This window comes from Erinaceus europaeus, chromosome 22 (genome assembly GCF_950295315.1).
Source record: "Erinaceus europaeus chromosome 22, mEriEur2.1, whole genome shotgun sequence".
Classification (NCBI taxonomy): domain Eukaryota; kingdom Metazoa; phylum Chordata; class Mammalia; order Eulipotyphla; family Erinaceidae; genus Erinaceus; species Erinaceus europaeus.
In genome coordinates, this window is record NC_080183.1 from 1,896,941 (window position 1) to 2,017,322 (window position 120,382).

Sequence of the window (120,382 nt, forward strand, 5' to 3'; positions counted from 1 at the left end):
CACATCTGTCCGGCAGCGACTTTCAGAGAACTACAGGTGATTCTGTGGCAGAGATAAACTGAAGCAGTAAGAGCCCTTAAACCACTTTACCTCTGTCCCTCTCCTCCAGTTTTAAAATGTTGGGGCAGAGACTGGGAGGCAGCATAACATCACACTAAAGACTTCTAAGCCTGAGGCTCCATGGTCTCAGGTTCAAAACCATCGTGAACCAGAGTTGAAAAGTGCTTTGGTGAAAATGGAAAAGATAAAGGAGGAGGTGGCGAGAAGAAAAAATGATCTAAAGAACAGTCAGGGGATGAACTCAGTGACTCTTGCATACAGAGACAGACACCACGCAACAGGCCTGTAGACACCCACGGCTCTGCCCCTCCATCCATGGTCTGCGTCACTCTGGGGGAGGCAGCAGGGGCCCATGGGAGGCTGCCCCCTGCTGGCACGGGCTGGTGAACGCAGGGAAGTTGCTCTCAGAGGCCGCAGCTGCTGCCCAGCACCAGGGCTCGCTCGCTGTGCCTGTGGTGTCTGGCGACTAGCGCACAGTGAGTGCTCAGACCCCAGAGCTATGAGGGGCTGAGAGACGGTCCCGAGCTGTAGCCAGGACTCCACATGGCAAGTGCCATGGTGCAGAGGAAGCTCCCATACTGTGGTATCCCTCCCTGTGTCTTTTTTTCTTTTTACTTGTAGTAAATCTTTTAAAATTATATTTATTTATTTGTTGGATAGAGAAGGCCAGAAATCAAGAGGGAGGGGGAGACAGAGAGGGAGAGACAGACAGACACCTGCACCACAGCTTCACTGTCTGCAAAGCTTTCCCCTTACAGGTGGGTATGGGGGCTCGAACTCAGGTCCTTGCACATGATAATGTGTGCTCAACCAGGTGTGCCACTACATGGCCTCCAGTGTCCCCTGTTTAATGGCCAGCCTTCAGTGCTCCCCAAAATTGCTCCCTTCCTTGATGGGGGCTCACTCCCTCAGCCTGTCACCCCTCCTGCCCCTGCCCCAGTGTGCTGTGTGTCCTGCTGCCCGCAGCACCTGACCTGGTGCCACGGCCCTCCTGCCCTATCTCCTAGCCCCCCTGCCCTGGTGAGTTGTCCCCAGAGGCCCAGAGGTAGAGCCAGGCCCTGTCCTCAGGTGTGATGCCAGGGCTGTGACTGCTCTGAGCACACAGGAACACTGTGCTGAGATTCTGAGTCATGCGTGCTGGACGGGCAGGAGCCACAGTTGCCAGTAAGCGTGCCAGCCCGGGAAGCCACCCGGATGATGGGCTGTGGGTGGCTTGTGTAAGATGACTTCCTGTCCCTGCCCCACCCTCCTGCACTGCCTTCTGGGCAGAGAGAGACTGGACGCTGAACCCTTACCTGGTACACAGCCTGGAGCCCGAAGCCTGGGGCCCCAACCTACCAGAGCAGGAGGACGAGGAGGAGGAGGAGGGAGAGGGGGGACACTGTGCTTGGAGGCAGCGCTGGAGCTGAAGGTAGAGGGTGGTGCCTTTCCCCTGAACCCCAGGCTTCAGGGCACCTGCTGAAAGGCTGGGATCTGGGGCTCAGCCCAGGTGGTGGGCACCTGCCCACTGACGGTCCGCCTCCTGTGGGCCAAGGGAGGGGCAAGGGGCTAGCGAGAAAGACAGGAGGAAGACCCCCGGACGGACCAAAGTCATGCCGTAAGGACCCACTATGCACACAGGCCAGGTTCAGAGGCCCCTGGAGCAGCTGCATGAAGTCCTCACAGAAGACCCAGGCAGACACCACTCTCAGGGACCGCTTTTCACAGACAGGGAAACTGAGGCACGGGCAGGCTCCTAGACAGAGAGCAGAAGACCCTGCTGGCTGGGGCCTGGAAGAGTCCACGGCTGGCCCTGGGGAGAGCAGGACAGACATGCATCCCCACGCAGGCCTGAGGGCTTTGCAGGGTGGGATGGGGCCCTCATGGCTCAGGCATGGTTCCAGGATTTGTTTCCTGAGTAAAAGAGAAGCCGGGGCACCGCTCCTGCAAAGTTGTGCTGCAATCGAACCTGAGACTCGGGCATGCAGGCCAAGTCTGTTCTGTGCTCTGTCCTCTGGGCCACCTCCCTGGCTACTTCACTTTGGATTTTTACGAGAATCCAGACAAGCAGAACCCTAATGGCCTGAACCCCATGCCACCATGTCCACCCCGGAACCAGCAAATTCAGAACCACAGAACTGCTAGAGGCCCAGGGCTGAGCTGAGCTCCCCTGGGAATGTCCAGCAATGCCAGCACAGCTCTGGGGACATGGTGGTCACACAGCCCTGAGGCTGGCATGTCTGAGGCTCCTCCTGCCCTGAGAATCCAGCGGAGCCCCGGGCTGCACACAGCATAGTAAACAGCCTACTGTGTGCTGGGCCTTTCCACGGGTCACTGTATTTCCCTGAGCAGCCAGCTGAGGCTCAGTCCTTCCAGACCCCCAGGAAGCCGAGGCCAGAGAGGAGACTCAGGTTCCCATACATTTACTCCCTGGTCCCCGGCGTCCCTCCTCCCTCCACCCCCATGTGTCCCATTACCATGTGTCCAAAGGAACTGAGCAGGCCTCTTTGGTGTCTACTTCCTCCTCCAGAAAGTCCAGGGGGCTTTCCACCCTCAGACTGGCTATGGTGACTGTGGAGAAGCAGCCACTTTGCTCTGCTCCTTGGTTTCCCCATCTGACCAAATGGATGCACAGCACACCCTGCCCCAGGCATTGCGGGCGAGTTCAGTGCATCCTAGCTCTTGTCACCTGCCAGGCTGCCACAGAGACTCCCCCCATGAGGCTGCACTGTCCCAAGAGAGCCTGAGCCCCCTCCCCACCCCTTTGGTCTCAGGACACCCACTGTGTGAGCTGGGTGCAGGGACACCCTTTGGGACGTGGCACTGAGGATGTGTGCCATCCGTGGGGCTTTGCGTGGGCACAAGGTTGAGTGTCCGGCCAGCGGCCAGCGGCCAGAGTCCCTGTTTGCTGCCCTGATAACTGGTGACCTTGGGTAAAGTCCACCGGCAGCCTCTCCAGCCCCCTGCACCCAAGGCTTAAATACGGTGGAGGCCGGGGCCCTGTCTCCTCAGCCGTGGTCACCAGCCGTGCTCTGGGACAGTGAGCTGTAAGTATGGCTCCCAGGGGAGAAGCTTCTGTCCCCATGCAGGGAGGCTGGGCTGGGCTGCACTGGCTGTGGCCTGGACGCCTGTGTCTGCCCCTCTCCATCCACCCTTGTCCTGCCCAGGGTATCCCAGGACCCTCAGGATATACTGAGCTCTGTGTCCTGGGTTGGGCAGCTGGCTCTGGGCCCCAGGAAGGAGCACTCCCCACGCTGAGGCGTGTCTCTCTCTGCTGCCTGGCACACGAGGACCTGAGGGCCCAGAGAGGCCTGTGAGGGGCCCACAGGGGACCCAGCCAGATGCTCAGCCCGCCGGAGGCCCCTCACTGGGTTCAGGCTGCTCTGGGAGGGGGTCTCAGTGCCCTGAATGGGGGCGTCTCCATGGGCCCCCGCCTATCCACGGCTGGAGCGAGCCACCTGTGGGAGCTGTGAGGTGGAGCACTGAGCCTCAGCACCTGCTCTGCCCAGGGTGTGAGGAGGCAGGGGGCTGGGCGGGTGCTGGGTGCTGGGTGCTGGGTGCTGGGTGCTGAGGGCTGGGTGCCCACAGCTCAGATGCCTGAAAACACCGCGTCAGGAATCCACAGCTGCCCATCCTGGGAAGATGGAGCCCTGCTGCCCAGTGGGGTGTCAGAGGACCACAGGCGACACCCAGTTTGCCCTGCATGGCCGCCCCCTCGGCCTCAGGGCTGGCTTCCTGGGCTGCCGCTGCCAGGGCAGAGAGACGCCTGGCTGGGTGTGCAGCTCCCAGTGTGGGTCTCCCCGTGTCCAGGGGTCCTAGGTTGCCCTGGTGTCCAGTGGGTGAAGGGAACTCCGGAGAGGGGGTAGGGCGGTTCTTAGGGTCCTGAGCCGGTGCTTGGCCAAGTACCGAGTCAGACCTTTGAGCTTCATGCATCCTTTTAGATGTGAGAGTGGTTTTCTCTGCTTTACAGAGGGGACAGTTAGGACTATGTAAATCGCTGATCTCTCTCAGTTACAGGCCATCCAGGGCCTTCCAGGATCTCGCTCTCCTGCCCCCACTGCCTCTGCCAAGGCCTCTCCCTGCTCTCAGGCCAGGAGGGGAGGAGTCGGCTGCTGAGCCCATGTTGTGTAACCTAGGTTGCTCAACCCCTGTCCCGGCAAACACAGAGAGCCTTGCCTCTTCCTCCTGCCCTGCTGGCCTTGATCCCTGGAGCAGAGGCAGGATTGATTTTGCTGAGCTTGTTCTCTGTACGTGGGACATGCACTATGACCCAGGCCTCCAGAGCCCCGTATCTGTGGGGACAGACCCCGGCAGGAGCAGTAGCTGAGCTCTGGAGCTGGCCGTGGGCTTCCTGCCCTCCCTCCACACGTCATCCGTTGCACCAGAGCTTCCCCTGTGGGGAATTACAGCCTGGCTGTCCCAGGAGGGCGGCCTTCGGGGAGGGCAGGTGCTCTGTGCAAGGGGCACAGCAAGTAGGCTGCCTCTGTTCACTGGGCCAGGACGCTCTGGCATGTTCCTACTTCTAGGACTCTGACTTCAGTTTATTTGTTTATTTTATTACCGCCAATGCCTGGGCTCAGTGTCAGCACTACGAATTTCCCTGCTCTAGCCTACCATTTCTACCCACTTGCTATGTTATTTGATAGGACAGAGAGAAATTGAGAGAGATGGGGGGGGGATAGAGAGGAGGAGAGAGAAAGGGAGACTCCTGCAGACCTGGTGAAGCATCTCCCCTGCAGGTGGGGACCAGGGGCTTGAACCTGGGTCCTCGTGCACTGTAATGTGTGTGTTTAACCAGGTGTACAACTGCCTGGCCCCAACAGCTTTATTTTTAACGTTATGTATATCTCTTTTTCTCTCTCTCTCTCTCTCCTTCCTTCCTTCCTTCTTTTGGATAGAGAGAAATAGAGAGAGAAAGGAGAAGGGAGACAGAGGTGGGGAGAGAGACCTGCAGCATGGCTTCACCGCTTGTGAAGCTTCCCCTGCAGGTGGGGACTGGGGGCATGAGCCCAGTTCCTGTGTACTGTTCCCGGCCCCTGGTGTGAGGAGAGAGAATCTGACCTGACTCTGCTCCCATAGGGGCGTTCTGTACATTCTCATTAGACTGCAGGTGCCTTTAATTCTTACTCCTCCCCCCAAAACATGCCCCCACTGCCCTGGGCTCCAGAGATACGTCCTACTGTCTTTAGTTTGAAGCTGGGTCCTTGGGTGTGTCCCTGTCTCCTTGGCCACCTCCAAGGGCGCCTCCCAGGCTTCAGGCTCTAGGGCTCAGTCTGGTGTGCTTCCAGGTGGGTGTTACAGTGAGGGGGCAGGAGAACCAGACCTGTGCCCACATTGGGGGTGATGGCATGTGCTGGGAGGAGGCCTGGGAGGGCGCTCAGGCTCACACCCGGCAGGAGCCCGTTCTCTCCACCCCTGCACGGGAGCAGATCCGGGGAGTGGGGGTCCCCAACTGACTCTGGCTGGGCCCTCGGAGCAGGGTGTCTGCCCAGCCACAGCTGGAGCTGGAAGTCCAGCAAGGACTGAGATAGTACTGGGCACTGATGGGCAGGGGCGATCTCTACTCATTCCATGGGCTCAATGCCAGGAAGCCTACTGCCTGTGCTTCTAAACTCTGCTCAGCTGCGGTCCCTCAGTGAGGGGAGGCACAGAGAGGGGTAAACCTGCTCTGGCGTCCCTCTGTCTGCAGGACCATGCCGTCCTCCACCACGTGGGGTCTCCTGCTGCTGGCGGGCCTGAGCTGCCTGGCCCCCAGCCTCTGGGCTGAGGACCTACAGGGGGCAGCGGTGCAGGACACAGAGCCCCCCGAGGAGCTGTCGGCCTCCCAGAAAATCACCCCCAGCATGGCCGACTTCACCCTCGGCCTGTACCGCCAGCTGGCACGAGAGTCCAACAGCAGCAACATCTTCTTCTCGCCCGTGAGCATCGCCAGCGCCTTCGCCCTGCTGGCCCTGGGGGCGCGGGGGACCACGCACACCGAGATCCTGGAGGGGCTGCACTTCAACCTGACCGAGCGGGCAGAGGCCGACATCCACCGCGGCTTCCAGCACCTTCTGCGCAGCCTCAACCAGCCCGACGGCCAGCTGCAGCTGAGCACGGGCAGCGGCCTCTTCATCCAGCAGGGGCTCAAGCTGGCAGAGAAGTTTCTGGAAGATGCCAAGACCCTGTACCACGCGGAAGCCTTCTCCACCGACTTCAAGAACCTCACTGAGGCCAAGAAGCAGATCAACGACTATGTGGAGAAGGGCACTCAGGGCAAGATTGTCGACTTGGTCAAAGAACTCAGTGCAGACTCGGTGTTGGCTCTGGTGAACTACATCTTCTTCAGAGGTGAGGGGGTTGGCCAGGGAGACAGCACAGTGGTTCTACAACAGACTCTCCTGCCTGAGGCTCCAAGGTCCCAGGTTCAGTCCTCAGCACCACCATTAGCCAGGGATGAGCAGGGCTCAGGTCTCTTTCTCTGTATCTCTCCCTCTCATTAAAATAGAATGAGTAAGATAATAAAAAAGAAAGAAGAGTTGGTAGACCGCATAATCGTTATACAAATAGATTCTCATGCCTGAGGCTCCAAAGTCCCAGGTTCAATCCCCTGCACCACCATTAGCCAGGGATGAGCAGGGTTCTGGTAAAAGGTTAAAAAATAATAATAATGGTAATAAAAAAGAAATGAAAAATAAAAGAAAATAAAGAAGAGACAAAGGTGAGGGTGTTGCCCGCTGGGGCTGCTGCTTCTGCAGCACCTGTAGTACTCAGGGTCGCCGTCCTCACTGCGCTGAGCAGGATGGAGCAGGCCGGGCTCTTGGCAGGAGCTGAGCAGAGTGCCACATGGGACACAAACCACTTCCTGCTCGTGTCCACTGAGGCAAAGGAGACCGCTGTCAGGCCCTGGGCCTCCCTGCAAGGCGTCTCAGAGCTCCAGCTCCACCGTGGGGTGTACACAGCTGCTGTCAGCCCTGTGCCCTGTCCCCTCCTTGCCCCTGTGTCCTGTCCCCTCTTTTTTTTTGTGCCCTGTCCCCTCTGTCACCCCTGTGTCATGTCCCCCTGTCCCCTCTGTGCCCTGTCCCCTTTGTCACCCCTGTGTCCTGTCCCTCATCCCCTCTGTGCCCTGTCCCCTCTGTCACCCTTGTGTCATGTCCCCCTGTCCCCCTCTGTGCCTTGTCCCCTCTGTTACCCCTGTGTCCTGTCCCCCTGTCCCCTCTGTGTCCTGTCCCCTTTGTCACCCCTGTGCCCTGTCCTCTCTTTTCCTCTGTGTCCTGTCCCCTCTGATGTCCTCTCCCTCCTCCCCCCAGGCAAATGGGAGAAGCCTTTCCGTGCCGAGCTGACCACGGAGCAGGACTTCCACGTGGACGAGCAGACCACTGTCAAGGTCCCCATGATGAACCGACTGGGCATGTTTCAGATACACCGCTGTGACACGCTGTCTGGCTGGGTGCTGCAGATGCCATACTTGGGCAACGCCACTGCCATGTTCCTGCTGCCTGACCAGGGCAAGATGAGGCACCTGGAGGACACCCTCAGCCCAGAGCTCCTGGCCAAGTTCCTGGACAAGAGAGGGGCCAGGTGACTTCCAGCCCGAGACTGACCAGGGGATCCGGGATGGGGGGGACTGGGCCAGGTGGCCGCAGTATGTGTGTGGCCCTGCCCTCCCTGCCATGTCCACTGTGAGCTCAGGAGTCCCCTGGGGGACTCCCAGACCCAGTCTCGGGGGCTCCCTCCAGACCTGGGTGACCCCCCTCCCCCCCGGCCACCAGCACCCAGTGCAGGGGAGCCAGGCCTTGCATGGACATGCATGTACATTTATATGCTTATATATTCCCTGTTTTATATATATATATTTTTGCCATCAGGGTTATCTCTGGGGCTCAGTGTTTGTATGACAAATCCACTGTTCCTGGTGGTTCTGTTTTTTCTCTTCTTTATTATTTGAAAGGACAGAGAGAAATGAGAGAGGAGGGGAAGAGCGAGAGGGAGAGAGGCAGAGAGACACTGCACATGAAGCTTCCCTCCCCCCGCAGGTGGGGAGCCGGGTCTTGAACCCAGGTCCTTAAGCATGGTGACATGTGCGTTCAACCAGGTGTGCCACTACCCGGCTCCCACATATGCTCATATATTTCTGTAATGCGTCATCACTGCATATTTGAGTAACACACATGTGGATGCAATTATTCTGCACCTCCCCTTATGAACTATCTCAGAGGGAAGGCAGAACACAGACCTGCTGTCTGTGGAACTAGGCCTCGAACCCGGGTTCTCACACATGCCCGTCCTCACCTCTGCCCACTGAACTTTCCCCTGGCCTCAGGTACCAGACAATTTCTCTCTCTTTCTCCCTCTCTTTAAATATCTTTATTTATTTATTATTGAATAGAAATGGAGAGAAATTGAAAGGAGGGATATAGATAGACAGGTATATAGCTAGATGATAGATATAGATAGATAGAAAGACAGATAGACAGATAGATAGATAGATAGATAGATAGACAGACAGACAGACAGACAGACAGACAGACAGACAGACAGACAGATAGATAGATAGATAGATAGATAGATAGATAGATAGATAGATTAGATAGATAGATAGATAGATAGATAGATACAGACTTGCTTCACCACTTGTGAAGCTTTTCCCCTGCAGGTGGGGACCGTCCGGTGGCTCAGACCTGGGTCCTTGTGCGCTGTAAAGTGCTCTTAACAAGGTGCCTCACCACCTGCCCCCTTCTTGCTCTCTTTTTTCCTTCTTTCTTCCTCTCCTTTTTCTCTTTCTCTTTCCCTCTTCTCTCTTTTTTTTTTGCACTTCATTTTTTTCTAATTTACTTCTAATTTCTATGAGGTATTAATAGTGGACAGTATAGTTATTGACACGCGGGTCCTCTTTCATCATGCGCCAGGGCCCCTCCTTTCCCAGAGTCCTTTTCTTTGATGCCACACACCCTCAGGGTTCGTGTTCAGTGCCTTAACCCTCCTGTTTTTCTTGCTGTCGCTCCAGTTCTGCAAATGTGTATTTGCCCAAAACGTCCATTTCTGGGACCTACAATCTGAAAGTCACCTTGGGCAAACTGGGCATCACCAGGGTCTTCAGCAACGGGGCCGAGCTCTCGGGCATCACTGAGGACGCACCCCTGAAGGTGTCCCAGGTGAGGCTGCCCCTCCCCCTCCCCCCAAAAGCTCTTGTGGTCAGAGGGGCTGAAGAGAAGACAGGGACACAGAGGGACCCATGTGGGGACAAGGCATCTGGATGTCCCGCCCCAGGACCTGAGGCTGATGGAGTCACAGGAGCCGCCCCAGGACGGCAGGCAGTGCCTTGACCCAGAACGGGTGCCTGCAGAGAGGAAGGGGCTGCAGGCCAGACCAAGCCTGAGTGCCCCCTGTGGGAGGGCAGGACCTGGCCAGGCGGGGAGGGAGGCCCGGTCAGTCCTTTCTGGAAACTTCTGCACGGGACCCCCGTGCAGGTCTGGGGCCCAGCAGCCCCCTTGCTCACCACAGGCCCCTCTCTGTGCTCTGTCCCCACAGGCTGTGCACAAGGCGGTGCTGACCATGGACGAGACAGGCACAGAAGCCGCGGGGGCCATGTTTCTGGAGATCATGCCCATGTCTTTGCCTCCAGATGTCTTTTTCAACAGACCTTTCCTGATAGCCATCTTTGACAATCAAACCAAAATTATCCTCTTCCTGGGCAAGGTGGTGAACCCCACACAAGCATAACCTCCTGTGGGGTGAGCCCTTCCCTCTCTGCCTCCCTCAGTGACATTAAAGAAAGACCCTCTTTGCAGGAGCTGGAGTGGACGTGCGAGTCTGTCCTCTTGTTTCTGAGTCTCGCTTTACTTCCTGGATGGGTGTGAGTCCACATGATGTCAATAAAGAAAGAGTTTGTTTATTTCCTTGTATGGGGGGAGGCAGCACCTGTGGTATGCTAGACCCACAGAGAAACGGAGTTGTTTCCCAGAGCCCTGCTCAGCTCTGGCTCATGGTGCTGCAGGGCACTGAACCTGGGACTTCGGAGCCTCAGGCACGAGAGCCTCTTTGCAGAAGAGGCTATCTACCCTGCCCCAGAGAGACTTTTTCTGTTTCAGCCCTGCCACCCGCCCATTCTGCTGCAGCAACCTTGACTGGGGTCGGGCGGAGGTGCCCACGTCGGCACACACAAGGACCCAGAGTTTCCCCAACGGTGAAGCCGGGCTGCAGGTGTCTCTCTTTCTTTCTCCATTTCTATCTCCCTTCCCCTCTCAACTTTTCTATGTTCTATCAAAGAAAAGACAAGACAAGAAAGGAAAAGAAGAGAAGAGAAAGAAAAGGAAAAGAAAGAGAAAAAAATGGCCACCAGGAGTGGTGACTCCATAGTGCTGGCGATAACTCTGGTGGCAATGTAAAGAAGGAAGGGGGGGGGGGTTGGGCGGTAGCACAGAGGGTTAAGCGCACGTGGCGCGAAGCGCAAGGACCGTAAAGATCCGGGTTTGAGCTCCTGGCTCCCCACCTGCAGGGGAGTCGCTTCACAAGCAGTGAAGCAGGTCTGCAGGCGTCTGTCTTTCTCTCCCTCTCTCTGTCTTCCCCTCCTCTCTCCATTTCTCTCTGTCCTACCTAACAATGACAGCAACAACAACAACAACAATAATAACAACAAGATAAGCAAAAGAGAAAAAATGGCCTCCAGGAGCAGTGGATTCGTAGTGCGGAACCGAGCCCCAGCCATAAGCCTGGAGGCAAAAAAAAAAAGTATAAAAAATTATTTTAAAAGTGAAGGAAGAGCCTTCAGGAGCAGTAGATTTGCCTAAAAGGCATCAATTCCCAACAATAACCCTGGCGACAATTAAAAAAGAAAGTCATATTAATATCCAAACTGTCTTAAATTGTGAGACTTCCACTGGTGACAGGAAGGGGTGGGTACAAAGACTTGGGTGGGAAGTGCCCAGGATCTCTCTGTCTTGCTCTCTCACACACACACGCACACGCACACACATGCACATAGGCATGCACACACATGCACATAGGCATGCACACACATGCACACCCACATGCACATACACACATGCACATGCGCACACACACACACACCTGTAAATGTGAAATCATGCCCCTGAAATCTAATAATTTTGCAAACCACTGCTAAGCTAATAATCATCATGGAGGTTTTTGGTCTTACAAAAAGACCTCAGTGCTCTCTCCTCTTCCAGGTCCCAGGGAAGATAGTGGTTGCCTCTGTGACCAGCCCCTCAACTGCCCCACCAGGCCCCCACCCTAAGTGACAGGAAGCATCACCAAGCTGGCCCCGGCTGGAGCATGACAACTTGTACCTTGTCCCCTCATCTCCGTGCCTCTCTCTTCCTGTCCCAGGATGGGTGTGGGGCCCAGGTCAAGCAGTCCTTCACTGCTCCACTGCTTAACACAGGCCTGATGCTTGCATCCGGGTACTCAGCTAGTCGGGAAGCACTCTCTCTGCAGGTAGGGCCAACATAAGTGCGCAAATTTAGATTTGGACAAGAGATAGTGGGTGCAGAAGGCCAGGGGCCAGCAGACCTCCCTCTGAGCAACGAAGGGCTCTGTGCTCACTGAGGGGGGAACGTAAGCGGCACCGAGCTTTGGCTCACACCTGGACTATTAGGGCACCTGCAATGACAGAACATTCAAACACTCAGCAGCACGCAGGGAGAAAGTCCGACTAGGGACTGACATGGCCAGAGCTCTTGTGAGAGATGTTAGGCCTTCTCTTCAAAGGAACATGAATGTTGAGTACAAAAGTTCTTTTTATAAATTGTTATCTCTGACCACCTGTGGCCAGTAGTTTTGTATTCTTTAGGTCAGATCACAGTTCCTTGCAGTGCTTGCTGATCTCCCTGACTCACTTCCTCCTTCCTTATGTAGACAATGGGGAGACTGTGAGCTCTGAAGCCCAGCCCAGGGGTGGAGAAGACAGCTCTGCATCAGGTATAAAGAAAGGAGAAAGGGAAGGGGGACACTGATGCCTGACGGCCACTGTTGGCAGCACGCCCTTTTGCAGACTAAATGCCTTGCTTCAGCTCCTTATTTTTTGCCATAACAAGTGATTTTAATTGGATGTCATTTACCCGAACTGCCCCTGTGGCTCCAGACAGACTATGACCCACATAGTCAACGACTGCCACCTCTCCAGATTCAAAGGAGGTCTCGAAACTTTACATCAGGCTCAACCTGACGCTGTTGACTGGCTACGGAAGAAGGGCAAACGCTAGAAGAAAACAGCGACCTAGAGTGATGAAATCCTCAGCCCCTGAGTGAGGCCTGGCTCTGCAAAATAAAGAGATGATAGAGACAGATGATAGATAGATAGATAGATAGATAGATAGATAGATAGATAGATAGACAGACAGACAGAGAGATGCTAGATGTTAGCTAGATGACAGGTGGGGAGACCATGTTTGCTGAGCAGAGGACAAGCTGCCTGGGGAAGAGGGTCCAGCTCTCGGCTGGCTCCAAAGAGGGGCTTGGACTGCCAAAGGCTGCATATGACGGTTAGGGAAACTGAGTTCCCTCCCCTCCCCTCCCCTGCTGTCATGTCCTGTGACGTCATTAGGCTCTGAGAGGACCAGTGTGAAGGAGCAAGAGGGACACAGACATTTCAGGCAACAGCACGAGGGCCAGAGAGACGGCTGGTGCTGCCTGTTCATTTCTCACACAGGGCCAGAGAGATGGCTGGTGCTGCCTGTTCATTCCTCACACAGACCCTGCAGCTCTTGCTTGTTAAACCAGAGCCCTGCTCAGCTCTGCCTGATGGTGGTGCTGGCAACTGAACCCAGAACCTCAGCGCCTCAGGCAGGGGAGTCATTTGCATAACCGTGATGCTGTCCCCTCTGCATTCTTCAAAGGCAACTTTGGCCCCTGGAGTGGAGAACAGCTGGAATCCAAAGATGTTGGTGGTTATCATTTTTCCTTTCTCTTATTCATTAAAAAGTAGTAACCGGGGGCCAGGTGGTGGCGCACCTGGTTGAGCTCACATGTTGCAATGCGCAAAGACCCAGGTTCAAGCCCCTGGTCCCCACCTACAGGGGGAAAGCTTCACAAGTGGTAAAGCAGGGTTGCAGGTGTCTCTCTGTCTCTTTCCCACTCTATCTCTCCCTTCTGCTCGATTTCTGATGGTCTCTATCCAATAAATAAATAAAGGTAATTTTTTAAAAAGTAGTAACCACAGTACCAATAGCATTTATTTATCTCTGTATTTATTGGCTAGAGACAGAAATGCGGGGGGCTGCCCAGGCAATGCTGGAGATTGAACCTGGGACCTCAGAGCTTCAGGCATGGAAGACTCCTGCATAACCCACTGTGCCACCCCCAGCTTCCTCAAACACCTTAGATGTAAAACGTAACGTCGATGACTTCTCCACTGTGGGCTTTGTTACATTCATTCAACGTTCATTCATTGCTTGCGATTCTTGTTCATCTTGATTCTGGGTGTGCACCTGTGTGTGCCCTCCTTCCGCTTCCTGCCTAAGGCCAGGGTCCCTCACCCTAGCCCAGCCCCCAGGGGTGTGGGGGTCGGGGTGCTGCCTGCCCAGGTTCAGACCCGCCTCCAGCTGACCCAGCAACAAGGAATCCTCATCAGCTCTCTTCCCATCTCTACTCTCCAGGTCCCAACATTCCCTCATCAGTGTCTGGGGTGGGAACCTTCACCAGGAGCCAAGCAACAGGCCTCTGGCAGAGCAGTAGCGCAATGGGTTAAGTACACATGATACGAAGTGCAAAGACTGGTGCGAGAGTCCCGGTTCGAGCCCCAGACTCCCCACTTGCAGGGAGGATGCTTCACAGGTGGTGAAGCAGGTCTGCAGGTATCTATCTTTCTCTCCCTCCCTGTCTTCCCCTCTTCTCACAATTTTTCTCTGTCTTATCCAACAACAATGGCAACAAAATGGAAAAAACGGCCTCCAGGAGCAGTGGATTCATAGTGCAGGCAGGCACTGAGCCCCAGCAATAATGCTGGAGGCAAAAAAAATTCCAAGCCCCAAAAATGGACAGCCACTTTCTCCCAAAACAGAACAGAACATAGGAAGAACAGAACAGCTCCAAAGTTTAACCGAGAGCAGAAGAAGGCAAAGGTTCCTCTCCATTGAGGCTGTTGGAACTGAATTCTTAACCTCTCCTGCTCCGGGCCAGCCACAGCGCTGGACACAGGCCCTGGACACTTCACACTGGGGAGTGGGAGCTCCAGCCTGGAGCCTCAGTCCGGCCAAACCAGTGACTGACCACGAAGCTGTAGGCCTGGCCTCCACCTCTCTTCCACCAAGGGTCCCTGAGAAACTGTGCGTGCTGACCCCCTTGACGCACTTTGGTCAAGACTCGAAGGAAGCATGTGCTGAGTGCCTGTCCTCACAGCACGCTCCACTCTCCTGGGTGCTGACACACCAGTCGGCACAGTGACCAGGCACTGGCTCCCCACGCCGTGTGGCATCTTTGAAGCCTTGTGCAGCACACTCAAGTCCTCTGGGAGCTGTTTCCTCCTTGACTTTGCTGCCTCTGGAACTCTACTGGGAAAATAGCCCTTCGCATGTCCTCTCAAGCCCTTTCATCTGTAGAAGGAGCTTGGAAGTCTCAGCCCCAGCGTGGGAGATCTTGCTCACGGCATGCACTGTATGTTGACAATGCTTGTCAAAGTTCCCTGAGCCTTTTTCTTATTTTTTAAGTTCCAAGAGCCTGTAAGACAATGTCTTGGTGTTCCTCTGCTGAAAACACAGCACTTAACACAGTGAGGACGCGCGCTGGAGCTGACCCCTGACCAGTTGCTGAGTGATGCCCGGGGGACGTTGCAGGAAGGACGGACGGGTGCCCTGGCAGGGAGGTGGGGCCAGCTTTCTCCGAGTCTTGGCTGAAGTCAGGATACTGGTTTTCTCTCTCCCTGCACTCGTCAAGGACTTCTGAACCCTTGCAAGGAATCGGACACTTACCCTCTGGTTTTCCCTCTCTGCCAGATACCTAGAGTGACCCCTATGTATGGAAACTAAAAAACCAGAAGGCAAAAGTCATCGGGCCGAGTGAACAAGCACCATGGCTGCCACGTCTGCCCTGACACACCTGCCTTGAGTTTATTCGGTTGCACCAAGTGATTAGTTGACAGCTAAATGCAAACACGTGTGAGACCGTTGCTTAACTTGCACAACACTGAATTCAGATAAACTAGGTTTCATCCTGTGATTGCATGGGCCTGAGTGATTCTCTGACTCTCCCTCACAGACTCATGAATCAATGTCCTTAGGAAAAGATCAGAGGAAGGTGGGGAGTCGGGCTGTAGCGCAGCGGGTTAAGCACAGGTGGCACAAAGCACAAGGACCGGCATAAGGATCCGGGTTTGAACCCCGGCTCCCCACCTGCAGGGGAGTCGCTTCACAGGCGGTGAAGCAGGTCTGCAGGTGTCTATCTTTCTCTCCCCCTCTCTGCCTTCCCCTCCTCTCTCCATTTCTCTCTGTCCTATCCAACAACGAACGATGACAACAACAATAATAACTACAACAATAAAACAACAAGGGCAACAAAAGGGAATAAATAAATTAAATAAAATATTAAAAAAAAAGATCAGAGGAAGGGAACAGGCCCCTCAACAGTGTGTCTGTCTCACACTGTGAAGCGAGTCAGGGGGTGAGTCCAGGTTGATCTGTAAAAGGGAGAAGGCAAGTCCCTTTCAGTCCTCATGTCTGACGTCTCAATTCTCATCTCTCTCCAGCCTCAGACTTCTCAGGGGGCGGGAGACTTCAGGGTGAGAAGCAAGCCATGGAATTATCCTACCCCAGCCACTTGTCTGTTTGCAAACACGTTGAATTAGGTGTTTGATAAATTTCAAATGCTTCAGCTCTCAGTGCTTGCTCAGAATTGGGGTGGGAGTCCCCGGCCCTACATCCAGGTCTCCAGCTTCTGCAGAGAACATGGCCTGGGGGCCACAGGGCCTGGGCCCCAGGAGTCATCCCAGGATGTTGCCATGGCTCCAGTGGGTGCTAGAGGGCGCTGGTGGGCACTGGTGGGTGGGACCTGGAGAAGCAGGTGGAGCCGGGCCAGGAACCTGCAGGCACAGGCTGCCGGTCCATCTTCCCTGCTTCCGGGGCCTTCGGGGGCCAGAGAGACACAGCCTGCGGGAACTGGGGGTCCTCCTCAACTCTGTCCCCTCCCGTCAGGCCGTCTCTCAGCACAGGTAAGGTGACCTTCTCAGTCTGATTGTGGTTTTGTTTGTTTTTGGTTTTTGCCTGTCCCGTTTTAAGGTTTTGTGGCAAAGTATGACATCAGTGTGTACATATGGAAGTCAAGTGTGAAATTTCAGGAGACAGGTGGTGGCACACTGGGTTAAGCACACAGTACAAAGTGCTGGGACCTGCACAAGGATCCCAGTTCAAGCCCCGGGCTCCTCACCCACAGGGAGGAAGCTTTGCAAGTGGTGAAGCGGGTCTGCAGGTGTTTGTCTGTCTCTCTCCCTCTCTGTCTTCCTCCTCTCTCTCTAGCCAATAAAAAAAAGCTGCCAGGAGCAGTGGATTCATAGTGCAGGCACCGAGCTGCAGTGATAATACTGGAGGCAAAAAAAAAAAAAAAAAAAAAAAGCGCCTGAAATTTCTGGGATTCTGAAATGGATTCTCTCAATTTCAGGACTATTTGGGGGGAAAAGCTATAGAAAAAAACATTCTACAAGTAGACATGAGAAACTGAAAATTTTCAGAATTTCTAGCTGGCTCCTACTGGCCGTGACCCAGTCAGCTCTGGCTGTGCTTGCTAAGACCGGGCCTGGTCCAGACTCTGCCCCTGAGCACAGTCACACACGTGCTAATCAGGTTCTGTATTGGGGGCAGGGGGTGGTGCAGCTGGCTGAGCGCATATGTCACAGTGCACAAGGACCCAGGTTCGAGCCCCCGGTCCCCACCTGCAGGAGGAAGCTTCATGAAAGATGAAGCAGAGCTGCAGGCATCTCTGTCTCTCTGTCTCTCACTTCCCTCATGATTTCTGGCTACTCTATCCAATAAATAAATACATAGATAATTTTAAAATCATTTTAAGTTCTCCATGGGTGCTATTGTTAACTCCATGGCACAAGCACCTTTTTTTTCCTCCAGGTTATCTCGGGGGCTCAGTGCCGGCACTAGGAATCCACTGCTCTTGGTGGCCATTTCCCACTTTATTGGACATGACAGAGAGAAATTGAGAGAGGAGCGGGAGATGGAGATGGAGAGAAAGAGAGACCCCTGCAGCCCTGCTTCCCCACCCATGAAGCGCCCCCTGCAGGTGGGGAGCCGGGGCTAAGCTGGGATCCCTGCTCGGGCCCTTGCGCTTCGCACCACATGCGCTTAACCTGGTGCCCCGCCGCCCCCAGTGGCCGTTTCCAAGGCTGTTCAGTTCTTGCTGTGTCACCACTTGTCATTTTCTCACTCCCTGTGTCTTATGGACCATCACTGACTAGGCCAAGGTGCCACAGTGACTCCAGAGGAAGCATTTGCCTATGCGTGCGGGTCGGCCGTCTCAGACTGAGTCGGGGGTCTGGGCCAAGTCCTGGGAGTGAAGAGGAAGTAACAGGGAGGGGCTGGGTCATGACACACCGGTTAAGCACACACAATACCCAGCACAAGGATCCGGGTTCAAGTCCCTGCTCCCCACCTATAGGGGTGACGCTTCACGAGTGGTGAAGCAGGTCTGTCTGTCCCTCTCTCTACCTCCCCTCCTCTCTCAACTTCCCTCTGTCCTATCTAATAAACTAGAAGAAAAGGGGCACTGGGCGTGGTGGATTCCTAGTGCTGGTCCCGAGCCCCAGCAACAACCTCGGTGGCAATAAAAAAAGAAGGAAAGAAAAAGGCAACCATGAAGTCCTGTCAACAGAGAACAGAACAGAGGCGGCCCAGCGCTCTCCTCACAGGTGAGGGAGCAGGCTGCCCACCAGGACTGACATGCTGGCCCTCCTGGTGTCTGACCCTCTCTCTTCTGTTCACAGCGGTCGCTTTGCCAGTAAGTTGTAGAAGCTGTGGGGAGAGAGACTGGAGGCTTCCCTCAGATAACCTCCCACAGATAACACACACAGCCACTCCTAAAAATGCCCTGCATGTCTCTGTAGGCCCAATGTTCCCCGCTCTGCACCACTGACTTCCGTCTCTGGGAGTTCCTGCTATGAACTGACGGGACTGGATATAAAGACTTCCTCGGAGAGAAATGAGTGTCTCGTGTGCTATCCTGGGAACACCTTGAGGAGGTCAACATTTTTGTAAACTTCTGGCTTTGGAAAGAAGATCTGTTCTCCACAAGTGACAAACTCAAGTGCAGTATCAGTGTGGACTCAAAAATAAGGTAAAAGTGACCAGACTATTTTTCTTGTGTTTAAAGGAATTCTGTTGGTGTTTATTCCCTTTCCCTACTTTGGTGGGGGGCTGATGGAGATATTATTCAACAGTTACATTAAGATTTGACTAGGATATAATCTCCTTGGCATTTATTTGTTCCATCCACAGTCTCTATTAATTTTAGAGTAAGATAAATTTATGTGTGTGTGTTTATTTTCTGACACCAGTTGGAAATCTCCAAGCACCAGTCAATTCCCCAGCACTGACACCAACTGAGTTTGCTACAATTCTGTTCAATTCTAATACTAAGAAACCCAGCTAGCTGGGCCCCACAGGGTCAAGGCTCGGTCTGACAGAACCACCCCCACTTCAGACAGCACCTGTGAATGGGGTTGGGGACTGAACTCTCTAGCTAAGTACCCAGGCTCCTCAAAGTCCATCCCGAGACTTTGGACTTTGCTTCCTGTTAAGGCCTCTGAACAGCTGACAGGAAGGTGTCAGGGTGTGAGAGAGAGGACAGCCCCCCTCAGACCACACACAACACTTGAAGGTGTCCAGCAGGTAGGAAGCTCTTTGAACTCAGCAGTTAGGATTTTAGGTTTGTTTGTTTTTAACCCATAGCCTTAGGCACTGAACTCAGTCACTGAACTAGTCGCCTCATGGTAACCAACCCTGAAGGCAAGTTTTTCGGGCTTCTCAGAGAGACAGCTCATCAGCATACAAAAAGGAGAGAGATTTTTAAATTATTAATGATTTAATATTGTTTAAAAAACTGTAAGGTAACAGGGATATAATTCCACACTGTTCCCACCACCAGAGACCTGTGTCCCATCCCCTCCACTGGAAACTGCAGTGGTTCCCCAAAGTCACTGATGAGGGCTGACTCTATGACTATCTGGATATATATATATATATATATATATACATCCCATTTTCTTTTTAAAAAATATTCTATTTATTTGTTAATGAGAAAGATAGGAGAGAGAGAAAGAACCAGACATCACTCTGGTACATGTGCTGCCGGGGATTGAACTCGGGACCTCATGCCTGAGAATCCAGTGCTTTATCCACTATGCCACTTCCCAGACCACTGTCTCATTTTTACAAGAGCAGTTTTCCTTTCTGAACTGGACCCAAATGGATACAGCTCACTTAGGACACATTTTTTAATATATTATTTTATGTATGTATTTATTGCGATGAGAGCGAGGAGACCAGAGCACTGCTCAGTTCTGGCTTCTGGCAGTTCAGGGATTGAACTCGGGGCCTCAGGCATCAAAGTCTTTCACAAAACTATTATGCTGTCTCCCCAGCCCAGGACATATTTTTCTTAAGAAAAAAAATCACTTTGTTGGGGGAAATGATCTCTGAGCTGACTGTTTCCACAGACACTTTCTGGCCCCTGCAGGCATCTGCCCGCCCACCCCAGCCAGTGGACAGCCCACCACTGAGCCCGCGATTATCCGTGAAGTGCGTCCTTCTCTGATACGAGCTGAGGCTGACACAAGCCTCCTGCGTTCATTTATTCAGCATTTCTGGACTGATTTACCCAGGAGTGTATCTGTGTAAGGAGCTGGTCTGCAGGGTTCCCTGGCCATGCAGGACTCCTTGCTTTATCAGGGGTGGGGAGTGACTGAGATAAAAGCAGGCAAGGAAAGAGAGGGGGAGGGAGCAGAGGAAGAGATGGGGACACCGCAGCACTGCTCCATCCTTCTGAACCTTCCCCGGACTGGTGTTCTTTGGGATTTGACTTAATTTTCTAAATTTATTTTCCCTTGTTTTCTTTATTGTTGTTGTTATTGATGTCATCATTGTTAGATAGGACAGAGAGAAATGGAGAGAGGAGGGGAAGACAGAGAGGGGGACAGAAAGACAGACACCTGCAGACCTGCTTCACCGCTTGTGAAGCGACTCCCCTGCAGGTGAGGAGCCGGGGCCTCGAACCAGGATCCTTATGCTGGTCCTTGCGCTTTGTGCCACGTGTGCTTAACCTGCTGCACTACCGCCCGATTATCTTGACTGTTGTTAAAATTTCGGAGGCTCTTGCTGGCCAGGCTAGCTTCACGGGCGGGTAACAGAGACGACCAGACACACGGCTGGGCAGGGAAGCTGTATTTCTTTATTCAGGAACAACGATTCATAAACTAAACCAAACTAATGACCAAACAGAACTCTGCTGTCTCTTTGCGGCGGCGCAAGCACTCTCTCTTACTCTGGAACTCAGGAACCCTGGAACTCTCTTTTACTCTCGAACTCTGAAACTCTGGCGGGGTCCCTAGGGGCGGGGCCAAGCGGGCCCGCGAAAACTAACTGGACTGATCTAATTCTCTTGGCGGGGGAGAACTAGAACCCAATGTAAAGCATACAACACTTGACTTAATTTTTACATAGCCTATATATTAAAAAGATTCAGTTTGTCTTTTGAGAAACTTTGAGACATACAATTGATTTCCCCCTCTCATATTAATTAGCTCCTGATTTATATGTCTACATTTTGCTAGGAGTGTACATAAACACCATTCCCACCACCAAAGGACTGTGACCCATCCCTCCCGCCCACTCCCACCCCCCACTGGCCCAGGAAGCTACATGCCTACCCCTCACCACTGGGTTTTTACTTTGGTGCCCTACTTACAATTTGATCAGGTCCTGCTTTTAGTTTCCCTTTCAGATCTTCTTAGTCAGCTTCTGTTGATGAGTGGGATCATCCCATACTCATCTTTATCTTTCTGACTTAGTTCACTTAACATAATTCCTTCTAGCTCTGTCCAAGATGGGTCAGAGAAGGTGGGTTCATTGTTCTTGATAGCTGCATAGTATTCCATTGTGTATATATACCACAGCTTTCTCAGCCACTCATCTGTTGTTGGGCACCTGGGTTGCTTCCAGGTTTTAGCTATTATGAATTGTGCTGCTATGAACATAGGAGTACACACCTCTTTTTGGTTGGGTGTTATGGAGTCCTTGGGGTATAAGCCCAGGAGAGGAATTATTGGGTCATATGGAAGGTCCATGTCTAGCCTTCTGAGAGTTTTCCAGACTGCTCTCCACAGAGGCTGTACCAATTTACATTCCCACCAGCAATGTAAAAGGGTTCCTCTGTCCCCACATCCTCTCCAGCATTTGTTGCTGCTGTCCTTTTTGATGTATGCCATTCTTACAGGAGTGAGGTGGTATCTTAGTGTTGTCTTGATTTGCATTTCTCTGATAATCAGTGACCTAGAGCAGTTTTTCATATGTTTGTTAGCCTTTTGGATCTCCTCTGTGGTGAATGTTTTGTTCATTTCCTCTGCCCATTTTTGGATGGGGTCATTTGCTTTTTTGCGGCTAAGTTTGCTGAGCTCTTTATATATTTTGGTGATTAGTTTCTTGTCTGATGTCTGGCATGTGAAGATCTTCTCCCATTCTGTGAGGGGTCTCTCTGTTTGTTTAATAGTTTCTTTGGATGTGCAGAAGCTTTTCAATTTGATGTAGTCCCATTGGTTTGTTTCTGCTTTGGTCTTCCTTGCAATTGGGTTTGATTCATCAAAGATGTCCTTGAGGTGTATGTGGGAAAGTGTTTTACCAATGTTTTCCTCTAAGTATTTGATTGTTTCTGGTCTGACATCTAGGTCTTTGATCCATTTGGAGTTGATTTTTGTTTCTGGTGAGATAAAGTGGTTCAATTTCATTCTTCTGCATGTTTCAACCCAGTTTTCCCAGCACCATTTATTAAAGAGAGCCTCCTTTTTCCATTTAATCCTTTGGGCCCCCTTATCAAAGATTAGATGCCCATAGGTGTTGGGATTTACTTCTGGGCTTTCAATTCTGTTCCACTGGTCTGTATGCCTATTTTTGTTCCAGTACCATGCTGTTTTGATGATGATAGCTTTATAATGACTTAATTTTTAAAAAGAAAGAAAGAGAAGGGAAAGGAAAGGAAAGGGAAGGGAAGGGAAGAGAAGGGAAGGAAAGGGGTGAAGCAGAGCTGCCGGTGTCTCTCTCTTTCTCTATCTGCCCTCCCTCTCAATTTCTTTCTGTCCTATCATTGAAAATAAATAAAGTTAAAGTGTAAAGGTTAGACCATCATAAGGAAAAAGGGACAGGCCGGATGCTGGTCCAGAGACTGCTGTGGACGCCGGCCTAGCGATCTCTGGGTGCTGGGCTACCAGACGCTCACCTCGGAGGCCAAGGTGCCTGGGCAGAGCAGGCGCCCAGAGCGGCTGTGAGCCCCACCGTCCCCGCTGTCCAGTGGAGACTGAATCGCCTGTGTGAGCTCTGCCACAGACGGCAACTCAGACCGCGCTCCCTGTCCGAGCAGGGTCCAGGTGACAGAGCGTTTGTAAAATAAGGGTGGCGTGTGAGCACACCCAGATGAGCAGACATGCCCAAGAACCCAGTTCAAGCCCCCGGTGCCCACCTGGGGGGGCTTCGGGAACAGTGAAGCAGGACTGTGGGTGTCCCTCCACCTCTCTCCATCTCTATCTTTTCTCTCTCAATTTCTCTCTGTTCTATCACACAAAATAATGAAATAAAAAATAAAAGTGGCTTGAGCTAGAGTAAGGGAGCACAGTCCTAGGAGCAAAAGCCTGGTTATAGCGAGCATGCAGAGAAGGAGGAAGCTGGGGCAGGCGGAGGCACACCTGGTGAGCGCACACACTACCATGCTCAAGGCCCTGGGTTCAAGCCCCCGTCCCCACCTGCAAGGGAAGCTTCAGGAAGGGTGAGGCAGGGCTGCAGGTGTCTCTCTCCCTCTCTCCCCCCTCACTTTCTCTGTCCTATCAAATAAATGGGGGGAGAGAGGAGAAAGCTCCCTGGGGAGGCCTCTGTGACTGAGCCGCGGTTCCCCACAGACACCACATCAGCTCCCTGCTGACCGAGGGCATCCCTGGCTCTAGAATGCTGAGGTGGGTGATTGTTCCTCAGACCCAGAAGGGAAGAGAGCAGGCCTTCGAGAAACAGTGGGCACGAGGGGTTTAGTAATGGAATCGGAGCACTGCCAGCTCACACGGTGCGAGTTCAGATTTGGTCTTTGGAATCAAGTCCCCCAGGAGAGGAAAGCTGCCTTCCTGAGGCTACTGCTCTCTGGTGTGTCTGTCACCTTCCCGTGGGCTCAGAGTCTTTCTCCTCTTCTGAGAAGCCTGGGGTCTGTATTTGTTCATTTAAAACACTTTCTTTAAAAAAAACTTTATTTTCTTTATTGAATAGAGACAGACAGAAATCAAGAGGGAAGTAGGAGATAGAGAGGGAGAGAGACAGACGCCTGCAGCCCTGCTTCACCACTCACAAAGCTTCCCCCTTCAGGTGGGGACCAGGGGCTTGAACTTGGATCCTTATACATTGTAACATGTGCACTCAACCAGGTGTACCACCCCCAGCCCCTAAAAACACTTTTACAAATATATCTATTTATTTATTCCATTTTGTTGCCTTTGTTGTTTTATTGTTGTAGTTATTATTGTTGTTGGATAGGACAGAGAGAAATGGAGAGAGGAGGGGAAGACAGAGAGGGGAGAGAAAGACAGACACCTGCAGACCCTGCAGGTGGGGAGCCGGGGGCTTGAACCAGGACCCTTATGCCAGTCCTTGCGCTTTGTGCCACCTACACTTAACCCACTGCACCACTGCCCGGCTTCCCTAAAAACACTTTCTAAGGGGGTAGATAGCATAATATCTAAGTAGGGTAGATAGCATAATGGTTCCGCAAAGAAACTCTCATGCTTGAGGTTCCACAGTCCCAGGTTCAACCCCCCACACTACCATAAGCCAGAGCTGAGCACTTTCTATCTATGTAAAGAAGGAAAGGCTTCCAGAGAATCAACGAGGCCCAGGAGGGGCAGGGATTGAACCTGGGATGATGACACATTCAAGACCTTGTCTCCACCCCTGAGCCACCTCCCCAGCTTCTATATTACTAATAATAATAATAATAATTATTATTATTATTATTATTAGTTTACCAGAGTAGTGCTCAGCTCTGGTTGATGCTGATGCAGGGGATTGAACCTGGAACCTCAGAACCTCAGGCAGGAGAGTCTCTCTGCATCACCATTATGCTGTCTCCCTCACCCTCTGTTATGGTTAAGGGCTGTGACCCATATCTGAATAAATCAAACCAACACACTGGGAGCTTCTGAATTCATCTGTTCAGATGCATTCTGCAGTGTGTCCACAGGGTGGCAGCAAACACCACTATCCAGGCTGTTTCTAAGCATTTGGTGGGTTGAGTGACCCTGTGTCTGTCAGATGCATTCTGCAGTGTGTCCACAGGGTGGCAGCAAACACCACAATCCAGGCTGTTTCTAAGCATTTGGTGGGTTGAGTGACCCTGTGTCTGTTCAGATGCATTCTGCGGTGTGTCCACAGGGTGGCAGCAAACACCACAATCCAGGCTGTTTCTAAGCATTTGGTGGGTTGAGAGAGACCTTGTGTCTGTCAGATGCATTCTGCAGTGTGTCCACAGGGTGGCAGCAAACACCACAATCCAGGCTGTTTCTAAGCATTTGGTGGGTTGAGAGAGACCCTGTGTCTGTCAGATGCATTCTGCAGTGTGTCCACAGGGTGGCAGCAAACACCACAATCCAGGCTGTTTCTAAGCATTTGGTGGGTTGAGTGACCCTGTGTCTGTCAGATGCATTCTGCGGTGTGTCCACAAGGTGGCAGCAAACACCACAATCCAGGCTGTTTCTAAGCATTTGGTGGGTTGAGAGAGACCTTGTGTCTGTCAGATGCATTCTGCGGTGTGTCCACAGGGTGGCAGCAAACACCACAATCCAGGCTGTTTCTAAGCATTTGGTGGGTTGAGAGAGACCTTGTGTCTGTTCAGATGCATTCTGCAGAGTGTCCACAGGGTGGCAGCAAACACCACAATCCAGGCTGTTTCTAAGCATTTGGTGGGTTGAGAGAGACCTTGTGTCTGTTCAGATGCATTCTGCGGTGTGTCCACAGGGTGGCAGCAAACACCACAATCCAGGCTGTTTCTAAGCATTTGGTGGGTTGAGAGAGACCTTGTGTCTGTTCAGATGCATTCTGCGGTGTGTCCACAGGGTGGCAGCAAACACCACAATCCAGGCTGTTTCTAAGCATTTGGTGGGTTGAGAGAGACCTTGTGTCTGTTCAGATGCATTCTGCGGTGTGTCCACAGGGTGGCAGCAAACACCACAATCCAGGCTGTTTCTAAGCATTTGGTGGGTTGAAAGTGACCCTGGCTGTGTGCACAGCACATTCTAAATTATGAGTTGTGCCAGTTATTCAGAAAATGTTTTTTTCCGGTGATGTATTGAATGGGTTGACTTTAAATTTGTCTTTTTTCAATTATTTATTTATTATTTACATTGTCCTTAGGGTGCCTCTGGGGTTGGGCATCTGCAGGTACCACAGACCCCAATCCACTGCTCTTTCTTTCTTTCTTTCTTATTCTTTAAAATTTTTTTTTACCAGAGCATTGCTCAGCTCTGGCTTTTGGTGGTGTGGGGGATTGAACCTGGGACTTTGGAGCCTCGGGCATGAGAGTCTCCTTGCATAACCATTATGCTTCTACCTTCACCCTGCTCTTTCTTTTTAACTTAAAGGGTGTGATTCAGGCATAGAGAGAAGTGGACAGAGATGCATGGAGAGACAGAGATGTGAGGGAGAGACAGCAGGCACACCTGAACCTCCTGCCATCTGCTCTCATGTGGTGGCTGGGTGCTTGGTCCTGGGACCTCGGCCATTCAAGGCCAGCCCTCGGCCGGGGACCCAGCTCTCCAGCGCATCTCTTATTTCCATGTGATGTTGCAAGTCCGTGAAGTTTAAACACAACCTTGGGAGTTTGTGAGTTTCTCTCTAGTCAGGTGCATTCTGCAGCGTGTCCTCAAGGGGGCAGAAAAACACCATGATCCAGGTTATTTTAAACAGTTTTACAATATTGAAGATAATTCTTTTTTTTTTAAAGATCAATCTTTTTTTTTTTTTTTTGCCTTCAAGGTTATCGTTATCACGGGCTGAGTTCTTGCACGATGAATCCACTTCTCCTGGAGGCCTCTTTTTTCTGATATTTTGGATAAGACAGAGAGAAATTGAGAGGGGAGAGAAAGAGAGGGAGAGAGACAGCAGCAGACCTGCTTCACCACTTGTGAACTTTCCCCCTTCAGGTGGGGAGCTGGGGCTCAGACCAGGATCCTTGTGCTGGTTCTTGTGCTTTGTACTATTTGCGTTTAATTTTGGTGCACCACCGGCTGGGTCCCTAAGATTCATCTTATTAATCTTTTCATTAAGCCACAAGCGTGAGGAAAGCTGCCCTTCTCCTGAAGCTACTGTGCTCAGGTGTTTGTCTCCCACCCGTGGGCCCAGAGTCTTTGTCCTGAGAAGTCTCTGGTCTTCACAGCAGGCCTGTAGCCACTCACTGAAAACACTCTCTGTCCACGTAATGAAGGAAAGGGCTTCAGAGCAGACAGGGCAGGGATCGAACCTGGGATCGCACATTCAGCACCTGCTCTCCACCACTGAGCCACCTCCCAAGATTCCCATAATTTTTAAATGAAGAGATGGCTGTAGCTAAGATCAATGGACTCCACCAGGAGTTTCTCAATTTGTCTATTCAGATGCATTCTATGGCATGTCCACAAGGAGGCAGCAAAACACCCCAAACCAGGTTGGTTCTAAGCATTTTGTGGGTTTCTAAGCATTTTGTAGAAGAGTGCTCAGGTTTTGTACATGGTAAATTTTTTTAGTTTTTTTTAAATGAAGTTCCATGTAAATATATTTATTAACTAACAAAGATGTGGAGAGTTCTGAACTTTTCTATTCAGATGCACTCCTCAGTGTGTCCACAAGGTGGCAGCAAAACACCGCAATCTGGTAGTTTCTAAGCATTCTGTATAAAGTGGATTTTTTTTCTCCAGAGCACTGCTCAGCTCTGGCTTATGGTGGTGCAGGGGATTGAACCTGGGACTTTGGAGCCTCAGGCATGAGGTTCTCTTCGCAGAACCATTATGCTGTCTACTCCTGCCCTAATGTAGCTTTCTGCACAGTGAATTTTAATTGCACAATTACACTCCAAACCACTGTTTTGGTTTTCCCTATGGTGTGTTGAGTACCTGGTGTTTAGAACTTATCGATTTATTTATTTTCCATGATTTTCTTTAGTTAGGCACCTGGTCGATTTCAGAGATCATGACTGACTACTTTTTCGTTCTTAATTCAGAGGTGAGAGCCAGTGAGGGAGAAATGTAGACAGGGAGATATGAATGCAGATGAGGGAATATATATATATATATATATGGAGAGAGAGAGAGAGAGAGACCACAGCATGGCTCCACCTCTTCTGCAGCTGCCCTCAGGCAGGTCTTCTCATACAGTGACTGGTGTTTAAGGAACTTTCACATTCGTTCTCTCTCTCCTTCCTTCCTTCCTTCCTTTCATTCTTTCATTCTCTCTTTATTTCTCTTTCCTGTTGACACCTGGATTATCCACTGGGCTCTATGCCTATAGGATGAATCACCACTTCAACCGGCCATAATTTTTCCTCTTTCTTTCATTTTCTTTCTTTCTTCCTTTATGTTTCATTTGATAGGATAGAGGGAGCTTGAGAGAAGAGGGAGAGAACCGTGTCAACGACTGAACTGTGTAGATCACGAACCCTTCCCAATAAAGTGGGTTTTTAAAAAGCATCACTAAGAGCATACTAAGTAGTTAAGTCTGTAGTTCAAAAATCAGCACTTTTGCTCTGCTGTTTCTGACTGTGTGTGGAGACACTTGCCGAGTTTGCTTGTGTTTTAATACCAGAGATGAAACCACTGACTTTTCTTTCTTGGGCATGAAATTTCCGATGCAAAGAGCTTGACTCCACATGGGAGAGAAAGTCTTTATTTGAGGGCAGGTGTGAGACACACTTCAGACTGGGGCCTCACGTGAGGAAGGGCCAGGGCCTGAGCTGCTCTGAGAATCTGCTCCTGCCGCCTGGGCTGCTTTGCACACCTTGAACCAGACAGCTCTAGAAGCAGGGTGACCCGAAGCTGGCCCTTTCGCTTTTTCTGAAGTGGCATTTTCTTATTCCCTTTTGTTGCCTTTGTTGTTTTGTTGTTGTAGTTATTATTGTTGTTGTCATCACTGGATATGACAGAGAGAAATGGTGAGAAGGGAAGACAGAGGGGGGAGAGAGAGACAGACACCTGCAGACCTGCTTCACCGCCTGTGAAGCGACTCCCCTGCAGGTGGGGAGCCGGGGGCTCGAACCAGCATCCTTATGCCGGTCCTTGTGCTTTGTGCCACCTGAGCTTTACCCACTGTGCTACCGCCCGACTCCCTTGAAGTGAAATTTTTAAAGATAAAGAGAGGCAGCCAGGCAGAACGAGGCCACAACATGGAAGCTTCCTTCACTGTGCTGGGGCCAGGCTCGAACCTGGGCGGCACACGTGTAGGAGCCGCACACCTCTCCAGTGAGCTACTTTTTATTATTATTGGGTAGAGACAGAAATTGAGATGGCAGGGGCGGTAAAGAGGGGAAGAGACAGAGAGACACCTGCAGCCTTGCTTCACTGCTCATGGGGCTTTCCCGCTGCAGGTGGGGGCCAGGAGCTTAGACCTGGGTCCCGTGCACATCAGTGTGTGTGCTTAGCCGGGTGTGCCGCCCACCCCTGGCCCCCCTCAGTGTGTGTGCTTAGCCGGGTGTGCCGCCCACCCCTGGCCCCCTCAGGTGAGCTGTTACTGACCCCAAGTAACCTTTGTAACTCCCTCCCTGCCTTGCTCTTTTTTTAAAGGTAGAAACAATAAAAAGTAGATGAGGCTGGGCCAAGGCCTGGCCTCTGGGCAACCCAGGCAGGTTTAAATGCTGGCACTGGACCAGCAAGCAGACAGCACATCAAAGTTTCCAAGCTGTGGACAGTGTCTGGGGTCAGGGAGGAGGTCACACCAGCAGGAATCCTTCAATGGGTTTCACTCCCTTGGGGCTGTTGACCCAGGAAGGCTCCGAGCTGCCCCCTCACATTGACACAAAGATTTCTGGTGTCCCGGGAGGTGGGTCAGTGCACAGGGCCTCGGAGGGTGATGTCTGAGTTCCTCGGACATTTGCTGTGCAAGAAGTGCTCTCTCTCTCTCTCTCTCTCTGTCTCGCTCTCTCTCACTCCCTGTTGGTGTGTTATAGGTAAAAAATAACATCTTGAAAACGATGCCATTCTGAAAGAACATCAGAGAGTGAGGGATAGACATTGCATTGGCTCGGAGACCGCTAACTGCCAGGAAAGGCGAAGTCCTTCGCCCACTGCAAGGGCTGGAGGGGGCAGCGAGTCTCCCCCTGGCCAGGCATCTGGAGAGTTTGCATCTGCCATGCTGCACAGGAAGTCACTCTTTTTTACTGGGGAAAACAGCTTTGTGTGTTTAGCCAAGTAAGCCAAGACCAGGGTCACAGCAGTTAGGCCTGGGATGGGCAGGGACTGGAACCAGAGCCTCCCGTGTAAGTATCACTGTCCTGCACTGAGCCATGTGGCAGGCTGCTCCACTCTGGGCCTGAATCAAGAGTCTGTGGGCTCCTATTGAAAGAAGCCCTTGGGGGCCAGGCAACTAGCTTAGTGGTTAAGTAAAAAGCTTTCACACCTGAGGTTTCAAGGCTTCAGCTCGAATCCCCAGCTCTTTGGCATAAGTCTGAGCTGAGCAGAGCTCTGCTCTCACCCTCTGAGTTATTTATTTCATTCATCCCTTTTTATTTTTTTACCATCTGCCCACTCAGTGCTGCAGCATGGTGAGTCAGGACCCAGAGACTCCAGGTATGAGTCTCTTTGCATCAGCGTTATGATTTTACCCTGCCCATCTCACTCTCTCTGTATCCCTAGCTTTCATTACTAAACATCAGAATAAAATAAAACAAGAAAAATATTAAATAAAAAGGAGAGCTTGGATGAAAGTGACTGCCTAGTAGTTATCATCTTTTTCTATTTAAATCCGTCTCATTACTCAAAATAATAATAAAATAAAGTAAAATTTTTTTAAATTTTTTATTTAAGAAAGGATTAGTGAACAAAAGCATAAGGTAGGAGGGGAACAACTCTACACAATTCCCAACACCCAATCACCATAACCCACCCCCTCCCATGGTAGCTTTCCCATTCTCTATCCCTCTGGGTGCATGGACCCAGGGTTGTTGAGGGTTGCAGAAGGTAGAAGGTCTGGCTTCTGTAATTGCTTCCCCGCTGAACATGGGCGTTGACTGGTCGGTCCATACCCCCAGTCTGCCTCTCTCTTTCCCTTGTAAGGTGTGACTCTGGGGAAGCTGAGCTCCAGGACACATTGGTGGGGTCTTCAATCCAGGGAAGCCTAGCCAGCATCCTGGTGGCATCTGGAACCTGGTGATTGAAAAGAGAGTTAACATATGAAGCCAAACAATTTGTTGAGCAATCATGGATCCCAAGCTTGGAATAGTGGAGAGGAAGTGTTAGGGAGGTACTCACTGCAAACTCTAGTGTAGTCCTGCTTTCAGGTATATATTTTGCAGTAGTTTATGGATACGTGTGCACATAAGCTCTCTCTCACAGAAACTGGTGTATATCTAGGTTATGGGACTTTGTTGGAAAGTGAACTACCTGAGATGAAATTAGAGTGTACTATTAAAGGAAAGGTCTCACCCGAGTAATGAAGCTGAAGGGTTGTCATTCCACACGTGAAGTCTCTGGATACATTCTGAGGTGAAGCATGTTGAGGTAGCAATCGTTGCTTTGGTTAGGTTGTGATCGGCAGATGCAATGTTATTTGGTTTGGATTGGGAGATGCATACGGGAAAGTGGGCCCTATCCAAGGGTTCCAGGACTGGGGGAAGTAGGGGCTCTATAGTGAAGATGTGAGGTTCCTGCTGTCTTAGGGTTCAAAAAGACACTCAATAGTTAATATTATCATCACATTATTTGTTAATTGGGTTAACTTTGAAAAGTCCCTTTGTTATGGTTTGCTGGACAGTACCCAGTATCTTGTATATAGCTGTGCTATTGGAAGCTTCTAATCTACTTGGTCTAGGCTTTTGAGAGAGTCCGCATATCAAATACATAGCCTATATATTAAAAAGATTCAGTTTGTCTTTTGAGAAACTTTGAGACATACAATTGATTTCCCCCTCTCATATTAATTAGCTCCTGATTTATATGTCTACATTTTGCTAGGAGTGTACATAAACACCATTCCCACCACCAAAGGACTGTGACCCATCCCTCCCGCCCACTCCCACCCCCCACTGGCCCAGGAAGCTACATGCCTACCCCTCACCACTGGGTTTTTACTTTGGTGCCCTACTAAAGTAAAATTTTTTAAAAGAAATTCCTTGGCTGTGAGACAGCTTCCTGGATAGCATAATTCTCTCTCTCTCTTTCTCTCTCTATCTTCACCCTCTCTCCCTCTCACTTTCTTTCACCCCATAGCTAAATATAATAATACAAGAAATTACAAATATTATAAATTAAAAGACCTTTTGCTTATAAGCTATCTTAAAGAGTTCTTCTGTCAAGGACTTTCATGCCTGTAGCTTGAAGAACCCAGTTTCAGTCCCTGGCACCCCCTTTAGCTTGAGCTGACAGCGTCCTGGTATTTCTCTGTGTGTTATTCTCCCTGGATCTGTGTCAGGAAAATGAAGAGAATATTCAGAGAAATAACGGGAGCCCTTTGGTTGGGTCTAGTCTCCCATAAGGTGCATTCTGCTCCGTGTCCACAAGGCGGCGACATAACACAGCAGGGCCCCTCCTGGGCTGGCCCCTTGGTCTGGACTAGTTGTTGCTTTGGGCAGGGTGTTTGCAGTCTGTTCCCAGGGTCTGTTCTTGGGAGCTTCCTTCCCAGGAGCTAGAGAGAGGCAGGAGACAGGCTTCACTGGCCAGAGCACCTGGCTTTCGAAGCTGAGGTACCAGGTTCCCTGGCCTGGTGGGGTGGCCACAGAGACAGAAAGGTCCTGGGCTCTGCCTTTGCTCCCCCGTGTCTGTGCCATGGGTCAGTCCCGTTCTGTCTCCCGCACTGCTCCAACCCCCTTCCAGGGGAAAAAAAGCGACTTGAGGGGGCTGGGTGGTGGCCTGGTGGGTTAAGTGCACATGGTGCAAAGAACAAGGGGCAGCATAGGGATCCTGGTTCAAGCAAACTAGCCCTGCAGAGGGAGTTTCACGAGTGGTGAAGCAGGTCTGCAGGTGTCTATCTTCTCTCCCTCTGCCCTCTGTTTTCCCCTTCTCTCTCGATTTCTCTGTCCTATCCAACAAGGAAATGAATAACAACAACCACTACAATGATAAAAACAACAAGGGCAACAAAAGGGAGAGAAAAAAATAGCCTCCAGGAGCAGTGGATTCGTAGTGCAGACACCGAGCCCCAGCAAGAACCCTGCAGGCAAAAACAAATTGATTTGAGCGGCTCTGCTGTGCTGCTGGGCTGTGAGGAACCCACTGGAGTTCCCAGACCTCCGTGCACAAGAAGCAGGGACAGAGCCCCGTTCCCTGCCTGCAGTGGGAGGAAAGGCAGGGCAGGTCTACGGGGGTCTCTCTCTCCATGCCTCCATCTCTCCCCTTCCTATCAATTTCTCGGTGCACTTTAAACTAAAGGGAAAGAACAAACGGGAGGGATTTTGGGGGGAGAGCCGCCAGCAACCCTGGATCCCTAGTGCTGGTACAGAGCATCAGCAATCCACCTAGTGGATGCAAACTAGAAAAGGGGACGGGGAGATACCAGAATGGTGATGCAAAGACACTCTCAGGCCTGAGGCTCTGAAGTCCCAGGTTCAATGCCCCACACCACCAGAGCAGTAACAACAAATCGATTCTTTGATTCATTTATTTTTGCCTACAGGGTTATCACTAGGGTTCAGTGCCAGCACTGGGATGCATTGGATCGACCTTCTCGTGGTGCATCCCGTGAGTACCCATTCAGTGGGGAAACTGACGATCCTTCCTAGCCGACTGAATCCACATGGATCCCAGTCACTTTCAAAGCCAGCAACAAGCAGCTCCTGACAGCTTTCAACCTGACCTGTTGACTGGCTACGGAAGAAGGGCAAACGCTAGAAGAAGTGCCAGCACTTGAACCCACTGCTCCTGGAGGCCCTTTTTTTCCTATTTTATCGGATAGGACAGGGAGAAGTTGAGAGAGGACAGGGGATATAGAGAGGGAGAGAGAAAGACACCTTCAGACCTGCTTCACTGCTCAGGAAGTGTCCCCTCTGCAGGCAGGGAGTGGGGGCTGAAACCCTGGCCTTTGCGTGGTCCTTGTGCACAGCAATGCCCAGGCTTAACCGGGGGCACCACTGTGGCCCCCAGCAATGAATGTCTTTTATTTTAACTTCCATTCTGGGATAAATCAGAAAGATGGCCTCTGAGCAGTTGCCTGGGACTCTGGGGACACTGAGAACATGTCGTGCTGGTTAGCGGGGACAGTCCAGTGTCCCCCCAGCAGGCCCGAAGCTGACACACTCAGACTCCCGCCCCAGGCTCAGGCCGCCAGGGTTTTGCAACTCCCCGGCTGCCTCACGCTTTCTCAGCTCACCACCATCACCTGGGCTCCCCCAGTAGGCGACTTTTATTTCAGATGGAAAGAGACAGAGGGGAAGAACTCACAGCCCCAAAGCTTCCTCCTTCAGAGGCCGAGTTGACGTCACCCAGTGGGCATCTCACCTCCTCACAGGGCAGAAACTAGTTCTGTGCCCACCACACCCTGGAGTTCTGCGTTCTTTGATTTCCTTGTCTGCAATAGTGTCTTGCTTTGTCAAGTCAGCATTCAAATCTTCAAATCTTCAATAATCTTGACAGGTAAGATATAGGCGAGTAGGCAGATAGGTATGTGACGCTTACATACACAGATGTAGGGAATTCTTAATTTTTTTTTTTTTAATGAGAGAGAGTGCATGTACATCACTCTGGAACCTGTGGAATTGGTCTCATGCTAGAGGGCCCGACACTGTAAGCACTGTGCCAGCTCCTGGGCCCCATGGCCGTGAGGCATCCGAGCGCACGGTCTGCACGTAACTCAGCTGGGCCTCACGGGGGAAGTGATTAAGGTTTACCAAGACCTTCAAACGAGCGAGCTGGATAGATTTCACCTGGAGGAGAAGCCCTGCTAACCAGAGGGGAAGGAGGAGAAAACACCTAACAGACGCCGAACAGGACGGGACGGAAGACAGTGGAGGAAGAGGAGCGGCATCTCCACAAAGGACAAGTGCGCTGTTTCCTGCACCTTTAAACTCTTCTGTCACAAAACCAGAATTGGTGAAGTTGCCGTGTGTGTGTGTGTGTGTGTGTGTGTGTGTCTGTGTCTCTGTGTGTGTCTGTTAGTGTGTCTGTGTCTCTGTGTGTGTGTCTGTGTGTCTGTGTCTCTGTGTGTGTGTCTGTGTCTCTGTGTGTGTGTCTGTGTTAGTGTGTCTGTGTGTGTGTGTGAGTGAGTGTGTCTCTGTGTGTGTGCGTGTGGCGGGGGTGGGGACGGCTGTCAGCAGTCTCTCGCTGGCCTGGGCTTTCCACGGGGCAATCTTGGTCTCAGCAGGTTTAGAATTCTTCTGCCATCACCCAGAAAACTCAAACAAGCCCTCTGGGTCCCTGGGACACTTGACTGCAATTTGCTCTTGGCCCCTCAGATGCTCCTGAGTCCTTATCTTCCTTCTCAGAAAAGCTCTAAGATCCGTCTCTCGGCTGCACTCAAGACCCAGGCGCCAGCTGCCACGCCGGGTTGTCAGAGAGTCGGTGCCCATCCCACAGGGCCCGGGACACAGGTCGGGCTGTACCCCGGGACCTGCTTCCTGCCCTGTTCCAGCCTGTCCTTCTGCCTTGGGGGCTGAAAATTAAAAGCATTAATCACTGTGGTTGTGTTCACGGCACTTGTTGCCGAGAACTCAGGGAACAGCCGGGCTGGGATCTTCCTCACTTTTATGTTCTCTCTGCTTCCTGGCGTGTCACTCAGCCCCTGTCCCCTCCTGCCGCTCTCAGCAGTACAGATGGCAGACGAGGCTGGAGTCAAGCTGCCCTGCAGACACTTGCAGTTTCTGCCCGAAAAACAAAGACCTGGAGAGGTTTAGTGGTTTGGAAGTTTCTCTGTGGTTTAAACAACAGGTTTCTAGGGGCCTCCCTCCTCCCTCGGTCTTTATTTAACAAGAGTTAATGAAAATAAAACACGTCGACAAAAGTAAACTGCTTCGTGTTGTCAGTGCAATTCCTGCAGCAGCTTGAACTGGAGACCTGGGACTCGAGGTAAGTCGCCTCCACAGGGCTACTGAGACAGCCGCCACCCTCCGAGGCCATTTGCGCCTCCTCCAGGCTGCTGGGCCTATGGCTCAAACAGGTGTGAAAAAGTTTCTGGGGGTCCGATCCTGAGACCTGGGGCATGAGAGGCGAGAGCACTCTCAATGTTCCTATGGGGCCTCCCTCCCACCCTACTCAGACTTTTGCCTACAAGCGTCCTGCAGGACCCAACAAGCAGGAAAAACACTTGTCTCCTGGGGGGATCCGATCCCGGGACCTGGGACGTGAGAGGCAGGAGCGCTGAGCATGTTCCTATATGCCCTCCCACCCTCCCTACGCGGGTTTTTGCCTACAAGTCTCCTTCAGGCAGCAAAGCCTGACCAAGTGTCAAAAGCATCTGGGGGTCCTAAGTGTCTAGGGGGATCCTGGGGGGGTCCACCTCCCTATCTCCCTACCTCCCTGGGGGTCCTAAGTGTCTAGGGGGATCCTGGGGGGGTCCACCTCCCTATCTCCCTACCTGGGGCCTGAGTGTCTTGGGGATCCTATGGGGAGGTCTCCCTACCTCCCTACCTCCCTACCTCCCTACCTCCCTACCTCCCTACCTCCCTACCTCCCTACCTCCCTACCTCCCTACCTCCCTACCTCCCTACCTCCCTACCTCCCTACCTCCGGCCTGAGTGTCTTGGGGATCCTCTCTACCACCTCCCTACCGCCACCTACCTCCCGACTTCCCTCCCTACCTCCAGACCGACCTCCCTACCGCCACCTCCCCTGGGAGGCGGGAAAACACTCAGGTCCCGGGGATCCGATCCCGGGACCTGGAGCGTGAGAGGCGAGAGCACTAGCAATGCTCCTAACCCCCCACCCCCCGCCTTAAGCGGGCTTTTAACTTACTTAGCTCTCTGCCAGGTCTCGTCTCTAAAGCCCAAACACATGTGAAAACGCTCAGCGCACCGGCCTGACTGGTCCCGGGAGCTGGGGCGTGAGGGGCGAGGCCTCTGCGGGGCTACGGGACCCGCCTGAGTCTCCTCCAGGCTGCGGGGGCTGAGGCCTGAGAAGCTGAAAGCGCTTCACACACTGGGTGGCGGGGTCACTCGGGGACTGAACCCCGGACCCGGGACGTGAGAAGCCTGCGAGTCCCTGGGACTGGCCCCCCAGGACCCCCCAGACCGACTCTGGCAACTCGGTCCCGCGGTGACAACCGAGGGCTGAACCCAAGACCGGGTCCCCGGGCCCGGTGCCCCCCACACCACACAGCTCGGCTCCTGCGGGTGACCCGCTGCAGCAGCCCCGCCGGGAGAAGGGCGACGGCGAGAACCCACCGCGGTGCGGGCGGGCGGGAGGCCAGGGGACGGGACGGCTCACCGGGCTGGGGACACGGCGGCGCCCGCGGGCCCCGGAGGTCGGTGCCCGCCGCTCGGTCCGTGGCGCCACCGCCCGGCCTTCACCGCACCGCCCGCCGAGGCTCTGCCGCCGGCCCGGCCCGGGAGGCGCGCAGACGCTCGGCCGCCACCAGCCGGGGCCCACGGGGCCTGGACGGAAGGAAAAGTGCGTCCGAAGCATCGTTGGGGAAGATTTATTAGAAGACGGACCCGAGCATCCTGCAGCCTCGGCGGAGGCCGGGATCGAACTCTGGGCCCCGCCCGAGGCCACCCCCTGCCCGCCGCAGGGGCCTCAGGCCGGGACGCGGGCGGTGGGAGAGCGCGGCCCTGCGGCCCAAGGGCGTCTTCAGCTCGGCTCGGCCAGCAGCCCGGCGGCCCGGGAAGTGCGGCCCCGCAGGGCAGGGACACCGGGCACCGAGCGGCTCCTGCTGGCGGCAGCCCGCGCGGTGCGGTGCGGCGCGGTGCGGTGCGGTGCGGGCGTGTGCGGTGCGGTGCGGTGCGGGCGTGTGCGGGTGCGGCTCCCGCTTCTCTTCTCCGTCTTGCCCTCCCCTGCGAATGGGCCGTGAAAGGAAGGAGACCCGGGAGCGGGAAGGACACGGGCCGCACGGTGCCCTGGAAGCGCCGCCTGGCTCCTCTGCCCCGCTGGCGGGGACACGTGGACCCACAAGGGGACAAAGAAATGCTCCACGTGGGGGCTGCGGGCCGGCGCACCTGGCTGAGCGCTCACATCACAGCGCACAAGGACCCGGGTTCGAGCCCCCGGTCCCCACCTGCAGGGGGGAAGCTTCCTGAGTGGTGGAGCGGGGCTGCAGGCGTCTCTGTCTCTCTGCCTCTCTATCACCCCTTCCCTCTTGATTCCTGTCTCTATCCAATAAATAAAGATAATAACAAAATTTTAAAAAAAGAAATGCAGCTTTGGAAAAAAAAAGAAATACTCCACACACTGACATTTAACTATGAAAACATGAAACATGGGGGTCGGGCGGTGGCAGCGGGTTAAGCGCACGTGGCACAAAGCGCAGGGACCGGCGTGAGGATCCCCCGGTCCCCACCTGCAGGGGAGTCGATTCACGGGCGGCGAAGCAGGTCTGCAGGTGTCTGTCTTTCTCTCCCCCTCTCTGTCTTCCCCTCCTCTCTCCATTTCTCTCTGTCCTGTCCAACAACGACAACAACAATGGCAATAATAATAATAACCACAACGAGGCCACAACAACAAGGGCAACAAAAGGGGGAAAGTGGCCTCCGGGAGCGGTGGATTCATGGTGCAGGCCCCGAGCCCAGCAATAACCCTGGAGGGAAGAAAGAAAAGAAAAGATGAAACGTGACAGCATGGGGGGGACAACCCGGGTTCAAGCCCCTCAGTCCCACCTGCAGGGGAGCTTCCAAGAGGTGCAGCGGGGCTGCAGGGGCCTCGCTCTCTCGCTGCCTTGCCGTCGGTCCGTCTCTCTCCAGCAGATGAACGTAACGAGAGAAGGGGCTGTCGGGGCGCCTCGCACTCCATGGCGGTGGGGCCGGGGGTTCGCGTCCCGGTCACGCTCAGCGCTGAGCAGGCGCAGGAGCCAGAGGCGGAGCTGGGCTGGAAACGGCCTCCGCGCCCGGCTCGCAGCGGCCACGTCCCCTCTGACTTGGGGACACAGAGGACCCCGGGCGCCGCCCTGCGCCCCTCCCGCCGTGCCTGACCTCTGACCCGGGCAGTGACTCCGCACCCACGCCAGGGCCCCCAGCCCCCGGCCGGCCTCAGCACGAGGACTCACCACGCTTCCGGCAGTGGGGGCTGCCGTGGGGCCGGGGTGGCCCGTCGCTGCTCAAGGCTGTTCCCCCAGCGCAGCGGCCGCACTGAGATCCCGCCCTGGACGTGGGACGCGGCTGCAGAGCCACCGTAGCAGCCCGAGTCCTGCACCTGCGCAAACTCAGCCTTGCAGGCCACGCCCACACACGGCTCACTCAGGCCCCGCCCACCAGCACCTGGCCCCGCCCATCAGGTGAGGGATCTGGCCCCGCCCACCAGGATCTGGCCCGGACCATCAGGGTCTAGCCCCGCCCATCAGGTCTGGCCCCACCCATCAGGGTCTAGCCCCACCCATCAGGGTCTGGCCCCACCCACCAGGATCTGGCCCAGACCATCAGGGTCTAGCCCCGCCCATCTGGTATGGCCCCACCCACCCGGGTCTGGCTCCGCCCATCAGGTCTGGCGGGCGGGCTGATCCCAGCAATTCCCAGATGACCCGCAGCCCGGGGAGGGTGTGGAGCGCCCCCAGATCGGCCACACCAGAGGCAGCCACGGCCCTGCCAATCAGCACTTCTGCCCCCTGCAAAGTGACTTAGGAGACGTTCTCCATTAGCATGGCCATAAGTCCAGCCAAGAACAGTGGGGCCCCGCAGACCAAGGGGCGCCTTGATGTGTGGCAGAACTAAATAAATAAACTAACTACCTAACTAACTAACTAGAAATAAAGGTGAGGCAGCCCGGATGGAGCAGCTCCCTCCTGGTGGGGCTGTGCCCACGGAGCAGCACCCAGGTGCCAGGTGGGCACGCAGGGGGCCGTCGTGCACACGCCCGTGATGCTCCAGCCCCTCACTCACACTTCACTCCATGACTCTGAAGCGACCTGCCGGCAGGCTGGGAGGTTTCAGGAGAAAACACAATCGAGTGAGGACATCTTCAGCCTTTGCTGTCAGCAGACTACAATGTCAGCTGCCTTGATGGCCGTATACAGTCCAGCTTTGTTGCAGGACTCTGAGAGAGGCAGAGACGGTGTTATCCGCCAGTCTAATATGCTAAAATCAAGGGAAGACAGAACCGTGTTGGCGAGTCAGTTTCCGGTGTGAGGTGGTGCAGTCTCGGGCCGTCTCTGTTTCTCGCTTCATCTTAAACGACAGACAAACGTGGGGCTGGGGAGGTGGCACAGGGGTGAAGCTCTGGAGCCTCAAGCCTGAGGCGCTGACTTAGATCCCAGCACAGCAGGTGCCAGAGTGATGCTCTGGTGCGACCTTCTTCCTCCTGCTTCTCCTCCTCCTCCTCCATCCTCCATCAATAAATATTTTTAAATGATAAAAATAAAGAAAACAAAATGAAAATAGAAGAGTTCAAACAGTAGTGGAATAAGACGAAGCTCTGGCAGGTACATGTGCACACACACTCACACTCACAGATTAAAGTACCGGGGAGCTATAGTAACACCTCATGTGAGCAAACACGACTTGCATGTTTTCTTTGGTCAAGAAAGATGCCACATAGTTTCAAGATAGCATAAGCAGCACAAGGGTAAAGGTAACAAAAACAAAATGAATTTTTACAATTTAAATAGCAAGAGTTATTTATAACCTAGTAAACAAAAACATATCACCACTCTTATTTTTAAAGAGTGGTTTTCTCTCTTAAAATATTTTAATGAGAGCAATACAGAGAGAAAAAAATACAGAAAGAGAGAGAGAGAGAGCACTGCTCAGCTCTGGCTGATGGTGGTGCAGGGATTAGACCTGGGACCGCAGAGCCTCAGGAAGGAAAGTCATTTGCAGAACCATCATGCTGTCTCCCCAGCTCCCAACTTACTTTTTTAATCATAAAATTTCAAAGTATGCAACTTTTTAAAAGTAGGCTCAAGGGAGTCTCAGAAGTGTTAATTACCCCAGTTAGTTCTAAACCTTGGCTTTGGGCAGTTGATTTAAACCTGCCTGGGTTGCTCGGAGGCCATGCCTTGGCCCTGCCTCATCTACTTTGTAATGGTTTCTACCTTTAAAACAAAAGCAAGCCAGGCAGGGTTAAAAAGTTACTTGGAGTCAGCAAAGTAGCTCACTTGAGGGGGCCAGGCGGTGCGCACCTGGTGAAGCACATACACTGCAGAGTGCAAGGACTCAGCCTCAAGCCCTAGTCCCCACCTACAGGGGGAAGCTTCACAAGACGTGGAGTAACAGCAGTCAATCTTGATCCGTGGAATCTACCGGGTGCCTAACTAAAGATGTTCATCGAATATAAATTAATATATTCTAAACACAAGACACTCAATATGCCATAGGGAAAGAAAAAACAAAACAATGGTTTGAGAGTAATTTGTGCAATTCACGTGTTAAAATCCCCTGTGCAAAAAGCCGCATTACAAAGAATGCTTAGAAACAACCAGATGGTGGTTTTGCTGCCACCTTGTGGACATGCTGAAGAATGCATCTGAATAAGAAAAAGACTCTCCTGTCTTCTTTAGGTAATACATATGTTTACATGGAGCCTCATTTAAAAAATCTCTAAGAAACGCACTGTGAGGGGGAGGGGCAGCATACCTGGCTAAATGCAAACACTACAGTGCACAGGGACCTGGGTTCAAGCCCTTGGTCCCCACCTGCAGGGGGAAAGCTTTACAAGTGATGAAGCAGGGCTGCAGGTATCTCTTTGTCTCTCTCCCTCTCTATCTCCCCTTGCCTCTCAATTTCTCTGTTTCTATCCTATAATAAACAGATAATTTTAAATGAAATGTACTGTGTACAAAACCTGACCTCTCCTTCCCACAAAACACTTAGAAACACTCTGCATTGTGGTGGTTGCTGCCGCCTTGTGGACACACTGTAGAATGCATCTGAATAGACGAATTCAGCTCCATGTAAGCTCTATATATTCAAAGATATCCGTGTCACTGCTCTTAGAAACAATGGAGGACAAAGGGAGACAGCATAATGGTGATGCAAAGAGACTCTCCTGCCTGAGGTTCTGACGTCTCAGGTTCAACCCCTCAAGCCACCATCAGCCAGAGCTGAGCAGTGTTCAGGTAAAATAATAATAATAATAATATAGAAGCTGGGGAGATGGCTCAGTGGTGGAGAGCGGGTCTTGAATATGTGATTCCAGGTTCAATCCCTGCCCCTTCTCGGCCTGACTGTTTCTCTGGAGCCCTTTCCCTCTTAACATGGATAGAAAGTGCTTTTAAATGAACAGATACAGACCACAGGCTTCTCAGAAGAGGAGAAACTCCCCGGTCATACAACAGCACGATGCTCTGCCTCTCACATGGGAGAACCTAGTGCCCTACCCCCGTCCCACCGCCCACCTCAACACTTTTCAAGAGCTCAGCAGCTGCGTGTCCCCATGATTGCCACAGGGCACGGCGTAGGCTACAGGACACTGCTGTCACCACAGGAAGTGCCCTGGATGGGGTCAGATGCAAAGACGGCTTTGCAAAGAACTACAAGTATTCTTCCGCGGGGGGGCTGAGAGAGCCTGGGATTTATTTATGGATTTATTTATCTATCTCATCCCCACGCCAAGTCCACTGTTCCAGAGACAGAAACGGGTCTGACGGTGGTATACCTGGTAGAGCACACATGCTGTCTTGCACAAGGACCCAGGTTCAAGTCCCCAGTCCCCACCTGCAGGGGGCAAGCTTCATGAGCAGTGAAGCAGTGCTGCAGGTGTCTGTTTTTTCTCTCTTCCTCTCTATCCTCCCTTCCCTTTCAAATTCTCTCTAACAACAAAGAAAGGGAAAAAGAAGAGAAGAAATTATCATAGGGAAAGGTGGATTCATTGTGCAGGCAGAAAACGCCGTCAATAGCCCTAGTGCTGAGGGACACAGAGAGAGAGAGAGGTGCATCGTAGCAACAAAGCCCCCCCAGTGCAATGGGGGCAGAGCTGGGCCCTGGGTCAAGGGGTCAAGTGTAGATAAAGCGGGTTTACTGTCCAGTGAGCTATCTTCTCAGTCCAGTCTAAAGCATTCTGAAACCTGTACTTTTTACTTATTTCGCATGAAATAGATCGAGCTCGCACGCATTCCATGAGAATCCACAGCATCATCCTAGTGGGTGGTGCTGGGGATCAAACCAGTAGCCTGGAAGCCAGAAGGTGGCACAGAGGGTGGAACGTAAGACTTGTGAGCTGGGATCCTGAGTTCCATCCCCAGCACCGCATATGCCAGAGAAGGTACTGGTCTCTCAGTTCTCTCTCTCCTCAATAAATAATTTATTTTTAAAAATGGAGCAGGACCAGGAAGTGGCTCCCTTGGTAGTGAACACAGTTCACCATGTGCGAGAACTCAGGTCTGAATCCCCGGCCATCACAGGGGAGCACCGTGCAAAGGAGAAGCTTCACACGTACTGAGTCCGTGCTGTGGTGTCTCTCCTCTCCCTCTGTCTCTCTATCAGGAAGAAAAGAAAGAAAGAAAACAAGTGGAATCACACAGACACAAAGCCCTTTCAGGAAGGAAGGAAGGATGGTAGGAAGGAAGGAAAAAGAAAAGGGATGGGACAGGAAAGGAAGTGAGCAGTGGAGAGGGGAGAGGAGGAGGGGGAAACAAAGTCTGGGGAAAAAAAGCAATAGCAGCAGCTGGACTGTACACGCACACACGCGCACACATACGTGCGCACACACATGCACACACTAATGCACACACATGCACACACGCACACACATGCATACACACGTGCGCACACATGCACACTAATGCGCGCACACACATGCACGCGCACACATGCATGCACACGCACACACATGCACGCACACACGCACACCCCAGCCTGGGCTGCTCCAGCCTGACTCCCACCTGCAAGGCCCAGCAGAGCACCCATAACTGCCCCACTCTACAAACGACACACAGCGGCCGCAGAGGGAGGCACCACCCGGACCCGCGCTGAGAGCACGAGCTGGGCTCTGCCCCTCCAGTTCTCTGGCGAAAGGATCCGCTTACTTGGAGTGGCGGCAGGAGACACCCGCTCCTGTGGGCAGAGTTCTGACTCAGCCCACAGGACAACCGGAGGGCAAGAGAGCGAAAACTGAACTCAGGCCGGTGAGGCCAGAGGTGGGTGGAGGCCAGGAAAACAACCAGGAGGGCAGATAATGGGTGTTCTGTTTTGTTTTGTTCTTTGCTTCTTCATTGCCAAAGTTTCACCACCACGGGTCAAATTTTTCCAAACAGAAAGAGAGGGGGGAGCTTGCACAGCACGAGATCTACCCCGTGCCCTGATGCTCCCATCTGCTGTGCTGGGGCTCAAACCCAGGCCTCATGCGGGACAAAGCAGGTGCCCTCCCAGGTGAGCTTGCCAACAGTCCCAAAGACGCTTTCTTTTTTATCTTTTTCTTCTTCAACCAGAGCACTGCTCAGCTCTGGCTTACAGTGGTGCTGGGGCTTTGGAGTCTCGGGCATGAATGTTGTTGTACAGAACCACTATGCCATCTCCCCTACCCTGGCAGTGTGTGTGTGTGTGTGTGTGTGTGTGTGTGTGTGTGTGTGTGTGTGTGTGTGTTCATTTATTTATTTACTGCTAAAGGAAAGAAAAAGAAAAAGCCAAAGCATCGTTTTGGGGGTAGAACTCAGTACCTCATGCTTGAGAATATAACACCCTACCCACTGTGCTGCCTTCTGGTTGCATTTTTTAAAATTTATTTTTTATTTAAGAAAGGATAAATTAACAAAACCATAGGGTAGGAGGGGTACAACTCCACACAATTCCCACCACCCAATCTCCATATCCCACCCCCTCCCCTGATAGCTTTCCCACTCTCTATCCCTCTGGGAGCATGGACCCAGGGTCGTTGAGGGTTGCAGAAGGTGGAAGGTCTGGCTTCTGTAATTGCATCCCCGCTGAACATGGGCGTTGACTGGTCGGTCCATACTCCCAGTCTGCCTCTCTCTTTCCCTAGTAGGGTGGGTCTCTGGGGAAGCTGAGCTCCAGGACACACTGGTGGGGTCTTCAGTCCAGGGAAGCCTGGCCGGCATCCTGATGACATCTGGAACCTGGTGATTGAAAAGAGAGTTAAAATACAAAGCCAAACAAATTGTTGAGCAATCATGGACCCAAAGCTTGGAAAAGTGGAGAGGAAGTGTTGGGGGGGTACTCACTGCAAACTCTAGTGTACTTCTGCTTTCAGGTATATATTTTGCACTTGTTTATGGATACGTGTGAACATATGCTCTCTCTCGCAGAACCTGGTATATATCTAGTTTTTGGGACTTTGTTAGAAAGTCCTGGGATGGAATTAGAGAATACTATGAAAGGAAAGGTCTCACCTGAGTAATGAAGCTGAAGGGTTGTCATTCCACACGTGAAGTCTCTGGACACAGTCTGAGCTGAAGCATGTTGAGGTGGCAATTGTTGTGTTGATTAGGTTGTGATCGGCGGATGCAATATTATTTGATATGGATTGGGAGAGGCATGCGGGAAAGTGGGCCCTATCCTAAGGTTCCAGGACTGGGGGAAGTAGAAGCTCTATAGTGGAGATGTGAGGTTCCTGCTGTCTTAGGGTTCAAAAAGACAATCGATAGTTAATGTTATTATCACATTATTTGGTAATTGGATTAACTTTGAAAGGCCCTTTTGTTAGGGTTTGCTGTATAGTACCCAGCATCTTGTAAATAGCTGTGCCACCGGTTGCCTCTGATCTACTTGGTCTAGGCTTTTGAGAGATCCAGTAATTCCTCTCCTGGGGTTATCCCCCAAGGACTCCATAACACCCAACCAAAAAGAGGTGTGTACTCCTATGTTCATAGCAGCACAATTCATAATAGCTAAAACCTGGAAGCAACCCAGGTGCCCAACAACAGATGAGTGGCTGAGAAAGCTGTGGTATATATACACAATGGAATACTATGCAGCTATCAAGAACAATGAACCCACCTTCTCTGACCCATCTTGGACAGAGCTAGAAGGAATTATGTTAAGTGAGCTAAGTCAGAAAGATAAAGATGAGTATGGGATGATCCCACTCATCAACAGAAGTTGAGAAAGAAGATCTGAAAGGGAAACTAAAAGCAGGATCTGACTAAATTGAAAGTAGGGCACCAAAGTAAAAACCCTGTGGAGAAGGGTAGACATGCGGCTTCCTGGGCCGGTGGGGGGTGGGGTGGGGTGGGATGGGACACAGTCTTTTGGTGGTGGGAATGGTGTTTATGTACACTCCTAGTAAAGTGTAGTCATATAAATCACTAGTTAATTAATATGAGAGGGGAAAAATTAATTGTATGTCTCGAAGTTTTTAAAACACAGACTGAGTCTTCTTAATATATAGGCTGTGTATTTGATATGCGGACTCTCTCAAAAGCCTGGTTGCATTTTTTAAAAATCATATACATGGAGGAAACAGTCATCTGGTTTAACTGCTCCCCAATATGTCACCGACACCTTATTTAATCAAACCCCAATGCCTCCCGTCTCCAACCCTGCACGAGATGGACTCACAGGCCTTTACTCTCTTACCCACTAGAGAGCTCTGGGCCCTCATCATGGTGATTTCTCTCCTCCTCCCCTCCCCTCCCCTGCCCTCCCCTCCCCTCTCTCCTTTTCATGGAGTTGGGGCCTCAAACATGCAGTCTCACTGCTCCCAGGTGGCTTCTTCATTCCAAGAGACTGGCAGACTCCAGGGCACCAGAGCTTCCCTTGCTGGGGGCCAGGAAGATAGCTTATTTTTTCCTCTTTAGAAACAAGAGAGTGTTGTGGCCAGGTGAATGCACGTGTTACAATGCGCAAGGACCCAGGTTCAAGCCCCCTGGTCTCCACCTGCAGGGTAAGCTCTGCGAGTGGTGGAGGTCAGCAGGTGTCTCTCTGTCTCTCTCCCTCTCTATCACCCCTTCCCTCTGGATTTCTGGCTGTTTCTATCCAAGGTAAAGATAATTTTAAAACAGAAAAGAAATGAGAGTGTGAAAGTGACGCCGGCACCAAAGCCTCCGAACCTGGGTTGCAGACGTGGCGGAGCAGCACACTACCCAAGGGAGCTATCTCCCTGGCCCACGTGTGGGAATTCTCCTTCCAACGTGGGGGAAGAACCACTGCTATCCAACACCCCCGACACCCCCATTCGAGCAGAGCAGCACCCGTCACCTGCAGACAGCGCCTTCCCGCCTACTCTGCAATGGGCAACGTGCCCTGCCACCCCACCCCACCCCCCGGGCTCCTGGCAGCCGCCCATCATGTGGTCGGCGGCGGGGTTTCTGCTGCTCTGTGTGGGCCCTTTCCTGGCCCTCCTCTGTACATGCGAACAAGAGAAAGACAGACACTGAATGGTCTCAATCCTATGGACAAGGAGGGAGAACAGAGTGAAACGTGGACTGGGCGTGGTGTCCTGTATCAAAGGACTCTGGGGCAGGAGCTGAAGAGAAACACGGGGTCCTGATGTAAAAGGCCGTGTGAGAGTTCTGCAGAAAACCTTCACAGGGAGACGAGAAAGCGTGTTGTGTGTCAATGACAATACTATAAACCATTATATGTGCCAACCCCCCCCACCAAAAAAAAAAAGCGTGTCTAGACCTTTGAGACTGTATTGGAGACACTGGTTTCTATCCCTGGTACAAATTCTGTCAACAGCAAGTTCAGGAGGGCTGAACAGAACCCTCTGCTAAACTGAAATCTGTTTCTGAAACCCAAATGTGCCTCATGAGATTGCCCTCCAGCGAAAGAACAAGAAGTGTCAGCAAAGGAAAGGACCGGTGGGAGTGGGGCCTCTCAGGTCCTGGGGCTCCTGGCGGAGGAGGGTCTAGGCTGGGGCTGAGTGTTCTGCCGACACTGAGGCACGTTAAACACGGACCAGCGACTGCATTTACTGTGCGCCACTGATCCCCCAATCAGACAGTAGTAATGCAGTTTGAAGTAGTGGACAAACACACAAAGGGCGAGACTTCTTGCTGCCACATTAGTCAAAAGCCAGGAGTTGTACTCTTGAAACAATCTCTCTCTCTCATCCCAGGTAATGACTTACTATAGAGAGTGAATTATTTAAAAAAGAAAATGAGTTATTTCACTAAGTAAAATACATTTTGAGAAAGTGTTCCCAAGTACCCTTGGGTAACTTGTCATAGTGTATCTATGAATGTATTCTTTAAAAAAAAAAAAAAAAAAGCAAATTATTCATGGAGGCATAAAACAATTTTACCTTTAAATAAAAATATTTTATTCATTTCTGACAGGTTATCAAAATGTACACCGTTAACCAAGTAGAAATGGTTATTTGAAAGAGTGGACTAGAGCATGTTTGGAGGATTTTTGGTTATTTTCAAAAAAGTAAAAACCGCTTCCAGCCCCCCCCCCCTTTCTCTCTGTCTCTCTCCACACACATTCCTAGCAACTTCACACAGTGCCTGCTTCAATTTGAACACAGAAACAACTCCGCAGGCCCCAGTTCGGTGGAGGATGTGTATTTTTGTTTACTCTTAAAATAAATGAAGGCTACTGCATTTGAGTTTTGCTAAAATCTTTCAGACTTTATATTTCGTGTCACTTTGTAGATCACACAAAGAATGCAGCACAAGACTTGTATTCGTCTACAGACGCGCACACAGGATGAAGTGCGACACGACAGAATCTGTTTGCGACACCCACCAAGGGCTTTCTGCTCCTGGCAGCGGTGTGTGTTAGGGGCCAGACCCAACAGCCTGGCTTTTTGTTTTTGATGTTTTGTTTTTTCTCACTGGCATTTATAGGGAAAATCGTATTTGCTTCACTTTCCGCGTGACTTCTGTCTCTCATTCTTAAAGAGAGTTCGAAGCTGTAATTCTTTTTCACACTTGAGAGAAAGCAGCTCCTCAGAGCAGCATGAACAGTCTCCTCTGTGAGCACTCAAGTGGGTCCGAGTCCTCAGAGCCGCGGGACGCTCCCTTCCAACACCAGGTGGTCAGGAGCAAGGAGAACCACGGCCACTGAATGAAAGCAAGCAGCCCGCCAGCTTGGCAGCGAACGCTTTAAGGACTTTTGACACCAGCCACCGAACACCGCTATAGGCAAAGCCACACTAGCCCTAGATGTCGCAAGCTTTTGGTTGCATGTTGCTTTGATAACAAGTGGCTGAACTAAGAAATGCTTTGTCCCTGAGATGGGCACGATGAAGGGACAGCGCTGCCTCGCCGGCTGGGAGCGGGACACCATGCTGGGGTCTCCACCCTCACCACCTTCAGGAAGTCAGTCGCGCGCCTGGACAATCAGTCTTCTCCGTGGCGCCATTTCTGAGACTCGTCTTGCCGAACGTCTGGCCTGATTTGGTTTCTCATGCCACCCAGCACGTTCGAGGTGGCTTCGGTGGCGACAATCAGAGGCTTCACCACGGCAGGGGGAATCTGGCGCAGGACCTCCCCCACGGCGCCCGTCATCCCTCTGCTCTCGTGCTCTCGGGCCGCCGTCTCATAGATGGTCTGCGCCGTGTCTGTGAGGCCCTGAGCGGCAGGGAGAAGAGGAGGAACCGGTCACAGCTGCTCAGGAGGTTCTCGATCCCCCGCAACACACGTTAGGTTAGCCTGCGTTACTTCTGTGACTAGATTTGCTAGAAGGAACCCCGTCGCCCTTCTGAGACACTCTGACAGTCCTGACTCCAGCGAAGGAGGAGGCCGCTGCCATGCTCCCTGTGTCGCTGTGCCACGCTGCAGCCAGCGGAGCCCAGGTGCAGTCCTCCACGAGGAGAGCTCACAGGCCGGGCTGCCGGCAGGTCAGGACGTGTTTGTGCAAAGAAAAGCACAGAAAAAACATGCGTGGACACTGCTGATCTCTCTCGGCAAATCACACTCAGCAACTGCTTCCCGAGCAAACACAATCACTAAGGAGATACGGCAATAGCTTCTTTGATGCGTCTTAACAAGAACACCTAATTCTACTAAGCTGCAGTGATTTCATTTGTTTTAAGTTACTAGGTATGGACCACAGAAGATGCTGTGAACATCCCATTAAGAAAGGTTAACTAGAACATTTTATTGGGCTAAGTAAGAAGAATGTTCTTGAGACCCTAGAGAGGAACATGGTTAGTACCCAGCAGTGCTGTCTGCACTTACCCACCTTCTGACTATATGGCATTAAACTAGTCATGGCTTGGACAGGTAAAGTGTACAAGTTACCATACAGAAAGACTCAGGTTCGAGCCCCTGGCCACTGCATGGGGAAAGCTTCACAAGCAGTGGATCAGTGCTACGGTGTCTCTCCTCCTCTCCCCATCTCTATTTCTGTCTCTCATTAAAAAAAAAAAAAAAATGCCACCAGAAGCAGTGGGGTCATGCTGGCATGGAGCCCCAACAATTATGGGGTGGAAGGGGCTCCTGACTGCTAGGATTCAAAGCGGAACATGCTAATATTAGGGTGCAGCCAAAGTGGTCAAATTTCACACACGACTCTTGAAACTCTATGGCTGGTCTAACTCAAAAAGTCCCTTAAGGACCATGAGATACCGCTCCGTGTGACGCTTTAGGGAAGGGCAGACAGCAAAGTAACTGTGAGCCCTCTGGGGGAAATCACGGAGCCTACGTTGAGGCCAGAATCGAGCCCTCACTGATAAGGGGACTGTTTCTACCCAGCACAGCAAGAAAAACATGCAAGATCCAAAGAGGTAAACAAAATCTAGGGGCAGTGAGAGGAGAGGGGTGGGAAGTAGCTGGTGTGAGGCCCCAAGTTTGGTCCCTAGCACCTGTAAAAGGTGTAGCAGTGCTCTGGTCTCTCCATCTCTCTCTCACAGAGAACTGTAAATACAGTGAAAAAAACGCTTACAAGCCATATGTCTGTCCACAATGTGTCCAGCCCCCAGCTCCCCTCCCTGACCCACCAACAGTAAAGCTATTAATTGACTGGCATATAGTGACGACATCACCAAACCTGCAAACACAGGAGCAAGTTCACATCTCAGTCCTCACTTAGCTGTGACTGTGAATGCTGAATACGCCCCTTAGATGAGGAATTAAACCCTGCAGTGTGGCAGAAAAAACACTTCACTGCTCCTCACCATGGGCACAACCCAGGTTCAAGTCCAGGCCCCACCACACTGTAGGAAGCTCTGGTGCTGTGGGGTCTGTCTCTCTCTCTCAAAGTCATGCCAGTGTCCTGCTATGCCTTGAACCTCAAAGTTATTTTTAGAAATCTGACTTCTATCATCTTTACTGATAACCTGACAGCTGTCAGAACAGACCTCAGGGCCAGTTTTCTTCTTTACCCAGCCCAGAAAGAAGGCCACTGGCTTTGTATTTACTCAGCCCACCCTACCCACCACCCACCACCCACCCCAGTGGACTTCCCCTGTTCACAGCCACACTGATTACTGTTCTGGACTCTCCTGTCTGTCATCAGAATGACATGGGGCAAAGGTCTTTAACAAAATCTCAATACATGAATTACGGGGAAATGGTTTTGCTTCTTCTGGGTACCTGTCCCCGGCAAGCTTCTGTGTACACAAGAACGCGGCTCTCCACTGGACTGGCTCCTCCCTGCTTCTCAGTTATGCCCAGATCCCCCCCCCCACCCCCAGTATCTGCACTCATGACTAACAGCAGTTCGGAAACAGAATTCAGCCACTGAAAGTCTTCAGACACAGCAGGAAAGCACACAGACTGGCTCGGTTTGGTGTCCACCCCAGTACCACTTACCTCTTTCACGACACTGTAGGCCTTGGCCACCCCTTCTCTCAGGTCCACTGGCTGGTGGGCCAGCCGGTGATGAGGAAACTTCTTGTTCTTCTTGGGCTCGATAGCGAGGGTACCGGGAGACACCATGTCATAAGCAGTCTCTGCTGCAGCCTGAATGATTCCATCAAATGGGAAACTGAATCAGACCAAGACTGGAGAGCTGTGGCGGATATGTACTGCTGAGGAGGGCGGGGGAGGGCTCTGCCATCTCAACTGCCTGGATTCCATCAAATGGGAAACTGAGCCAGACCAAGATTGGAGAGCTGTGGCGGATATGCACTGCTGAGGAGGGCGGGGGAGGGCTCTGCCATCTCAACTGCCTGGATTCCATCAAATGGGAAACTGAGTCAGACCAAGATTGGAGAGCTGTGGCGGATATGCACTGCTGAGGAGGGCGGGGGAGGGCTCTGCCATCTCAACTGCCTGGATTTTCATACGGACGTTACTCCTTTTGTAAAAAGCACACTAAGGCAAAGCCGGGCAGTGGCACAACTGGTTAAGCACACACTAGAGTGCAAAAGGACCCGGTCCCCACCTGTGGGGAAGCTTCACAAGTGGTCAAGCAGAGCTGCAGGTGTCTGCCTCTCTTCCTCCTCTCTCAATTTCTCTCTCTCTCTATCTAATAATAAATTAAAACTAAAAGCACACTAAGGCATATTTTATGATTCAAAGTGCCTCCTCTGTCCTCTGAAAAGAGCTCCAAGCAACACGCTAGTCAAGAATGCAGTATTGACACGTGAGTGTGGTCAGCTGGAGGGGAGCTGGAGGGAGACGAGAAGTGGCACAGCTGGCAGAGCACACACGCTGCCATGAGCAAGGACCCAGGTTCAAGGCCCTGGCCCCACCTATTACGGGGGGAGGCTTCTCAAACAGAGCTGCAGGCGTCTCTTTCCTTCTCCCTTTTTCCTCCTTCCCTCTGCGATTCACTCTACCAACAAAAGAAAAAAAGTCAACGGAAATTAAGTGTGAGAAGCTTGAATCTGACCACTTGCTCTACAATCCTCTCCCAGCATCTAGCTGAGGAAAACATCCTTTCATACAACTGTAAAATAAACCCACAGCTAACTTCATGTCTGTAGCTCACGTGAAACAGGCAATCAGAGCTGACACTACATTCCGCTGAAGCGAGCGCACTGAGTCAGCACGAGCGAACCACTTGCAACTATCATTCCTCTTCTTTGTCGAGAGGGGAGGCTGTGGCAAGGTACCTGTATGGTCTGCACCATCCTGTTGGTGAGTTCCAGAGCGGCCATCGCAGTTGAGGTGCCAAACGAGGCTGCTCCTCTCTGGAAGCCGCGGACAACGCGGCCGTCCTTCCGATACTGCTCTATCGGCAGCCAGACCAGGTCCTTTAGGCCTTGAGCTACAAGAAGTCCGCACACAGAGGTCAGCGGGGGTCCGGGGCCCTGCCCTCTGCTGCCATTCTAAGCCGGGAGTTCCGGAGACAAAGTTCTCTCCGTGTGACTGCACAGGAAGTGCTCTAGAAGGCTGCACCTTCTACCGACTCCCACACCCTCCGTAATCCCAAAGAGGTCAGGAGGGACTGACTGCCCGGGAAAATAAATGACCTTTTTACTAAAAGAAACCCACCTAGTTGTACCAGTGAATGCATTGGCCCGACACCGCCCAGGATTCCTGGCAGCTGGTTCTTCTTAATATCAGTAAGCCACTCAGTGACGGCATATGAGAACAACTTGTCTACACCTAGTAAACTAGAGGAAACCGCTGTTACTGCACAGGAAGGAGAAAGAAGCTGACAGGCTTACTAAGTCAGTGCTCTCCTCAGAGGGCTCTGTAAAGTACACGGCAAACCTCCACTCATCACAGACTAACTGCACCGCAGAGCCTCACAGGATCGACTTACCCGTGCCGGTAGAAGAGTCTCTTCAGCTTTAGTTCAGAGCAGTTTAGCTGGGCCAGGCCAATCAGAATTCCAGCCAGCGTCCCCTTTAAGAAGAAGGCCAGGTTCATCAGTAACTGAAAGCCTTCATCTAGACTAGTTGTCATTTGGGTGAATCAAAAAACAATAGTCACCAGATTAAAGTAAGCACACTTTTGAAAAGTTTATACCACAGGGCCTGGTGGTGGCGCACCCGGTTGAGCGCACATGCTACAATGCGCAAGGATCTCGGTTCGAGCCCCTGGTCCTCACATGCAAGGGGAAAGCTTTGCAAGTGGTGAAGCAGGGCTGCATGCAACGGTCTCTCTCCCTCTCTATCTCCCCTTCTCCATTTCTAACTGTCTCTATCCAATAAATAAAGATAATAAAAATGATTATCTTTAAAAAGTTTATACCCAAAAATACATGCTTTGTGATACAGATAACCAAATCTGCATTCATGCATTCTTGGGTAAGTGGTATTTGATTTACCTTAAAAATTAAGTTTAAAATGCTTCTACTTCAGACACAACACACACACACAAAGTTTTAAAAAATATGAATTCATAACAAACAAAAGAGAATCTCGTAGAACGTATCTGTACAAAGTCTCCACACCTGGTCCATTGATACGTGTTTGCCATGATAATCGAGTCGAATGGGAACTTCTGACGTGAATCTAAATTCTCTGAAGACAGAAAGGAGGGGAGTCATTATTATCCCAAGTCACTAACAGATGAAATTACAATGAGTGATTTTGGTCAGCTGGGGGTCAACACAAAGAAGCCCAAGTGAGTAGCGTCAATGTCGTAAGGCCCAAGTGATAGACTGTCTCCCAGCGCAGCCCTTTCTTCAGGTGAGACAGCAGCTACACCAGTGCTAAGCACCATCTAAGCCACATCTGCTTTACTGGGCTGGGTCTCAGCACAACCTGTTCCTGTTACCAAAGGCCGGTCATCACTGAAATAATCACTCTGGGGGGTCAGGCGGTGGTGCAGCGGGTTAAGCGCACGTGGCGCAAAGTGCAAGGACCAACGTAAGGATCCTGATTCGAGCCCTCGGCTCCCCACCTGCAGTGAAGCAGGTCTGCAGGTGTCTTTCTCTCCCCCTCTGTCTTCCCCTCCTCTCTCCATTTCTCTCTGTCCTATCCAACAACGAATGATATCAACAACAATAATAATGACCATAGCAAGGCTACAACAACAAGGGCAACAAAATGGGAAGGAAAATAGCCTCCTGGAGCAGTGGATTCATGGTGCAGGCACTGAGCCCCAGCAGTAACCCTGGAGGCAAAAAAAAAAAAAAAATCACTCTGGCAGACATCCTCAATTTATAGAACAAGGTAAAAAATGCAACCTTAAAATTAGACCCACTGACATAGTCACAGAGGCCACAGAGTAAAGGGAAAGGGAAGTGTGTGCGTTGGCTCCGAAGTGGAGCAGGGAGAGTCCAAAGCCGGCTGGGGGCTCAGCTTTATCAGTGACACGGGGTGGCCCTGTGGGGAAGAACTCAGATACCCTGGGCCTCAGTGTCTTTGTCAGCAAGCTTATAAAATGACACCTGCGGTGGGGAAGCCTGCTGTACCTTCTTCAGCTTAACGCAGGTAAGTCAGTCGCTGACACGAATACTGCGGGAGGTACAAGCAGACCAGAGGAGCTGGCGCCCCACAGCCGGGCTGTGCGTTAAGGGCTCGAGACACCGCTTTACCTACACAATACCGCAATTTAATACTGTGGTAATTCAATTTAAATTTTAGTAACCCGATTTTTGGTAGAGAACAACTTCAATTTTAAAAAATTCAACAAGGAGAAATAATAACAGCAATTCTTTTTCTTTCTGTGTGGACTTTTTCAAGTAGAAATGAGCAGTGGGGGAGCCATCACAGGGGAAAGCAGCAGGGCAAGGGGCCCAGGGGTCCTGACAGGACGATGATGCCGACAGCAAAACCGGGAGAAAAGAAAAAAGATAGAAAAAGCTCCTCCCATAAGGGAAGAGGCAGGAACAGCAAAGTTGGGCTGTGTGAGGAGAAAGATAGCGTGTCTGAAGAGCAACAAAGTGATGAGCCCATGACAGGGTGGCGGGGGGGGGGGGGAGGAGGAGGAGGGGGAGGAAGAGGAGGAAGAGGAAGAGAGAGGAGGAGGAGGAGGAGGAGGAGAGAGGAGGAAGAGGAGGAGGAAGAGGAAGAGGAGAGAGGAGGAGAGAGGAGGAAGAGGAGGAGGAAGAGGAGGAGGAGAGAGGAGGAGGAAGAGGAGGAGAGAGGAGGAGGAGGAGAGAGGAGGAAGAGGAGGAAGAGGAGGAAGAGGAGGAGGAGGGGGAGGAGGAGAGAGGAGGAGGAGGAAGAGGAGGAGGAAGAGGAGGAGAGAGGAGGAGGAAGAGGAGGAGGAAGAGGAGGAGGAGAGAGGAGAAGGAGGAGGAGAAGGAGGAAGAGGAGGAAGAGGAGGAAGAGGAGGAAGAGGAGGAGGAAGAGGAGGAAGAGGAGGAGGAGGAGAGAGGAAGAGGAGGAAGAGGAGGAAGAGGAGGAGGAGAGAAGAAGAGAGAGGAGGAAGAGGAGGAGGAGAGAGGAGGAGAGGAGAGAGGAGGAGGAGGAGGAAGAGGAGGAAGAGGGAGAGGAGGAGGAAGAGGAAGAAAGAGGAGGAGGAGGAAGAGGAGGAGGAGGAAGAGGAGGAGGAGGAAGAGGAGGAGGAGGAGGAGGAGAAGAAGAGGGGAGGAGGGGGAGGAGAAGAGGGGAGGAGGGGGAGGAGAGGGGAGGAGGAGGAGGAGAAGAGGGGAGGAGGGGGAGGAGAGGGGAGGAGGAGGAGGAGAAGAGGGGAGGAGGGGGAGAAGAGGGGAGGAGGGGGAGGAGAGGGGAGGAGGAGGAGGAGAAGAGGGGAGGAGGAGGAGAAGAGGAGAGGAGGGGGAGGAGAGGGGAGGAGGAGGAGGGCAGGGAGAATAGAGCAGAGGCAACAGGAATCTCCGGCCTCAGAATTGAGAGAAACATGAATCCAGAACCAGGTGCAAGCCAGGTAGAGAGTGCTGAGGAAGAAACACCCCATTTGAGGGGCCAGGCAGTGGCACACCCGGCTAAGTACACACAGTACAAAGCACAAGGACCCGCTCAAGGATCTTGGTTCGAGCCCCCAGGTCCCCTGTGCAAGGGGGAAGCCTCACAAGCAGCAGAGCGGGTCTGCATGTGTCTATCTTTATCTCCCCCTTCTCAATTTCTCTCTGCCCTGTCAGATAAGATGGAAAAAATGGTTGCCAGGAGCTGAGGATTCACAGTGCCAGCACTGAAACCCTGGAGGCAAAAAAAAAAAAATTACTTTTGATCACTTTGCAATGTAAAACAAAAAACCTGATGTACGTCAGTTCCCACGCCGACAGGATCAAGAATTTTCAACGCTCTCTTACAGATTCACCTGTGACTGAACGGTTTACCTGAAGAACACGGGTTGATCACTGTGTGAGGCTTCCTCAGCTGCGAAGTCCTTCTCCTCCTCCCCATTCACCACTCCCACCGAATTGGCACCATCATTTTGGGAAGGTGGCTTTGGCCCAGGGAAAGAAAGAACTAGATCTGGCCCCTTTGAGGCACTTAAACGCCTTGGCAAACTGCAGGTGACATCAGCCCCAGGAGACTTTTTAACTGAAAGCATAATGTGGACATTTAAGAAGTTAGGTGTGCTTCTTTCAAGTAGTGATTACTGCAGATATAACTTACTTTGCTGCTTTTCACATAGTAAATATAATTACTTCTTTTTTAAAAAAGTGTTATTATATTTATTTATTGGGTAGAGACAGCCAGATACTGAGAGGAAGGGGGGGACAGAGGGAGAGAGGGAGAGACCTGCAGCCCTGCTTCACCACTCATGAAGCTTCCCCTCTACAGGTGTTTAAACCTGGGTCCTTACACACTGTGACATGCGCTCAATCAGATGTGCCACCATCCAGCCCTATAAATAAACATAATTACTTCTACAGAGAAAATGGACTTTTGATTTCAATTATTTTTGTCTAAGTTATATTTACCTAATTTAAGAAAAGAAACACATAAATTAGAATAACAATGAGTAGTTACGCTCAAAAAAGTCCCATAATAATGAAAATCAGTCCAGACCCTTGTTAGAGACGTCTTTAAGGTGCACGTGTTTGATACCTTCTGGATCTGGAGCCGTCAGAATCTCTACTTCTGTAGAAAGACTTGTCAAGAAATCCTTCAAGAAGAACAACGCATCCTAAAATTCAAAGACGTGGCTGTAAGTGGGGAACACACACCTATTTCTAAACCTATGAACACGGCATCTCATTATTCACAAACAGCTACAGCTTACTGAGTCTTAACTATGTCGGGCACTATTTCTGTTCTCAAACTCCGCCCCCCCCCCATCCTCAACTTTCATCACTCAATAAAGACCCCCAAACCTGAAAAAAAAAAAAAAAAAAGTTATTCTTTTGCCACTAGGTGGTGATATAAAACTATACATGTTTGGATTCCATAATTGCCCTTCAAGGAAAGAGGAAATTCCAGTTACAAATTTCCCCTTTAAAAAAAATCAGAAAGTTGACTAGGACAGGGAAGATAACATACTGAGCAGTGTTTTAAGGAAATAAAGGTAGACTAAAGAGACAGTGGCTTTTACCTATAACTGCTCAAAACAATAGACAAAGGGGTACGAGGATTCAGTTTTCAATGTGTTCTCAGAACTTTTCGATCTTGGTATTTATGCTAAACTCTGCAACTCTGCCCACTTTCACAACGAGTAAGAAGACATAACGTTTCACACTAGGTAAATAAGCACATGAGAAAGCGCTCAGCATCGTCCATCACCAGGGAAATCCAAAATAAAAGCATGCCGAGCACGTGAAAGAACTAAAGCTAGGACAGCACGGTGGAACGGCTTCAGCTTTCCCACGTGACTGGTGGGAGAGTGCAGAATGTCAAAACTGCTGGAATGAGACACAGAGAAACATGTCTGCCCAATGGTCCGGAAATCCTCTTTCTAAACACACAAAAATATATACCGTTAACCAAGAAAACTGAAAACATAGCCCATAAAAAGACCCTATACACAATTTTCCTAACAGGTACAGTCCTAGGAGTACTAAACAAGAAAACAACCCAGATATAAATCACTAAGTGAAAGGAAAAACAAACTGTGGCATATCCCTATAATAAAGCACTCCTCGGCGGTAAAAATGAACAGCGCTAACAGCCGCAAGCCCGGAGGAGTGAGTCTACAAGACAATGACGACACTGCCAGACACCAGCCCGAATCCACAGGCAGGACACTGTGGGACGGGAGAAGCTGAAATGCTGTGATGGAAAGCTCAGCGCCTCTGTGGAAGAGACACACAGTGGGCTACAAAGGGGGCTTGTGGGGACAGAATGCTCGTGCTGCGCTTGCTGTGCTGCTTGGGGTCCACTTTAATGACTGCGGCAGTTTCTCCAGTGGCCGTATCTGTCTAGCTCAAGCCGCACACTGCTGACTGTGTGCCAATGACTCAGCTGCTAGACGTCAGCAGCTTGGGTTAGTATGCACGCCAAACTGCTCTCTCTGTCCTCATGACAGGGAGCAAGCTCACAGTGCATGCAAAAGGACAAAGTGTCAGCACTGACTGCCAGCTACCAAGCTAAAGGCTTCCCATCCACTGCTGTCATACAATTCTCACTTAAAAAAAAACTGACAACTGGGAGAAAATGTCTTGAGTGTGTGAACCTTCTCCTGTTTTCATCCCTAACTCTACACAACCTCCTGCGCCCCCTCCTAGAAAAAAAAAATGACATGTGGTTACTATCATTTCTATCTTCCTAATAAAGACACGGCGCTTCGAAAAAGTTAAAGAGCGCACTCAGAGAGTGAGATGCTGACCCCAGCTCTGACTCCCGGCACTTCACCACATAAAACAGTGCACCAGACTGAACCTAACACCGGCACGAAGCTCTCCTGGGGAAAAGCAGAACCTAGCGTGATGGGATGCCTGTCAGAAGCGGCCCAGTAGGTCTCTCTGCACCACTGCAGAAACCGCTGTCATCAGGGGCCTCTTCTGGTGACAAGTTACTGACCTGTCACTTTACCCAGGGCAGAAGGAATCCACAAATGCCTTGGTAAGACACACTCCCTTAGATCTCGCAGGCAGTCACGCCTGTCCTGTCAGGAGTTCTTTCATGCCCTCTAAAGACACCTGATAATGAATTTGGGGCATATACTAAGGACTTGGACAAGAACGAGAAGCAAGTACCAAGTGCTATGGCACAGAGGCCATGAGGAGCAGGTGAGAAGGACCTTCATTTGCCCACAGTGCAGGTCCCAAACATGTGATGAACCAAGCCTGTCCTTCACTGGCAGAGGTACAAAGTTGCTGTAATCACGCCATTTTCTTTGTCAATGCAAATTCTGCGAAGGCTAAATATTAAGAATGGACAGTCTGCACTAGACTGTACTAAGCTAGCGCCACTTGTTTCAGGCGGGAACAGAGGTAACCCCCCCCCAGGTCACAGGTGTGACACACACCTGGTCGATGTTCAGGCGCAGAGGCATCAGTGACACCCGTAAGCAGCACTCCTGCGGGGACCTGCCGGCCTCTGGGCGCACGTGCAACGCCTTCACCGTCAGCTGCAGGAGAGAGAGACTGCATGACCGGGTCTCATTCAAAATGGGTAAAGGAAACAAAATCCTGTTTCTCCTCCCTATACTAGGACAGAAAGCAAATTAGCCCTCTTTAAGGCCTGAGTCAGGCTTTGGGGGACACACATCACCTCAAGAATCCAACGAGACATGAAAATCTTCTTTCAGGGAAAAATCTCAAATGACCATGTACCTGCGATTGCAAAGGAGTGTGCTGAGCCCTGCAGCTAGTCCACAGATTCACAATTCCAGAGAAAGTTTCCATTTATAGTGTCAGAAATCTGGGACATTTCCAGGAAATGCAGCATTTGGCCTAAGTCAATAGACTTGTTTTTCTCAGTACCCGCCTGCTGGCAGTTAAAGTTAATGGACCACAGAAGTGAGAGGCAAAAATCATTGTGAGAATGTGAAAGCGAGTGGGAGGCAAACATCATTGTGAGAATGTGAAAGCGAGTGGGAGGCAAACATCACTGTGAGAATGTGCAAGCGAGTGGGAGGCAAACATCACTGTGAGAATGTGCAAGCGAGTGGGAGGCAAACATCACTGTGAGAATGTGCAAGCGAGTGGGAGGCAAACATCACTGTGAGAATGTGCAAGCGAGTGGGAGGCAAACATCACTGTGAGAATGTGCAAGCGAGTGGGAGGCAAACATCCCTGTGAGAATGTGCAAGCGAGTGGGAGGCAAACATCACTGTGAGAATGTGCAAGCGAGTGGGAGGCAAACATCACTGTGAGAATGTGCAAGCGAGTGGGAGGCAAACATCACTGTGAGAATGTGCAAGCGAGTGGGAGGCAAACATCCCTGTGAGAATGTGCAAGCGAGTGGGAGGCAAACATCACTGTGAGAATGTGCAAGCGAGTGGGAGGCAAACATCCCTGTGAGAATGTGCAAGCGAGTGGGAGGCAAACATCACTGTGAGAATGTGCAAGCGAGTGGGAGGCAAACATCACTGTGAGAATGTGCGAGTGGGAGGCAAACATCACTGTGAGAATGTGCAAGCGAGTGGGAGGCAAACATCACTGTGAGAATGTGCAAGCGAGTGGGAGGCAAACATCACTGTGAGAATGTGCAAGCGAGTGGGAGGCAAACATCACTGTGAGAATGTGCGAGTGGGAGGCAAACATCACTGTGAGAATGTGCAAGCGAGTGAGAGGCAAACATCATTGTGAGAATGTGCAAGCGAGTGGGAGGCAAAAACCATTGTGAGAATGTGAAAGCGAGTGGGAGGCAAAAACCATTGTGAGAATGTGCAAGTAAGTGGTGCATGTAACGGGGATTTTCAAATTTAAATGGAAAAAATCTCGTCATTCCTCCCAATCTAATTCCTTTTCTATAGATACAATATGTATATATCTCTATGTAGCCCAAAATTAATATGCTAGCCCACCCCCCACACACACAGGAACTGCAATGTCTGAAATCCTACCATGTTGGAGTGAGCCTGTCGAGGCATCTCTTTGCTGCAGTACAGATACAAAAACTTGTTCATCTGGGATGTCGCCAGCCGATCTCGAATCTCCAGGTCCTGCACAATGAACACCTGCCGGGACACTGGGTGTTCTAAGAGACCGGACTCACACTCTGGCTTGCAGGGCGGGTAGACCTCGTGCTGAAACTTCACCTTCAGACAGGAAGAGGGATACAGGGTGGTCTCCCAGACTTTCACTTCAGAATGCAGAGTTATCTGCAGCCCACGAGGCCCCAAAGTGGGTAGGTGTGGGGCATATGCCACAGATGTTCTGGCACTCGCTCGTTCGCTCGCTCTCACCCCTCCTCCCACCCTCTCCCTCTTATAAATAAATCCATTATTATTATTATTACTGTTATTATTTACTAGGAAAGAGACAAAGAATGAAAGGGAGAAAGAGAAAGGACCAGAGCACTGCAGATTTCTGCTTAAGGTCGGACAGAGGATTGAACCTGGGACCTCAGGCATTAAGTTGATGCTCTAACAGGCTGAGCTATTTTCTTGGCCCTAGTTAAATAAATGCTTAAACAAAAAGGAAAGAAAAAAAAAGGGGAAAGGAAAAGAAAAGAAAAGCTCTGAATCTCCACTAGATACATAAATAGATAAAATGTCAAATGTTGCTCACCACTTTCTTTCAATTCTGCCTCAGCTTTTTAAAAAATATTTATTTTCCCTTTTGTTGCCCTTTTTTTGTTGTTGTAGTTATTATTGTTGTTGTTGATGATGTCGTTGTTAGGACAGAGAGAAATGGAGAGAGGCGGGGAAGACAGAGGGGCAGAGAAAGATAGAAACCTGCAGACCTGCTTCATGGCCTGTGAAGAGACTTCCCTATAGATGGGGAGCTGGGGGATCGAACCAGGATCCTTATGCTGGTCCTTGCACTCTGCGCCACGTGCACTTAACCCCACTGCGCTTCTGCCCAACTCCCTCCACCTCAACTTTTAACCCACCATGGGGGCACAGTGTAACATCCCTCTCACTTGTTCACTTGGCGACTCACCTCCACGTGGCCGAGCACACAGCATCAAGCCTCACTAACCTTTCTCATGGCTGTGGCAAAGTCTCTTACTTTTCCCAAGCTAACCCTCAATGAGAATAAGATTATAATCTTGCCTAAGAAGGAAACTGGCTTGAAAATTAATCAAGCTCCCAAAGGGGCCGTGGATGTGACAGTGCATGAGACTGCTGCACTGCAGCATTCCATGCTAAGTGTCCTAGCAGACTGGGCTGTCAGAAAAGTCATGGTGTTTTTGCATAGAAAAACACAGAAGGGAGTAGGGCGGTAGCGCAGCGGGTTAAGCGCACATGTGGCACAAAGCACAAGGACCAGAGTAAGGATCCCGATTTGAGACCCCGGCTCCCCACCTGCAGGGGAGTTGCTTCACAGGCGGTGAAGCAGATCTGCAGGTGTGTTTCTCTCCCCCACCCCCGTCTCCCCTCCTCTCTCCATTTCTCTCTGTCCTATCTAACATCGATGGCATCAATTACAACAGCAATAATAACTACAACAAAAAACAACATGGGCAACAAAAGGGAAAATAAATAAATAATAATAATAACACAGAAAAGCAAGTCACAACTTTCCCGACTACCCAGTGTGCTGCCTGGCAGAGTAAAGTGTGTCCAAAGCTGTTGCTGGCCTGGCGTGCCAGTCTCTACTCACTAGGACCATCCCTATTTGCCCGTGTGTACCCCAAACAGATGCTCTACGGCATGTCCCCCAAGCGAGGCTGTGGGAAAAGCAGTCTGAGCAGCACCTAGACACTGAGAAGAAATCCAAGTTCTCAGGCCGCCGAGTCAGAAACGGCTTTAACAAGCCCTTGGGCAGACCCTGATGCCGCTCAAATCAAACACTGCATAAGGAAGGTGCCCACGAAAAAAAAGCAAAACGCCCGCAGCCTCTCAGGGCACTACCAGAAGGAAGAGGCTGCAGTCGTCCGCCAGACCCTGCTCTGCTCTAATCTCACAGGCAAGGACCAAGGCTCAAGACCACACACAACAAGGAGGGTGTGAGAACCCCGCTCACGCTGCCATCTTACCTTGCTTAGCTGGATTTCCATCAAGAGGTTATGGTTTCTCCCTCTCCCCCCAGACACTGCGTGGGGTCCATGCCTTGTAGGTGTGTGAGAAGGTGAACTCTGGGGGCTGCTAGCAAAGGAGGAAGAGAAAAAAGTTTTTGTCAAAAGAGAGAAAATTACAGCAAACTAATCTTCTTATACTTTGGAGACACTGATAACATACATTTTCTTACTATCATTGGGGCAAACTGTCATCTGGTTAAATATTTAGAACTACAGGGAACTCCAATTGTAATGCTGTTGTCCATATCACAGAACCTAGAAATGAGACGTTTCTAGAAGTTTTATACTCAGAAAACCTTTAGTCATGGGACAAATACTTGAAATCCCAAGTAGTTAAGAATTACAGTGCAGTTGTAAGATTTTAAAAATCACTTTTAGGGCTGAGGAGATAGTATAATGGTTATGTAGACTTCAAGGGCCCAGGTTCAATCCCCTGCACCACCATAAACCAGAGCTGAGCAGTGCTCTAGTTAAAAAAAAAAAAAAAAAGAAGACGAAAAAACAAAAAACACTTTAAAATAGAATAATCACTAAAACGCACTGTGCCCCAGAACGTCTGCACTGCCCCTCTCTCCCTCTCCCTCCCCCCCCCATTTTCTCTCAGACATCAGATCATGCAATGGCACTACAAGTGCCATGTGCCTGCTCTAGCTAGTTCCCAGCTTCTTGTGCTGCCAAGTAATGGACTCTTTCACTGCAGATTTTAAACATTATTCCATTATTTAACGAAGGAGATGCCAAGTGAAAGATACAGAGGGAGGGAGACCAGAGCACTGCTCAGCTCTGGCTTAATGATGATGCAGGGAATTGAACCTGACACCTCAGAGCCTCAAGTGTGAACATCTTTGGTGTAACCATTATACTATCTCCCCAGCCCAAATATTGGACTTTTTAGGAGTATCGGCTCTTGGCTTGGACCCCTGCTGAATGGCAGGGTGCTGGGGTGCTATCTCCTGACACACACAGTATATCGCCCTCATCTGTTCCCCTACATGTTCTCCCTTCCAACCCCAGGGCAGGGATGAGTCTTCTTCATTTTAATGACTGTGCCTCTAATACTGACTCGAGTCTGTCACAACTAACCCCGAGTTTCTGCTGAATGAGAATCACTGAAGTCACCATTTTCAAGAAACACCTTACGCAATTAAGTCCACAAGTAGAAAGCTTTTAAGAATAATATTTAAAATTACACAGCTTTAAGTACTACTGTAGTAAAGTCTTAAGGCAATAAAGGGTATGTACTTTTCCACCAAAAGTCTATGCTAGCAGGCCAAGCACAACTACAGAGAAATCAACTCACATGTGATTTTTAGCTGGACAAGTAGGTGGGGCTGCAAAATCTCTTCCCCCATAAAGATGCCAAACAAGAGAGACTTCCTTAACAACATATCGGACCACAGGGCCAGGGAAGTGTGGCGGGGCTTTGCTTCTATCTGTCTTCTTAATGGGCAGACTGAAGTAATTATCTCTTATCACAATCGCATCATCAACCATTATCTTTACAACTGGTTCCTCTTCCTTCTCCTAAAATAAAGAAGCAGGCAATGCAGATTTTTCTCAGAAACACACATAACACACACACACTCTGATTGTGGGAGTATGTCAAGGGGATTTTGTGAGTCTCTGTTCTTTTTTTAATAATTTCAGTATATGAAATAGGGTAATGATCACTGGCATTAATCATCACTTATACAAGCTACTTGGATGTTCTATGTATATCACTCCATAAAGAATTCTGATTTTAGGGTGGGGAGATAGCATAATGGTTATGCAAACAGACTCTCATGCCTGAGGCTCCAAAGTGCCAGGTTCAATCCCCGACACCACCATAAACCAGAGCTAAGCAGTGCTCTGGTGTTTCTCTGTGTCTCTCTCTGTCTGCATTTCTCTCTCAGAAATAAAATTTAAAAATTAAATTAAATTAAAAAATAAAATAATTCTGATTTTACTGACAGTAAAAAGGCACAGTGTGTTTGTGTGTGTTTCAACACGTGCCTGTGCAATAGAGGTAGTGTGGTTGGGAATGTTGTGTACACAACTCTGTGTGTGTGGTTCAATTATTCAAAGCCAATACTACATTTAAAAAATTGACATACTTCAACTTACTGATCAAATTATCACGATCCTAACAGTAGGCTTATTCTAAATTGAGCTAACTGGAAAATTCAACTGATTTGATTGTTATGTCCCAGACCTTAATAAAATAAACACACTTACCTACTAAGTTAATATTGGGCAGGTTCATATATACACAGAAATAAGCATACGGAAAGACAATACAACATAAACATTCATGGGTTCAAATTCACCACCAATTCTTACCCATTTTTTGGCCAGTAAACTTTGAAGCCATAAAATTTGGACTGTGTTTAAACTGTGAGCATGATTCTAAGACGAAATAATCCGTATCAGCTAGCCCCACCCTTCACACAAATGATGTCTTTCTCAGTTTGGGCTAGCAGCTCCTTCCTGACAAATATTTCCTCTGCCCTTGAAGAGCTATCGTACTACAGAAAACACCTGAAATGCAATCATTTATGTAGACATTTTGGAGATGTATTACTCCTCAAGTATCTAAGAGGTATGTCAAAGAAACAACAAAGTAACCTAAACTTTAAAACATTTAGAAATCTCTCACAAGTATCATTTGGTCAATTAACTTTGTAACACGACTTTAAGATCTCAATAGCATTATCATTATTGTATTACTGTTACCTGGATATTTGCTTTAGGTGCAAAAAGAATACAAAAGTCATCATTTTCAGGGGGGACCCCTGTCACGGCATCACTAATCAGGTGGTGAGTGAATGGTGTGTAGGTGGGCCTAGGTTCCTGGGACACATTGCCACTCTCATCTGGAAACAGGAAGAGGTCTGAACAACAAGGTTCCTGAATCTGTGATTTTTCATCCAAAACACCTAGGCAAAAAGATGACTGCGTTCAATTCCAGTACATTTTGGAACAACAAGAACAAGCTTACTTATTTCAGAGTGAAATCATGTTAAGTACTTGAAACCTGAAGTATCCCATTTGTTATTATAATAACAATAATACCTGTTAACTATAATACCTTTGACTACCAATAAAATCACAACCTCACACAAGTCTTATGCCAACCATGACACCACCCTCAGGCTGCTCAAAATTTCACGGTGACAAAGTCGTGCCATGGGTGGAACCAGCACTGCAAGGGGAGAAGTTCTTCAAATCTAGCAGCAGCTCAGCTAGGACGGTAGGAGTCTCTGCTTGTAAAGGAGTGAGGGAAATAGTTGCAGAGCATGTGGTCAGCCCGCAGGAGGAGAAGAGGGGCTACAGGAACCCCAAAGAGTGAAGAGATGACTGCATCTTAGGATACGGGCTCTCCCTCAGGTGGACTTCTCTCACTATGAAGTTTACAGAAGACTCCGTGTACCAAGGTGCAGATGGGCCTACATACTCATACATCTGCATTAGATTCAGGCTCATGAACTTTCTCTCTGCTCCTCTATTTACTCACCCAAACACTGTGGGCCTGCCAACGCTAAGACCAATAAAGTGGCATTCTGGCTCACAGCAGTAAGGATATTGGAGTAGGTTTTAAATTCTGTGGTGGTGCTTCAGACTTACTCACTAGTGCTGAGTTCTGCTTATTGAAGCTAGTCGGTACAGACTCGCTACATATTCACTTCCATATTGCAATATTTATTACAAATAAAGTTGTACATATGAAGCTATTTGCTATTGCACCAAAGTAAAAGACGCTGGGGTGGGGTGGGGTGGGGGAGTACAGGTCCTGGAAAAGAATGACAGAGGACCTAGTGGGGGTTGTACTGTTATGTAGAAAACTGAGAAATTTTATGCGTGTACAAACTATTGTATTTGCTGTTGACTGTAAAACATTAATCCCCCAATAAAGAAATTTTTTTTAAGTTCCTATTTGCTTCCTTAGTTCTGATTAGATCTAAATCAGTGAAAATGTTTGATGTTAAACTTTTATAACAACCAAAATTATTTTTTAAAGTAGCCCTGCATGACACACTCTTCCAACTGAAAAAAAATGAAATAGATGCTTTTAAATCTACCTTTCGGGAGTCAGGCGGTAGCACAATGGGTACAGGGGTTCCAGGGATCAAACTCAGGATCTCATGCTTCTAACTCCCGTATCTTACTCACCAAGCCACTTTTGGTACCCACCTACCCACTTTCAGTCCCTCACTAGCTCCTGTTGGCTTCAGTAAGACCTAGCGAGGCTTTTCTGATACTTCACCAGCAATCCTCAGGGCGCATGCAACACTCATCAGCTTCCTCAGTAGCAGTCAGTCTGGATTCATGTCAACTCATTTTACTTGAGCTTACTGAGGCTCCAGAAAACATGATTTTTGTCTATTATTATTATTATTATTATTATTTATTTTCCCTTTTTGTTGCCCTTGTTTTAGTTGTTAATGTAGTCGTCGTTGTTGGATAGGACAGAGAGAAATGGAGAGAGGGAAAGACAGAGAGGGGTAGGAGAGAAAGAGAGACACCTGCAGACCTGCTTCACCACCTGTGAAGCGACCCCTGCAAGTGGGGAGCCAGCGTTTTGTCTTTTTTTTTCTCCATATTCCCCACAAAACCTTAGCCAGCACAGTTTATCTCTAAGACACTCAATGAACAAACGTCAGCTGTGTCTTCTCTCAGCGAGCTACCTGTGGAAGACTTTCTAGGGACACAGATAGACAGTGGGGTCAACACTGTGGCGTCAGACTCAGTTTCCAAGGACAGCACTGCTCCGTCTTACCATTCGACTGGGGTTGCACAGCTGCTGTGGCCTGCTGCACGTCAATCTCTTCCATGGCGTCACTCATCAAATCTCGTAGAATCTGCTGATCAGCTTCCGGAAGTACTGGGCCACGTGAGGATGATCGACCAGTGGAATCTACCTACAGTCCAAAACAAACCCTCGTGAAAATCAGTGAAGATGGAGCCGGCAAGACAGCAGAGCCTGCTTTGTCATGTGAGCCACCCACATTCAAGTCAGGTTCCCAGTGCACTGGGAGAAGTTTGGTGCTGCTCTGTTTTTCCCCTCTCCTCCTGTCTCTATGTCTCTCCCTCCCTCCCTCCCTCCCTCTCTCTCTCTCTCTCTCTCTGGAAAAAGTAAAACCCTGGTGATGATTAAAAACAATTAAAAAGCAACTGAAGGGAGTTGGGCAGTAATGCAGCAGGTTAAGTGCAGGTGACGCGAAGTGCAAGGACGGGTGTAAAGATACCAGTTCGAGCCCCGGGCTCCCCACCTACAGGCGAGTCGATTCACAAGCGGTGAAGCAGGTCTGCAGGTGTCTGTCTTTCTCTTCCCCTCTCTGTCTTCCCCTCCTCTCTACATTTCTCTGTCCTATCCAACAATGACGACAACAATAATAACTACAACAATAAAACAAGGGCAACAAAAGGGAATAAAAAAATACATAAATATTATTTTAAAAATCTGAAAAGGCCCTTTAAAGACACAATTACATGTGCAGTGACTAAAGCGTTGGGCTCACAAGCATGAGGTCCTGAGTTCAATCCATGGCAGCACATGTACCAGAGCGATGTCTGGTTCTTTCCTCCTATCTTTCTCATGAATAAATAAATAAAGTCTTAAAAAAGAAAAGAAACCATTAACATACTCATTTTTCTCTGTTCTACCCAGAAGCTGTTACATTTTCATTCCAGGCTTTTAGCATCATTATTTTCCTATTTACTAGCAAACAGAAATAAAGGTGTCTCGTTCTCAAAGCCAGCACACTGAACTGGGGCCCTAAAGAGTCAATACATTAGAATGTAGAAAAAAAATTAGAAATCACTGTAGCTGAGCTGGGGGAGGGCAGGTAGCCAGGTCTGCAGTGTCCAAATCTGACAGCTGCAATGACTTCCATCCTGTGAGACTAGGCCTAAGGACAGTGGGGGAGACATATCTACTAGATGGTGATTAATGGGATTCAATTACAGCACTGACACTTAACCACGTTTGGTTAGTGAACTGTGGCTTCATTTAATCTAAAACAACACATCTAAATATAAGCTGACTCTAAAGAGGCAATTTAAAATAGTTTTTCCCCCAGAAAGTAGAGAATGTTTTTTAAAAAGAGAATAAACAACATAAGGGAATGTCATAAATTGTCTAATTTAATGAGAACATGGCATGAGTGAAGAATCATGGAAGTGCAACAAGTGAACTGTAAAGACCACCGTGAATAAAGTGACTGGACCCCTCCTAAAGCCTCTGGGGTGACAAGTCACAGAAGAGGTCATGAGGAAGAATGAGCACACCAAAAATGTTTGAAATGCTTGGCAACCTTAGAGTTCTTTCAGCCAAGAGAGAAAGGGTAGTGACAGCTGGTGGGGGTGAAGGAGGAGGGTGGCAAGACAGCACAGCACTAAAAATCAAACAGCTGGGGTTTCTGGGCCCTGGCTGAGACGGCAGAGCACAAGACTTGAAGAGTGAGGCCCTGAGTTCAATTCTCAGTGCCACACATGCCAGAGAGGCGCTCCAGGGTCTCTCTCTCCCTCTCCCTCTCCCTCTCTCTCACTAGGTACAAGTACATCCAGATGTCTTGGTTTTGCTACCATTTCTGCTACAAGGTAAGAAAAATCACAGCAATTCTCAGGTCTGAACTATCTGTAAAGATAGATGGTGATCTTTACACCTTCTCCATTGAACTGGTTTAAGGGAAATTGCATACATGTGAGAAAATATACTGAAAACTAGATAGAACTACAGATAACAAAAGTGAAATGAAATAGCATCTAAGTGGGCAATGAATTGACACTACGAGCACCTGTCCTCTCCCTCCACATAGTATTTGTACATATAACTTACATGACAATTCTTACATGAGGAAGGTTTTATTTCTTCCCTAATGCAAATAATTAAGTCTGGAAGAAACAAACCATGTTGATTGGGAAATATTAGTGTTCCAAAACAAAGAATAGTATGTAGCAAGGAGAATGACTTTCAAAAGGGGCCGCAGAATCACTTCTCCAGACCCATTAGTCTGAAGGTAAAATGTACCTACTTTTCAAAGGCTCCTTTCTGCCTTTTGACTGTCACGACAGTCTAGCTGACGTGAACACACCCCTGCTATGGCTGGAAGGGGTTCTAATGAGTGATGCTGACAGCTGTACCTTCATAGTTCTTTGAGCAGCTCCAGGCTTCACTTCAGTCTTGTTAGCTGCATGGAAGTCCCCGTAGCTTGCAATGTACTGAATGAGATTCATTAAGGCAGCACAAGAGTCCGAACATGTCCTAATATGGACAACGTCACTAGAACAGTGTAATTCAAAATGTGGCTCAGTCTGGCCAAGACACGGGAAAAAAGAATAGAAATGTTTTCCAAAGAACAGGCAGAAAAATAAAGCTTTTTTACACAGGTTTACATTACATTAAACTAAATATGGTCCGTCTTGCCTCAGAAACATTTATGATAAGGCATTATTAATTTAAAATAATTTTTATTCAAATTAGCAGAGTAGAAAAGTGTCAATTAAATGCAATAAAATTTTTGTCTCTTAAAATACGGTTTAAATAGAATCGTTCATTTGTTTTAGTGCCTTACTTGCTCTCCATCAGAATCGGACTTCACTGTGGTTATAGTTAATTCCAAAAGACCCATGTCCATCACACGAACATAATCTAGCAATTTAAAAAGTAATGTCTGAGTAGTTTTCAAAAAAAAAAAAAGTTTAGCTAGCCAACATCAAATATTTCCATAAAACTCATAACACATAATTTCACAAATACTTATAAGCTCATCCTAAAATTTAACCCTAGAATTCACTTGATTTGAGTTAGAAACAAAACTCCTTTTATACTAGCTACAGTGAGTATATATTTCTCGATGCACTCAGCTGATACAAAGACATTATAATTTCAGAATGATATTTAGTAAAGAACTGAGCCCACTGACATTAAACTACAGACAGAATGCTTTAAGCTATCCACACGCAATTGTAAACGGACATTCATCTGTTCCAGATTTTTTGTCATAGCTCTTACCTCTACTCAAATTTACAGTGACAGTATTACACTTGTCAGACAGATGCAATGCAGCTTCATCCAAGATTATCCTGAGACAAAAATAAAGTCAACATCTTAGAAATGCCAGCTGACATTTCTTTTAAAAAATATATATTATTATTATTTATTTATTGGATAGAGACAGCCAGAAATCAAGTGGGAAGAGGGAGGAGAGAGGGGGAGAGAGAGAGAGATACCTGCAGCTCTGCTTCACCACTTGCAAAGCTCTCCCCATGCAGGAGGGGAGCGGGGGCTCAAACCTGGATCCTTGTGCATTGTAACAAGTGTGTTCAACCAGGTATGCCACCACCCGGTCTACTAGCTGACATTTCTTTAAAACTCACTATTGAGTACTAGAAAGAATCATTATAAAGGTATTTAATCACCTACTAAAATGGTTTCTCAATTCTAAGCATGTTTTAACAAAGGTCCAAATTCAAAAGGTTTAAATTAAGTATACTGGGTAATACAGACAATTATATGCAAGCTTACATGTGAAAAAGTGGACTAAGGATTGCAAGAATCAATGTCCTTTCGAAAAGAGACATATCATAATAATAGTAGTAAAAAAAAAAAAAAACGAGAGGCTGGGTGGTGGCACTTCTAGTAGAGCAAACACTGCAGTGTGCAAGGACCAGGGTTCAAGCCCCCAGTCCCAACCTGCAGCGGGGAGCTTCATGGTGAAGCAGTGTGGTAGGTGTCGCTCTCTCTCCCTTTTTCTATCTCTTACTCCTCTCTTGATTTCTGTCTCCAAAATAAATAAAACAAACAGATATGTTTAAGAATATAATAAAACAGATAGGGAGAGACATCTGAGCCAGGCTGAGTAACTTAGATAAAGGGACCCAACTATTAATATGAGAAAGCTGACTTAGGGTGGGGTTAGACAGCATAATGGTTATGCAAAGAGACTCTCATGCTGGAGGCTCCAAGGTCCCAGGCTCAATCCCCTGCACCACCATAAGCAAGAGCTGAGCAGTGCTCTGGTATTAAAAAATAATAATAATAAATAAAGTTGACTTTTTTTAAAAAAAGACAATCAAATGTTCAGATAAATACCAATTAGTATGTGCTAAGGAGTTGTACTTGGTACCTGAGAGTAGAAGATGACTTATCCAAGGCCACACTGCTAGAGATGCTGAATGTTTCAACTGTGAGCAGAGATCGAATTGGCAAATAAAGAGGCCTAGAACCGAAAGAAACAATAAAATATCAATCTAGTGAAAGAGCATAAGCTTCCCTTTCAAGAGTAGTTTGAGCCTCAGTTCTACTGAATGATGAATTCTTCAAAATTTAGGACATACTATAAATAATGAAATTTAATTTTGTTGCATTTGTGAACTAACCTATAATCAAGTGCACAGCTCCAGAGATGAATATGGAAAGTTGTAAATGAAGTTGGCGGATTATATCCCAAAACAGGCTCATCAGCAATACTCAAGAAGTTTAAAATCTATAATCACAAAAATATAAAATGCCCTGCTTTAGAAGAAAAAAAAAGTTTCTGATATAATATCTCAATACCAATTTAAAACAAAATATCTCACAGAAAAAAAGCAACCATTTATTGAAAATAATCATAATAGTACAATAAAAAACATTTTGAAGAAATTCACTTCTGAAAGAATGTTTAAGGCTACATTTTTTTAGCACATTTTAGCAAATGCCCAAATTCACGATGTCTAGGTTCTGAAAACTAAGACTGTGTATCACCGAGGCATAAATGGAGGCTGACATTTAAAAGTCAACTGGGGGGGTTGGGCAGTAGCTCAGCAGGTTAAGCGCATATGGCGCAAAGCACAAGAACCGATGTAAGGATCCTGGTTCGAGCCCCCGGCTCCCCACCTGCAGGGGAGTCACAGGCAGTGAAGCAGGTCTGCAGGTGTCTGTCTTTCTCTCCCTCTCTGTCTTCCCCTCCTCTCTCCATTTCTCTCTGTCCTATCCAACAAAGAACAACATCAACAATAACAAGAATAACCACAACAAGGCTACAACAACAAAGAGCAACAAAAGGGGGAAGAGATGACCTCCAGGGGCAGTGGACTCATGGGGCAGGCACTGAGCCCCAGCAATAACCCTGGAGGCAAAAAAAAAAAAAAGTAGGAATTTCAAGTCTTATCTCCTCCTCCTATCCATAGTACTGCAAAAATCCTGGTAAAAATAAGCTTGGAAACTAATAAAATATGTATAATACATTTTCACATTATGCTGTCTACAGCAATTCTTAGGGGAAGTTTTTTTTTTTTTCTTTCTATAGACTGTTTAAAACTATCCACTTGGCTTTCTATGTAGCCCACTGCGGAGAGGAGGTCCTTTTCTTTACCTTACACCTAGCTCAGAATGGAAGTCGGTTCCAGGAAGAGCCTAGGCTAGATCTGTCCTTACAGCCAATTCAGCGTTCAGACACTCTCTTTACTCCTACATGGGTAAGCTAGACTGACAGGTAGTAAATACGCAGATTACCTAGATCTATTTCCTAAATGCTTTTATAAAAAAAAGCCTCTGAAAACACTTAAGTATTTTATTATTTTCCCAGTACACACACACACACACACACACACACACACACACACACACACACACACACACACACTCTTATTCTTTCTAACAAAAATGAACACAAAAAAGTGTTCTTATTTTGACTCAAACATAAAGGACAGTCTTAAACTTGTTCAACTGAAAATTTCATAAATTTTAAAAATATTCCTCAAGCATGCTAGCGGGTCCAGAAACTAATTCCAAAGTTAAAGAGTGTCTGATTCCCAGTGCAAGCCAGCACGTCATCCAGAGCTGCTCTGTGAAAGGGCACTGTGCAGGGACAGAGACCCCAGTATTCTTTCCCTTTGATAACACAGAGTAGGACTCTGTTTTTATAATCCTTAGAGACCAAACTTTACAGTCAAACACTCATATCATTCTAGGATAATGTTCTACTTTCTATTTATTTCTGCAAGAGTGTCCGATTCATTGTCATCAATGAGTTGAACATTTATGGTTTGTGAATTTTCCAGTATGTATGTCAATATAAATTAAAAACCAAACAGATATCTATATAAGAGCCCTCTTACCTGTTCATGCCAGCTAAGCCCAGAAGGAAGCACTCTGTGCTGCAGAGTGGCTCCTTTAAGTCCTACAGCAATGAGAAATTCCTGTACAGAGCAATACAGAGAATTACATGCATCCAAAAAATTAGCCTACTAATTCAAAATGTGCCAAATTTTGCTAAGAAAGTAAACTGACAGCGGGGGTAGATAGCATAAAGGTTATGCAGAGACTCTCATGCCTGAGGCTCCAAGATCCCAGGTTCAATCCCTAGCACCACCATAAGCCAGAGCTGATCAGTGCTCTGATAAAAAAGAAGAGGAGGAAAGGGAAAAAAAGCAAAGAAAAGAAAGTAAACTGACTTTTACACAATTCTTTTAGTGAGTAATAAAATCAATAGCAATTATTTTAAATAGCATAAAAGTACAAAAAAAGTCAAACCTTTGTGTTGGATTCTGATTTCTCAGATAATATTTTCACTGCAACGGACAGCATATTCAAAGTGTCTCCTCCAACACCATCTGAAGAAGCTCTACGGATGCCATCTTCTTCAGAGGAGTAAATAGTAGGTTCCAACCAATGTGGCCGAGCTGCACTGGGCAGATGTGTCTCTGTAGGGAGAATGACTCCGTCCACTATCCCTATATCCAAATAGAAATGAAAAGATGGCAAGATCGCCACGACCTGAAATTAGCTCATAGACTTCTATAATTTAAAAAAAAAAAAAAAATCCACACACATCCCCTGAACATCAACAAAATCCTGCAGACAAATTAGCCAGGTCCCAGCTAAGCATTAACAGCCCACACCTTTCTCTAATGTTGGTCCAGCTGACTGAACCCAACTTAAAATAATTTAAATGCTAGAAAAATTAAAGTATGAAAATCTGATCAGCGTTATTAAAAATGTACAAACAGCTCATGGCTATTAACAAAATGACTCAACGGACGTACTCAAAAACAGTTAATCCCGTGTATTACCAAGAGGAAGGACAGCTTAAGAGAGAACACTGTAAATGTCTCTCAGTTAATCAGTGGGTAATGAGATATGTCTCCAAAATGGAGTATTACTGGGCAATAGAAAGGAAGAGAGGGCGGCTAGGCTTGGATGAGTCTTGAAAACATCATGCCAACTAAAAGAAGCCATCGCAAAAGCTCACTTATTGTATAATTTTATGCAAGGCATCCTGAAAACAAACTCGTGAAGGCAGATTAGTAAGACTAGTGACTGCTGTGAGCAGGAGGGGTTTATAGAGCGGATGAGTCAGAATGCAAGGGTTCAGTTTCTCGTGAATGTGATGAAAATGTTCTAAAGTTGACACAACTGTAAAGTAGTGAACACCATTAAAGTGGGTGTTCTAAATGGGTGAACTGTGTGGCGTGTGGATTATAGCTCGAAGGCTGATGCAAAACACTCATGTTTGAGGCTCTGAGGTCCCAGGGTTAGTCCCCAAAACCACTATGAGCCAGAGCTGAGCAGCGCTCTGGTCAGTCAGCCAATCTTTCTTTCTCTCTGAACTCCCTTTTATTAAAACATAAACACATGCTTTAAAAAAAACCCTAACTCAATAAAGCTGTTGCAAAAGAAACTCAACTTATAATATACATTAAGTATTACTTTACCAGTAGAGTCACATCCTACAGGAAATAACTTACAAAAAAGTTCTGGGGTTCGTGGTGGCGCACCTGGCTGAGCGCACGTTATGATGCGCAAGGATCCAAGTGTAAGCCCCCAGTCCTCACCTGCAGGGGGAAAGCTTCACGAGTGGTGAAGCAAGTCTGCAGGTGTCTCTCTGTCTCTCTCCCTCCCTATCTCCCCCTTCCTCTCAATATCTGGCTGTCTCTTTCAAATAAATAAATAAATAAAATTAATTTTAAAACTTAAGTAAGAAATCTCAAAGTTCTGTTTGCAATTCAGTTTAGTAACATCTAAACACGTCAGCACGGAGGTGAATAAAAGCACAGGCTCCGCAGCCACCCTACCTTTGTGGTACAGACAGAAACTGCTGGTGTGAAGACAGATGTAGTGCTTGTTCTCACAACCTTCATACTTGGTCACACAAAACAACGAGCCACTATTGAACTCTAACCAGAATTCGCCGTGCTTGTTTTCCACCAGGTCACCATTATCTTGCTGACAGAAAGATCAGAGAGACGCAGAAGTCATTGTTCAGGCACAGATATGTGAGCGCGACCCTTGCAAAGCTGCCTCTGGGTTCAGCTTCAAAGACTCATCCAAAGTGGGAGCAAAGGGTCTGACTTTGGGGCCGCTCCACATGGCGGTCCAACCCCTGAAGTATTAAATAGCATGCCCGGTGGTGTCTCTTCTACCACATGGAATGCTCTTCATCTTCCTCTTTAACAAGCAAGTCAAAGGGCGTGGGCACTAGGGCGCATGCGTGACCTGCACCAGGACCCAGCTCGAGTCCCAGTTCTCACCTGCAGGGGCGGAGCCTCATGAGTGGTGAAGCAATACTGAGGTGCCTCTCTTTCTCTCTCCCTCTGCCCACTCCATCTCGATTCCTGTCCCTAGCAAATCACTATGTGTCACCTCTGGAGCAGAAGCAGCACGTTCCCCAAACAAAACCTTCCCAGTATCTGCCTTCTACTGCCAATGACGGCTAAATTCCCAACGTGGCAAACTGCCCTCTCACCTGTCAGTGCAACAAACTCAAACTCTCCACTGCCAAGGGGAGAGATCACAACACATTCCAACTAAGACATGCTTAAAAAATACTCTGGATTTGAGGGCAGGTGGTGGCGCACCAGGTAAAGCACACATATTACCAGGTGCAAAGACCTGGGTTCAAGCCCACCCCAAGTCCCCACTTACGGGAGGGAGGGAGTAGGGGACGGCATCACAAGGGGTGAAGCAGGTCTGCACTGTCTCTCTCTTTCCATCTATCCACCCCTCCCCCTCTCAAGTTCTGTCTCTATCAAAAAGAAAAAGGAAAAACAAATGCCCTCCAGGAACAGTGCATTTATGGTATAGGTACCGAAACCCAGTGATAGTAGTCGTGGTAATAAAAAATAATAAAAACAATTTAAAAACCTCCCTTCGAATTTCTAAGTCCGTACCTTTACATCTGTAAAGACTGCCATTAATCCGTGGTTAATACTTAGAAGAACTGAGAGGAAACTCTGTGAGTTTTTGTTCTGAGAGTCTAGTTTTTTTTTCCTCCGGGAACGGTAGTTAGGATCAATGGTAGAGAAATATTGCATGGTCTCTTCCTCAGATCCACTTTCCTCATCTATGAAAAATAAGTACCACAATTACATGATCTGACTTTTAAAAATATAACAGTATCCTGAATATTATCACCAGATTATTTATACTTATAACCTGCCCACCTTTACAAATAATATATATAGCATGACAATTAAAATCTACTTTTGATTTTCTCTTTACCACTGAACTTCAGACAATTTATCTTTTATGTGGGCTGGCAAAAAGGAGCTCACTCAGATAGTGTGTTGCTTTGCCACGTCAACAACTCAGTTATAAGCCTGGCTCCCGATACAAGGGAAGAAACTTCAGTGTCACAGTCAGTGCACGCGTGCACGTGTGTGTGTATGTGTGTGTGTGTGTGTGTGCGCGCGCATGTGTGCATGTGCGTGTGGGTGTCACTCTCACTCTCCCCTCCCCTCATTTTCTGTGTCTGTCTCTCTCTGAAAAAGTCATCCTGGAATAGTGAAGTCTCAGTGATAATCCAAATATATAATACTTGGTTGATAATATTCTTGATAAGACAGAAGCTGGTGAATTACTAGAAAGAAATGATAAAATATAGATATAAATGAAAACACAGTGAAAGAAACATTTTTAACCCATCAACTGAGAAAGTTACTATTTATGAATGAGACATTTAATTCTGAACAAATTTAAAATATATTACCATAGTGAGCTGTAGATTTAAATGTACTAAAACTATCTTTGTTGAAGGTATTAATCAGCTGACTGGCTACTGAAAGTCCAATACCATATGAGATATTTTCAAATGTCTCCACTGGTGAAGGAGCTGTTGGTTCCCACAGCAGCAAGTCGTTAAAGAGCCTATAAAGAACAAAGTCATATTTTATTTGTCATTTATACTTACTTCAGTATATCACTCCAAGCTCAGCAAAAGGAAAACTAAAGATTTCCCTTCAAGAAGTCACATGAACAATAATTTTTTAACTGGTGAAACAGAAATTCAATCATACAAGAGTTTTTTTAAAAATCACTTATGGACTTCTGGGGGGTGTGCCATGAGCTGAGAGTATCTAGCTAAAGCAACAGGCTGGGGGTGGGGGGAGACACCCAGAATCTTTGTACATAATCTTTTAAATCTTTATTTATTTATTGGATAAAGTCAGCCAGAAATCGAGTGGGAGGGGGGTGATAAGAGAGGGAGAGAGACAGAGAGATGCCTGCAGCCCTGCTTCACCACTCATAAGAAGCTTTCACCCTGCAGGTGGGGACTGGAGACTCAAACCCAGGTCCTCGTGCATTGTAACGTGCACTCAACCAGGTGCGCCACCACCTGGCCCCAAGATAGACACCTGCAGACCTGCTTCACCACTTGTGAAGCGACCCCCCTGCAGGTGAGGAGCCAGAGGCTCTAACCTGGGTCCGTACATGGTCTTTGCGCTTCACTCTGTGTGCGCTTAACCCACTGCGCTACCGCCCGACGACACCAGAATCTTACAATGTTTGAAGAAACTCGCTGAGCCACAGCGACTGCAGGTGCACTAATGTGTGTAATCCTACTTCTGGGTGGAACTTACAAAACATGGACAGAAACGGGAAACACAAGGTGAAACTTGGACTGGGTTTGGTGTATTTCTCTAAAGCAAAGGACTGTGGGGAAGAAGGGAGTTGGGGGTAGGGAGCTCTTGGGTCCATGAGCGTGATGGAAAGGGATCTAGGCTGGGGTGACTGTTTTGCAGACATTTATCACAGTGAGATGTGAAATTTTACCCTATGTCAATAACTATACTGTAACCATTAACACTCCAATCAAAAAATAAAAATAGATCAATTATGTTCTTCCAATATAAAAAATACATGATGAGGTTATGATGAAGGACAGTAAGAAAGAAATCCATGCAAACAGATACCTGCCTAGTTTTGTGTGTTATAGTTCTTAAATTACATGAACTTAAAGCATCTTAAAGGAAGAAGAGGATTAAAAAGAAAAACTCAAAGGACAAGAGGCCAACTGTGCACGTTTCTGTGAGCACGCACACGCAGACAGTTTCAGCACAGTCATGCACACACACTGCACACAAACGGCCGGTGCCCTGCACCATCTGATGCTCCTGACAGTCCTGGGGCACCCTGGAGACTCACTATTCACACTTCACACCGCCAGAAACCGTCCCATGAAGGGTTAAGCAGCCTGCCAGGTCACACAGCTCCTTGGTGACAGAACCGCATCCGGTGCTCAGGTCCACCCTGCTCCCAGTTCAGTCCTCTAGCATTACTCTCCCAAGGAATGGCCGCTGTTTCTCTGCAGCACAACTCACAGCCTCACGGAGGTTACAAAGACAAAGAACACACATGGAACAGGGCAGGCGTTCCCAGTTCCTGTTGTAGCTAATTCTAACTATGGAGGACAGGCAGGCCAATACAGGCATGGAGTGGGTTAGCGGATGACTCAGCCAGGCCACCACCACATGCTACTCTCCTCCAAGAAATACTTGTCCCTACTCAGATGTCCTTCTGTCCATACTCCCCCCAACGTCCATCATCTATGAATGAGGCTTTCAAGAAAATGGCAACTTTGCAAATGGGGATGTTGGCGGTGGATGTTCAGAAAGCCACCTGTGCTATGTCACATATGCTACAAAAGTGGTTCCTGCAGTGGGTGGGAATGAAAGCAGCAGCAGACGGCCTGAGTACAGGCACTTGTCTCAGGACTTTCCAGTAATCTGGGAGGAAGCACAGTGGATGAAGTGTTGAACTCAAGAAAGCACGAGGCCCCAAGTTCAAAACTCCACCTGCAAGCCAACACACGTGTCACAGGAATGCTCTGGTTCTTCCATCCTCTCTCTCCCTCACTCGTGAAAATTAAAATAGGTCTCAGGTCTATGCTCTCCAAGTCTGGATGCCCCACATTAACACCTATGGCTGCTACAGCTCAGGGCATTCAAGTACAACAGATTCACAGTTAGACTTGAGGATATAATTTAGAGCTCACAACAGGATGCTTTTCTGAACTCCGAGGAGGGGGACTCGTGTACAAACACCCTAGGAATCCATCTGCTTCTATCCAGAGTTTCTACACAAAGATCTCCCAGTCACCGCAGGATGCTTACTGCACATACATAGATGATACTCACCTGGCGCTCTAGGGTAAGGTGACAGAAGGCCACCAGCCAGGAGGATGGAGGGAACATCTTACACAAAAGCAGCCCAACGGGAGTCGGCGGTAGCACAGCAGGTTAAGTACATGTGGTGCAAAGCGCAAGGACTGGCCTGAGGATCCCGGTTCGAGCCCCCGGCTCCCCACCTGCAGGGGAGGCGCTTCACAGGCGATGAAGCAGGTCTGCAGGTGTCTGTCTTTCTCTCCCCATGTCTGTCTTCCCCTCCTCTCTCCATTTCTCTCTGTCTTATCCAACAACAACGACATCAATAACAACAATAATAACGACAACAACGATAAAAAGACAACAAGGGCAACGAAAGGGGAAATAAATAAATTAAATTAAATTAAAAAGCAGCCCAACTCAACAAGACACACTGACCAGGAGTCTGTACGATCGCAACGGTTCACTACAACAATAACGGCATATGAAGAGGACGAGTGTGGCGGTTGACAAGCCAGCAAGGAGAGAAAAGGGGGAGAGAGGAAAACGGGCAGGTGACAGGCAGCCAGGCAGAAAACGCCAGACCCAGCAGTTCAATTCAAAGTGTGTAAACTCACCTATTATAAAGCTTCTCATAAAAGCATTTACTGGGTAGTGTTACATGAATGCTGGGCAGTGTAAGCTCCAGCACATAGTGAGAACTGCTGATTGCTTTATCCTGAAACTCTGTCATTTCTGCAGGGTCTCCAGGCATCACCATCTACAACAACAGTTTCATGGGGGAAAAAACCAAAGAACTTTTATACTTGAAACAGTAGTAGCATCATATAATCCAATCCACAGGAGATGATGTGTAAACTATAAGCAGACAACTGACAACCAGTGAAGGCGCACACATTTCGGAGCCAGGCAGCAATGGTCTGGTGCCATCCTCCTCTAGTGCTCAGACTCAAGCTCCCAGCCCCCCTTCCCCTCCCCCCCAAATAGAGGGAAAGCTTTCTGAGCAGTAAAGCAGGGCTGCAGTTGGCTCTATTTCTCTCTTCCTCTTTATCTCCCCCACCCCTATCAATGTCTCTGTTCAATAAATAAAATTTTAAAAAAGAAATAAGTAAATGAAAGAAATGCACTATTCAATCTGTGAGCTAAAAAAGCTCACAGAAATAGCCAAGTATTAAAAAGAATTCAAACTGCTACTGGGTGATGACCCCTTCATTGTCTGCTTACACTTGAACTTCACCTGTTCATTTTCAAACATAACTCGACGAGAAGAAAAGGGAGACGGAGCTGGTCTTCTCAGATCACAGACATCTTTCAGGGAGTGAGCACCCCCTTCGTCTTCTTCCTGATAATGGCCGTCACTTTCATCTTCCTCCTCTGCTGCTATTCTCTCCAAAATGGAATGCATGGTGGGTGGGTTTATCTTCAGCACAATTCTGAAACAAAAAGAACTGAGAGAAGTCAAGGCAGGTGCAAAGTGCAGAACTTCACATTTCATGCAGACTAATAGAGAGACCAGTGGTCACATCAGTAACAGCAGGGCTCCGTTTCTCTAGAAAACCTCATCATGCCCAACATAACCCTCTTCAGTCAACTCTGTTGACATACAAAGTGGAACTGAGGAAACAAGCAAATAAAAAGGGTCCTGACCATTTCTACATCCTTGACTAACAGAAAATCTGATCGTTTGAGAATAAAAAGGTTAGCTTCGAATTTCACTAACAGCCAGCAAATTTTACCCAAGTATTCTATTAGCGATCATTCAGCCAACTCTTGCCATGTGGAGACTTTTGGTATTATGAAATACTTGTGGACCTAAGGAAGCTCATGTTGTTTAAACTGTTCAGACAGACCAGGAGAAGGTGGTTAGGGAACAGTTTCAGAACTTGAACAACAAAAGAATCTTCTCGAGGAGTCTCAGGAAGAGACGGCACTCCAGTGCTCACTGTAGCTACGATGACAGTGTCGGGGCTAACAGCGACTGAGGATGCCTGATCTGCTGCAGATGCGATTCCTCTCTTAAGTCTGTGTGGCATATGAGCAGCATGTGGCCTTGGAGTTGCGCATGCGCCTTCTGCTGAGCACTACTTAATACAATACACCTCTTACTGAATTTGGACATCTCCCCCACGGCTTCCTCAGCGACGGCAGACACTTTTAGCTTAAGATGGACAGCCATAAAAAATAAGAAAAATAATAATAATAATAATTTTTAAAAAGATGGATAGCCATAATTCTGCTTGAAAGGGTCACAGTTCTTTACTTTCCAAAGTGCCATCTCATCTCTGTTGCTTACTCACCGAGGCCAGTCAAAGTCATCTGATGACGTCACATCTCCATCTACTCCACTAGACACATGGAAAAACTTAATCAATGGTTCTCCTTTATCCTCTTGGAAAGACCCTAATAAAACAAGAATGATGTCTAAATAAAACCGAATTTCTTCTCAAGTACTCAACTTAAAAAACAAAGCTTGTCTTCTTTAGAGGAAATCACTAAATCAGGAAAGTGTCTCTCTGCCTCTCTAGCTTTATAACAAATAAAATAAAAAACTAAAAGCACTTCTTAAATTAAACATAGCAGGTGACTCCTACTGAGTGCCACTCACCAGGGACACTTGATAAAAGTGTATGCAGTTCCCATTAGGGTTGTGCTGCATTTGACAGTGTCTGTTCTCTACTGAGCACTATACAGACTACCTCTACCCACAATAACCCTCTACATGTGTTTTCATCCCATTGTAGAAATGAAGGGCTTTCCTCTGAAGAATCAGTTTCTTGCCACTGAAGATGACAGTGAACTGGAGGGTTATGGCTTTATACGAGTGTTGGCGGGAAAGACATGGTGGCAAAGAGAGTCATGTCAGTTCCCCGCACCAGCGTAAGCCAGAGCTAAGTGGTGCTCTGGTAAAATAAATGAACAAAATTAAAATCCTCGAGATAAAACACCAAAGTCTCCCAGAGATCTGAAAAGACTTGGTGTACTATACAACCTCATTATTATCCTCTTCTCAAGCAAAATGATATGGAAAAACTTTGTACAAAGCAAGGGTGCTACAAGGCCAGGCAGTGCTACACCTGCTTAAGTGCGCACACTGTAGTACGCAAGGCCCTGGTCCTCACCTGAGGGGAAAGCTTCACAAGTGGTGAAGCAGGGCTACAAGTCTCTGTCTTCCTCCCTCTCTATCTCCCCTCCCCTCTCAATTTCTCTGTCTCTATCCAATAATAAGTAAATAAAAAGATTTATAAAGAAAGGGTTCTATAGATGAGTGAGCTGGCCGCAAGCTCAACTCCAGCCTGACTCACATGTAACTGAAGTCTGCCTTTTGCTATTATGCAACCTTGGAAGAAAGCCCCTCCTCTCAAGTGTCCACACTCCGCACTGCTAAATAATAGTAATCATAATAATAATAAGCCTAGGGAGTTGTGCTGTGGCGCAGCGGGTTAAGCACAGGTGGCGCAAAGTGCAGGGACCAACTTAAGGATCCCAGTTTGAGCCCTGGCTCCCCACCTGCATGGGAGTAACTTCACAGCGGCGAAGCAGATCTGCATCTATCTTTCTATCTTTCTCTATCTTTCTCTCCCCGTCTCTGTCTTCCCCCTCTTCTCTTCATTTCTCTTTGTCCTATCCAACAATGACAACAATAACTACAACAATAAAAGAACAAGGGCAACAAAAGGGAATAAATAAAATATTTTTTAAAAAGAATAATAAGCCTACTGGGTGGAGGGCAGATAGCATAATGGTTATGCAAACAGACTCTCATGCCTGAGGTGCCAAAGTCCCAGGTTCAATCCCCTGCACCACCATAAGTAGAGCTGAACAGTGCTCTGGTAAAAAAAAAAAGGAGGAGGAGGAGGAGAAGGAGAAGGAGAAGGAGGAGAAGGAGAAGAAGCAGCAGCAGCAGCAGCCGCCTACTGCAACTACGATGGTTAAAGATGTGTGGAACACATCTGCATGGCTCCAAACAAGAGCACACTCAAGAAATTCTGGCCACCAAGTAATTAAAATGGTGAATTATAATTAATTCACCCCTGTAGGAAAGAGGTGTTTTAACAACGTGAATATAAATCATGAAATTTAGAATTAAAAGGGGCTGGTGAGCACACGTCACCATGGGCAAGGACTCAATTTCAAGTCCCCGGTCCTCACTTTCACAAGCAGTGAAGCAGGGCTGCAGGTCTCCTCTCTCAATCTCTCTCAATCAATCAATCAATCTCTCTCTCTCTCTGTCTCCGCCCCTCAATCTCTCTGTCTTGTGAACTACAAAGAAAATAAAAGCATTAAAAACTCTTTAAACTGGCATTATCGCCCATTTACATATAATACTGGGGAAAGGCTTCACCCTTGTTTTCTAACAGTATTCAGGAGCCTTGCAGTACTTAGGGGCTGGTGTTTACTTCCCAGCATGCACAGGGCGGCCACTGTCCCCTTTACAGACACTCCCACTCTTACCAACTAGTTCTCTAAAGGTAAGTTCCAATTTAGTTTGTTCTGGGGTTGATCCTCCTAAAAATTCAGTCTTGAATTCGAGATCTGTGAATGCTAAGTGAAGGATCTCCTTCTGAAGCGACTTCTTAAACCATGGTCCTCTTTCTTGATCTGATCGCAGATCAGGTATTGGGAAGCGAACAGAGAGGTTTAATGCTGGTGTGGTGACTTGCACTGATATACGACAGTTTGAAGGACTGTGTGAATCATCCAGAAATACCTCAGTGAAAGCCTTGTGCTAAAAAACAAAACATTAAAAATATGATGAATTATGAAGTCAATACTATAAAAGGCATTAGCATTTAACACCACATATGGTAATCACAGATCATTCTATAGAACCATTAAAATACCATTCAAACCAGCAACCACCTGTTAAATTACTGTAACAAAAGAAAATTTTCATAATAAGGTGAAGGGTAGATAACATAATGGTAATGCAAACGGACTCTCATGCCTGAGGCTCCAAAGTCCCAGGCTCAATCCCCCACACCAACTATAAGCCAGAGCTGAACAGTGCTCTGGTAGCTAAAAAAAAAAAAAAATCAAAATATAACAGCTATTGACAAAAATCAGGGTGGTGGCGCACCTGGTTGGGTGCACATGTTATAGTGCTCAAGGACCCAGGTTCGAGCCCTGGTCCCCACCTGCAGGGGGAAGGCTTTGCAAGTAGTAAAGCGGTGCCAGAGGTGTCTGTCTCTCCCCCTCTCAATTTCTGTCTCTATCCAGTAAATAAAGACAATGCAAAACTCAGACCTGTTATACTAACTGCAGAGAACCATTCCTGATTCATCTCTGGATTTCTTTCTTTTTCCCCCAGAGCACTGTACAGCTGTAGTTTATGGTGGTTCTGGGGATTGAATCTGTGACTTCAAAGCCTCAAAGATGAGAGTCTCTTTCCATAACCGTTATGCTATCTCCCCTACCCAATCTTGGGATTTCTAAAGCAAAGTTCAAAGCCTGGCATATCACAGCATCTGAGTCCGTATTTATTAAAACAGCTGAACTCCCATCTGACCCAAGGATATGACTACACCGAATAGGTCTACAAAACCAAAACGTGTATGTACAACTTACTAAAACATGTCATATAAGCTTCCTCTACTTTTCATGGAACCACAAGCGTTAGTCCAAAGTATGCCTTTCCAATCAAAGCTTAATGCTATGATTTTCCCTAACATGAGAGAATCTAAGCTTTAAGCCAGCATACACTCTGTCCAACTTGATTTTATTGAAATAACTCTCGCAGTTAAAATCATCTAGGAGGGGAGTTGGGCAGTAGCGCAGTGGATTAAGCACACGTGGCGCAAAGCACAAGGTCCGGCGTAAGGATCCCAGTTCGAAAACAGGCCAGGGATCAGATATACATAGCAGTGGCTTAATGCAATGTTCAACAGCACAATTCTCTAAGTAATCCCTATTTTCACAAGCATGTTCTATATTATATGGGCTACGTCTCATAGGTGGTGTGGTGTTTATTACATGTGTGAACAGAGGAAATTCTGGAGATATTATAACAACAGTGTGAAATTCTAAAATACATAAAAAGGGTTAAAGATCCAATCCTACTACTCTAATATAGTCCAAGCTTACAGCCAGCATGTGTCTATGTTTCTGTGCATTCTCTGACTACCTAGCCATAGGTAATTGTAAAGAAGACCGCTTGGGATAATAAGTTCTACTTTTTCACTTAAACCTTCTTCAGGCTCACCATCCTCAATGGCATGAGCTCACCAGTTTACTGCATTATTTAAAGTGGTGAAATAAGACTTCACTCAGTATGTCGGCAAAAGTCTCCAGAGCCAGGTGATAGCTCAAGCTGAGAGTGCAGTCCTCGCAAGCCTGAGACCCCGGAGGTCCCAGGTCTGATCCAATCTCGACGCTGAGCAGTCCTCTGGTCTCTCTCATATCAAAATAACTCATTTTTAAAATGTTTCCATGTTTTCATGACAAATAGTGCTCTTTTTCTTTAATATATGCCATAATTTCTTGAGAATACTTAAGCTATGAGCGTATCTTGATTACCCGACTAGCCGGCCCAACTACAACTAGTACTTGTAGCTCCTGAACGCTTACCAGACTGATGTGCTTATTATATGAAGTGTACATGTGAGACGCCATCATCTCAGCCGCTGTAAGTTTCTGTGGCTGAAGCAGAGAATTCAGCCTGTCCACAATACTGATATCCAGCTCACAGAACACAGGATTGAACTTAACCTGTAATTCTGCCTTCTGAGGGACAGAACTAAGCCTTGCTTGGTTACCCTTTGAAAAAAGGATGAAAGCATTAATATAATCACTAACAACACTGCAAAATATGGCAATTGTGGCAAACTCCATCTTAAGTAGAAAGTTTAAAATCTCTTACCTGGGGGCCTTTATTCTCTGAATGCTTATAGTGAAGCTGAAGACACACAGGGGCATGGGGGTGATCACTTTGCTCTTTGGAGTGGAACGTTAAAAGCTTAGAAACAAAGATGAAAATTAAAAGCAAGAGATTATATTATATTAAAAGCAAGAGATTAAGCTAAAATTTTCACATAATTTAAAAGGAGCAATAAGAATGGTACGATAATAAAAGCTGGCCTCACAGGTTTCTTTTGTTGTTGTTGTTGTTATTGCTGATACAAGGAATGGGCATCTGAGACAAAGCTGGTTATAACTATGAAAGTGCACAAAGATATTGGTTTGAGCCCCAGCTCCCCACATGCGGGGGGGGGGGGGGGGAGGGGGGAGGGTCGCTTCACAAGCGGTGAAGCAGGTCTGCAGGTATTTTTCTCTCCCTCTCACTGTCTTCCCCTCCTCTCTCTCAATTTCTCTGTCCTGTCCAACAACAATAGCAGCAGCAACAATGAAAAATAATGGGCACCAGGAGCAGTGGATTCAAAGGGCAGGCATCAAGCCCCAGCAATAACGTTGGAGGCAATAAAAAACTGTGAAAATGCAAACCTCATTTGCAAAATGTGAAGATTCAAGCAAATCAATGCCCAAAAAAGTGTGGATATTTATCTGAAAATAGAAAGAATATAAAAGAGTGACGTTACAGCAATAAATGTTATATTGATAGCTTTGAAAAGGTAATCTGCAGTAGACTTTCTGGATGCAGAAACATCAGGATGATGAATTAACACAGACAGACACTGTATGTGTCATGGTACTTAGCACACGACAGACATGCAGTGTTTACTGAATAAGAGCATTCTTTGGAATCTAAAAGTATCTGGAAAATGAATGAATTGGGGCTGGGGAGAGAGTATAGTGGTTATGCAAAAGACTCTCATGCCTGAGGCTCCAAGGTCCCAGATTCAATCCCCAGAATCACCACAAGCTTCAGCTGTGCAATGCTCTGATCTCTCTTCTCAAATAAAGTAAATTTAAGAGAGAGAAGGAGAGGAGAAGGAGGAGGAAGCGAAGAACTATCTCATATGAAGTAAACAGAATACAACTTACAAAAATGCAAGAAAACCTTCCTCCATGACCTCATACAATGTTTTCTAAAGTCACTGTGTTCACATTCTGCCAAGACTCATGCAAGACAGAAGTAAAGAACAGTGGTGCAGGACAAAGCAGCAAGCACTGACCTCGGTGTAGTGAGGAGGGACAGAGTGAAGATCAGTGGGAAACAGGCACTCCAAAAGCTCCATCTGCCCAACAGACACGTCAGTACTAAAGTATCGGGAAGTGGGCCTCTGTCTTTGCTCATAAGATACTTTGATGCCACTACCTATAAACCTATTGGGGAGAAAAGTGCAGTGTTAAAGAATTGGGGGGAGGGGTAGAGAGCATAATGCCTATGCAAAGCATAGTAAACAGGGCCAGGGAGACAGCCAGGGAGATCATGAAAGGGACTTCGAAGCGCAAGGTTCTGAGCTCTCAGGTTCAAGGCTCAGCACCAGCATAAACCATGGCTGAGCAGTATTCTGGGAACAAAAAGTACCCAAGTTTTAACAAAGTAATCATTACCAACTGATTCTGACAGGTTCAAACTGTTAGTAATAATATTCCTAAGGGCATTAACTACAACAGGAACTTCTAATTCTCCATATCCTGACATAAGAAAAAGAAATCAGGTCAACTGATAGAAAATTGTCTCAGAGGGGGCCAGGTGGTGGCACCTGGTTGAGCGCACGTTACAGTGCACAAGGACACAGGTTCGAGCCCCTGGCCCCCACTTGCAGGGGGAAAGCTTCACAAGTGGTGAAGCAGTACTGCAGGTGTCTCTCTGCTTCTCTCCCTCTCTATCACCCCTTCCCTCTCAATTTCTGACATTCTCTATCCAGAAAATAAATAAATTGTCCCAGATACATTTATTTCCCAGCAGTGCTGGGTCTTCTTCCATATTTTAAAATTTACGCTGCAGTGGACAATAAACAAAGCACATAGGAGCGGGTGTAGCACATGGAAGTTTCTTAAATTTATCAAATGAAGCTGCCCCTAGGTTTTTCTTTTTTGTTTTTATGTTTGTTTGTTTGTTTGCCTTGTTGTGGGTTGTTATTTGTTATATTTCCTACTGGCAGAAATTTGAAAACTTGGGGGTCAGGCGGTAGTGCAGCGGGTTAAGCGCACGTGGCGCAAAGCTCAAGGACCAGCTTAAGAATCCCGGTTGGTGCCCCCAGCTCCCCACCTGCAGGGGAGTCGCTTTACAGGTGAAGCAGGTCTGCAGGTGTCTTTCTCTCCCCCTCTGTCTTCCCCTTTTCTCTCCATTTCTCTCTGTTTTGTCCAACAACAAAAACAAGAACAATAATCATTACAACAAGGATTTAAAAAGGGGGGGGAGACAAAAGGGGGAAAAAATTGAAAACTTTGCAAAATAAGAAAAGTGTTTTTATAATTTAGCTACAAGTGCTATGCTCCTAGCCCACAGAGGCTAGATATAAAAAATACTGTGCTTATGTTAAGTCTCATACTGAAAAAGTTCTAGTTAAAAGCACCAAGTGGTTTCTGCAGATATTCAGGTATGTGTCTAAAGCACCACAGGAACGGGCACAGCTGGACAACTTCCTTGCTGAAATGAAACTTAGCCGAACATTAACAATATCACTGCCTCATGTGTTCTACTCAACCCATGGACAGGTCCCTAGGTGTGTGTGTGTGTGTGTGTGTGTGTGTGTGTGTGTGTGTGTGTGTGTGTGTGTGTGTGTGTGTGTGGTGTGTGTGCCAGGCATGTGCTTTACCTATGAGCTAAAGTTTTCAACTAAATAAAACTGACCTGTAACACTGTGAATTTTTATTTATTTATTTATTCCCTTTTATTGCCCTTGTTGTTTTATTGTTGTAGTTATTGTTGTTGTTGTTGGATAGGACAGAGAGAAATGGAGAGAGGAGGGGAAGACAGAGAGGAGGAGAGAAAGATAGACACCTGCAGACCTGCTTCACCGCCTGTGAAGCAACTCTCCTGCAGGTGGGGAGCCAGGGTTCGAACCGGGATCCTTATGCCGGTCCTTGTGCTTTGCGCCACCTGCGCTTAACCCGCTGCGCTACAGCCCGACTCCCAACACTGTGAATTTTAAGTAGACAGCATGTTACTTTAGTGTGTGTGTATGTGTGTGTGTACATGTGCGCGTGTGTACCATTGTACAGCTTTGACTTTCTGCTTTAAGCAGAAACTGACGGTGTAGCATGCAAGCTCAGAATCAGCCTTGTGTCAAGGTCTGGAGTATAAGGGTTATTTCCCATGCTCTCCCTCACTCCCACTGCCGTCCCTCCTGAGCCACTGGCAGTAATGGTGTAACAGTGTCAGTGGACATGACGGCAAAGGATCACCATAGAAACTGGCTGGAATAAGACAGAGAGATAAAAAATTTACAAAGTTCTATATTATCTTGTTCTTACATCTGAATTATTTTTCAAAGCACATAACCTGAGAGATTCTAACTATCTTTTATACCATAAGTGTGGATTTGGAAAAAAAAAAAAAAACCTCATGCATCCAGGTCCACATGTGGTTCTTTTTCAGAATGAGCAACAAATGCAAGTTCACCTGAGGTGGTCATGCGAGCAAGCCTCTGCAAAGACTGCTCGGAAAGACTTAAAATCTCCTCTTGAAAATTTTGCTGGGTCAATCTTTTCTATACACGTGAAGAAAGCCATTGCCAAGGGTGTAAGCGGGTTAAGGTTCAGCGATGTTTCAGGGGGCGACAGAGGGTCAATGTGGAGCACAGACACTGAAAAGGCTCCCACAGCCAGTCGGAATATCAGCTCAGGTCTGGAGTCATCCACTGAAGCAGACCTAGAGGGGAGGGCTGAAACAAATGTATTAAAATGATATATATCACAGGAAGTACATCCACAGAGCTTCTTTAAAAATTTTTTATGTTTATTTATTCCCTTTTGTTGTCCTTGTTTTCTTGTTGTAGTTATTATTGTTATTAATGTCACTGTTGTTGGATAGGACAGAGAAATGGAGAGAGGAGGGGAAGACAGAGAGGGGGTGAAAAAGACACCTGCAGACCTGCTTCATTGCCTGTGAAGCGACTCCCCTGCAGGTGGGAAGCTAGGGGCTTGAACCGGGATCCTTATGCCGGTCCCTGCACTTTGCACCACGTGCGCTTAACCCGCTGCACTACTGCCCGACTCCCCCAGAGCTTTTTAAAAAATATTTATTTATTCCCTTTTGTTGTCCTTGTTATTTTTTTTGTTGTAGTTATTGTTTCTGTTGTTATTGATGTCACCATTGGATAAGACAAAAGAGAAATGGGGAGAGGAGGGGAAGACAGAGAGGGGGAGAGAAAGACAGACACCTGCAGACCTGCTTCACGGCCTGTGAAGCGACTCCCCTGCAGGTGGGGAGCTGGGGGCTCGAACCGGGATCCTCATGCTGGTCCTTGCGCTTCGCACCACCTACGCTTAAGCTGCTGTGCTACTGCCCGACTCCTATCCACAGAGCTTTTGCATTAATAAAACTGCGTTGAAAAATCAAGAGATTTCAATGGAGAAAAGACTTCAACAAATAGTGCTGGGACAACTGGACAGTTTTAGAAAAATGTAGAAAAATGAAACCAGATATACTTGCACACACAAACTCACTCTGGTTCTCTCCTCCACCTCCCCTCTCATTTACAAATCTCTTAAAAGAAAAAATGAAAAGAAACTCACATTGAGATCCCACCTCAACCTGTGAGAACAACCTCCACCAACCACCCATGAAAGCACTAGAGTTGATGAGGACATGAAGAAACAAGAGACTTGGGTAATAGTGCTGGTGGGAACGTAGGTGGTGTGACCTCATGGAGAGCAGCGAGGAGGCTCCTTACTCAGATGCAAGGGATACACGGATACCTTGTCATCCAGCAGCACCCTCCTAGGCACATACCCATAGGACACAAAAGCATCAGTGCAGAGGACACATGCACCCTATGTCATAGCTATCCACACAAGTGCCCACCCACAGGCAACTAGATAAGGAAGTCATGCAGTATATACAGCGGACTGTTACCCTTCAATTCAAATAAATGACATGGTGCCACCTAGGGCAAAAGCAGTGGAACTAGAAGCGATTATGTTTACTGAAGCAAAGAGAGGAAACACGGCTACTGGTGGTCTCATTGGAATATAGGTAACTAAAGCAAGAGAACTTGCAACCAAATTTTCCCCTCCTCTCTTGATTTCTCTCTGTCCTATTCAACTACAGCAAAAGCTGTAACAATAATAAAAATCACAAGGGCAAAATGGAAAAAATAGCCTCCAGGAGCAATGGATTCACAGTGCTGGCACTGAGCCACAGTGATAACCCTGGAGGAAAAAAAAAAAAAAGACACAGAATTGGTGGGTATAGTCACACACACGTGAAACTATACCTTTGAAAACTTACAATTTTCTAAACTACTAAGTCACTAATAAATAATTAAATATATAAAGTGTCAGAGATTAACCAAAAACTGCCCACCAAATTTTCCTCTAAGCCTGTCTACTTCAATTCAGTTATGCAAAGAAGAAATCTGTGTTTTACTTTCAAGGAAAATATAACTAGTGAAACCGAATTTGGATGGCTGAGACTCCTTACCTGCAGGAACAAGCTGAAACCTCTGGCATACTTGCCCTAGATACTCAAACACATGATACAACAAAGAAAAGGATATACAGCTAGTCGGAAACGCTGAATGAAATATTCAAAAACACATTGCTTTCCTTCTAAACTTTTTGTTCAATGGTCTAGTGCTCTCGCTCTCTCTCTCTCACATACACACACACACACCACCACACAGACACACACACAATGAGGAGAAAAAAAGTATTTAATTAGACAATTTTTAAGAAGAGACTTTTTAACTATAGATCTTTTTTTTTTTTTAAGTGTTGGTGGAAACCATCAACAGATACTTTTTTTTTCTTTTTTTTTTTACTTACAAGTCTTTTGTAGTGACGCCGGGGAAACTATGTTGGATGGCAGCACGGCCCCCCCTCTCACCGGCTGGTCTTTATGATGGTCAAGGAATTCTCCCCATGTTGGCTGGAGCTATGAGAGGATTTGAGCCCATGAATATAATGTGGACTATTTGAAGTAACTTTTCACGATAGTGAAAATGAAGTAATACTGTACCACAGTAGCACTCAGTGGAGATCCACCGGGGGTATTTGTGTAGGTACTAGTTAATGACAGCTCAAGGTCCATGTTGGGAGGGTCTCCGAGGGGTGGGAGCGAAGAGAGACTATGGGACATGTCCATATCAGCCATGGAGAAGAAGACTTCTTCTTCTAGGGAGAATTAATCTTTGTCAACTATATTTATACTTCCACCGTTCACAGTACACATGAATCATATCCTTCCTTCAGATTATCTGGAGCACAGTGATGCCAACAATTTGGATCCAGGACATTAATTCAACCAAAGACAGGTTAATAAAAGGCTAAGCTATCCTACTAATGAAGTTTGTTTTTTTTTTTTTAACCATGAGACATATAGCATTATGTGATTTATTTTTTAAGTGTCAGATTACAGCTTAAGAGTTAAAATCTAGATTTCAACATAGCATATTTTGCAAACCTCTGGTTTCATATGGGTGTGGCTATTTCATTACAAAGAAAAGAGAAAATAAAGCATTATTTAGAATTCTATCAAAAAAAAAAAACCATGAAGAAAATAGAATTCCATTTAAATGTCACTTCCTTCTTTCTAGAGACTATTTTACCCTCAAGCACATGATGTATGGAATCGTCAAATTTTCTTGAGTAGACTTTAAATTTATTTGGTTCAACATTCCACACTTAAAATGATTCTCATTGTTTACTTATTTTATTAGTGCTTAAACATTCTGAAACACCTGCAAATACAAAGCAAACTGGACACAGATTATTTTGACATGAAACTGACAGATTAATTATGACTCCTATCTAAGTAAGCCTACTGTGAATCACTATCTAAGCACTAAGAATTCCACAGAAATAACCCTACTTATCTTTTCTGTAAGTCTCTAACTTTTTTATAAAGCAACTTCCCTTAGGAAAGAATCCTGATTTACAAAGTAAAATACACAATCCAAAAAAAAAAAAAAAAAACATATATGCCATAACATACATGTCCATGCTTCACAGTGATGCTGGGGTTGGATCAATTTATAAACTCAAACCATCTCACAACATGAATCTTCTATCCGTACAAATTTAAACTGACTCTGCTCTCTAGTCATAATATATGTTTCTGGGATCAACATTTTGAGTTGCTTACCACGACTAGAAGGTGTACGAGCTGTTTCTGTCTCATAAAAGCTTTGTTCTGAAGATACACCCACAGAGAGGGAATCTTTTCTCAAATAATACCGGTTTAACTCCATTTGAATTCGATACTCGTCCTCCTGCTGCATGGGTCGATTTTTCCTATCTTTATTACCTAACCCTATTTTGCTAGAATTTTCTACAAGTATACAAAAGGAAAGCAAAACAGTAATTAAATTTTGAATTAGTTATTGTTCTCCCAAAACCCACGTATCCATTTATATCCAATTAATGATGACAACACACTTTCCACTAACTTGACCCAGTGGCAACTTGGTACCAGAAATGGTCTGACCCCACCACGATTTAATATCAACCAAGGAGCTAAGTCAAAGCTTCAGGCAGCAAGCTTGGAACCAAAAGATCTATCTGTAACAGGTGAGTCTCAAAAATGCCTTGAAATGCGTGATACTTACTGTATTCAAAATTGTATTCCTCACTTGTATGCAAACTGTCTCAACCAAGGAAGTCAGGAGTATGAAGTGAATCATGTGAGTGCTAGTGTGGGCCATAGTAATGCTACTTACTGGAAAGACTTGGTGGAAGCCAGACCTCCCACCTTCTGCACCCCCAAGTGATCCTGGGTCCACACTCCCAGAGGGATAAAGAATAAGAAAGCTTTCAAGAGAGGATACGAATGGGATACGGAGTTCTGGTGGTGGCAATTGTACCCATCTTATCCTATGGTCTAATAAATATTTCCATTTTATAAATAAAAATTAAAAAAAAACAAATATAAGTATTTAGGATTTTTATTTACGATGAATCTTTAAATTCACACATACCTACATAATGGAATTTCCTTTATCTATGTTATAAATTTTCACTGGAAAGATAGTAAAGAATTAAAAGTAATAAAAGAGTTATACTTGCCTGGTCCAGCAATAGCTGCTAGCATATCCAGAACCAAGTGCACCTGCCTTGGAGACAGGAACAAATGAATAGAGTCCATCTGTCCATCAATATCCAACTGCAAGAAAAAAAAGCATCAATAATCGTTAAAAGCTCATCATTAGAAATTCCCATGTATTTTAATGCACTGATGAATACTGATTATTTAATCTTGGGTAATTGTCCACTTAAGATTTTCTCTACTAATTCACACACAGTCAAAATGAAAAGATCCAAAGGTCACCAAACTGTTATTCAAAGAAGGAAAATCTGGGCCAGCAAAATAGTTTCCTTGGATAATGTGCTTTTTTTTTTTTTTTTTTTTTTTTTACACGTGTGTAACCCAGGCTCAAGGCTGAAGCCCACTGCACTGAAGGGGGCTTCAGTGTTGTGGTCTAATATTCTCTCTCTCTCTTCCCCCCCTTTCTCTCTGTCTGCCTCTCTGTCTTTATGAAGCAGGTCTACAGCTCTCTCCCTAATTTGCCCTCCCCTTTCAATTTCTATCTTTCCTATAAAATAAAAGAAGTGGCCCTAGGAGCAGTGGGTTCATCATAGAGACATGATGAATCCAAGGAGGGTAGCACGACAGAGGACTGATTCCCTACAGAGCTAACACTTACTTGCTTCTTTCTGGCCCATTAACAATCCCACCATGTGGCTCATGAAGAACCTGAAGACCTAGTGAAAGGAATTTCTAAAAGGACAGACGGAGCAGAGAGAGGAGGAGGAGGAGGAGGAGGAGGAGGAGGAGGAGGAGGAGGAGATGATAGTCAGCCACAGAATGCCTTCACGCTAATAATCTTCACTTTCCTCCTCCGGTTCAAGTCAGGAAGTCTTAGATGTTCTGCCACAGGGAGTTTGAGACTTCCTCAGCCCCATGCAAACCTTCTCACGTACAATCACACATACTCAGCAGTCCCTCATCTCTGTTTCCATAGCAACTCCCATCCACATCATTCTATGATTAAGGCAAAGGCTTTATGTCACTCAATTATGCATCTACTCATAGAACTTGCAAAGGTATAGCTAGCGTAGTCATTCAAATATCTAGAGTTAAATTAGTGAAGCAACAAATTAATAAATCCTTTTTTAAAATTTTTATGTGCTACTTTTTTCTAAAAAAGTCACCTTTGTTGTGTTACGAGACTTCATGGGAAAAAAATCTATCTCATCACAGATATTATAAAAGTATAAAACTGGTCGTTTTGTTAAAGATAAACATAGATGGATAAGTTTACACAGATAATTATGTTCTACAGTCAACTCGCTTTCCAAGTCTATTTTCCTTTAAACTTTCCAAGTTTCTGATGATGAATTTCTTTAAGAAACTCCTAGTTATCTAAACTACTGACTTTTTTTGACTGCTAGAATGGAGGTTGAGGGAGGGAAGAAAGGGAGCCCTCCTGCGAATCTGGCTTCTTCAGGACAGGACAGTGTCCGAGTCTCCGAGTGCGCCTGTGGACTCCAGAGACGCAGGTCCCTGCTCACATGATAATCCAAGGTAATCAGTCATTACACAGATGATTCAAAAATGTTCACTTCAGTCTGTGTTTCACCGAAGAAAATAAAACAAAGGCTGACCTTAGCTCCAGGAAGCACTTCATTCTGTTTCAATGTGAGACTCCATTCCACACCACCAGCTAGCACTCCAATCTGCACTGGGTCAGAGGGTGCTACCTCTGGCAGATTTCTCGTTAGTTGGGGGTGTGGCTCATATACAATTTTAGGATTCCAGCTAGGTGACAGCTTGGGCTCAGTTTCCTACAACAGTGCAGTAAAAAAGAGAGAAAGAAAGAAAGAAAGGGAGAAAGAGAGAAAGAACGAAAGAAAGAAAGAAAGAAAGAAAGAAAGAAAGAAAGAAAGAAAGAAGAACCGTTTAGTAAAAATATTTTTCTATAAATAAATTGAATTGCAAAATATTATATTAAGAAGAATAAAATATGTGGCATGCACAACTGTTTTATGTCACAGTGTAGTATTTCCACAAAAAAGGGAAATCATAAAAATGGGCATTACAGGAAAAGTCGTTTCTAGTTACAGAAATAAAAACCTAATAGGCATGCTGTCGTCTGGCTGGTTTTAAAAAGAACTTTTGGGGCTGGGCAGTGGTGCATCTGCTTGAGCACACACATTACAGCGCACAGGGACCCAGGTTCAAGCCCCCCATCCCCAGCTGCAGGGGGAAAGCTTCATGAGTGGTGAAGCAGGGCTGCGAGTGTCTCTCTGTCTCTCTCCTTTTCTATCTCCCACCTCCTCTCAATTTCCGGCTGTCTCTATCCAATAAGCTAATAAAGTTAATAACAAACTAAGAAATCATTTAAAAAAAAAAAAAAAAGAAGAACTCTTTGGTGGTCCAGGTGGTGGCACAGTGGATAAAGCATTGGACTTTCTCAACCATGAGGTCCCGAGTTCAGTCCCCAGCAGCACATGTACCAGAGTGATGTCTGATTCTTTCTCTCTCTCTCGTAAATAAATAAATTCTGAAATAAAAAAAAAAAATTTGGTCCAGGAGGTGGCGCAGTGATAAAGCTTTGGACTCTCAAGTATGAGGTCCCGAGTTCAATCCCCGGCAGCACATGTGCCAGAGGTTCCTTCTCTCTCCTCCTATCTTTCTCATAAATAAATAAATCTTAAAAAAAAAAAAAAAGGGGGGGGAAGTCAGGTGGTAGCATAGTGGCTTAAGCACACATGGCACAAAGCGCAAAGACTGGCATAAGGATCTGGGTTCAAGCCCCCAGCTCCCCACCTGTGGGGGAGTTGCTTCACAGGCGGTGAAGCGGTCTGTAGGTGTCTATCTTTCCCCGTCTTTCCCTCCTCTCTCCGTTTCTCTCTGTCCTACCCAACAATGACGTCAATAACAACAATAATAATAACTACAATAATAAAACAAGGGCAACAAAAGGGAATAATTTTTTAAAAAAAAAATTCTTTGTTCTCTCTTTTTTTTTTTTTTTTAACCAGAGCACTGCTCAGCTCTGGCTTACATGATGCAAGGAATTGAACCTAGGACTTTGGAGTCTCAGGCATGAGAGTCTCTTTGCATAACCATTATGCTATCTCCCCCCTGAGTTCTTTGCTCTTAGAAAGGATTAACTGGGGCAAGGGAGGATAGCATAATGGTTATGCAAAGAGACTCTCCTGCCTGAGGCTCCAAGGTGCCAGTTTCAATCCCCCCGTAGCACCATGAGCCAGAGCTGAACAGTGCTCTGGTAAAACTGGCAGGAAAGACATCAATTGGTTGCTTTTAAAAAGGCTCTGAGGTGCATGTGCCCATCCCTGGAGATTTGTCATAACCCTCAGATCAGATGAAAACTCATCTGGACACATTACAGATCACAGCAAAATGCTGAAGAGCCCTCATAAAGCCGTTTAAAGCCTATGAGTCCATTGCTGGGCTTCAGGGACTGCTGCCATTACCAGGGCTTCACTGCTTCTTGCTGACTTTTTCAGAAAGGGAGGCAGAGAGGGTGGGAAAGACACCACAGCATTACAGCCCCTCCACCCCCTACCGCACCCCTCTGAGGAGGCCAGGCATGAACCTGGATCATGTGCAAGTGTCTGTGTTGTTTTGGCTGTTTTTCTTACCACTGGTGCGACTGAACACACTGGGGAAGACTTCGCTGATGCAGAAAACTCATCCCAGAAGAGAGACACTCCAGAGAGCTGAAGTAACTTGTGAGCAAACGCTGTGGGCTGGTGCACGTTCACTCCGGAGGACTCATCCGCAGTCTCGTCACAATAAACAGTTCTGAGAGTTAGAAAGAGCACAGGCGTGAGACGCCAAGAAAAACTACCAGCAGTTGCATGAAATGCACAGAGCTTGTTCTGCCAAAGGGATGTGCCAAGCAACAGCTCTCCTTAGAGCTCATGCTGGAAGTCAGTGCTACTTCGCTACTTCCAGCAAAGGCTGTCATGAAGAGATTAACCCCAATAGCCCACAATGTGTGCTTCGCAAACAGATGTGTTGAGACACAGAAACCAGAACACAGATAGATCTGGTCAAGGTAGTCAAAGATCCATTCTAAGAGACTCACTTGCATCCCGAAGGATGCACTGCCTTTACTGAGACACCCTCGATCTACCCCTAAACCCCTCCTCATGCCCCACAAGCACCACCACATTTTTCAAAGTCAAAGAGCTGTTGTTTTTTTTAAATTATGTATTTTGTATGACTGTTCTGGTTACTTATACTCCGTGTTGATAAATCCTCTGGGAAGAGCCTTTCAGGCCCTTGCTTCTCTGTCTGCTTTCGTCATTTTCTTGGCAGTCTGAAGGGCATGAGTTACTACCTGGAGTCAGCGTTCACTAACGGCAAAGCCACATAACTACTTACAGGGGCCTCAAATGGGGTAACAGGAGACTGGGAGTGCTACGCTGACATCCTTTGAAGTACATCACCATTGTGTAAACTGACCTTTAAAAACTCACAGATCCCTTAAGTAGACACTATAGCCTTTTTCACTAACAGCAGCCCTTAGACCAAGCCCAGAAAATGCTCCCACCGTGATGAAAGGTGTCTAAACTGTGCAGCTCTCACAGGACACATAGCAGCTGAGAGACCACCTGCCGTAAATGTGACAGCACCCAAATATTTGTCACTTGCGTCTGATATCAACTAGAGGAGGTTCCCTTCCTCTGAGTTCAGCCCAGCCTTGCACATAATTATAGCAAAGCTGGCACTTGCTTCAGCAGTGAGACTGCACACCCTTGCAGAGCAGCGTTTCATTTCAGTGAGGCTGAAATCATGCTACGCAGTAATGCAGTGCTGTCACCTGGCGAAGTCGAAGATTCAAGCTGGATTTGATTCGCTATAAAAGGAGAGAGCAGGGTCACTCACTTGCAGCGGACGGGAGGGTCTCACCTTTCTATTCGGACTTCAAGAGCAGTTCCAGTCTTGGAGTTTTCCGGCACATGTTCAATTCGCAAGACAGTGTCTAGAAAAGTGACTTTTACTCTTCTTAGTACTAGAATAAACAGTTAGTCATCAGACTATGTGAAAATTTCTAATTAATACCATAAAGTATATTTTCAAACTTCTAAGAAAAGGAGTAAATAGCACATTCATTTACTAAGAATTTGAGTAAAAACAGCCGAATTCCCCGTGTTTGCAGATTTAGCCATTAGTCTGTTACATCTAGTCTGTTACAGACACTTGGGGCAATGGCTGCACACAGTCTGCTGATTGGAAGCCCGTCACTGCGCAAGCACACTGGAGGGGAAACCGGAGTGCAGAAGAGCACGGGTGGAGACTGGACGGGGATTTCAGACAACCTCAGTTCTGCCGTTCGAAAGTGAAAACACTGATTTTTAAAAATGAAATCACTCCAGTGCATATACAGGCTTACCAAGCAAAGGTCTCACATGACAAAACAAACTCTGACACATAAGGAAGAAAGAAAGCCAGGGGAGCACCTAGTGGGGTTTGAATCGTTGTGTGGAAAGCTGGGAAATGTTACGAATGGACAAACTATGGCATTTTACTGTGGACTATAAACTATAAATCCAATAAAGAAATTTTAAAGAGAGAGAGAGAGACAGAGAGAGAGAAAGCTCCAGAGACAAAGCAAGCACTCGGGATGTCAAACCTGTTTCAATGGTCTCAGCAAACTTCTCGAGTCCTTCAAAGGGCTGACACCCTTCTCCTTGCTCATCTGTGAGCTTCTGGCTCAGACATTCTTTTGCCAGCTGCATACTGCTAGTCATGAAACTCGACCAGTACATGGGCTCAGAGCCAGATGCTGCGGAGAGTACACACGCACAACAAAATCACTGCTTCAGACGCTTCAAACGCACACATTCCTGATCCTCTCAGAGACAGTTAACATTGTGCTGTTACCTGGGTACACACATTCTGAAAAGATGTCTGGGAAACTGTAAGATCCTAACATTCACTTTATCACACTGTGGGAGGAAAGCAGAGTCCAGGAAGAAAATCCACACGCATGTGCCCTCCTCACACAGGTTTCTGCTAACCCTGCGCTAACCCAGCCACCCACTCAACAGCTGTTTTACACGTGTGCGTACAGGTGAAGACACTGCCGAGTGGAGGGGACAAGCTCTTTCCACGAAGATTCTAGGCTCTAGGGTCACCCAGTAATCATCACCCTGTTCAGCTGTCTCCAGTGCAAAAGCAGCCCCGGGGCAGTGGGCAATGAGTGAGTGAGTGAGTACAGTGGTAGTTGATAAAATGTATTTCCAAGAATAAGTAACAAACCAGATGGGAACTGCTAGCAACAGCTTGCCCCACTGTGGGGCAATAAAAATAACTCTGAACTCTGCTCTCAGAGAGGGGACATAGACAACACAGGAGGAGGTCGAGATGCTCATGAATTTTCAGGCATGCTGAGTGTTAACAGCAAATATTATAATAGTTGTTTATTCTGACAGCTGAGGCACTTGACCAGAAATCTAATGGAGGTGGACGGGTGGTGGTGCAGTGGCTAACGCATTACACACTCAAGCCTGAGGTTTTGATTTTGATTCCCGGCAGCACATGTGCCAGAGTGATGTCTGGTTCTTTCTTTCTCCCCTCCTACCTCTCTCATTAATAAATAAATTAAAAATCTTATTTTAAAAGAAGGAAAAAAGGGGGAGTCGGGCGGTGGCGCAGCGGGTTAAGCGCACATGGCGCAAAGCACAAGGACCTGCAGAAAGGTCCCGGTTCGAGCCCCTGGCTCCCCACCTGCAGGGGAGTCGCTTCACGGGCGGTGAAGCAGGTCTGCAGGTGTCTGTCTTTCTCTCCCCCTCTGTCTTCCCCTCCTCTCTCCATTTCTCTCTGTCCTATCTACCAATAATGACATTGATAACAATAACTACAACTACAATTTTTAAAAAAGGCAACAAAAAAAGGAAAGAAAGAAAAAGATCTAATGAAGGAGGAAGTGGTCCATCTTGCCTTTAGAAAGTTATGGGAAGTGGGGCAGAGGTAAATAGCATTAATGATTCTGCAAAGAGACTCCCAAGCTTCAGGCTCCAAAGTCCCAGGTTCAATCCCTGGCATCACCATAAACCAGAGCTGAGCGGTGCTCTACTTAAAAACAAAAAAAGAAAGTTACTCTGCGTGTGGCTAAGGGCGTCTCTGAGAAAGGAGTACATGGGGTGTGAAGAACCTTTTCAGACCTAACCTCAAAAGAGAAATCCAAACTGAGGAATGTTATGCATGTACAAACTATTGTACTTGCTGTTGAATGTAAAACATTAATTCCCCAATTAAAAAAAAAAAAGATATCCACCCCAGCCCTTTACAGCACTGAGCTACCAGTCATGTTCCTATCAACACTCACTAGTACTTTGAACAGTCTTCCTCAGAGCCTGAGAAACAGCACAGAGGATAAAGCATTCGACTCTCAATCATGAGGTCCTGAGTTGACCCCTGGCATCACATGTGCCAGAGTGATGCTTTGGTTCTCTCCCTCCCTTTCTCATAAATAAGTCTTGTAAACAATTTCCTGGAGCCAGGTGGTGGCCCACCTGGTTGAGCACACCTTTTACAACACGCAAAGACCTGGGTTCAAGCCCCTGGTCCCCACCTGCAAGGGAAAGCTTTGCGAGTGGTGAAGCAGGGTGAAGACAGAGCCTCTTTGTCTCCCTCCCTCTCTATCACCCCTTTCCCTCGCAATTTCTGGCTGTCTCTATACAATAAATAAATAAATATAATTTTTAAAAAGTTTTCTTTTTGAAAAGGTGAAGAATGCTATGATGAAGGCCTACACTAATCAACCCCTGGCCCAGTAACTTCACTGGATGGTACTATGATTACCCTTGCTCGTATCTATTTCTCCTGTGGTGACAGAAATCTTGGTGGTATTCTACCATTTGCTTTCTAAGTTGAAACCATGCTCCCTGCATTCCTTATTATTTACATACTGCTATCAATAGGTTACAAAGTTCTTCAAATGTAGTATGTTTAGTCTATTATTGCCAGTCTTTTAGATACTCTAGCTTTCCTGAAGCTGGCAAGCTGGAGTCTCTAGGAGAGAAACAGAAGGGATGAGGAGATAGAGAGGGAGAGAGAAAGAGAGACACCTGCAGATGGGGAGCAGGGCTCCAACCCAGGTGCTTGCACATAGTACTACGTGCATAAGCTGGGTGCGCCAACACCCAGCCCTACAACCCCGTGTTCCTTCAACGTTTCTCCACCAGTCTTGGAGCGCCCAGTTCCCCAGCGTAGCAGTCAGGATCCTGACACACCAGTCACCTTAGACAATCAGTAACAACTAAGTATGCAAATCTAGTCATCTACATAGCCAAAGCCCCTGAGGAAGTCGGGAGAGGAATGAGGTACAATCAGTCACATATCGTCCACACACTCCGATCCTATTACTTGATTTCCTGAATAGCTTACAGACACAGTGTGAAGTCACAAAGAGGTTAACACACTCAGGCTGGGTGGGGGTATAGCATCATGGTTATGCAGAGAGTCTTTCATGCCTGAGACTCTCAAGTTCCAGGTTCAATCCCCCATACCACCATAAGCCAGAGCTGAGCAGTGCTCTGGTAAAAAATAAATAAATAAAAGATGTTATGCGTGTACAAACTACTGTATTTACTGTCGAATGTAAAACTTTAATTCCCCAACAAAGAAATTAAACAAAAATACACTCAGGCTACTTTCCCAATCTCCGAAGAATCTGAAAAATCCAAACGAAACAGAGAAACGTGGCACACCTACCCGGGCGAGGTCTCGGTCGGAAGACCATCTGCAGCCCTTTCACCTCCAGTGCACAGTTGTCCTGGAGCAAGGAGCCCCATGGGACTGAGAGAGAAATGGACTGTATGAAGCCTTCGGTGACTTCTAAAGGCGCATCTGCTGACTCCAGGATCTCATTGAGACACTACAGAGAAAAATCAAATGCACTCTGTAATCACAAGTCAAAACCTATCACAAAGATGCCTACTTAGCATGTTCAAACGGTGTCAGGCACTAGAGATGAACAAGAAAGCAGAGGTCAAGTTCAAAAATACTCCCTGAGCATGGCAAAGACGTGGCGAGTTGCATGACGACAAGCCCAGACTGGAAACAGCAGGCAGGCCGCCTTGAGGAAGTGTTACCTGAAGCTGAGACCAGAAGAAGGCTGAGGGGCCACGCGGGCCACATGGTCCAGGCCGAGACAAAAGCACGTGGAAGGACTCAAGGAAGCAGAGGACAGAGGGCAAGCGCCCTTATCTGAGATCCAAGAGAGATTTCAAGGCTTCTCTTTCTGAACAAGGAAAGCAGCTCTGGGCAGGGTGACAGGCTGGGGTGGTCACACAGGTAGGGCCTTGCACAGTACAGGTTTGAACGACACGGGATTTTTTTTTTTTAATATGCTGGGAAAAAATGTGGAGCCTTGTGAATTTGAAAAAAACTTGCAGGCAAGCTGCGTAGCCTAGAAATATTAAAGAAGATCTTCAAAAATTGGGTTTGTCAGGAATGCATAAAGTATGCAAGCAAACAATTTTATCACTTACTGCCACGAAATATACACAAATCTATTACTGAGAGTTAAACTTATCCGAGAGGAGGTACACAAAAACTTGCAGACCTGGTTAGTGCAGTGCCCCAGGCTCCCCTGATCCCCATCTGCAGGGGGAAAACTTCATCAGTGGTGAAGCAGGGCTGCAGGTATCTCTCTGTCTCTTTCCCTCTCTATCTGTTCCTCCTCTCTCCATTTCTCTGTCTCTATCCAATAATAAATAAATAAATAGTGGTCCGGGAGGTGGCGCAGTGGATAAAGCATCGGACTCTCAAGCACGAGGTCCTGAGTTCAATCCTCGGCAGCACATGTACGAGGGTGATGCCTGGTTATTTCTCTCTCCTCCTGTTTCTCATTAATAAATAAATAAAATCTTTAAATAAATAAATAAAATTTTAGGGCAGGGGAGGTAGTATAATAGTTATTTATGCAAAGAGACTCATGTCTGAGCCTCCCAAGTCCCAGGTTCAATCCCCTGCACCACCATAAGCCAGAGCTGAGCAGTACTCTAGTAAATGGAAGGGAAAAAAGTTAAAATAAAAAAATACTTTAAAAAAAGGGAAACCGATGTAAAGCTCCGATATTATGAGGCCAGGAAATAGCACCAGGGACAGAGGCTGAGGCGTCCTCTCTCTCAGCCTCCGAATTAGGTATTTTCGCCCATTTCATAGCTGCGGCAACCACGGATCAGAAAGACTCCATAGCCTCGCAGGAGCGCTTCAGTGAATCACTACAAACACAAACCACAGAAGGGCAAGATAGTGGCTGGGGCCCAGCTTACCTGGTAGAGCACAAGCGAGCCCAGCACATCGAGGCTCCAGGTACGATGCCCAGTACCACACGTGCCGCCCTGCTCTGGCCTCGCTCTGGCCCTCTCTCTGCCTCATATGTAATAATGTCATGAAAAAAAAATGATTTTAAAGAAGCATGCTTTCACAATGGGAGATCTTGTGGGAGACAAAAAGTCATCAACTAACTGAAAAATTAAAAAAGTCCTTGGGCTAGAAAGCAAACTAGCAGAAGAAACTTTCACATGGGAAGGGGACAGCTCGGTCTGACAGTACCAGACTCTCAGGCCAGAAGTCCCAGAATTCTCAGGCTGAACCCCCAGAACACTTATGCCAGAGCTAAGTGGTGCTCTGGTCTCTATTTCTCTTATAAAACCAATTGTTTTCATTGTTTTTCAGGTGAAATGGAGAACTCCCCGATCCCACCAATACTAAATGCAGTCAAGTACCAGATGCATCAGACTCTCCTAAAAGAATTCTGAAGAATACAGACTCCTGGGTCTTTCGAACAAGGTCTACAGGGCAGGGGACACAAGTCTGCATGTTCACCAACTTTCCAGGGGAACCCAGAGCTGCAGATGTTTGAGCAAGCCTGGCTTCTTGAGTCTTTAGAAGCAATGAGCTATGCAAAGAAAAGCAGCTGGTTTGCAACCTTGCTGCGCTGCCCCTACTACCAACGACAGTCAGTGCTCACTGGGCGTTCTAGCCGACATCATCATGGTGGTTAGGCTCAGCCCTCACCTTCCAGGAACAACAAAGAAAAGAGAAATCAAGGCTTTCGTGCCTGACGCTCCAAGGCCCCAGGTTCAATCCCCAGCATCACCATAAGCCGGAATTAAGCACTGCTCTGGTCTCTCTCCTCTCTGTGTCTCTCATTAAAATAAACATTTTTAAAAAGAAGACATAGTTTTCAGACTGAGTATATCCAAAGTATTTTGTCTGCAAAGGCAAATTATAAAACTCAAAGTTGTGGTGGTCTGGGAGGTGGCACCTGAGTTCGATCCCCGGCAGCACATGTATCAGAGTGAAGTCTGGTTCTTTCTCTCCTACCTTTCTCATAAATAGATAATCTAATTAAAAAAATACTCAAACATAACCACCTCTGATTCCTCATGATGAGTAGACACAAACACATAAACATGAGTAGCCAGCACAGTACTTGAGTCGATGCTCAGTGAACATGAACTTGTCTTTCCTGGCGTGCTACATCATTAACTCGGAAACCGCGGGCTTGGGCGTGACAAGCTTAGTCCTCCCTGTGCCACCTGCCAGCTGTGTGACTTGGGGCAAGCGACCGTCTCCACCTGTACAACGGGGAGTGGCCTATGAGGAGCACGCTCGTGGAGACAGAAACGAGCATCAACTTCCCCATTTTCTGGGTTTTCTCCTGGCCAAATACTCAACAGGTCTTATGCATAACCGAACCAGAAGTAAAGAATTGTGGGTTCTTGAATTACAACAGTATCCAGCAGAATCCCAGTCGTCTGGTAAGAGTCAGAGCAACAGCATTCCCAGTCACAGCAAGCGCAAAGTGGCCTGCAGTTCCTGACTCCTGTGTAGTGCGGCCTGGATAAGCAGGGCTGGGCGGAGAGCTGGTGCTTCTGGTACATGGAGTTCATCCTAGGTTCTGCGCACTCTCCCTGCAGAGTATGCTGCTTAGCCAGGGTGCCTGCAGGCGTGAGCCCACCCCGTCACTAAAGGCAGCTATAGCTGCGTGCGTTGGCTTTCTCTCATGCACATCAAGACAAAATAGTTTCTGTTTTGACCACCGCTAGGGCTTCACTGCTCCAGGCTTTTTTTTTTTTTACTAGAGCTGAACAGTGGTCCTGCTCCTCCCTCCCTCCCTCTCTGCTCTCTAGACCTGAGCAATATTCAGCTCTGGCCTTTGGTGGAGTGGGGGATTGAACCTGAGACCTCAGAGCGCCCGGCATGTGTCTCTTTGCAGAAGCATTAAGCTGACTTAACGCGCAAGACAGAGAGGCAGGAGTGAAAGAACCCACAGCAGATTCCCTCCGACTCCGGGGCCCCTGAGCGGCAAAGCAGCTACTGTCTGCCTTCCAAATCAATTTAAGCGTCGCAACAAGGTGTAGCCATGACCTGGCTTGCTCGTTTCTAAGGCTAAGAAGACCATCGATCACATAAAAGGGGAAACATGCGTGCGTATGTAAGCAAGCAAGAGGGGGCCAGGCGGTGGCGCACCTGGCTGGGCGCACACACCTGCATGGGGAGAAGCTTCACAAGCCGCGAAGCAGGGCTGCAGGTGTCGCTCTCCTTCTCTCTCTTCCCTCTCTATTGGTCTCCATGCAATAAGAAACATAATGTTCTTTTTTCTTTTTTTTAAGAAAAGTGTCCCAGATCAACGACCCTGGGTCCATGCTCCCAGAGGGATAGAGAATGGGAAAGCTACTGGGGAGGGGGTGGGATATGGAGATTGGGCGGTGGGAATTGTGTGGAGTTGTACCCCTCCTACCCTATGGTTTTGTTCATTAATCCTTTCTTAAATAAAAAAAATTAAAAAAAAAAAAAAAGTGTCCCAGAGAAGGTTTCCTTTCACTTGACACAACTACCGCAGAGAGGTCGCTCATGTGTGTAACTGTCCGAGATGTGATGCAAGCTCTGTGTAGGAATCCTTTTATATTGAGAGAGAGTAAAAATACCAAAGTGACGTTGGCACCAACTCCTAAGTGCACATTCGGCGCGCTACCACCGCCCCAGAGGCTTCCTTGTAGGCCGGGAAAACTCTACGCGGATGCAAACAGGAGCAGCAAGGACTGCGGCAAAGTGAGTAAATAAACAAGCGACGGCTGCGACGTGGAGGGGGGCAGAATGTGTTTGTGTTTTTAGGCAAAACGCTCTGCGCCCTGGAGCCGCGAGGGGGAGGGGCCGGGCCCGGGACCGGGGCCGGGGCCGGGGGAGGCGGCGGCAAACAGGCCGAGCGGAAAACAGGGTCGGGGGGGGGGGGGGCGGCGGGAGGCGCAGCCGCGGCGCTCGGACAACACCGGCCCCGACCGCCTGTCACGTGAGCGGGCCGCCCGCAGAGCCCGGCAGCACCCAGCCGCGGGGTGCGGGGTGCGGGGTGCGGGGAGCCTCGTAAGCGCACCGCCCCGCGGCCTCCGTCCACTCGCTTCCCCGGGGGCCCGGCGGGGAGTGTCACCCCGAGAGGCCGCTCGCACCGGGGGCCAGCCGCACCCCGCCCCCGCCCCCAGCACCCCGCGCGTCTCCGGGCGAGCCCGCCGCGGCCCTTACCCACTTGTCCAGGGGCACCTGGGCGAGGCAGCCGGTGCCCTGGTACAGGTCGAGGCTGAGCTGCTCCAGGCTCAGCTTCTCCTGCAGGAAGTGGCCCAGGTACCGCTGCAGCAGGTACCGGCAGGCCCGCTTCTTGATGGACTCGGAGAACGGCCACGGCATGGTGAGGGCGGCGGGGGCTGGGCCGACGGCAGGCAGGCGGGCGCCGGGGCGGCGACGGCGGCCGGCGAGCCCTCAGGCCTGGGCGCGGGGCGGCCCCTCCATGCCCACTCCCGGCCCGCGCCCCTCAGCCGCCCCGGGCCGGGGGCCCTGATCGAGGGACGGGGGGGCTCCCAGCCGGCACGAGAAGAGGGTGCGAGCGAGCGAGAAGGAGGGCGAGGCGGCCTGACGCGGGGGCTCCGCTGACACCGCCGCCACGGCCGCTGTCGCCGCCGCGCGATCAATTTGTTGTCATCCGCGGGGCGCGCTCCCGACTCTGGGGGAACTCTCGGGGCGCGCTCGCGAGATCCACACTCCTGGGCGCTCGGGGGCCGGGCGCTGGCGGAAGTGACGTCACACTGGCGTCGAAGGGGGCGGGGAGAAGAGCCGGAAGGGCTGCTTCCGGCGCCCGGGGGCGTGGCGAGGGCGGTGCCGCGGGACGGCGGCTCTAGACGCGGTGGAGGGAGGAGAAGGAGGAGGCCGCCGGGCGCGCAGGTGGGCAGCGACGGGGTCGGCTCGGGGCTGGCGATCGGGGCTCGGGTGGGGGGGCGGACGCGACGCGGCGCGGCGGACCCGGGGGCGGAGCGGGGTCTGGACGACGTGGGTCCTGCCCGAGCAGCCGGAGTCCCCGCGGGCCCCGGAAACGCGCGCCCTGGCCGGCGCTCCTGGTCCGCTCCCGGCTCCTCGCTCCCCGCCGGCGCCGGGTATTGTTTGCAGGGCGCCGTCCGCCGTCCGCCGTCCGCCCGGAGGCTTGACAGTTTCCGGGGCGCTTTCTGCTTCCGCGCCCCGGGGACGCGGCCCTGCCGGCTGCGGAGGACGGGCGATGCCTCGGCCTCCCGCGCCCCGGGAAACCTGCGCGGCCCGGTGTCGCTCTGCCTTTGGGGGGGCCGGAGAGTGGGGGCTGCTCTGCAGAGGCCGGGCCGAGCCCCTCTTAGTCCAGACCCGCACGGCCTCCAAGCCAGCTGCCCCGGGGTAGAATCCTGTCCCTGCAGAGGGGGGAGCTTCGGGAATGGTGAAGCAGGGCTGCAGGTGTCCCCCTGTCTCCCTCACCCCTCACAGTTTCTTTCTGGCTTTATCCGGTAATAAATTAAGTAATTAAATGGGGGCGCAGGTGGTGGTGCACCTGGTTAAACGCTCACATTACAGTGCGCAAGGACCGGTTTTCAAGCCCCTGGTCCCCACCTGCAGGGATGAAGCTTCCTGAGTGGAGAAGTCGGGCTGCAGGTGTGTGTGTGTGTCTGTCTCTCTCTGTCTCTCCCTCTATCTCCCTTCTCAACCTCTCTATTTTCCACCAGTAATGAATAAAATTTTAAAACAGAATCCCGCCCCTGACACTCGGTAGCCGGGTCGGTCGTCCACCTCGCTGACCGGCGGGCAGGTGTGTGTGCCCCCCTGGCCGCTTCCCCTGATCGTTGTGATGCTGCAGAGTGACAGCAGTGAACCCCAGACAGAACCCCGTCTTGGTTTGCAAACCACAACCAGACCATCCCCCTTTGACACTCTGCAGGCTGATGGCTCTCACCGACGCTTTAGAAATGCTAGCTGTTCACCCGGCCAAAATGTCGACAGATGGAGAATGCTCTGCTTCTTCCCTTTGCAGAACCGCCTTCTCGTGTTAGAACCAGCTGGTAATCTGGCCTGTGGACTTGCTCGGATGGTTGGAGATGGGCCCCCCAAGAGTTCACAGCCACTCTCCTTGAGGTCCCCTCATTTGATAATGGCAAGGCGTCCTTGAAAGTCTCCACAGTTGGTGGATGGTAATGTCCAGAACACTTGGGCAGGGTCATCCAGCAGCTCATGTTCCAGGGGGAAAGATGCGTTCTTTCCTTCCTTACTGATCGCCTGCTGTCGCTCTGCCAGAGAATGCTCTCGATGCCGCTTGCCAGCTGCAGCTGGATGAGAATGAGCAGCAGCTCGTCTCCCCCTCGTGGAGCTTATATTTTATTGAAGAAAGGGAGACTCACCAGTTCCTTAGCCACATAGCGGTGACTGCTGCGGAATCAGACAGAGCAACAGAGAAAAGGGCGAGAAGAGGCACCTGCTACTTCTCTATGAAGGGGTGAGGGAAGGCCTTTTTATGTAGTGAGTTGACGTTTGAAAGCTGCGGGTTGAGGAAAGCCACTTGGGAGAATCGTTTTCCAGGCCGGTGCAATATTCTATGGCAAGAGCATCCTTGGTGAATCCAAGGAACAGGCAGGCAGGGAAGCCGTAAAGGGGAGGGTAGGAGTGAGGCTCAGGGGGGTACAGTTAGGGCCCTATGGCCCACGGTAAGGATTTAGACTTTTACTGCGAGTGTCTGAAGGTGTTTGAGATGAGCGACATAACCTAACCTAAGTTTTTACAGGCTCATTCTGACTGCTGTCTTGAAAATAGACTATGGGGGGGGGGGAGGTGTCAAGAGTGAAAACAAGACCAGGACGTGGCGTTAGCTGTAACGTGGCAGGCTGCAAAGTCAGGCAGTTCCAGAGATGGTGGTAAAAAGCAGTTGGACAGCAGTAGAACCGTGTCTTTAATTCCTTGTCTTGGTCATGAGAAAATTGCCACTTTTATGTTATTCCTCTTTGTAAAGAGGAATGAGAGAGAATAGATCATTCCTTTATCTTTAAAAAAAAAAAAAAAAAAAGACTTCTGGATTCTGGATGTGAAGGCAGGAAGACATACTTATTACATACATAGTAATTAATATTTGTCATGAGAGGAGCAGAAATGAAATGGTCCAAAGGCTGGGCTGGCACCTGGCAAAGAGTTAGAATGAGTCTTGGGAGGTGTGAGTCATGCTGATATTTTAGCAGTTTTTTTAACTGTATTTTTGGCAAATGATTGTAACTGACTGACTATGGGTACAAATGTAAAGATGTAGGCTCAACCAGGTGCAACACAGCCCTGCACCTTTTGGGAACCAGTGTTAAGCAGTTTCCTCTGGAATAAAGAATTGCATTTGGACTATCCATAGAAGGCCTGAAATTTTAATTATCAGAAAGGGAAATTAAAATTAGAAGAGTTGGGCTCAGGGAGACAGCGTAATGGTTATACAAAAAGACGTTCAAGACTAGGGTTACAGGCTCAGTCCCCAGCGCTAATAAGCCAGTGCTGAACAGTGCTCTGGTAAAATAAATAGGTTTCATACTGAACATACTCCGTTTGAAGTATACTGCCTTGTTCTGTGTGTGCTTTCTAGGAGAAATCAGCATAATAGCTCAGGTCCAGGGCCTGTCTTCATTATTCCTTGGGCTCAGAGTGTGAACCCATCCTGAATCACAGTGCCATTTCTGTGTCTCATCAAAGATGAGACTACTGCAAGATGTTAGCACCTACCATTAAAGGAGGAAAGTAAAGATGATTTCCAGCCACTGTCGGCTTTTTAAGAATTCTAGTGGGGGCCAACCAGTGGCGCACCTGGTTGAGCACACACATTATAATATACAAGGACCCAGGTTCAAACCTCTGGTCCCCACCTATAAGGGAAAAGCTTTACAAGTGGTGAAGCAGGTCTGCAGGTGTCTCTTTGTCACTTTCCCTCTCTATCTCTCCCTCCCTTCTCAATGTCTCTCTGTCTCTACCCAATAATAGATAAACTGTGTTATTTTAGAAAGAATTCTTGACAGCATAATGTTTATGCAAACAGCTTTCATGCCTTACGCTCTGGGGTCTCAGGTTCAATCCCCAGCACCGCCATAAGCCAGAGCTGAGCAGTGCTCTGGGGTATCTCTCTCTCTCTCTCTCTCTCTCTCTCTCTGATCTTTCTCATTAAAATAGATAAATAAAATATTTTCAAAAGAATTCTATGAAAGGATTTAAATAAGCTTGGAAACTCAGTAAATACCAGAGATTAAGTGGACTGTGTCAAAGCTTCTTGCTGGCTTTTTGGTTTGTGTGTATCTGTCTTTCTCCCACCACCACATGTGCTAACCCACTGCTCCTTATAGTTTTTTTTTTTAACATAGAGAAGAAAGAGACACACAGTGCCATGCCAGCATTGATGGAACTTTCCTGGGCACCAAGCCTGGTGCCCTATTGTTCCCGAGTGGTGCCAGGGAATCAAACTCGGGTCCTCAAGCATGGTGAAGTGTGCTCTGTGGAGTAAGCTAGCTCCCAGCACCTTCTCTGAGTCTTGCTAAGCAGCAGTGTTTAGGTCATGAGACCATCCCATCCTCTAGCCCTCTGGAACCATGTAGGAGCCCCAGGCACAGCTCCTAGGAAGGCTCCTTGCAGGGAAGAGAAGGGCCGGGGAACTCTGGAAACGCTGACATTAACAAGCAAGGGGCAGAGAGAGAGCAGAGTGGCTATGCAAAAGACTTTCACCCCTGAGGCTCTGGGATCCCAGGTTCAGTTCTCAGCACCACCACAAGCCAGAACCGAGCAGAGCTCTGGTACAGAATTTTTAAAGAATGGCAAAAACTGTATTATAATTGCTCCCAAGAGAAAAGGCAAGTAATGAAGTTACTTTAACTCCATTCACACTCTCCCTGCTGACAGGAAGTAGACTCTGTCGTAAACAGACTACATCCACCTCCCGAATATGACACCTCATGTGACGACGAGAACACGGCGAATATGATTACGTGGAGACCTTGGAGGGAGGATGGCCCAGGGGACTCAAAGGGTCCTTCCTTGAAAGAGTGCAGGTGGCGAGAGTCAGAACAAGGACAGGTGGCCCCCGAGGTCATGGTGATGTGCTCTCACAGTGGAAGAGGTGCCATGAGCCAGGCAGGTGGCCGGGGTCAAGGGGAGATTCTCCAGCTGACGCCCAGACTCTTGCTTTCTCCACTCCGCAGCTGTAAGGAGCCGAGCGCTGGTGTAAGCCACCGCGTCTGTGGCAGCTTGTCTCTGCGGCAGTGGGAAGCCAGTGGCAACTCAAGGGCTGCACTTTCACTAAGCACTTCGCTCATAGCAGGCTCTGAACCATCAAGGCTCCGATTTCTCAGCCCTCTCGTTCTGTAAAGCTTGAGGAGCTAGGCCAGTCGCAGCTTTGCTTTGCTTTGCTCATAGCAGGCTCTGAACCATCAAGGCTCCGATTTCTCAGCCCTCTCGTTCTGTAAAGCTTGAGGAGCTAGGCCAGTCGCGGCTTTGCTTTGCTTTGCTCATAGCAGGCTCTGAACCATCAAGGCTCCGATTTCTCAGCCCTCTCGTTCTGTAAAGCTTGAGGAGCTAGGCCAGTCGCAGCTTTGCTTTGCTTTGCTCTGGGGCAGGCTCTGAACCATCAAGGCTCCGATTTCTCAGCCCTCTCGTTCTGTAAAGCTTGAGGAGTTAGGCCAGTCGCGGCTTTGCTTTGCTTTGCTCATAGCAGGCTCTGAACCATCAAGGCTCCGATTTCTCAGCCCTCTCGTTCTGTAAAGCTTGAGGAGCTAGGCCAGTCGCGGCTTTGCTTTGCTTTGCTTTGCTCATAGCAGGCTCTGAACCATCAAGGCTCCGATTTCTCAGCCCTCTTGTTCTGTAAAGCTTGAGGAGCTAGGCCAGTCACAACTTTGCTTTGCTTTGCTTTGCTCATAGCAGGCTCTGAACCATCAAGGCTCCGATTTCTCAGCCCTCTTGTTCTGTAAAGCTTGAGGAGCTAGGCCAGTCGCAGCTTTGCTTTGCTTTGCTCTGGGGCAGGCTCTGAGAGCAGCTAGGAAGCTTCACCAGGAGGAAGACGACACTGTGTTGGCCCCTGTACCTGGAAATGATAGAAGTTGGGCAGCAACCGAGGCTCAGGCTCCATTTCTGTCCCCACCTCAGGTTGTCTGTCTAGAACAGCGAGGGCCATTCTGTCTTGTGGAGTAAAGTCTTGTCTAAGTATTAGGGTTTTTGTTGAAGTATGAATCCGAAGAACTAAAAATTAATATAGATTCTTGTCAGTATGGGAATTTACCTTCTGGAGAGAAGGAAAAAATCAATCTTTCTCTCCCCCTCCCTCAGTCGCAGTTGTAAATGTAACTTTCTTTCCGCTGTCTGCAGGATGGAGACAGACTGTAATCACATGGAGCTGAGCAGCATGTCGAGGTTTGAAGACGACTCTGAGCTGAACGGTTTTGAGGGGACGGACGTGAAGGACATGCGGCTGGAAGCGGAGGCAGTGGTGAATGACGTTCTCTTTGCTGTTAACAACATGTTCGTCTCCAAAACCCTGCGCTGTGCCGATGATGTGGCCTACATCAACGTGGAGACGAGAGAAAGGCACACATACTGCCTGGAGCTCACTGAGGCGGGGCTCAGGGTCAGTCTGCCCGACCACTGTGCCCCGAGGTCGCAGGAAAGGGAGGGGAGGGGCTTCCAGAATAGCAGGGCACTCGGAACAGCTGCCCAGATCTGTTTATTTTTTCCAAAGAAAACTTGTCCTCCCATAGGTGTTTTTATTTTTTTATATAATATTTATTGATTCTCTTTTGTTGCTCTTGTTTTATTGTTGTAGTTGTTGTTGTTGTTATTGTCATCGTTGTTGGATAGGACAAAGAGAAGTAGAGAGAGGAGGGGAGGACGGGGGGGAGAGAAAGACAGATACCTGCAGACCTGCTTCACCACCTGTGAAGTGACTCCCCTGCATATGGGGAGCCGGGGCTCAAACCGGGGTCCTTAAGGCCGGTCCTTGTGCTTTGTGCCAACTGCGCTTAACCCGCTGCGCCACCACCCAACTCTCTTAGGTATTTTTATTCTTAAACCTTTCAGTCAACATAGAGAAAAAAACCCCAGCCCAGTCTCTTTATTCTTTATTCTTTGCACCCAGGGAGATGAGAGAGACCCCAAAGCCTCACCTCACCACCCACGTACTCCCCAGAGTAGTGTTGGGGTGCTCCCATGTGGTGCTGGGGATAAAACCCAGGGCCTCACACACATTGACCCATGTCAGCATGTGATCTTTGTTTTCTGGGTGTTTTTTTTTCTCTCCCCACCAGTACTTCATGCCTACACAGTCCCCTCCCCCCAGGTAGTGTGGAAGAGAGAGGCAAAGAGGAGAGACTCCACACCACTGCTCACGAAGCTTCCCTTTTGCATGGTGTGGCGACCAGGGTTCAAAGCCGAGTTTCTGCACATGCCAACTGTGTGCTCCACTGGGTGAGCCAGCTCCCAGTCCCCGCTGCCTGCTAAGTCTGTCACTGTTTTCTTCTTGTAGGTGGTGGGATACGCTTTCGACCAGGTGGACAGTCACCTACAGGCCCCTTACCATGAGACAGTCTACTCCCTGCTGGACACACTCAGCCCTGCCTACCGGGAAGCCTTTGGGAATGCGCTCCTTCAAAGACTGGAGGCTCTGCAGAGGGGAGAGCAGTCATGACTAAGCTTTTTCCTTCCAGAGATGCTGCTGCTGCTACACACTGTTGGCATAAGGCTTCGGTTTCACGCATACGCTCATAATAGGAAAGGCGTTGGCTTTGGATCTTCATTTTTCTCTTTTTCTTCAGTTTTGGTTGGTTGGTTGGTTTTTTCCTTACCAGAGCACTGCTTTGGCTTATGGTGGTGCAGGGGGATTGAACCTGGGGTTTTAGAGCCTCAGGCTTGAGAGTCTCTGCATAACCATTATGCTGCCTACCCCTGCCCTCTGCCACCCTTCAGTTTAGACTTTCCACTCAGACCTTTTCTTGACTAGTGAATCGTCTTTCTTAGCTTTCTTAAAGCAATCCTGAAGCTGTGATACCATATTAAGATTCCAGTTTTGTTGTTTTAAGCCTTTTACTGGTATGGATTTATTTATGAGAGAGAAGGAATGGGAAAGACAGCCAGAGTATCACCCCGGCACATGTGATACCGGGGGACCAGACTTGGGACTTGATGCTTGAGTCCAGGGCTCTGGCCACTGCAGCACCTTCTGGAAGGGCTCTGGTTCTCTCTGGAGCTTCTCTCTCTGCGCTTCCAACCCTAATCAGTGTTCTGTTGTGTCATGCCAAGGCTTTGATGCTGCCAGCGCTCTTTCGCCAAGAGGCTGTAGATTTACACAGGAAGATAGGTGTTAAAGGACCTCAGTGCAGTCTTTGATTCAGTCGCTAAATCAGGCTCACGACTAGCCGACTTTGCAGTCATGTTTTTCCTACTAGCCTTATGGGGAACAAATGACCACGCAGCTTCCTCTGCACAAAGTTTGAAGTCTGCTGCTGCAATCGATCTGTTTCTGCTATGAATAAAAACTGCTAAGCATGCACTGACTATGGGAGACTTCGGTAGTATTAACACACAGGGAAGGAACAAATTCTGTATTCCTTGTTTGCAACAGCCAGCCAACTAAGGACAAGCCGCTAGCAAATGAATGTAATAGTTTACTTCTCTCCAAGATATTTAAGCACATAAGCAAAGGTAGGAACAGGCTCTTTTTTTTTTTTTTTCCCTGAACAAAAAAAAAAGCATCTAAGGTACAAGTGATTGAAAAGAAGGAAGATTCTGATTTCCTAGAAGATACTATTTTGGCCTGTGTTGATTCTTATTCTGAAGGTTTGTTTACATAATGTACAGTATATTTTCAGAAAGTATTTTTGCTTCAACATTGACTTCCTATGAGGTATTCCTTTGGTATTCCCACAGTGCCCGCCCTGCGCGACACTTGCACAGTGTTCTGTCTCGATGCTAAGTCTGCATGTAGTATGAGTGCATTGTATGGGTCTGAAACCAAAGTTTGAGTGAAGCATTCAGAGACTTGATATTTGAAAAAGGAAGACTCTGTATTTTCTATTTTCGTACAGGTATTAAACTTTGTGAACTTAATAACTGCCCCATGCTGCTGCACCATGCTTGCCACTACCAACTGAGTAGTAAGGACAAGGGAGCCGTGTTTTTAATAGCGGGCTAAAGCAGCAGCTATAGAAATGTTGAACTAAAACTGCGTTTGGACACACCTTTTCATAGCTTTATCCTGTGCACACTTGAGTTCCTCACTCTTAAATAACAGTTCCTTTCACTTTCTGAAGCCACGTAGACCAGAGCAAGTGAGCATTCAGTTGGAGTCACTGTTGGTTGTCAGAATTCTCTGGAATGCTTTTGTTATGTTTCACAGTTGCATGTTCATCCTTAGATTTCCTTTCAGATGCTCAGTTGTTTTGGCAATGAAGTCTGACTGCAGGTTCAACTTTCTCATGCTTAATCTCAGGCTAAATGCAAAGAAGATTTGTAAAGTTTGAATAAAATTCTGTTTACTCATTTGTGTTACATATGAAGGAAAGTGTATGTTTCAAGATTGAAATTGTTCACTTTGTGATAAATGATTGATTCCAAGAGTTTCTGTCTCCTTTTTTTTTAATTCCATACCATTACATTTAGCTGTGAAGTGAGTTGCTCTTGTTATTCCTATGAAAGGGTAGTAAAGAAGGCAGTGCTAAAATTAGACGGATATTAAGACCTCCAGGCTACTTAGATTATTGAATGGACCTTGGCAGTTTAATTAATTTAGGTTTATGTTATCAATACTTGCAGACAAGGAGGAAAAAGCTAGGAATAAAAAAACTCCTGGGGTCGGGCTGTAGCCCAGCAGGTTAAGCGCACATGGTGTGAAACCGTTTCGAGCCCCCAGCTCCCCACCTGCAGAGGGGTCACTTCACAAGTGGTGAAGCAGGTCTGCAGGTGTCTGTCTTTCTCTCCCCCTCTCTGTCTTGTCTTCCTTTCCCCGTTTCTCTCTGTCCTATCCGACAACAACAACATCAATAACAATAACCACAACAATGATAAAAAACCAAGAGCAACAAAAAAGGAAAATAAATAAAATATTTTTTAAAAAATAAAAACTCCGGAAGGATCCTGGTTCGAGCCCCCGGCTCCCCACCTACAGGGGAGTTGCTTCACAGACGGTGAAGCAGGTCTGCAGGTGTCTATCTTTCCTCCTCTTTCTCTTCCCCTCTCCATTTCTTTCTGCCCTTATCCAACAACAATGACATCAATAAAATAATAATAATAAATATATAAACTACAAATCAAAAAAGATAACAATGGACAAATAATATTACCAAACCACTTGGGAAATGTAAATACCACATGACTGCTTAAAAAATTTTTTTTTAATATTCATCTTGGTGGTCCAGGATTTGGTGCAGTGGATAAGAGTCCAGTGACTCTTAAGCATGAGGTCGTTTCAGTCCCCGGCAGCACATGTACAAGAGTCATGTCTCCTTCCAAACTCTTACCTTTCTCATTAATAAAATCTTTTTTAAAAAAATTTTTTGGACTGGGGAGACAGCATAATGGTTCTACAAAATGACTTTCATGCCTGAGACTTTTTTTTTAAATACTCCCTTTTGTTGCCCTTGTTTTATTGTTGTAGTTTTTGTTGTTCTCATTGGATAGGACAGAGAGAAATGGAGAGAGGAGGGGAAGACAGACACCTGCAGACCTGCCTCACCGCTTGTGGAGCGACCCCCCCTGCAGTTGGCTAGCTGGGGGCTCAAACCGGAATCTGTACTCAGGTCCTTGCACTTTGCACCACCTGCACTTAACCCACTGTACTACCACCCAACTCCCTGATGCCTGAGACTCTTTAAGTCCCATGTTCAATCCCCAGTAGTATAAGCTAGAGCTGAGCGGTACTCATAAAAATAAATGAGTAAAGTAAAAATTCATTTCAACTAGTATTTTCAGTAAAAGGAAGTAGGTTCCAAGGAATGGGAGTGGCAGTGGTTGGCAAGGTATCTTCTCTGTCCCCTTAAAGCCTTTCTGCTTACTCTTAAAGACCCCGTTGCAAATACACACCGATCCCCACCGTATTCCTAATTTGCTCCCCGGCCCCATACCATGTTGTGAATCTCTCCTCACCTTGTCCACTCCATGCCTCGCTTGGCCCACTGGAGTAAACTTTCCAATACAGTTGGGAGCTTTTGGTTTTGTTTTTTTACCAGGACACTTTTAAGCTCTGGCTTTTGGAGTTAGGATAGAACCTGGGAACTTGGGGTCCCAGTCTTGGAAGACTCTTGCATAAGCACGGTACTGTCAGCCCAGCCCCTAGTCACTTTAGAGTGAAGGAAATAGGGTTAGCCATGTTGACCAGTCACCTATTTGACAGCTGATTTAAATGTAGGAAGGACTTAGTGAGGAAGCACTCCTACATCCCCTTAAAGGCTGTACTGCTGAGCCCTAGCTTGCAAATCAGGCTCTTAAAAAGCTTATGACTTCAGGGCTGGGGAAAC

General features: G+C 48.2%; 3 protein-coding genes across 9 annotated transcripts; 2 read left to right on the forward strand and 1 right to left on the reverse strand.

The window, feature by feature from the left end:
- Window positions 1-2,928: 2,928 nt before the first annotated feature.
- LOC103118892 (alpha-1-antitrypsin-like) lies at window positions 2,929-9,822 on the forward strand. Its single transcript, XM_060180993.1, has 5 exons — window positions 2,929-3,086; window positions 5,729-6,369; window positions 7,329-7,599; window positions 9,026-9,173; window positions 9,550-9,822. Exons 2-5 carry the CDS (start codon window positions 5,733-5,735, stop codon window positions 9,739-9,741), a joined length of 1,248 nt encoding a protein of 415 aa, XP_060036976.1. The 5' UTR covers window positions 2,929-3,086; window positions 5,729-5,732; the 3' UTR covers window positions 9,742-9,822.
- Window positions 9,823-47,957: 38,135 nt separating this feature from the next.
- ATG2B (autophagy related 2B) lies at window positions 47,958-109,275 on the reverse strand. 6 transcript variants are annotated; one of them, XM_060180996.1, is made up of 42 exons: window positions 109,113-109,275; window positions 104,295-104,457; window positions 101,209-101,361; window positions 100,485-100,587; window positions 99,209-99,371; window positions 97,205-97,384; window positions 95,606-95,702; window positions 94,686-94,871; window positions 93,561-93,712; window positions 93,368-93,476; window positions 91,002-91,263; window positions 88,603-88,753; window positions 87,390-87,485; window positions 87,098-87,286; window positions 84,986-85,259; window positions 82,831-82,933; window positions 81,771-81,966; window positions 81,151-81,293; window positions 78,139-78,296; window positions 77,321-77,493; window positions 76,226-76,376; window positions 74,685-74,884; window positions 74,270-74,350; window positions 72,548-72,654; window positions 72,295-72,387; window positions 71,181-71,251; window positions 70,741-70,817; window positions 70,310-70,480; window positions 67,944-68,085; window positions 65,900-66,102; window positions 64,485-64,708; window positions 63,143-63,251; window positions 61,062-61,256; window positions 59,520-59,621; window positions 57,164-57,242; window positions 56,446-56,653; window positions 53,650-53,719; window positions 53,017-53,099; window positions 52,743-52,864; window positions 52,361-52,515; window positions 51,114-51,263; window positions 47,958-48,929 (listed from the first exon to the last, which is right to left on the reverse strand). In XM_060180996.1, the coding sequence occupies exons 1-42, from the start codon at window positions 109,272-109,274 to the stop codon at window positions 48,699-48,701; spliced, it is 6,237 nt and encodes a 2,078-aa protein (XP_060036979.1). In that variant the 5' UTR covers window position 109,275; the 3' UTR covers window positions 47,958-48,698. The 6 variants fall into 6 exon arrangements, with proteins under 6 accessions (XP_060036979.1, XP_060036978.1, XP_060036977.1 ...); XM_060180995.1 differs by having other exon boundaries at window positions 63,143-63,248; window positions 93,561-93,715; XM_060180994.1 differs by having other exon boundaries at window positions 93,561-93,715.
- A 455-nt stretch (window positions 109,276-109,730) lies between these two features.
- GSKIP (GSK3B interacting protein) lies at window positions 109,731-118,486 on the forward strand. Of its 2 annotated transcripts, none has more exons than XM_007518376.3 (3): window positions 109,731-109,805; window positions 115,245-115,503; window positions 116,398-118,486. In XM_007518376.3, exons 2-3 carry the CDS (start codon window positions 115,246-115,248, stop codon window positions 116,557-116,559), a joined length of 420 nt encoding a protein of 139 aa, XP_007518438.1. In that variant the 5' UTR covers window positions 109,731-109,805; window position 115,245; the 3' UTR covers window positions 116,560-118,486. The 2 variants fall into 2 exon arrangements, with proteins under 2 accessions (XP_007518438.1, XP_060037001.1); XM_060181018.1 differs by lacking the exon at window positions 109,731-109,805 and adding an exon at window positions 110,411-110,534.
- The last annotated feature ends 1,896 nt before the right edge of the window (window positions 118,487-120,382 follow it).

Excerpts from the sequence above, each read along its gene's own strand:
- ATG2B (XM_060180994.1), bottom strand. The coding sequence starts at position 109,274 with ATGCCGTGGCCGTTCTCCGAGTCCATCAAGAAGCGGGCCTGCCGGTAC. Across the intron at positions 99,372-100,484 it reads CTTGAAGTCCGAATAGAAAG|AACTGTTTATTGTGACGAGA; the intron begins GTGAGACCCTCC and ends TCTAACTCTCAG. Across the intron at positions 52,865-53,016 it reads AGACTCTTCTACCGGCACGG|TTTACTAGGTGTAGACAAGT; the intron begins GTAAGTCGATCC and ends GGTTTCCTCTAG.
- LOC103118892 (XM_060180993.1), top strand. The coding sequence starts at position 5,733 with ATGCCGTCCTCCACCACGTGGGGTCTCCTGCTGCTGGCGGGCCTGAGC. Across the intron at positions 6,370-7,328 it reads GAACTACATCTTCTTCAGAG|GCAAATGGGAGAAGCCTTTC; the intron begins GTGAGGGGGTTG and ends TCCTCCCCCCAG. Across the intron at positions 9,174-9,549 it reads CACCCCTGAAGGTGTCCCAG|GCTGTGCACAAGGCGGTGCT; the intron begins GTGAGGCTGCCC and ends CTGTCCCCACAG.
- GSKIP (XM_007518376.3), top strand. The coding sequence starts at position 115,246 with ATGGAGACAGACTGTAATCACATGGAGCTGAGCAGCATGTCGAGGTTT. Across the intron at positions 115,504-116,397 it reads TCACTGAGGCGGGGCTCAGG|GTGGTGGGATACGCTTTCGA; the intron begins GTCAGTCTGCCC and ends TTCTTCTTGTAG.